The following is a 139,969-nucleotide window of genomic DNA, read 5'->3' on the forward strand; positions in this document are numbered from 1 at the left end:
TAAGGCTTTGAGCAAGCTGGGACAGTGGAAAATGCTCCTCTCCATGGCAGGGGGTGGGATGAGATGAGTTTTAAGGTCTCTTCTCATCCAAACCATTCTGGGATGCTGTGATTATATAAACACAGCCCTGGAGAGCATCCTGTGCTCACAGGACCAATTCACAGTCAGATGTGTTTGATGGATGTTTTGTGGCAAGAAAATCTGACGTGGGAGAGACTCTGGAGTACTGGAGATGCAGAGGAGCCTGTGCTGGGCCTACAGGGAAGAGCAGGGAGAGATATTGTGAGCTACAGCGCCTGTAAAGGAACAAAGTGATACCGTGGATAATTGTATTGGGTACCTTGTGCCAGTCACAGCAAGTTTTATGGAATCAGGGAACTGTTTAGGGAGGAAAAGCCCTCTGTGAAGGTGGAGTCTGCCAAGGCCACCGCTGCCCCGTGTCCCCATATGCCACATCCACACGGTGTTTAAATCTTTCCAAGGATGGGGACTCCACCACTGCCCTGGAACCCTGTGCCAGGCCTGATCCCCCTTTCCATGGGGAAATTCCTGCTGTGCCCACCCTGAGCTGCCCTGGCCCAGCCTGAGGCCGTTCCCTCTGCTCCTGTCCCTGTTCCCTGGAGCACAGCCCGACCCCCCGGCTGTCCCCTCCTGGCAGGAGCTGTGCAGAGCCACAAGGGCCCCTGAGCCTCCTGTGCTCCAGGCTCAGCCCCTTCCCAGCTCCCTCAGCCTCTCCTGGGGCTCCAGACCCTTCCCAGCTCTGTTCCCTTCCCTGGACACGCTCCAGCCCCTCCATGTCTCTTATCACGAGGAGCCTGGCGGTGCCCATCGGTGCCAGCTGAGGGGACAACCCCTGCCCCGCGCCCGGCACCGGCGCTGTCCCCACCCGGGCCGAGCGGGGCCGTGCCGGGCTCCTCCCGCGCGGGGCCGGCCCGGCCTGAGGGGGCGGCCCGGCCGCGTTTGGCGCCACGGCCGCCATGGAGCCCGAGCGGCTGCGGCGCCGCCTCGGCTCCGCGTTCCGGCTGCGGGGGCTCGTCCTGCGCCCGTGAGTAGCGCCGGGCCCGACCCTGCTCCGGTCCCGACCCTGCTCCGGTCCCGGATCCGCGGGGATCGGCCCCGGGCGGGCCTCGGGGCCGGGGAGCGCCGGTGCGGGATGGGGCCGGGGCCGCTCCGCGTCCCCCGCGGCGCCTCCTCGGGATGCGGGGCTGCCTTTCCCACCTCCTCCTCTTTCCCCCGCATCGAGGCCTCTGGAGGCTCCTCCGAAGCCATCTTTCGCCTGTCCGGCTGCTGCGGGCCCCTTCCTTCCGTCCATCCGTCCCTCTCATGACCTGGCTGCCGGCAGAAGCTGCCCGTGGTCTCCCCTCAGAGCCCTCCCTGATGCTGGTGCCGGGTGTTGGCTTGAGTTTTCTGTCTGCCTCTGACCCTGACAACTCTGGGGCCTGAGTTCCACTTGCCACTCTTGTGCTCAGCATTCTTTGCTAGAGGAAGGAATGGCATTCCCAAAGACAGGAATGGTATATTTTCAATATAATAGGATGTGTTATTTAGAGATGCCAAGGTCAATGAAAAGGGATTCCTGCTTGCAGTGGAAGGTGTCATGATTTAAAAGAGACTGGGTCTCCCATCACTCTTATTTTCCCTTTCTTTCTCGTGTGTGTTAATATCAATTAAATTCTGTTGTCGCTGGGATGTGATTATTTTAGAGAGTGCCCTGATACTTTCATTAGAGAGGAGCACAAGTCCAGAACTCCTGACCCCACAGTTCCATGAGCTGAGACACTTTGAAGGTCAGGCTGATCACCAAAATGCCAGTTGGGTTGGCCAGGTGGTGACATTAATAAGAAAATTTTTATCTTTAATGTGAGACCCTTGTGTCAGGTTGAGGGGAAAACCGGATTTCTAAATCTTACATTATTGAGAATTAAAATAACTTATATTTCAAATATATTGCTGAACTGGAGCAGGTCCTGTGGGGGCTGCAGAGGTGCTCCTGGGCTGGAGGCCGTGGGGGAAGCAGGAGGAGCTGGAAGCTCTCTCTGGTGACATCTCAGCTTCAGGGCTGCACCTGGATTTGGAGTCCAAAATGAGGAATATGAGCTGCTGGAATGAGTCCAGAGAGGCCATGGAGCTGCTCCCAGTGAGAATTCCCAGATGCTGAGCTGGAATTGCCAGAGCAGCTGTGGCTGCCCCTGGATCCCTGGCAGTGCCCAAGGCCAGGCTGGACAGGGCTTGGAGCAGCCTGGGGTGGTGGGAGGTGTCCCTGCCATGACAGGGAGATGGAATGGGATGGGATTTAAGGTCCCTTCCAACCCAAACCATTCTGGGATTCCATGAATTGAGGGTCAGAGAACCTGGCCTGGGGAGGATGTGAAGGATTTGGGTTGATTTAGCCTCAGGAAGGGAAGATTCACGATGAGCTAATCCCAGTCTTCCTAAAAGTGAGAAGTGTTCTCAAGGATGCACAGTGACAAGAGACATTTAATTCTTCATTGTAATTGTAATTAAACCTTGAAATTGATGGAGTAGAGAAGTGCTGGAATCTCCCTCAGTGGAAGTTCTCAGGGCTCCACGGGGCCCTGGACAGCATAACCCAAGCCCTGCTTCCAGGAGAAGGTTGGACCACAGGGTCTCCAGAATTCCCTTCAACCTTGGAATTTTTTGTGTGAAGCTGAGGTTCTCCACATCTTCTCCCTGATATTTTCAATCCCAATGATTTTTTTCTTTGACTTAAACCAACGTGCTATTATGCAGAACTAATCATTTCTGCCTTTTTAACCACTAGCTACGTGGTGGTGATGTGCACACCTGCCAAAATCAGCTCAGTTTGTGTCAACAATTGAACATTAATTGCTTTTTGTGCTTTCTCCTCTGGGATTAGGGATGCCCTGAAGTATCTCACTGAAGCTTTCCAGTCCACCAGTGAGGGGGAACTTGACGATATAATTGAAAATGTCATCGATGCCATTGAAAAACAGCCTTGTAAGTAAACAGTTTCTTTTTCTTGAGCCAGTTTTCCTGGAATTTCTGATGTCATCAAGACAAGGACAGTGGCTGGCAGCAGAGGCACTGAGGTGTCACTGTAGTGTGAAGGGTTGATTGAGATAAATGTATTTTTTGGCCCTTTATTTTGGTTAAACACTGAGGTTTGCAATGTCAGCAGAAGACATTTGTGCCATTTAAGAGTTGGCAGTGCAGAATATCCTGACTTTTCCAGGAGTAGTAGCATTATTCAGTGACAGTTACTAAAAGTTTGTCTGGACATCTTTGTACCTGAAACTGTCATTTTAAATACTAAAGTGGAGAGAGTCTATTTACAGGACACAGGGAATGGCTTCCCATGGCCAGAGGGCAGGGATGGATGGAATATTTTGAAAGAATATTTTGAAGGAATATTTTGATAGAATACCTTGAAGGAATTCTTACCTGTGAGGGTGGAGAGGCCTTCAAACTAATTCCAATTATCAGTTTAAATCCATGAAAACAACAATGTGCCATCTCCAGAACTGTGTTGGAATACTTAAGGCAGCAATCCTTGTGATAATGTTCTGGAATCAAATTAACCTCCAGAATGTGAGAGCTCAGCTCTTAACACATTTGTGATATATTTGGCAGCTTTGCATAAACTATAATTGTCTTGTTCTCCGTGTTTGGGGAATTCAGGGTGGGCACAGAGTATTTTTCCCTAGGAATGTGTCCTTTTGGTGGCAATATTAAGTGATCCATCTGAGTGTCATTGCAGAAAACGTGAGTTATTTGTGTGTATTCCCGTGAGGAGACTCAGCCATTTAATGTCACATATTGGAGACTCACTTCCTTCCTTGCTGCAGGTTTAATCCTTGGGATTTTTCTTTCCAGTGTCATCCAACATGATTGAGCAGCCCCTGGTGGAAGCAGCTGTCCAGGAATGCAGCCGGGCTCCGGATGAGGCCATGTAGGGTGACATTAAAAATGTTATGGGGACTTCTGGGAGCTGCTGGCATTTCCTTGTTCCTCCTGGGGAAATGAATGCCAGGCATTGTCTGCAGTCATTGCTCTGTGCTTTTGCCTTCCTGCTGCTGCCTTTGCTCCAGTGATGCCTCAGGTTTAACTTTTATATTTTCACATTCTGAGCTGCTTTATTGTGTGGGGCTGGGCTCCATATTATGGGATGGTGAGCTCTGTGCACAGAGCAGGGAGACAAAACAATTCCTGCTCCAGCTGGGCACCAAGGACAAATGATCCAAATCTCAGCCCAGGAGCACAAACCCCGTGGGCTGGAGAGAGAAAAACAAGCAGGATGGGAGTGCAGGGGCTGAGCTGGAATTGGACACTGAACTGCAATGTGCACATGGAGCAGAGCTGATCCCAGGGAGAGACCCCGGGAGCGCTCGTGCATTTTGGGACCATTTGGGTTCATCTTGGGGGCAGCCCTGGCTGGGCTCTTGTGCTGCCCAAGGTGGATCCATGGAGGAGATCCTTGGAATCAATCCCTGCTTTATTCTGGAACTCCATCCAGCCTCTGTTCTAGGTCAGCCTTCTCAAGGCATCACCAGGTTGCTCCTTGGAGCTTTTATTCTCATGGCTGGGCCTCCAGGGGGCCCTGAGTAGAATCTGGAATTCTGGAGTTCAGCTGCTGGGGTTGTGTGCTGGGTGTGCTGCAGGTGGAATATTAACCAGCACTTCTGGCCATGCTTTATTTGCTTTGCTCTAGATGAAAGTTATCTCAAGTTACTTTTGTTCCTTTCTTTTCTGAAAGCACTTTGGAAAAGTTTTCCTCTGGGGTGCCTGCTCCTGCTTTTTTGTTTAGTTTTTTGAAGCCCTGATTGATTTCCCTTCTGTAATGACAAAGTGTGGAGCAATTACTGGAGTTTCTGAGAACTTTGTGATCCTGATGGATGTGTTTCCTTTCGTGTTCCCATCGTGATGCAAAGCATGAAAAGAGATGGTTTGCTGGGCATGTCAATTAGATCCTGTCATCCCCCAGCCTCTGAGGATGGAGAAAATTTGGGTTTAACTTTCCTCCTTGCTGTTGGAATGTTTATGATGCAGATGGTGTGAGTGTGACTTTTTCTTTGTGGTGCTTTTTTGTACTTAATGTAGGGGTTTTTTGCTCCAGAAGTGAAGAGAAATCCATATGTACAGATTCTCAGTGCAGAGTCATGAAGGGAAAAGCTCTACAGATCACAGAGACAAGTCTTTTTCATCATTTAACTCAAAGGTGCAGGAGAAAATAGACTAGAAATAGGATATAAAATAAGAGAAGTGGTGATGATAGTGAACAAAACAAATGTCATTTTAGCCAACATATTCATCAGTTTGTTTCATCCACTTCATGGAATCACAGAATGGTTTTGGTTGGGAGGTAACATTCAGTTAATGCTGTCACTGTTCTTATTTCAGAGAAAATGTTTTCAACATTATTGGAGCCTTTGACATTCCACGTTATATTTATAATTCAGAAAGAAAGAAGTTTCTGCCGTAAGTCTCCCATATTTTAAGTTTCAAGCACTCCCTGTTTTAAGAACAAAGCCTCTATTTCTATGGCATAAGTCTGGTTTTAATCTTTCTCTCTTGGCTCTGTTCAACTGAAGCCTGAGTGAGCAAAGTAATAAATGTTGAAGACATAAACCAAGTTTATTCCACCTAATGAATAAAAAAGACAGTGAGGCTAAGGACATACATCACTAAAGGTAGTTTGGGGTTATTTTTTTTTCTCACATTGGGCTGTTTAAATTTATTTTTTTAATAAATTTGATCTGTCTGCTGCCTGTATTTATTTCTTAGTCTGTATCTTGCAGCTCCCTGAAGCCCTGGGGGGTTTCTAAGGAGAGCTCCAAACAGTAAAAAAGAAAAATTAGGAGCAGCTGGTAAGAAACTGGAGGAATAATGCTTTTGTTCACAACTGCTTAAAGGCTGCTTTTTTTAAAATGGATTTCTGCAGAGGTCTCTTTGGGTGGAGGGATAAATCTCAGGGCCTGTGAGTTAGAGGGGAATGAAATGGATGCAGAAATGCAGAGACACAGGATCCTGAGCAGGAATGTTCCTAAATCATGGTGCAGCTTTTGCAGCCTCTCTTTTAGATCAAGAAATCATCTTTATGTGGGAAAATACCCCTTTTTTGACATTCTGATTGTGTTAATTCCTTGCAGCCTGTCCATGACTGACCTGCCCAGGCCCAGTTTATTTGGGACTGCCAGGGACAAGGCGGAGCTGTTCCGGGAGCGCTACTCCATCCTCCAGCAGGTCAGGAGTCCTCAGGGATGGATCCCACTTCTTCCAAAAACACATCATGCTCTCTGCCTCATAAACCCTCTGCCTTCCAGCTTGTCACAAAAAACTTCTTTTAGCAGCCTTACTAAGATGCTTTCATGACACTTTTTTTAGGCTTAGTTTTATTACCCGGTGTTATTGATCATCTGTTTATTGGAAGTAAATTCTTGTCAAAAGGACTGAATTATTAAAAGTTGCTGGATGAAGTAGAGTAAGAACTTTCTGAAGTGTTTTGCATAGTGCTTGTAGCAGACTGACTTTTTGGCAGTGCTCGTTTATTTTTAAACTGAATCACTTCCATTTTGGTTTGTGCAGAGGACTCACAGACATGAGCTGTTCACTCCTTCACCAGTTGATGCTCATCCTGATGATAGCAAGAACAAATTCCAGGTAAAAAAATGGAGTTCTTTCCAGTTTTAATCCAAATAATCACAGCAGTTCTTTGTGCTAGCAGCCACTATTGGGAATTTTCTCCTAAGGCACATTGAGAAACAAGGCTCTGGTGTTGGTAATGAGCCTGTAGCCTCTGGCTCATCTGTGTCTTCATGTACAGCCATGTCCTGTGTGGGGCTTTGCCTTGCTTGGGAGAAAGCAAGCAACAGAGTTTGAGTTTGGAGAGTTTGGTTTGATTCTGATTGGATTCTTTGCCTTTGATCCCAGCTAAAGACAGTGGAAACTCTCTTGGGCAATCCAGCTAAAGTGGGAGAAGTGATTGTGCTTGGGATGATCACTCAGCTCAAGGAGGTGAGTTCTTTTTTGCTGTGGAGTCTCTGATCACTGCTCATTCAGTGCTGTAATGCATTAAAAAATGAGAAAACTTAAATATCTCACACTTACCCATTCTAAGAGACTTTTCCTCAAGCATTCAGTGCCAGTGTGTGTGGAAAATGTCTTTCTTTGTCTTCCCACTATAAAATTTTTATGTCAGCAACCAGAAGCAGTTAGGTTTTTTAGGCTTGTCCCTTCTTGAGAGGCTGGAGCTTCCAGTGGCTGAGTTTGGACTTGCCAGTGCCCTGGCCTGTGCTTTTAGGGGGAGAGCACCAGCAATCCCAACTGCAGCAGCTCCCAGGGAAGCTGCTGAGATACATTTACTACAAATGACTTTATTTTCAGTTCTTGCCAGATTAAAACATTAAACTCAGCCAAGTAATTTCTTAATTAATTTCTGACTGAGAGAAGCTTCTGACTGAAGCATTTGTGTGTTTGGTATATTTTGCTTTATTAATGAATCCTGTTTTTTAGGGGAAATTTTTCCTGGAAGACCCCACAGGAGTGGTCCAGCTAGACCTTAGTAAAGCAATATCCTTTTGCTGTGATGGAAGAGCTGGAGGAGTTTCCTGTAGACCTTCAGGATTTGAAATTGATCAGTAAATCAATGCTGACCATTCAGAATTACACACTGAGAGCTGCAGCTCTGTCTTTCTCCTTTGTTTGCAATTCCTTGGCTGCTGCAGCTCCTGCCTTTCCCTTGGACACGGTCACTTTCCCTCCCCGTGGAAGCAGAGCCTGTTCCATTTCCTGGGCTCTCTCTGGACTTACCTGCTCGTGTACCAGGGAATTTCCAGGCTCTTCAGGCAGCCTGTGAACTTTCAGTGCTGTCCAAATCTGTTACACCAGCTGGAAAGCAAATTTTGCTTCAAAAACCTGCTTTAAATCTAAAAAAATTACATTCCTTAACCTTCCTGCACCAGTTCCACAGTGGGTTATACACTGAATCCTCCTTTGTTCTGGCAGAAGGTAAAGCAGACCGGGTTTATTTTTTTAGCTTGTAATAAATTATTCTGTTCAAGCTGTGGCTGCCAGATGTGGCTGAGCAGAGAAGTCTCGTTTTGGTGACCATCAGTGAGTTTGGGACTGAGATTTTTGGCCTTCAGCTTTTGCTGTGACTCTGGAGGCAGAGAGGAGGAATTTGGGGGTGTTGGGGCATGTGAGGCTCTGGAGCAGCTTTGAGGATTGGCCCCAGCATGCTTGGAGAAGTTATGACTGGATTAGGAAGACAGCCTGGAATAAGCAGAGGAATGATTTAATGATCTGAAAATACTGCTCTGCGCTGGCAAAGCTTTGGTCCTTTAATGAGGCTTCTCATTAGGATGATGTAAGAGCTTGCAGTTTTGGAGCCTTGTTGTAGCAAAAAAAAAAAAAAGGCAAAAAAAGCTATTTCTGTATGTGGAATGTTCCTCTGTGCAAGATCCATGATCTCAGTCTGTTTTCTGGTGTGTCTTATGCTTGGAAGAAGAATTTTGGAGCAGAAGTGAGAGTGGGGATAAATAAATAAATCACCAAGATCCTTCTGTTCTCAGCAGGGGGATTTGAGACAAGGATGGGAACCCTTCCAGGACAGGGCCAGCAAAATCATGCAGTCCTCCTGGTGTGCTTGAGGAGCTTGTCCATGTGGCTGTGCAGCAGATCTGCAGTGGCTGGGCTTCAGAACAAAGTTGTTTTCCTTCTCAGCCCTTTTTCCACCCGGATCTTTGCCTGCTCTGGTTCTGTGGAGCTGCCACAAGAGAGGGATTGATGGAGGCTGGGACTGGCAGTGCAGCACGGCTGCCAACTCTGACTCATGTCTAGGACATGATGCTGTTAGAAAAGCTGAAGGGTTATTTTGCTGTTTTGCTCTTCCAAAACCTCCTAGGTTGGTATGAAGATGAAGTTTTTCACGTGAACGCTTTTGGATTTCCGCCCACTGAGCCTTCTGCCACCACGAGGTACAAAAGTGGCTTTTGGCAGCCTCACTCCCTGTTTTCCTAGGGGTTTCTAAGTAAGATCATTGTTATTTTGTAATTTCTCTGACATTCAGGTATGTTATTCTTCCTCCTCCCCAAATGCTTTAAAATAAATACCGTTTTAAGGAAGCAATTCTGGGACTTAGAGGCACTAAAGCCTGTAGTGTTGGCAGAAAAACCCTTCCAAAGGCCTTTGGGTTCTGCATATTAATGGAAATTGGGATGTAAACCCTTCTCAATGGCAAATGGGAATAATAAATTCCTTGTTGCTGAGAGAATGGATCCCTGGGACAGTGGAAGGTGTCCCTGCCCATGGCAGGGGCTGGAATAGGATGAGCTTTAAAGGCCCTTTGAACCCAAGCCATGCTGGGATCCTAACTGGAGCATTTTAATGATGCAGAGCCTTCTATGGGAATATCAACTTCTTTGGAGGGCCTTCCTCATCATCAGTAAAGGCTTCTGCAAAGCTGAAGCAGCTGGAGGAAGAGAATGAAGATGCCATGTTTGTGTTTGTGTCTGATGTGTGGCTGGACCAAGCAGAGGTGCTGGAAAAGCTTCACATGATGTTTTCAGGTAGGTGAGAATTGCTTACACTCTCAACCTTGTTTGCATGATTTGTTTCCATAAATTCTTGGTACAAATGGTGGTTTGACCTGTAGCCATTTTCTAGGCTGTGGTAGGAATGTTTCCCTTGCTCCTGGAAGCTCTTCCTGGGGTAAGCTTGAAGACTAATTCCTTAGTTCAGAGAGATGAATGCTGCCAGATGGGATATTGGGAATTGGGAATTCCTGGCTGGGATGGAATTGCCAGAGCAGCTGTGGCTGCCCCTGGATCCCTGGCAGTGCCCAAGGCCAGGCTGGAGGGTTTGTCCCAGGGTTTGGAGCAGCCTGGGACAATGGAAGTGTCCCTGCCATGGCAGGGGTGGAATGGGATGGTCTTTAAGGTCCAGCCCAACTCATTCCAGGATTCTGGGATCAGTAACGGGGACAGCACTGGGAAAAACCAGCATTTATGAATTGCTCCTTTGTATTGCAGCAGTTTGGGAACAGCTTGTCCCTCCTGCCTCGGGCAGAATGGAAGTGTGAGAGAGTGACTGCTTTAAAAACAACCCAGAATTCAGGGTGGGAAGCTGCTCCTCACCAAAAGGGAGCTGGACACAAATGAGCAGAGTCGTGCAGAAGTTAAAAAGCCAGTTCAGTGTCTGGGTCAGAGCTGGCAAATCCTGTGGGCAAGCTGGGCTTGATGCAGGGTTGCAGGTGCTGAGGGCAGAAGGGGACTTTGGTCAGTGAGGTTTGTGTGCTGAGCTCACCTGGCAGAGGTGCACACCTTGCATTTGCTATTTTGAGACTTCACCAGGCAAGTGATAACCTTCTTAATTATAAACTAAACGAGCAGCTGTGGGGGAGAGCAAGGAAAAATATTGATGAGCCCTTTCTCTGGGATCAGCAATTCTGTTCCATTTACCAGCCCCTTTGAAAACCAGTGAAGTAGATCCAAGTGTGATTCTGTGTGTCAGGAAAATGGAGAGTAACTGGGATGTGAGATGAATGCCTGAGTAGCTGTTTCTATTTTTATTTCAGGGATGGGAATCAGGTTTCTTTTTTCCCCTGCTTTGCTTTGAAGCAGTTAATGGGTGAGGTTGTGAGCACTCATCAGATCCTCAAACTGCTCAGGGAGTTCCAGTTACTGTTGCTTTATAATGCCAAAGGGGGAATTGGATGTTGGGAGAGCCCTGAAATTGAAATGATCAGGGAGGTTAATAGCAACCCAGTGCTGCCTGCTTGCTGTTTTCCTCTTGAAGGCAATAATACATTTAAAAATGGCATTATTTATAATAATTGCACTTGGTATAATTCTGTGACTGGGCCAGGAGTTGGATACACACAAACACTGCTGGGACTCAGCCTGTAAATGCCAGGGGGCTCCCTCAAAGTGACATTTGTACATTGCCATCCCCTTTTTGAGCTAAAAACAGCCTGGATCAAGAAAATCAGTCAGGTGTATTAATAGCAGCAGGGCTTGAAGTGCTGTTTCAGTTCCTGCTTTTCCTGGAATGGGCTGAGTGCTGGAAGGTGCTGGAGTGGATGGATACACTCACAGATCCTCTCTTTTCCCAGGTTATTCCTCTGCACCTCCCACCTGCTTTTTCTTCTGTGGAAATTTCTCATCTGCACCATATGGCAAAAATCAAATCCAGTCCCTGAAAGGTAGGGAGGTCTTTGTAAACAGCCAGACATGTGCACTAAACTAAAATAATAATGGCAAACAAATGAAGAGAGCAGAAAATAAACCCTTTAAAAAAAAAAAAGCAGAGGGGGGATTCACCCAAGGTGTGTTTAATTCTAACCAGGTGTTGTGTCCTGTTTTTCCCTGACTCCAGGTTCTTTGAAGGCTCTGGCAGATATTATATGTGAATATCCCAGCATCCATAAAAGGTACAGAGCAAGGGGAAATCTGTTTATTTTGTGAAGCCTTTAATGACCTGAAGAAGCTGAGAGTTACCCTGTTTTCTCTGTCCTGTGAGCCAGCTGTGATCAGATAAAAAGCTGGTTTTGTAACAGGCCTGCAGGTTTGTTTGGGAGCAGGGTGAGTTTGATTGTATCTCAAATAGCTTGGGCATGGAAACTGCTAATGAGGGAGCAAGGTCCCTCCCTGGGATACTTTCCTGGCTCCTGCTCTCTGAATTCAGAACATCAGACCCAGTTTTTAGGATCAGTTTATGCAAAAGAGATTTGTTAAAATTCATTTTTAATTTTTTTTTTATATATATTTTTTGCAGTAGTCGATTTGTGTTTGTCCCTGGTCCTGAAGATCCTGGGCCTGGTGCTATTTTACCAAGGTCAGTTTGCTTCACTCCCTCACATCTTGGAATTTTGAGTGAAATTTGAGTTAAAGATGGTTAAAGAGTCTTTGTTGATACCTCTGCTATTTATTTTAGACCCCCCTTGGCTGAAAATATCACTCAGGAATTCAGACAGCTGGTGCCATTTTCAGTTTTCACCACAAATCCCTGCAGGTAACCATGTAACTGCTAATTTTTTAAATAATTTTTTTAAAATAACTAAATTATTTGCAAATATAATGTTCAAAACCTAGCACATTTTGAGGAAAATTTGCCTTAAGTTTTTCAAATTAATAGAATTCTTCACTTTCATGAATTGTAATCAGTTTTAAATGCAGTAAGACATAAAAAAATAAGTGAAGGAAGGAAGTAGTGCTAAAAATATTGATACTGAATATAAAAATCCTGCTCAAAAGCATCATAAGGGAAAGTATTATTTTCATTCAATTGTCTGTATTAGAGGGAGATCAACTTTCTAATGCATCTTCCTCATCTTTAGGTTAACCTTAATTAATTTCACTGCTGTTTTCTGCCCAGGGTTCAATACTGCACCCAAGAAATCATTATTTTTCGGGAAGATTTGGTCAACAAAATGTGCAGGAACTGTGTCCGCTTCCCAAGCAGCACCATGGACATTCCCAACCATGTGAGTCAGTGGAGTTCAGCACTTTTTGCCAAGATTTTTGGTTTTATTGATCAGCAGGGCTGGATTTTGGGGGCTCTGATCCTTGTTCTTGTGCCACATTGCATGAGTAACCCAGAGGGGTTGTAAGAAGGATTTATACATTTAGTATTCTTATTTTTCTTTACATTTTGACAGCAAAATATCTCAAACCATGATAGTTTAAGGTGGGATTGAGTCATTCTGTCACACTGGAGCTGCCCTTGAACACAGAACTTCAGAGCAGAACCAACCATCAATGTCCTGCCAAGAAACACTTGATTCCTAAAGGCAAATTTTAATGCAAAATACCATTTTTTTAAGATTTGATCGGTTACCTGATGCCATTTGCAGTAAAGCAGCAGGTCACTTCCTCTAAAATTCATCTGCTTGTTTTATCTCCTCACTTGAAATGGAAATTGTGCTCCTCACACATCAGCAGCGTGCTCTGGTTTGGTTCCAGCTCATGAGTGCACAGCAGGAGCTGATGGGATTTACTGAAATAACTGCATGGGAACCATCCAGGTAGTCCTGGCTCACTGCAGTGGTGGATGGAGCCTGGTTTTATTTATTTTACAGGAGTTTTTGTGTTTGTTTGCCTCAGAAAGTTGTTTTTGCTCAGTGTCTCTGTGAACACCCCGTGGACACTGAGGTTCCTTGGTTTTGTGGGCACGTTTGCATTCCTGACACTTCCCTGTCCTCATGCTGGGCCTTCCAGGAAGGAAATGTAGAATTGCAGCACTTTCTGCAGCTTGTTTTATGCATACTCCACTTTGCCTTTTTTGCCTATTTTACTTCAGCCATCAGTGTTAAAAAAAAAAAAAAAAAGAGGGAAATTTTGTCACAAAAAAAGGAAAATCATCTGGGAATCAAATTATTTCTTCAGTTTAGGGAAAGGACTTTTTGAGTGTGGGTCTTGTGGTTAACTGGAAAGCAATAAGGAAAATAAAAACCAAAAAATGAGAGTTGTGGCAGTGCTGGTGCCTTCTGGGCTGGAGGAGCAGGTAGGTTCTCCTGGAGAGTCTGATTGATAATTGTGACATCTTCAAATCCTGGCCCTTAAAAAGGCCTTTGTATTAAAACCCCCACAAGTGAAGAAAGGAAAGAGCTGGAGGAGAGTCACTGCTTGCTTGACTCTAGAAATCATTAATAATCATCAGGAATGAGATACAAAAAAGCCCCAAACATTTCCAGGCTCAAAAAGCTTCTTTATTAACACACACTGACAGTGCAGGGATGAACTGAGCTTGCAGCAAATGTTCAAACCAAGTCTTTGTGGGGTTTTTATTTGCAGTTTGTAAAGACCATTTTATCTCTGGGGATAAATGCTTCAAATGTTTCAAACCAAGTGTTCGTGGTGATGCCTCAGGTTTGGCTTTTCTATTTTCACATTCTGTGCTGCTTCAGTGTGTGGGGCTGGCTTCACATCAGGGCACGGTGAGCTCTGTGCACAGAGCAGGGAGACAAAACAATTCCTGCTCCAGCTGGGCACCAAGGACAAATGATCCAAATCTCAGCCCAGGAGCACAAACCCCGTGGGCTGCAGAGAGAAAAACAAGCAGGATGGGAGTGCAGGGGCTGAGCTGGAATTGGACACTGAACTGCAATGTGCACATGGAGCAGAGCTGATCCCAGGGAGAGACCCCGGGAGCGCTCGTGCATTTTGGGACCATTTGGGTTCATCTTGGGGGCAGCCCTGGCTGGGCTCTTGTGCTGCCCAAGGTGGATCCATGGAGGAGATCCTTGGAATCAATCCCTGCTTTATTCTGGAACTCCATCCAGCCTCTGCTCTAGGGCAGCCTGCACAAGGCATCAGTGGGGGAGATTTTTTGCAGTTTGTGAAGACCATTTTATCCCAGGGGATAAATGCTTCAAATGCTTAAAACCAAGTGTTTGTGTGTTGTTTTTGTTGCAGTTTGTGAAGACCATTTTATCCCAGGGTATTGCTTAAAACCAAGAGTTCATGGTTTCTTTTTTTGTTGTTGTTTTTGTTTGTTTGTTTTTTGGATTTGTTTGTTTGTTTGTTTTAGTTTTGAAGACCATTTTATCCCAGGGGATAAATGCTTCAAATACTTAAAACCAAGTGTTTGTGGGGGTTTTTTTGTTGCAGTTTGTGAAGACCATTTCATCCCGGGGGTAATGTTTTAAACCAAGTGTTTGTGTGTTCTTTTTGTTGCAGTTTGTGAAGACCATTTTATCCCAGGGGTTCTGCTTAAAACCAAGTGTTTGTGTGTTGTTTTTGTTGCAGTTTGTGAAGACCATTTTATCCCAGGGTAATGCTTAAAACCAAGTATTTGAGGGTTTTTTGGGTTTTTTTTTGCAGTGTGTGAACCCCATTTTATCCCAGGGGTAATGCTTAAAACCAAGTGTTTGTGGGGTTTTGTGTTTTAGTTTGTGAAGACCGTTTTATCCCAGGGGATAAATGCTTCAAATACTTAAAACCAAGTGTTTGTGGGGGTTTTTTGTTGCTGTTTGTGAACCCCATTTTATCCCAGGGGTATTGCTTAAAACCAAGTGTTCATGGTTTCTTTTTTTGTTGTTGTTTTTGTTTGGTTTTTTTTGTTTGTTTGTTTTAGTTTGTGAAGACCATTTTACCCAGGGGATAAATGCTTCAAATACTTAAAACCAAGTGTTTGTGGGTTTTTTTTGTTGCAGTTTGTGAAGACCATTTTATCCCAGGGGTACTGCTTAAAACCAAGTGTTCATGGTTTATTTTTTTGTTGTTGTTTTTTGTTTGTTTTTTGGTTTGTTTATTTGTTTGTTTGTTTTAGTTTGTGAAGACCATTTTACCCAGGGGATAAATGCTTCAAATACTTAAAACCAAGTGTTTGTGGGGGTTTTTTGTTGCTGTTTGTGAACCCCATTTTATCCCAGGGGTATTGCTTAAAACCAAATGTTTGTGGGTTCTTTTTGTTGCAGTTTGTGAAGATCATTTAATCCCACGGGTAATACTTAAAACCAAGTGTTTGTGTGTTCTTTTTGTTGCAGTTTGTGAAGTTTTGAAGACCATTTTATCCCAGGGGATAAATGCTTCAAATACTTAAAACCAAGTGTTTGTGGGGGTTTTTTTGTTGCAGTTTGTGAAGACCATTTCATCCCGGGGGTAATGTTTTAAACCAAGTGTTTGTGTGTTCTTTTTGTTGCAGTTTGTGAAGACCATTTTGTCCCAGGGATAACGCTTTAAACCAAGTGTTTGTGTGTTGTTTTTGTTGCAGTTTGTGAAGACCATTTTGTCCCAGGGGCACCTGAGCCCGCTGCCGCTGTACGTCAGCCCCGTGTTCTGGGCCTATGACTCCTCGCTGCGGGTTTATCCCCTGCCAGACGTGCTGGTCACTGCTGACAAACACGACCCCTTCACCGTCACCAGCTCCGAGTGCCTCTGCATCAACCCCGTGAGCACTGCCCCGCACCCCCTCGCCCCCTGCACTGCCGTTTCCCTCACACCAACGTGGGTTCCCTCACACCAACGGGGGTTCCCTCACACCAACGGGGGTTCCCTCCCCTTTTTCCTTCGCAGGGTTCGTTCCCCAGAAGTGGATTTTGCTTCAAGGTGTTCTACCCTTCCAACAAGGCAGTTGAAGACAGGTGAATTGGTTTTTCTTGTGAGTTTCTGATTGTCAGGATGAAAAGCACAGGAAATTGGTGATATTTGAATGTTCCAGCAGCTTAAGTCACGTTTCATACTTAGGCAGTGTAACAAATCCAAATGCCCAGAACTAAAGCAATAAATGCAGAAATTACAAATATCAGTGATGGAAAGCACAATTCAGAAGTAAAAGGAGGGATGATTGCACTGCCTGATTTTCAGTGATAGAGACCTAACTGGGAAGCAGATTTGTTTCTGGGGATGATGGTTGTTACATAAATTAATTAAATTTAGGAAAAAAATTTTGCTTCATTTTGTGATAATCATCAAGCCCAGAAGCCACTTCCAGGTTTGATTTCACATGTTTTTAAACCTGCACTTGTGCATTCCACTGACAGGAGAAAAGACAGCTGCAACACCAAAAAAGTATTAAAATCCATCAAAGTGCTTAAAATGGATGAAAATTTACCTGTTTGAAATAATGATGGTATAACCCATTAGGAAAAGCATAAATTTATCTTCTTCTTGTTGGAGAAGCCTTCTCAGGGAATTAATAATGGGTCAGCCTGAATATAGAAAATATCACACCATGAGGTACTTTAGGTCTTTAAATAGTTGAAAACATTATCAAGTCTTTGCTAGATAAAGAAATAGAAGAGCATTATGAACTATTTTTAAAATAAGCCTTCTAAATACTGTTTTTCTTTGGTGTTTTCAGCAAGCTTCAAGGACTCTGAATTTCTGTGGCACTGAAAAAAGGCAGTGAACCCATGGGAAACCAACTGTAGCTCTTACTTTTTACATGCCTAAGTTCTGTGATGTATTGTGGACTTTTTGTAAAAAATGTCAAAGACTGATTTGTTTTTACACAAATAAACTTTTACAGGAAAAGACACTGGTGTCAGTTTAGATAAATTGTAAAGTCAGAGTGAAAAACAACTGGCAAAGCATAAAAAAAAGGTTAAGTGGAGGAACCAGCTGTATCAAACAGGAAAGGAACATCTTTTAAAAAAAAGAATGAAAGATAACTTGGATAGCTGGTTATCTGCAGGGAGCCTGGAAGGAGAGGGGCAGGATTTTGCTTTGGGAATGCCCAGGAAAGATCTGTGAGGTGTTCCATGACAGCAGCAGCTGCTTGAAGATGGTGCTGTGCAGTCAGGGCAAGGAGCAGTAACATCAAGGACACGATCCTTTGGAACTTCTGGAGAAGGCTGGGAGCAGGAAATCTCGATGGAGGGAAGGGGGAAGGAGTGAAACTGAGGCAAAACCTGCTCCAGGTGTTTGTGGGCATGGAGAGCACAGCGGGGTACCCCGAAGTGCCTGCACCAGTTTGGTTCACAAAAATGATTCTATATGTACAATGTGAAAGTAACTTTGCTATACAGTTTTTATTTCTGCTATTAACTACACTTACACATGGCAGTGAAACAGCTGATAGTTATTCCTGTGATAGCTGAACTGCCTGCTTAGTTGGGATAACACCCAATGAATGTGTGATGAAGATCCCTGCTACTGTCAACACCTACTGTCTGTAAAAATTACAGACCAAAATACAGACAGAGGTGATAAGAATTGACTGAAACCACAGCAAAAGAATGAAAGATAACTTGGATAGCTGGTTATCTGCAGGGAGCCTGGAAAGAGGGGCAGGATTTTGCTTTGGGAATGCCCAGGAAAGATCTGTGAGGTGTTCCATGACAGCAGCAGCTGCTTGAAGATGGTGCTGTGCAGTCAGGGCAAGGAGCAGTAACATCAAGGACACGATCCTTTGGAACTTCTGGAGAAGGCTGGGAGCAGGAAATCTCGATGGAGGGAAGGGGGAAGGAGTGAAACTGAGGCAAAACCTGCTCCAGGTGTTTGTGGGCATGGAGAGCAGAGCGGGGTACCCCGAAGTGCCCGCACCAGCTTTGGTTCACAAAAATGAGATTCTATATGTACAATGTGAAAGTAACTTTGCTATACAGTTTTTATTTCTGCTATTAACTACACTTACACATGGCAGTGAAACAGCTGATATAGTTATTCCTGTGATAGTTGAACTGCCTGCTTAGTTGGGATAACACCCAATGAATGTGTGATGAAGATCCCTGCTACTGTCAACACCTACTGTCTGTAAAAATTACAGACCAAAATACAGACAGAGGTGATAAGAATTGACTGAAACCACAGCAAGAAATGTGCATGCTCTGGAAACGTGGGCCTGATGCTAAACACTTCTTAGAACATGCAAACTAGTTTGGGGAAGTTTAAATATGATAATTGTTTATGAATATGCAGTAGGCTGATGCAATAGAAAAGGCGTGTAAAGGGTTTCTCTGAAATAGCAGGTGTGCTCCTGGCTGAATGCCAAGCACCCAGCTGTTACCTTTGCTTTATTTTTGTATCCTACTGTCCTTTATTTAACTTTTGAATTTACCCAGGAAACTGAACCTCGTTTTTCACAGCAGGAACGAGGAAGGACAGCAGGATACAGGCTCTTGAGGGGACAGCAGGGCCGGGAGGGAAGCTGGGTCTGGCGAGGATTTAAACGTGCTCTGTGAGGGGACGGCAGTGGAGCTCGGAGCTGTGGCATGGGGAGGGACCATAGACTTTGCAGAAGGATGAGGAGATGACGGAGGAAAACCAGCCCTGCTGATGCCGGGGGCGATGGCTGGAAGCCCCTGAGGGGAGGGAAAAGGCGAGGCCCGGACGGAGAGGCCTCAGCCCTGAGGGGCCGCCCGCCATATTGTTTGCCGTCTCCATAGCAACAGCCGCGCCGGCGCCGCCATCTTGTTTACCGTCACCACAGCAACGCCCGCCATCTTGTCCGGCGTCCCCCCAGCACCGCTCCCGGCCGGGCCAAGCCGTGCCGGGGCCATGGCGGGCGCGGGGCGGCTGCAAGACCTGGACCTCAGCGCCGAGGAGGCAGAGCGGCTCCAGCGCGCCTTCCGCGACGAGCGCTTCCGCGCGCTGTTCGCGGAGTACGCGGCCGAGCTCACCGACCCCGAGCAGCGCCGGCTGTACGAGGAAGAGGTGGCGGCTCTGGAGCGGGAGCGCGGCGTGGAGGTGCGCTTCGTGCACCCGACGCCGGGCTTCGTGCTGCGGACGAGCCAGGAGGGCTCCCGCCGCTGCTACATCAATGTCTGCAGCAACCCGCTGATGGGGGAGCCGCGGGCCCGCGCCGAGCGCGGCGGGCAGCGCTGGGAGCTGCCCTACAGCCTGGCCCCGGGCCGCGAGGAGCTGCGCCCCGCCGGCCGCCGCCGCCTCCTGTACGACGTGGTGTTCCACCCCGCCGCGCTGCGCCTGGCCGCCCGCAGCGCCCGCTTCCGCCGCCTGCTCCGCGACACGGCGCTGGAGGCCGTGGAGAGCCACTGCGGGGTGCGGCTGGACCGCAACAACGCCACCGTCCTGCGAGGGGTCTCCTACAAGGGCGTCCCGCAGGCGCCCGTCATCCGCTCCCCGCTGCCCGGCGGCGCCCCGAAGCCGCCCGACGACGGCGAGTCGCCGCTGCCGCCCTTCCCCTTCCCGCCCGCCGCCGCCGCCGCCGCCGCCGCCGGGGGCTCCTCGCCCGCCGCGCCCCCGCCGCCCTCCGGCCCCACCACGCCGCGCTGGAGCATCCGCCACCGCTCCTACGTGGACCTGCAGGACTACCGGCACAGCCGCGACTCAGCGCCCAGCCCGGTGCCGCGGGAGCTGGTGGTGACGGTGGAGCTGCCGCTGCTGCGCTCCGCCGAGCAGGCGGAGCTGGAGATCCGCGGGCGGGAGCTGCGGCTGGACTCGCGGTGTCCCGCCTACCGCCTGCGCCTCCGCCTCCCCTACGACGTGGACGAGAGCGCCGGGCGGGCCGCCTTCAACCGGGCCCAGCGGCAGCTGCAGGTCACGCTGCCCGTGGTGCAGCCGCCCGGCCCGCGGGAGCGGCTGGAGGGGGCCGAGCCCGCTGCCGAGGGGCCGGCAGAGGCAGGCCCGGCAGAGGCGGGCGGCGGAGCGGCTCCTCCCCCGGAACTCGGGCCTGGCGGCGCGGCCCGGGGCGCGCGTGGCGGCGGGGAGCGCGGTGATCCGCTGGCCGAACCCCCGGCTGACCCACTGTGTGAGCCCGCCGCTGAACTGCCCCTAGAGCCACTCTGTGACCCACCCGCTGAACCCTGGCGTGAACCTCCCGCTGATCCAACCTCTGACTTCCCTGCTGACCCTGCCATTGATCCAACCTCTGAACCTTCCACTGATCCAACCTCTGAACCTTCCACTGATCCAACCTCTGAACCTTCCACTGATCCAACCTCTGAACCTTCCACTGATCCAACCTCTGAACCTTCCACTGATCCAACCTCTGAACCTTCCACTGATCCAACCTCTGAACCTTCCACTGATCCAACCTCTGAACCTTCCACTGATCCAACCTCTGAACCTTCCACTGATCCAACCTCTGAACCTTCCACTGATCCAACCTCTGAACCTTCCACTGATCCAACCTCTGAACCTTCCACTGATCCAACCTCTGAACCTTCCACTGATCCAACCTCTGAACCTTCCACTGATCCAACCTCTGAACCTTCCACTGATCCAACCTCTGAACCTTCCACTGATCCAACCTCTGAACCTTCCACTGATCCAACCTCTGAACCTTCCACTGATCCAACATCTGGACCTTCCACTGATCCAACCTGTGAACCTTCCACTGATCCAAGCTCTGAACCTTCCCCTGATCCAAGCTCTGAACCTTCCCCTGATCCAAGCTCTGAACCTTCCACTGATCCAACCTCTGAACCTGCCACTGATACAACCTCTGAAGCCCCTGATACAAGCTCTGAACTCCCCGCTGGTCCAAGCTCTGAGCCCCCCGCTGGTCCAAGCTCTGAGCCCCCCGCTGGTCCAAGCTCTGAGCCCCCCGCTGGTCCAAGCTCTGACCCCCGCTCTGGGCCCTTCACCGCCCCCGCCGCTGTTCCACCCGCAGAGCTCCCCGCCGAGCCCCGGGAGCCGGCACTGCCCTGCTCCGGCGCCGCTTCCCCCACCGCCAGCCCCGAGCCGGCCATGCCCACCGGGGACACCCCTCCGCAGCCCCCCGAGGGCCACCCCAGCGAGACGGCCACCTGCCCTCCCTTCCGCGCCCGGCAGGACGAGGCGTCCCTCACGCTGATCCTGCCGGTGCCCGGCATCCAGCCGCAGAGCCTCCGCGGGGACGTGGGCGCCCGGCACTACAGCCTCCGCTTCCGCACCGACACGGCGGCCTTCGCCCTGTTCCTGCGGCTCCCTGCCGCGCTGCTGTCCCCCGAGAGCAGCGTCAGCGTCTCTGCCCACAACGCCGTGCTGCGGCTCGCCAAGGCCCCCGGCAGCACCGGCCTCTGGGACAAGTTCGGCTTCGGCCTGGAGCCCTCCGCTCTGCAGGTAACAGCGCTGGGCTGTCAGCTGGCCCCGGTGCCGCTGCCGGCTGCTGTGTGCTGAGAGCAGCTCTGGGAGCTCTGAGGGGCGCTGGGAAGTTCTGCTCCCTCCGAGAGCTGCTCCGGGATGTCAGCGCCGTGACCCGATTTGTGCGAGTCTTGTACCGTGGAGCTGACAGCTTCATGCTTGGAATGGGAACGGCTTCTGCCTCCCATACGAAGTTTTTTTCGAAGGGAAGTTCTGGTGATGAATGTCCTCTGTGTCCTTAGTGCTCACTTTTAAAGCCCTGTAAATTGCTCGTGCAGCCTGTTCACACAAAGAAAGCTCTTTATGATACACCAGGCTTACACACGTGTGCACACACCCTCATGAAGTGTAGGGGAGTGTCCCTGTGTCTGTGTTTTGGGACAGAATTCCCACTTACAGCCACAAGAACCCCCATTAGTTCAACCAGAGCAGAACAGCAAGCAGCAGCTATGAACTGTCCCGCTTTGCTCTGTCTGAATGTGATTCTCATTCAGTATTTTCTGATTTTATGGGTTGTTGGGTTGTTGTGATAAGGCACGAAATGATGACACAGATACTGCTGCTCTCGAGGGGAACAAAAAAGAAAAAGAGCCTTTATTTTCTGACTCTAACATTTATAGTTTTCCAAAGGTGACAGTGGATTGGAGGGGGACAGTGCCACCTCTCCAATGCCACTGGACAGACCAAGGGGCCATCAATTCTCTCCACCTCCATGAAAGAATGCAAAACATAGGTTATTCACAGAACTGTGTGTGAGAAAGTTTGTTGAAAGAATGTAAACATCAGAAAGCTTAACAAAGTCTTACAAAATCAAGGCGACATTGGGCAGTGATGCTCCCGTGGTGGGAGAAGGTGGGGTGGCTGCATCCAGTGTCCCCAAAGGGATGCCCTCCTTGTGACACTCTGTCAGAGCCACTCACACAAGTTTTGTGGAGAGCCACGTTTCCTCTGTGAGCTCAGACTTGCAGACAGTTTCTCATGAGCAGGGATTAAAGCTGCACAGTTCTCGTGCTACCTTCTAGCCATGGGATTTGGAGTTTGGCTGGAGTTGAGAGCAATAAAACCCTCTGCAGTTTGGATCACGTGCAGTGGGATTGCTTGTCCGGGAAGCTGGCAGGCTTCAAGCACATCCACTGGGATAGACTTGGCTTGGAGCAGCTTAATTGCTCCATCCCTCCAACTGGAAATGGCTTGTGCATGATTTTGAAAGATATTTATCCAATTAGTGTTTGTGCAGCTGAAACCATGGCGAGTTTCCCATTTAGCAGCCACGCACCTTTTACAGCAGCAATTCCTGTGAAGGAGGAGCCGATCATTTCGGGGAAGCATCAAAGATGATGAATTTATGGAGAACCACCCAGGCTGGGCTGTTTGCAGAGCATTTCCTTTGCTTTTACCGGAGCAGGAGCCTGCAAGTCTGTGCAAGTGGGGCCACAGAACACTCAGGGCTGCTGTTCACGGCTGTGATCTGGCACTGCCTGCTGCTGCCACGTCAAAAAAGCCACTGTGTAAACTCCTGCCTGTTTTCTGTGCAGGTACTGAGGCTGCCCAGGGCACTGCTGGAGTCCCCATCCCTGGGAATGCTCAGAAAAACCTGTGGATGTGGCACTTGAGAACGTGGCTTAGTGGGGAGCTTGGTGGTGGCTGCACTAATGGTTGGAAGTTTGGTATATGGATTTGTTATTGCGACCGGAGGAACATTTTTGGGATGGAAAGGTTTTAAAAGGCCACCCAGTCATGGGATTTTTGGCTTTGTGGGTTACAAAAACCCCTTGGATATGCTGATTTTATTATATATTGCAGAATGTTTTGGGTGGAGTAGGAGAAAGAGATTGGGCATTAGTCATCGTCTTCCTGGCCATTCATTCACAGCAGACTCCAAGAGATTCTCCTGGCCTCCAGTCCTTTTGGACACCGGGCCTGCAAACTGAAGCAGGAGAAATAAACTGAAGTCATTTGTCCTGTTTGCTTTTTTTAAAATCTGTGCTATTTCCCCAAAGCGCCTGAGAGCTGCACTGGCTCAGAGTGAGGGGAGAAAAATGAATATTTAATTAGAGCCACTATTACTTGCTGCCTTCTGGCCATTAACCATTTGTTCCTGGTCGCTTTTCTTCGACTTAGGTTGATTCCTTCCATTTGTCTGATGTCACCTTGGGGGTTTTCTGCCTCGAGTCTCATTCTGTAAATCAGAGCTTGGTGCTTGCTCTGAGACCTGTGAGGAGTCACATCCCTCACTGCAGAGTGCAGAGCAGTCACTGCCTAAAGGGAGCTCCAGGGGCTGAGGCCAGCGGGAGTCTTATCCTGGAGCAGGAATTTTACCCTGGAGCAGGAATCTTATCCTGGATCAGGAATTTTATCCTGGAGCAGGAATCTTATCCTGGAGCAGGAATCTTATCCTGGAGCAGGAATCTTATCCTGGAGCAGAATTTTATCCTGGAGCAGGAATCTTATCCTGGAGTGGAATTTTATCCTGGAGCAGGGATCTTATCCTGGAGCAGGAATCTTATCCTGGAGCAGGAATCTTATCCTGGAGAAGGAATCTTATCCTGGAGCAGGAATCTTATCCTGGAGAGGGAATCTTATCCTGGAGCAGGGATCTTTTCTTACAATCCTGGAGCAGGAATCTTATCCTGGAGCAGGAATTTTATCCTGGAGCAGGAATCTTATCCTGGAGCAGAATTTTATCCTGGAGCAGGGATCTTTTCTTACAATCCTGGAGCAGGAATCTTATCCTGGAGCAGGAATTTTATCCTGGAGTGGGAATCTTATCCTGGAGCAGTAATCTTATCCTGGAGTAGGGATCTTTTCTTACAATCCTGGAGCAGAAATTTTATCCTGGAGCAGCAATTTTATCCTGGAGCAGCATTCTTACCCTGGAGCAGGAATTTTATCCTGGAGCAGGAATTTTATCCTGGATCAGGAATCTTATCCTGGATCAGGAGTTTTATCCTGGAGCAGCAATCTTACCCTGGATCAGGAATCTTATCCTAGAGCAGGAATTTTGTCCTGGAACAGGGATCTTTTCTTACAGTCCTGGAGCAGGAATCTTATCCTGGAGCAGAATTTTATCCTGGAGCAGGAATCTTCCCCTGGAGCAGGAATTTTATCCTGGAGCAGCAATCTTACCCTGGAGCAGGAATCTTATCCTGGAGCAGAATTTTATCCTGGAGCAGGAATCTTCCCCTGGAGCAGGAATTTTATCCTGGAGCAGCAATCTTACCCTGGAGCAGGAATCTTATCCTGGAGCAGAATTTTATCCTGGAGCAGGAATCTTCCCCTGGAGCAGGAATTTTATCCTGGAGCAGCAATCTTACCCTGGAGCAGGAATCTTATCCTGGAGCAGAATTTTATCCTGGAGCAGGAATCTTCCCCTGGAGCAGGAATTTTATCCTGGATCAGGAATCTTATCCTGGAACAGGAATTTTACCCTGGATCAGGAATCTTATCCTGGAGCAGTAATCTTATCCTGGAGCAGGAATTTTATCCTGGAGCAGGAATCTTACCCTGGAGCAGGAATTTTATCCTGCACCTCCCAATGTGCTTGTTGGTCATCTCCTCTCTCACAGCAGCGTTGCCAGAGGATGGTGCCTGGCAGAAGTGAATCATGGAATGGTTTGGGTTGGGAGGGATCTAAAAGCTCAAGTTCCATGGACAGGGACACCTTTCCCTGTCCCAGGTTGCTCCAGGCCCTGTCCAATGTTTTTAACAGCTATGGAATTCCTGCTCTGCTCCATTGTGGGAAAGCCAAGGGGTGCTGTGGTGTTCCATGGAACATTCCAGCCCGGGTTAGCTCAGTCTGCCCCTCCTCGTTGCCCCATGCCATGGGGCTGCCTGCCCACATCACTCCCATTAGTGCCAATTCCTTCTTGGAAGCTGCTCTGATCCACGTGCTGGTGGAAGAACGAGTTGAGCTCATCCTTAGAACACCGTGCTTGAAACGGAACTTCGAGAGCTGCTTTTCCTTTTGTAGTGAGCAGTGGCTGAATCCCTGGGCTGGAAGAGGATCTATTTAGAGCTCAGTTTCCATAGATGCCAAGCAGTTGGAATTCCCACTCCAGCAAGTGCCTCTTTTCAGGAAATCTTTACAGTGCCCTGCTCCTCCCTGGGCTTTAGCCGTGAGGAGTTTCACTCCTTGGCCAAACCAGAATGTCCACACTGCAGCTGGACTGGATGGTCTTGGTTCTATGGCTGGTTATGGTGACCAGAAATCCTATAAAAAGAAAGATTCCATAACTTTGAACATTGTGGGCTTAGGGTCACATATTTCAGGGGTTCAAAAGCCACCTTTTGTCACTGCAGCAGAGACCACGGTGCTGATCCTTCTTCAGGCCTTGCTCCAGGCCCTGTTTTTCCAGGGAATAATCTCATGACCTGAAGAAGCTGCCTGATTTCCCCACTGCCGAGATCTCTGCTCTTTGCCTCGAAATTCCAGCCATGGGCTGTGCTCTCCCCCTTGCTCTTCACTGCAGTTCACCCTCTGTAACCTTCTACACCTTTTCCTCAAATCCTGGGAATTCAGGCCTGGGACACTCCCGCATCAGAGAGTTCCCCTTCATTTCCAGACAACACATCCTGGGGAGAAAATGATGAAGGAAGAATTGCTGGGAGTTAAATAACCATTAATACAATTTGTAAGCCTGCCAGGCAGGGCTTCTGAGAACATGTCCCAGTGTGTCCTGGTTTATGGTGGTGCTGGAGCTGGGCAATTATGAAAATTGTGCCTTTGGAAAGCACTTGGAATGTCTTGGAATGTTTGGCCTCCTGGGGTTAAATGCTCGATTCCTAACAGAAATAAAAAGCAGTTTTCTGGGGGTGTATTGAGCTGCTGAGACTTTGGGGGCTCGGTTCTTGGAGCATGTGAAACACAATTGGCAGGGAGTTAGTTCTTAATTCTGCGGTTTTGGGGTCGTGTCTGTTCGTTTCCATGGGATTAGAAAAAGACTGGCTCACGCAGGAATTCCCGTTTGGGCTGATCCCCACCCTTCCTGCCCTTCCAGGGGCCTGCAGTGGGTTTGTTCACAGGATGTGTGCTCATTCCTCTGGGCACTTCCCCCTGGGTACCCCTGGCTGGGCAGGGAGTCGCAGCCAGCCCATCCCTTTCCTAAAAGACCCCGTCAGATCTCATGGAGAATATTAGGATTTAACTCACATAAACTCCCATGGGGCTCCAGAGAACAGCAGGGAGCAGAGGAAAACAGAGGAAATATTTCCTCTGCTTTCCTGTGCATTGCTTTTTTTCTTTTTTTTTTTTTCTACATTTACAGGCTGAAAAAGATTATATTGAACATTCCTGAGGAGTTCATGGTTGGAGCTGGGTCTGAGTTAGGCTGTGTGTGAGGGATCCAAATGGGAATTGCTCAGAGATAGGGAAGTTTTGTTTAACTTTCCTGGGAGTGTTGAAGCCTCCATGCAGGATGTTCCACATGGGTGTGATCTTTCTGCTTGGCTCAGCCACCAGTGCCTTGTGAAGGAGACCCTTTGGAAGCTCCTGCTGCTTTTTCCTTCAGAAAGCAGCTGGTTAAAAAAAAATGAGGAGCTGTTGAAGCAAGTCCAGAGAAACCATGGAGCTTCTCCAAGGGCTGGAGCTGCTCTGGAGCCAGGCTGGGAGAGCTGGGAATGTTCCCCTGGAGAGGAGAAGGCTCCAGGGAGAGCTCAGAGCCCCTGGCAGGGCCTGAAGGGGCTCCAGGAGAGCTGGAGAGGGACTGGGGACAAGGATGGAGGGACAGGACACAGGGAATGGCTCCCACTGCCAGAGGGCAGGGATGGATGGGAGATTGGGAACTGGGAATTGCTGGCTGGGCTGGAATTGCCAGAGCAGCTGTGGCTGCCCCTGGATCCCTGGCAGTGCCCAAGGACACTGGGGCTGGAGCAGTCTGGGACAGTGGGAGGTGTCCCTGCCATGGCAGGGGTGGCACTGGGTGGGATTTGTGGTCCCTTCCAACCCAAACTATTCTGGGATTCTGGGATGATTAAGTGCCCCTAGAGGAAGCTGGGGCCTGGTAAGGTGATCTGGGCTGATCCAGCCTGGCCTTGGGCACTCCAGGGATCCAGGGGCAGCCACAGCTGCTCTGGGCACCCTGTGCCAGGGCTGCCCACCCTCCCAGCCAGGAATTCCCAATATCTCATCTCAATTTCCCTACATCACTCGTGTGGAGCTGCAGGTGGCAGAGTTCTGTTGCTGCTGGCACTGGGACCGTGTGGAAACCAAGGGCTGGAAGTGTCCCCGGGGGCTGGAGGTGTCCCCAAGGGCTGGAAGTGTCCCCGAGGGCTGGAAGTGCCCCCTTAGGCCATGCTGGGCTGTCCTTGTCCTCTCTGAGCTCAGAATTTGAGCTCTTGTGGATGAAAGTGTTCCTTGGTTGGAGAGTCAACCAAGCATGAAGCCTTGAGAGCCGTGTCGGGACGTGTCAAACATGGATGTTTTAAACCTTTGCCACCTTTCATGGAGAAATCCATCCTGGAGAGCTGTTTTGCTCTCATTTCCAAGCTATTTAAAGTTATAATTTTCAATTTCCAAGCTACTGTAAAGACTTATTGTAATAGTCAGGGGTTACTTCTAAGAAGATGCTGCTGGAAACTGGGGCTGTTGAATGTAATCCTCCAACAGTTTATTTTTGGTTCAGTTAATTCTGTGCTCAGCATTTCAAGACTCTTGGCAAGTTTTTTGGGAGGTCAGAGAAGGACAAAGAAGGAGAACACAACAAACTTATTATTTCACGTTTTTTCAAAGTAATCCCTTCCCCAAGCTATATTAAGGACCATAATTAGTTTGCTTCTGCTATAAAACAAACTAATTTCTGAATAGTCTTTAATTGGTAGCTGCATTTTGGGAATACCATGACTACACAAAACAGTTATGTCAGGAAACATTATTAACCTGCTGATGAAGCTCATCAAAGCTTCTCTGGAGCTGTTTCATCTTTGCAGTCATGAGCACCTCCGAAAAGTTTTCATTTCACTACAGGCACCAAAGGTTTGAGCTTCAAATTCTCAGCTCTCAGAGCTGGTTTGTGCTGGGATCCCACAAATGCAGAGGTCAGGAAATCCAGGTCCTTTCCCATATTGGCATCAATTGTTGGGTTTTGATGAGAGAGGTTGTGGCTGCCTTGTCCCTGATAGTGTCCAAAGCCAGTTTGGATGGGGTTTGGAGCAGCCTGGGACAGTGGAAGGTCCCTGCCCACGGCAGGGTTGGAGCTGGATGGGATTTAAATCCCCTCCCAAGCCATCCTGGGATTCCCTGATCCTCTCATTACAGGAGCCACCAAAAGAATTTAAGCTTGAAATCTGTCCTGCTTTTCAAACTTGCAGCCTGCGTGGGAGGTAACTCTGGATGGAAAGTGTCTTCAATTTGGAGAAATGAAAGCAGAATAAAGCCATTTGGGTGCTGAGGGAGCCGGGAGGGGAGCGGCGGGCGCTGTCGGTGCCGGGAGACACGAGGATGGGTTTGAATGATGAAGTGTTCCAGAAACCACAGTCATCCCTGCTAAGGTTGATGTTAATTTGGTCTCGGTTTAGTCACAGGGAAAAATGAATGTGTACCAAACAGCAGATGACAGTGTGTGCAGGGAAAAACAAATTAAATTCGAAGTTGCTAAGAGAGCATCATAAATACCAGAAAATAAACGGCTCAAATTGAAGAATTATTTTACAGGGTCATTGAAATCAGCTGCAGATGGTTGTCCTCTGTTTGCTCTGGCTTGGAAGGCAGAGCAGGCTTTAGAATAAATTCCTGAATCATTTTTTTCCAAGGTCTGTGCTCTGATAACATCTGCAGTAATATAAATGCCTCGGTGTGTGCTCCCCGTGAATACAAAGTCTGAGTTACAGTGCCTGGTGGAACAGGCTAATGATAATCACCTTCCTGATAACAAACACACCCCAGGCCCGTGATTTATGGCAGGCCATGGGGTGTAGGGATGGGATAAAATGGTAAATACTTCTGGGAATTCAGCGTTGGGCTGGGATGAAACTTGGAAAAATTGGTTTGGGCAGTGAGTCAGAATTAACGGAGCAACAGCACAAGGGGTTACTTTTTATCCTCATTTAAAGCACGGATTAATCACAGAATTGTGGAATATTCTGAGCTGGAAGGGACCCGCAGGGATCAGCCAGGGCAGCTCCTGGCCCTGCCCAGACCCCCAGCAATCCCACCCTGGGCATCCCTGGCAGCTCCTGGAGCTCTGGCAGCCTCGGGGCTGTGCCCATTCCTGGGGAGCCTGGGCAGTGCCAGCCCCCTCTGGGGGAAGAACCTTTCCTGATAATAGACCTCCCATTCAGTGTTTCTTTTCTAACAGTATTTTCTGTGAAGAAATCAAATTCTTTTGCTTTTAATCAGGAAGAAATTCTCCAGAAAGATTCAGGGCGTTTGCTGCCAGATTTCAAAGTCCTGGTGGCACTGAGGAGGAGAGGGTGTCCCTGACACAGCCACGGGTGCCAGAGGCACATTCAGAGGGAAAAGAGATTATTTTCCTCATTTTATGGAGGAAAAGTAGGATGAGACTTGGTGCAGCCTGGTCTAGTGGAAGGTAATGAAAGGTCCTGAAATAAATCCCCTGGCAGGGGTTGGAATGAGCTGAGCTGTGATGTCCTCTCCAACCAAACCATGCTGTGATTCCCACACTTGGATTTTTCAGCTGGGTGAGGAGGGTTGTGCTCTCCTTGGAAGTTCAGGCAGGGCACCAAAATCCCAAATCCCCTGCAGGGAGGCTGAGCTGTGTGTGCTCTGTGGGCCAAACAATCCAGGGCAGAGCTGGGAATTCTGAGCTGCCCAAGGATGGGGTTCAGGAGCTTGCGGGAGCTCTGGTGCTGCACAGATTTTGTGTCTGCAGCCCCTGCCTTGTTCTGAACTCTGCAGAGTGTTTCCACAGCCTGAAGCTCTGGCAGATCCCTCTCTGGCAGGCAGGAGAGGATGCAGCACGAGGGAATAAGAATGTTAGGCTTTGCATGCAGAAATGCAAGAAGTAGGGATGTTCTGAGAGGGTTTTCAGTCAGGGCAGCTCTGCTGCACTTTAATCTCTCCCCAAACCATCCCAGCATCCAGTGCTGGCTCCTTGCCTGGATTGTAATCTTTCTGGATAGAAAATGAATCCAATCCTCTGCCTTGGAAAACCAACAGTACGTGTGTTATGACTTTCCATATTGTGATTTCTAATTTAACTAGTGGAAAAAATAGGACTCTGGCTTATTTTTCCAATCCTGGTTTGTTTTTGGTTTTTTTTTTTTCAAGATGACAGTTAAATTTTGTACCTCAGACACAATGTGACATCTGGCTGTGCATAAGGCTCCATCCACAGGGGGCCAAAAATGTGCAGAATTGCCTTTTTGCTTCTTGGTCTGCAAGATGTCAGTGATAATTGAATTTAACTTTCATTGGATTGACAAGAAGGTTGAACTGGACTGAGAAATTTAAAAGTATGACTTAATGTGGAAGGTTTGCAAGTTGTCCCTGTTATTTCCAATTAACTAAGGAAGGTAATTCCCAGAACCTAAACCACTCCTCCCGGTCAGACCATTTTTATTTTGTCTGTCCTTCCCCTCAGCCTGCACAGATGATGTGTGAATAACACAAGGACAGGGAAAGCTCTGCAGTGCCTATGAAACAGCCCCTCCAGGATATATTTTAGGACTTTTAATTACCTGTAACTGATTTAAATCTCCAAACCCGTAGCAACACGTTTCAGGTTGTTTGTGAACGGCCTGGAAACACACCCCAGGCTGTGTCTCTGCCTGTGGATACCTCTCCTTTTTTGCTTTTGGGTTTTTTTTTTTTTTTTTTTTTCCAACTGCACGGGGATCAGAGCAGCCTCAGTGGCTGGGTGTGAAATGGATCCAGCCCTGAGTGTTCCAGATCTGATCCTGCAGTGAGGATCCTGCAGTGCCTCTCCAGGGAGGTGTTTGTGTTTCCCTGCAGGCAGCAGGACACAAACCCACAGCAGTCTAACACCTTGCTGGGGTTAAGACAGGTGAGGAGGGTGGAACGAGGTTGGGACACATAATTTTTCGGAGAGAGTCTACATCTGTGTATTAGTCACCCACCCAAAGAGAGAAATAATATTTCCTTTCTATTTGATACGATGCAGATTTGTACTTTCAAGCAAAATTAGCTAAGCACTGGTTTTCATTCATTTCACCTCGTTCTTTGAATGTCTGGCTTAGAATTTCTCTGTCAAGACTTGAGTGTGCTGTGAAACTTGGGAATTGCTGTCCTGGCTTTCTTTGCAGTGAGTTTTCAGCCCCGGCACCCCTGAAGCGTAGCACAAAAAGAACATAACCTGCTGTTTTCTCTCTTTTTCTTTAGGAGAGGTTGTTTGTCAGCGAGGAGAACGTTGATGGATTTCTAGGCACTGCTTTCTGCCCTTCCCCGTGCTCCCAATCAGAGCTGGAAAGCCAGCCATTAATTGAAGTGCTGGATGTTACTGAGGACAGAATTCAAATCAGGGTGGAGGTAAGGATCCAGCAGCAGCACAGATTGATGTTCTTCAGCAAGATCCTGTCAAATCCCACTGAAACAGCTCTGCTCCTCTTTTGTCCTGAGGAAGCAGGGAAAGCCCAGGACTGGGGTTATTTGCAAGTGTAAATGTCAGTTTTCAGAAGTTAAACTTGTGTTTGTGCCATTTCACGTGACCAGAGGATTGAAACCTCCTCTGTTTCATTTGGAAGGTGCAGAAGTGTGATCCAGTCATTTCAAAAGTGCTTTTTCCTTGCACCCACTCAGCCTTGTACAGGTAGAGAAATCCTAGAGGGTTTTGTCTGGGAAGAATCCTGCCTCATCTTTATTCAATCCATGTATTGGAATACTTGGTGGGTTCCTGTTGTGTAGATAATTAAACATGAGGCTATTAATCTTAAACACTGGTCTCAAATTCAATCCTTGTAGTCTGAGGCCTCACTCAGGCTCTCCTTCCTGTGTCCAGAACAAGCCAGGCTGTTTCTGGGATCTGCAGGGGATTAAACTGTCCTCCCTTGGCAAAACAGATGGACACATGAAGAAATCAAAATGTTCATTTTGTCAGGAGGGAAATGCAAGGCAAACCCCCACATTCACTGGGATTTCTGAGTAGGCACTGCTTCCAAAATTCAGGTAAAACTCTTCTTGAAGGGAACATAAAAAGCAGAAAGCAGCAGGTCCTGCTGTGCCGTGGCCTGGAGCCTGCAGCTGGGGTTAATGTGTAGCTGGGTCACTGGGAGGCAAGCTCAGAGGAAGCACATGACCTCTGGAGCTGGACTTTCCCAAAGATAGTGGAGCCAGCTCAGCTTTCACAGCTGCTGTGGGCTGGACATCAAAAATTGAAATTCTAAGTGTTGCAGAGCAGATGAGTCCCTTTTGGGACCCTAGGGCAGCTGAGATAGCCTAAATCATCCCATTCCTGCTCCTGAGGGGCCAGGAGTTGGAGTTTGTGGGAAACAGAGTAAAGGTAAGAGGATTTTTAGAAAGTTGTGAAAGTAGGTTTTAGAAATAGAAAGAGTAGAGAGTTTAGAGTTAGTTGTAAAGTTTGAAAGTAGAAAAGGTATAAAAGTGTAGTAAGTAAGGATATGAAATAGTAGTTTGGGTTTTAGATTTGGTTAAGGTAGATTTTAAGATTGTAGAAAAATATGTTCAGTATGCTGTTGGCTAGAAAGTTTTAAAAATGCTCTGTAACAGAAAAATCTTTGCCACTAACAAGATGTAAACTATTACCATCTTTCAATTATCTCAACCATATAATAAGACTATAATACCACAATGAAACTCAGAAACCATATCCCAGCAGTCCCACCCCATTTATAAAACCTCCAGCACAGAGCTGGTGGTTCCTGAGGGTCCCTTCCAACTCAGGGCATTCCATGACCGTGTCCTGTGGGAGAACTGTCCCGTTTGGAAAGGACTGCCTGGTGTTTCCTGAGTTTCCTGTGGTTTGGGGCTGTGAGAAAGAGACTCTGTCTCTGAATCCATGAACCCAGCTGCTCTTGGATAGATCCTGCCTGATCCTGGCTCTGCACTGACAGGGACCTATGAATTACCAGCTGGTTTTTGCCAAAACTCCCAGAAATGGTGAAATGGGGCAAGTGCTGTTTGGGCAGCACCTCTCCCAGCTCCTCCTCTCCCGAGGCAAACTGCAATTCCCAGATTTGCCCCATTCACAGGCCAGGAATTTCCCTAATTGCAAGGCTCCAGCCTTGCAACAAGAGTTGAGATGCCCTGGCTGATTCTGCGGCCGCTGGGATTTGGGGATTTGGGGATCAGGCTGGGTGTGGTGAGTGCCTGGGGCTGGAAGGGGAAGCAGGAAACCCTGGGGAAGCAGAAGGACCTCCCTGCCCCTCATTCCCAAACACCAGAGAAGAGCAGGAAAACCTCAGCAGCCGCTCACTTGGATTCTGGAAGGAGAATCCTGGAATCACAACCTGATTTGGAACCTTAAGGATCATCTGCTTCCCACCCCCTGCCACGGGCAGGGACACTTTCCACTATCCCAGTGGAGCTGAGCTGTTGGAGAAACAAATCTCTCCTGTCTTTGCGTGCACGGTTTGTTCCTGCTACAAAATAATTCATTTATTTCCTCGACAGCCACGGGAACGAGATGGACAAGGAGCGCTCGGCAGCTCGGGGGGAGCCCACAGCAAGCACCCCGAAACAAAGGCAGAAACAAAGCGTCCCGCAGCCGAGGGAGGTGCTGCAGGATCCAGCCCAGCTCCCACAGCCGCGACAATAGGAAAAGCAGGCTGTGCTTCACCCCATTGTTTGCAGCACGAACCTCCTGCCACCAGCCCGGCGAGTGCTGGCGGAGCCGGCAGAACGGAGCCCGATTTAGAAAGTGCTGCTGCGGCAGGAGACACGGCCCCGGAGCAGGGCTGGGGAGAAGCAGGAGAGCTGCAGGGGGATGGGGATGATGGGGATGGGGATGGGGATGGGGAGCAGGGGGATGGGGAGCAGGGGGATGGGGATGAGGGGGCAGCCCCGGGGCTGGGCAGCAGGGCAGGGTCCCCCGTCCTGCGGGAGGTGAACCCCAAGGACGGCAGCGTGCGGATCCTGCGCGACCACCGCGCGCGCTGCCCCGCGCTCTTCCACAGCCCCCTGCTCTACGAGCTCGATTAGTTCCATTGTTTTGGAATTTCCTCCCGTTGTTCCATGCTTGTTCTGACTTCCACGGGCCGGTGGAGGACGCAGAAGCCATGAGTTCCCACCGAGACCGGTGCAACAGCGAAACTTTCCGTTGTTAACAGTTTAACAGCTGTCGAATGGCATCTGTGGCAATAATTTTACAAAAAGTTGCTGTTGGAGGTGACTCTGAGCTCCTGGAAAAAAAATGTATCTTTATTGTTTGCATAAATTTTTTATTCTCTTGCCACGTTTCAGGGATTATTTGTATATATCCTCAGTCTAATGGCTCCCTCGGGAATGGAGCAGTAGTCATCATTTTCCAAACCTTTCATTTGGTGATAACTGCAGGATTAGACTCGCAGTGATTCTTAGCAATCAAATGAAATTTCTAATTACCCGGAGAAGTTCTAATTAGTCTCCTAGAAATAATCAACACTTATACCCTGTATTCCATCCTAGTGCTGTGCTTCAGATCTGCAGCACCCAGAAATCCCCCAGCTGAACAAATTCCATTGCACAAGAACATCCTCTGGGTGCATGTCTGCTCTGAAGTATTTACAATTGGTGAAATGGATTCTCTTTAGCCAGATTTAGATTTATTTTTCTCAGTTTCCCTCGAGTTTCAGCGTTTCTCACCTCCCTAAAGCAGAATAACCAAGAGAACACATCTAATAATAAATTTCCTGTTCCCCTTCCTCACTGCTGCTGAAGCAACTTCTGTTTTTGTTTGAGAGGTGCTTCAGAGGAGAGTCAGTTTTGCCTCGTTCCAGGGCTGCTCTGTCCCATTTCTGTGTGAAACACCAGTTTGTGCGTGTGGTTTCAGAGTTCAGCAGGAGCCACAGCTGCCCAAAACATCTGCCCTGCCCTCCCTGGGGGCACATCCTGCTGCAGCTTTGCTGGGCTCAGCTCAACCCCGTCAGCTTTTTGGGACAGGTCTCCGAGGGTGAGGCACCAGCACAGCTTCAGCAGCAGCCCCCACCCAGTGGAACAGCACACGGAGCAATTACCTTGCAAAATCGTGGTTAAATAACCCCGGAAAAAAGAAAAAAAAAAGCAGCATTTTGTTTCTCTGACATATTTCCGTGCTCTGCAAAAGCTGCTGAGGTGCTTCTGCCACAGCTGAGCTCGCAGAGGGCTGGCACTGAAGCTGCTGCAGCGTTCACAGATGGCTCCGTGGCCCCAGCTCAGCCCCTTCCCACCACCCAGCAGCAGTTTTCACACGGCTAATTTGAAACAACTTTTAAAAAAAAAAAAAATCCAAACAAAAGAGGTGTTGTGCCACCAATTTGCTACTGTTTTCAGCCTCAATTAATGAGTATCATTAAAAATGTAATGAAGTTAAGTGCACACTGCTAGGAGGAGTGATGGCACGTGTCCAACCCTCAGGATTAACGAGGAGCAACTCCCCCCTCCTTCCCATCCTGACTTTTTAGGAACACGAGGTGACATCATCTTTTTGCTGACAATCAAGAACTTCTCTAGGCTTACAAAACAACAGAATTTTTATTTCGGCAGAACTAAAAAAATCATATATTTATCTACATCGTAGTTAAAAAAATGAGATTTATTTTTTTTCATCCTTCATATATTCATCGACACAGCGCAACCGAACCGGGACTCGGGGACTGGGGTGAGCCGACCCCGGGTGGGACCCCAGGCACCACCAGAGCTTTGAAGCACCAAAAAAGATGCACTTAAAAGTGTTCTCCTCCTCCTCCTCCTCCCAGCAAACACAGCAGCAGGTCACTTTTCGCGCAGGGGCTGCAGCGCGTCACCCGCTTCCAAAACGTGGTTGCCAAACATGAGAGATGACTATTTTGGGACACCTTTAACGAGAATGTTTATTCATATTAAAGCAGAAACCAACTCATAAATGCTGTTTATACACGTGCGTGCCTGGAAAAGACACAATGGAACAACTCAAGGAGAAAAGGCGCGGCGAGGAGGATCCTCACTGGAGTCTGCGGTAGCTCTTGCAGAGTTCGTGGTCCCTGATGTCTCCCCAGCCTCCGTTCTTGACGTGAGGGGACAGGGGAGCCATGGAGTACCTTTTACTGACACTCATCTCCTCGGGAAACAGGTACTGTTGGTTGCTGTTCAAGAGAGAATCGATTTTGGCACTCTGGGTGGACGGCCTGCAGGATTTCTTGTGGTGCATGCCACAGTCCCCCGTGTGAAAAATCCTGGGGATTTCGGGAACCAGCACTTTCCAGAACTTTGGAAGACAAGAGACAGTCAAGTGCTGCAGAGTCCAGTCCCAGTTGTAGTCATCGTAGGTGCAGAAGGCGTCCGTGCACTCGATGAGCTTCTGGTAGGTGTCTCTGCCGAAGGCCATGCCCATGTTGTGCTCCGTGGACTTCCACGTCTTCACCTCCACCTTGTCGGCGCGGCCGGCGAAGCCGCCCCGCACGGGGCCGTAGGTGCCCAGCGACACGAGCTGGCACTCGGGGCACTCTCTGCGGCGCAGCGCCCAGAGCCGCTTGAGGACGTGGTAGAAGTCGGGCGCCAGGTAGTGATCCTCCTCCAGGAAGAGCACGGGCCCCGCGTGCTCCCGCAGCGCCCGCACGCGCTCCCACACGAAGTGCAGCTTCCACCACCAGTGGTGCTTGGCCTGCGCGAAGCGCGCCTCGCGGTAGTGCCCGAACGAGTCCGGGAACTCGGCGTTGATGCAGCCCAGCCGCAGCGCCGCCGCCTTGCCCGCGTCGCGGGGGCAGTCGCGGGGGTCGTGCCCCGGGAACTCGCGCGGGTACAGCTGGATGCTGAACGGGAAGAACACCTGCAGCACCGGGCAGAAGTCCACGCGGGCCGCCAGCCGGTTCAGCTCCTCGGCCCACAGGTCGTGGCTCAGCACCAGCAGCACGTTCTCCACGCCCGCCGCCCGCCGCAGCGACTCGAGCAGCAGCCGCAGGTGCTCGGCGCGGTCGTGCACCTGCACCACGAGCACCGCGTCGGGCCGCGCCGGGAAGCGCCCGGCGTTCCGCACCGGCTGGTCGAAGTTCAGGCGGTACACGAGCGAGCGGTAACTCAGCGTCGCGTTCTCGGACAGCGCCGCCTCCGCCGCCACGCCGGCCGACGCGTTGGCGGCGGGGCGGCGCGGTACCGGCGGCGGGAGATCGCTGACCCGCGGCGGTTCTCCGGTGCTACCGGGACCGCCCCGCTGCTGCTGCTGCTGCTGCTGCAGCTGCTGCCGCCGCCGCCCGCCGCCGCCGGTGCCCCAGAGCGCCAGGGCGCAGAGCGCTAGCGCCAGCGCCAGCAGCAGCACCTTGCGCTTGTAGACGCGCAGCCGCATCGTCCCGGCGGCGGCGGCCCTCCCAGCGCGCGCGCGCCGCCGCCGCCCCGCGCGCACACGTCGCCGCTCGCCATTGGCCGCCGCTGCGGCGACCCCGGCCTCGCTATTGGTCGGGGGAACCGTCAATCAGCTCTTCGGCGCTTCCGCCGCGCAGGGGGGGGCCGCGCAGCCGCCGGCGCCGCACCGCGCTCTGATTGGGCGGCGCTGGGAGGGGGCGGGGCCAAGGCGTGAAGGGGAGGGCGGGAAGGGGCGGCGGAATCCTTCGGGATTTTGGGAAAAAAGGGAAAATAACTCGGGAAAACACACGGAAACCAGGCGGGATCCGCGGGAGTAACGTGAAGGATGAGTGAGTACTAGGTTTGAAAAACAGCACGTTCAAAAGCATTCTGCAATGACGGGAAAATGGGGAGAAATCATTCTAGAAATGCAGGAATAAGGTAAAATTATTGTAGGATTGGAAGAATAAAACAAAATAATTTTAAGATGGAAAGAGAAAAAAAATCTAAGATTTACAGATTAAAATAAAACAATTCTAAGATGGAAAGAGAAAAAAAATCTAAGATTTACAGATTAAAATAAAACAATTCTAGATTTGAAAGATTAGTACTGTGAACCCATTCTTGAATGGTAAGAATTAAAAATTCAGATTAATTAATTCTAGAATCGCAAGTATGAAATGACTGCAAAGTTTTCAACATTAATATAAGAGGAAAATAATTCCAGAATTGCAAGAACAAGCTAAGGAAACATTCCTAGATCCCTGCAGGGATGGGGACTCTACGAAACCCCCTTCCCACAAAGAAATTTTCCCAATATCCAAATTATCAGTGTGCTGCCTCCAAGCCATCCCATGTTCCAGGGAACGGGATTCCTAAAAACTTCTCAAAATGAAATAATTCTAGAATTGAAAGATTAGGATTACGAACCCATTCTTGAATGGTAAGAATGAAAAAAAAGCAGATTAATTAATTCTAGAATGGCAGGTATTTGTTCTCTGCTGTTTCCATCTCCCAGTCCTGGAGCAGCTGACAGGACAGGAAATAAAAGAATCTGTGGATATGCTCAACATTTTGGTGTCATCCCCAAAAAATACCAGCAGTTAATTCCTGGGATGCACCGGCTGGAAAACCTCTCAGACAAAACACAATCCACACGGGCACGGGAGGGGTTCAAAATTTAATCAGTAAACACAGTGAAACAAATTCCAGAATCGTTAAAACAGGAGGATTAAGAAACAGTTTCAGGCACGTATTTAGAAAAAAAAAAAAAAAAGACATTTCTGGTATCACAAAGAGAGAAACCCCAAACCCAAACTGCTCTGGTAAAAACCCAGCAATGCTGGTCCCTGCTCCCAGGGGGAATGTTGTAACAGAACCTTGGGAAAAAGAAGCACCTGGGATTCCACAACCCCTCTGGATGTGATTTCTCCTCCCCTGGCAAGAGTGGAGTGCAGTCCTGGCCCTGGCAGAGCTCAGAGCTCCCGTGGGGAACTCTGGGATAAATTTAAATTCCCTTTGTCCTTCCAAGAGGGAACAGCTCACCCACAAAGCCACAGAGCCCCGAGCACAGCGCCGGCAGCAGGAAAAGGGAAATACATTCACAGGAAGGCTCCTCCAGACCAACACGGCTTCCTGCTGCAAGCAGAGAGGAGATTCCAGAGGGGGAGAGGGCAAGGCCGTGTCCCCTCCCTGCCAGGATGGGGGACAAGGGCCAGGCCAGGCCAGGATGTGTCCCCTCCCTCCTGGAATGGGAGAAGAGACGAGACAGGCCAGGCCAGGATGTGTCCCCTCCCTCCCAGAGGGGGACAAGAGCCAGGCCAGGCTGTGTCCCCTCTGTGCCAGAGGGGCAGAAGAGCCAGGGAAGGCCAAGCCAGGCTGTGTCCCCTCCCTCCTGGAATGGGAGAAGAGCCAGGCCAGGCCAGGCCATGTTTCCTCCCTCCCAGAGGGGGACAAGAGCCAGGCCAGGCCAGGCCATGTCCCCTCCTTCCTGGAATGGGAGAAGAGCCAGGCCAGGCCAGGCCGTGTCCCCTCCCTCCTGGCATGGGAGAAGAGCAAGGCCAGGCCCGGCCCGGGCGCGTCCCCTCGGTGCCGGCCAGGCCAGGATGTGTCCCCTCCCTCCTGGAATGGGACAAGAGCCAGGCCAGGCCGTGTCCCCTCCTCTCAGAGGGGTACAAGAGCCAGGCCAGGCCAGGATGTGTCCCCTCTGTGCCAGAGTGGGACAAGAGCCAGGCCAGGCTGTGTCCCCTCTGTGCCAGAGGGGCAGAAGAGCCAGGGAAGGCCAAGCCAGGCTGTGTCCCCTCCCTCCTGGAATGGGAGAAGAGCCAGGCCAGGCCAGGCCATGTTTCCTCCCTCCCGGAAGGGGAGAAGAGCCAGGCCAGGCCAGGCCATGTCCCCTCCTTCCTGGAATGGGAGAAGAGCCAGGCCAGGCCAGGCCGTGTCCCCTCCCTCCCAAAGGGGGACAAGAACCAGGCCAGGCCAGGCCATGTTTCCTCCCTCCCAAAGGGGGACAACAGCCAGGCCAGGCCAAGCCAGGCCACGTCCCCTCCCTCCCAGAGGTGTACAAGAGCCAGGCCAGGCCAGGCTGTGTCCCCTCCCTCCCAAAGGGGGACAAGAACCAGGCCAGGCCAAGCCAGGCCATGTCCCCTCCCTCCTGGAATGGGACAAGAGCCAGGCCAGGCCATGTCCCCTCCTTCCTGGAATGGGAGAAGAGCCAGGCCAGGCCGTGTCCCCTCCTCTCAGAGGAGTACAAGAGCCAGGCCAGGCCAGGCCAGGCTGTGTCCCTTCCCTCCTGGAATGGGAGAAGAGCCAGGCCAGGCCACGTCCCCTCCCTCCTGGAATGGGACAAGAGCCAGGCCAGGCCAGGCCGTGTCCCCTCCTCTCAGAGGGGTACAAGAGCCAGGCCAGGCCAGGCCAGGCTGTGTCCCCTCCCTCCTGGAATGGGACAAGAGCCAGGCCAGGCCAGGCCATGTTTCCTCCCTCCCAAAGGGGGACAACAGCCAGGCCAGGCCCGGCCCGGCCGCGTCCCCTCGGTGCCAGGACGTCTCCGGTGGCACGGCGGGTGCCGCTCCGTGCCCCGCCGCCGTCAGCCGTGGCTCTGCAGGTGCCTGTCCAGGAACTGGGAATAGCAGTGCAGGGAGCAGAAGTAGCAGAGCACGGGCGCGTCCGTGCCGCCCATGTTGTCCACCAGCACCACGGCGTGCGCCACGTGGTGCAGGTTCATGGTCACCGTGATCTGGATGAAGCTGCTCAGGCAGGCGCTCCCGCAGCGACACGTCTTGGCCACCTCCAGATCCTTGCACAGGTGGGAAGGGAGGAGCTGGCAGCCATAAGGGATTCTGTGGGGTGAGAGCAGAGAGGGTGAGCTCGGCACGGTGATCTGCCCAGGACACGAAAGAACACTCTGCTCTTTTCAAGGTAAAAGGGACTTTTTAATTTCTGACTCCAGCATTTATGGATTTCCAAAGGTGACAGTGGATTGCAGGGTGACAGAGCCACCTCTCCAGGGACACTGGACAAACCAACAGTCCATCCAATGTCTCCTCCTTCACAAAAGAATGTAAAACAATAAGTTATTTACGTAAAGTGTGTGAGAAAGTTCGTTACAAGAATGTAAACATCAAAAGGCGTAGAAAATCTTAAAAAATCAGGACAGGACACAGGCACCAGCCATTCCCAGGGCACATGATGCCTTCAGTTTTAGCTGTCATGTTTTCCAGACTCTGCACTGCTCTGGGGTATAACTCTGAACTCCACATGAAGTTTCAGCAGGTTTTCCTCACAGCTCAGGCACACACAACAATCCTTTTGCAGCCCCAGAACCAAGGACACCGCTGCAGCTCCAGCTCCAAAAAGTGTAAAAACAGCAAATTGAGGAGAGCAACCTGGGAGGGTGGGACTGCATCTCCTGGACAATGAGCCCCACATGGAAATGGACCAAAACTTATAAAAATGGGAAAACTTGTGACTCAGGGTCCATCTGGGGTGCAGCCCTGGCCGGGCTCTTGTGCTGCCCAAGGTGTGTCCTGTGAGGGCTTTTAATAAATCCCTGCTTTGTTCTTATTATAACTTTATTCTTATTATAACTCTGCCCAGCCTCTGTTCCAGGGAGCCTCTCCAGGCCTCACACAGACACGGAAAACCAGAGATTTGGGGCTGAAATGCCATTTCCTGAGATCTCAGGAATGAAATTTCCAATTTTAGGACCGAAATGCCACTTCCTGAGATTTCAGGAAGGAAATGCCACTTCCCAAGGCAGTTCCTGAGGACATGAACTCCAGGAGACACCCCAACAGGGAGCTCACAGCAGTCCTGGCAGCCTGGGCCACAGCCAGCTGGGGAATTAGAAAGACTGAGAGTAATGAGAGTTAGAGAATGAAAGGAAGATGAAGCATAATGAGACAGCTGGGCACGTTCTGTTCTTCCCTCACATCCTCTGTGTCTCACCCTGGCTGGACACAGCACCCACCAGCTGCTCCTCCCTCCTGCACCGAGGAGCAGCAGTGTTCAAAATGAACTCGGAGAAAGCAGGAGATAAACTGGAGCCCTGCAGGCACGACGTTAAAAGTTCTCCTGCTCCACAGCTCTCTCCATCCACCGTGTCAGCAATGACACCCAGAGTTGGGAAGGGGAATTGCTGCTTTTGGAATTGACAGAGGAGCAGTGTTGAGTTTGGGGTACAAAGTAAGTGATTCCCCTGAGGAATTCTGTCGGGTGGCTGAAGTGTGGGTCTGAGCAGGGCCCAGCTGGCACTCCAAACTCAGCACAGATCCCACTGACTCACATCCTGCCTCCACCTACACATTCCCAAACTTTCCACAAACCATCACTCACACAGCTAAGACTCCTCTAGGTGTTTTTTTTTTTTTTCCCACCTTAATTTCAGAACCCCCTTTTTTTTTCTGGGAAAAGCATAATCAAGAACTCTGGTACTTTCCCATAGTGAAGACTGATTTCCAAACATTATTTTTGCACCTTCTCCTTCTGTTTTGTCCCTTTCTCAAGGTTTTTACAGGAACTGGAATCTGACCAGCGCTGAGGGATTTCTAGAGGTAGAAAAAAGCCTTAATATTTACATCAAACCCACTGCAGTTTATATAAAGCTGGGAAAGGAGACATGTGGGGTTTAATTATAAAACCAGCAAGGTCAGCAGTGGGTGATTTGGCCCAGAACATGTGGTGGCTCAGCTCCCTTCAGGGTGTGCCCCTGGATGCCTTTGGTGCAAATTTCTGCACAATTACCCCGGGTTTATGGGGCACTGCCCACCCTCAAGGCAGGAACGGGCACAGGATGCAGATTAGGGACACTTCCAGCCTCTATCTCCCCCTTTTCTGTGCCAAATTTCTGTCTTTGTGCTCCCTTCCCACCCAGAGCAGGGTGGCAGCAGCAGCTGCTGGTACCTGGAGGCTCCTGGTACACGAAGGATCAGGGGTGGAAGTGGTGTGGGGGAAGAGAGAGCTGGTAACAAACAGCAGCCTGGGAGGGTGGGATTTACTTGATGAAATAATATTTTTTTTAATTACCTCAGAGCTGAGCTCTCTGAATAAGTCAGAACACCCTCACTCCAACACCAAGGGAAATGAAGAGCTTAAGAAAAACCTATAGCAAGGGAAAGCCTGCAGAAGAAGTGCCTCAGGGTTGTACAACTGATGCTCTTTTCCCAAAGTTGGCCAAAAATATTCTGTTCATCTCTCTTTGGTGGATGAAAACACTTCAATCTCCGCCTGTCCTTAAATGCTTCCAAAGGCACCAATCATCCTGACGACTTGACAGGGGGAATTCAAAGGAATTTTCACCTTAGGAAGTTAATAGTGAGAGAAGAGGCACTGAGGGGACAGGAGGGAGGTGCCAGGCGTGCCCTTACCTGTGGTTGACCGTGGCCCTGGCAGCACACTCCAACAGAGTCAGCGGGATCTTCAGCTGGATGTTGGGAACCAGCAGGTTGGGCTGCTCGAAAGGATTCCCGAAGAGATCCAGGTTCTCCAGGGAGAGCCTCCTGAAGTCAGAGGGCAGGAAGGGCAGCTTGTTGCGCGCGGCCGACAGGAAGCGCAGGCGGCTCAGCTGCCCGATGCGGCAGGGCAGGCGCAGCAGGGCGTTGTCGTCCAGCCGCAGCCGCACCAGGCCCCGCAGCTGGCAGAACTCCAGGGGCAGCGCCCGGATCTGGTTCTGGCTCAGGTCCAGCAGCTGCAGGGATTTCTGCAGGCCGGAGCTGCACAGGGCCCCGCTGAAGGCCTCCAGGTGGTTGTCGTGCAGGTCGAGCTCCTGCAGGCACACCAGGTCCCCCAGCGTGGCCGGCAGCTGCTTGATGTGGTTGTGGCTCAGGTCCAGCTTGCGCAGCTTCTTCAGGCACAGCACCCTGCTGTCGATCCTGGCCAGCTTGCAGTACGAGGTCTGCAGGTGCTCCAGGGAGAAAGGGAAGCTCTTGGCGAGGGGATAATCCCTCCTGGAAGTGATGATCATTTTGGTTTTGGGTTTCTCCACGTCGGAGTTCTTCGCTGGGACCAGAGGTGAGAGAGGGAGGACGCCGGTGTCGTTGCCTTGGTGAGCCAGTCTCACGGCTGAAAGGAAAGTCTTTAAATTGATCGCATTTGCCTGCAGGGGAACACAAGGCTGGAGTTAAAAGTTCATTATCCTGGTCGTTAACACTCCCTGAGCTGTCACTCAGCAGGGCAGAGGGGTGGGAGGGGGAAGAGCTCTGTCAAGAATAATCCCGGTCAAACTGTGCTGCAGCACCCAGGGAAGGAACAAAGCACCGAACCCACAGCTGGAAATGAAGTACAGGAAAAAACCCTGATGCTCTGGGAGCTCCCTAAAATCCACCAGGACAAAGGACTGTTGCAAACACACACGGGGAAAGCAGAGCTTTAAAACCTGAGGCAATAGTTCCTGGAAGTTTCTGGGAAAGGAAAGGATGGAAGCTGGGGTTGAACTCAGCAAAAGGAAGGTGAAGTCAGTGCTCGTGGCCACACACAGCTCTGGCTGTGCCAGCAGCAAAGAGGCAAATTCTGTGCAAAGACAAAATAAAAATGCTTGAGTTGGGATACAGTATTTTGGCAGTAGAATCCCAGGACAGTTTGGGTTGGAAGGGATCCTAAATCCCATCCCATCCCAGCCCTGCCATGGCAGGGACACCTCCCACTGTGCCAGGCTGCTCCAGCACCAGTGTCCAAGCTGGCCTTGGACATTCCAGGGATCCAGGGGCAGCCACAGCTGCTCTGGCAATTCCAGCCCAGCCCCTCTCCAGAGGTGTACAAGAGCCAGGGAGGAATTCTTAGGGAGAATTCCTCCCAATGTCCCATCCAGCCCTGCCCTCTGGCAGTGGGAAGCCAATAAAGGCTCCCACCAACTCTCAATATCAGAGTACCAAGAGATCTGTATTTTAAATAAAGATCCAGAAAACTCCAGAAAACAAAAAAAATGCATCTGTTGCACTGACTTGATTCACTTCTAGGAACATCTGTGACCAAATATTTCTCTTCTAGATTTTCCATCAAGTCTCTGCTCGAGCTGATGTGCAGCTGACAGGCACCGAGCTGAAAAGTGAACTCTAAAATAAAAAGCACATTGCAAGCATGGAAGGAAAAGAAAAGAACTGCCTTGGAGTTCTGAGAGCCCAGAGGGTGTCCTGGTGTTCCCAGCTGTCACTTGCCCAGGCCCAGGGACACATTTGGCACCTCAAAGACAACTCTGCTCCTAAATGTGTTTGTTTAGACCAAATCTGAGGGGGCTCAGAACTAGAGCACACAATGTGCTATAAGCACCCAGTAGGAGAAAACAAAGATATTGGAGATAATCCTGGATGGAATTGTGGGAGAAATAAAGACATTAAAGGTCAAACTGAATTGACTGCATGTGAAAACAAAAATGATCATTTTCCTTAAGCATTCCAAGCACAACTCCTGCTGTGCCACCTTCCAGAGCTGGGGAAGATGCACATCAAGCACCTTTGGATCCAAGGTTATCCAGAGAAGCTGGGGCTGCCCCTGGATCCCTGGAAATGTCCCAGGCCAGGCTGGATGGGGCTTGGAGCAGCCTGGGACAGTGGGAGGGGTGGATGGGATGGGATTTAAGGTCCCTTCTATCCCAAACCAGCCTGGGATTTTGAGACCAGCAGCCCTCATTATCTCAGCCAGTCTAACACACACATTCAGCTACAGAATTTCCCCTCATTCCAGGCAGATTTGTGGCATTTCCAAGATAACTGAAATGGGAATTAAGTCCAAAAAGTCCTCCAGATCTGTAAGGACCAAGTGAAATCAATGCTGCACACCAGAATGAAGTTACAGGCAGGATTTCTTTGCTCTCAAGCACAAAGCACAATCCCCTCCACCAGACCTCCCTAGGGCCATGTCAGACCTCCAGACCTCTTGTTGAGAAACCCTGAAACAAAAAAGAATAAATAAAAGAAAGCCAAAAATTACTTGGAAGAGCTCAGGATGCAATTTCCTGCCCCAAGCCTGAAGCCTCAGCCCCAGAGACAATGCTGGGAAAGGAGTTTAAACTGTGCTGATGCCCCTCAAGAGTCAGAGCTCCGAGGAAACGGGAGCTGAGGCGGATCCAGGGAAGCAGGCTCAGACCTGCTGAAGGGAAACAAACCCCAGAAAACACCCAGGATTTGTTATTTCTGCTCCAGGGGTGAATGCTCTGCACTGATGTTTCCCAACTCCACTCCTGAGCTGGCTGAGTGCAGCAAATCCAGCTCCTGGCACAGCACAAGCAGGGGGATTTCACATAAGCAATATTCCAGGCTTTGGAAATCTCCTTTCCACCAAGTTTTTGTTCATCTTTGAGAGTTAAGAAGCTTTTCTGTAGCGAAGTAATAAAAATATGGCAAAAAAACTATGGGAAAGGGATGAAACATCTTAAATTTGGGCTCTGGAGTTGGAGAGCTTAAGAGGAACCTGTAATATTTAGAGATAAACTTTTCCATTTCTCACTCTTCAGCAGAAAAATTCTAAGTAAAGGAAGCAGAAGTTATTCTGAATCTAATACAAAAGCCTCAATTTTTTGCAAAATACAGAGCACATTGGCTTTTAACAGGAAAAAACCCCAAACTGGGTTTGGTGTTCTCCCTTCTTATTTAACCATTTAACAGGTTCATAAAATTAAGGCTGCTTTCTTTAGATTCAGGTAACAGAAAGGGAAAAGGATTTTCTAAACCAACATTATTTGCTTCTATTTACACAGCCTGACCCTAAAGTTTCAGGTAAGAACTCAGAGGTTTTAGAAAGCCTGTCTTACTTTTCTCTGCTGTAGGGCTACAAAAGATTCCTGCAACATGCACAGAAAAAAAGGACACCAGAATTTAGTGATAATGCGATTTTTCTGGTAAAAACACTTTACAAATCCTCTGGGAACAGTGAATAAACACAGAGGTATTTGAAATAAGGGGAGATGGTGCCTGTGCCCTGCTCTGTGCTTTGAAAGCCACGGTGAGCACAGTGATGGTTTTGTCCAAGAAAACAAGAGAATTCTCCATTTTTTTTTTCCATGAGAACAACAATTTCATGGAATTTAAGGTCGAAAACCAACATTGCATCAGGGAGCTGAAAAAAAGCTTTTTCTAAAGAAGCTGTGAAGCAAAGCATGAAAACGGACTTGAAGCAGAAGAGTTAGAAAAGAGGGAATGGCTCCCAGTGCCAGAGGGCAGGGCTGGATGGGAGACTGGGAATTCCTGGCTGGGCTGGAATTCCCAGAGCAGCTGTGGCTGCCCCTGGATCCCTGGCAGTGCCCACGGCCAGGCTGGATGGGTTTGGAGCAGCCTGGGACAGCGGAGGCGTCCCTGCCATGGCCGGGGTGGCTCTGGGTGGCTTTAATGTCCCTTCCCCGCTCGGCGGAGCGCGGTGAGCCGCGGCTGCTCGCGGTGCCGGTGCCGGTGCCGGTCCCACCTTGCTGAGGCACAGATCCACCGCGGGCTCCCGCAGCCGCACCGTGGCCTTGCCCTCCTCCACGAAGCGCGTGAAGAGCCGCTCCACGTTCTGCTGCACCTGCGGGCACAGCGGGCTGCTCAGCGGCCGTCCCGGGGCGCCCCCGCCGCGGCCCGGGCCCCCGCCGCCGTCCCCACCTTGTAGCGAGCCCCGCCGCGGTCCCGCGCCGTGCACACCATGAGGTAAATCCCGGCACCGGCAGCGCCGGGCGGGCGCCCGAGCGACACCAGCGCCCGCGCGGCGCGGCCGCGGCCCCGCAGCCCGCAGGTGGGCAGGAGCCGGCTGAGCACCTCCACCTCGCACTGCAGCCGCATCCCGGTCCCGGTCCCGGTTCCGATGCCGGCCCCGATCCCGGCACCGGCCCCGGCCCGCGCACGGCGGGCGGCGCCGCCGGGGGCCTCCCGCGCTGTGCGCGCACAGGCGCCCGCTGCGCTGCCTGCCCGCCGCGGTGCCAGCCCGCCGCGTTGCCCGGTCCCGTCCGCCGCCCGCTGAGGGCGCACCGGCAGCAGCGGGCAGCCCGAGCGCGGGCCCTCAGCGCAGCGCCGTCCGCGCGGGGCGGGTTGAGCGCACCTCCTGCTGGAGGCGGCTGGTGCGGCTGGGCGGGACAGACGGGCGTGAGGGGACCGGAGCGTGAGGGGACACGGGGTGTGAGGGGACAGGAGCGTGAGGGGACACGGGGTGTGAGGGGACACGGAGTGTGAGGAGACACGAGTCATCAGGGGACACGGGGTGTGAGGGGACACGGAGTGTGAGGGGACGGGAGCGTGAGGGGACAGGAGTATGAGGGGACACGGGGCACGAGCGGACACGGGGTGAGGGGACACGGAGCGAGCGTGAAGGGACGTAGTGTGAGGGGACATGGAGTCTGAGGGGACACGGAGGAGCTGAGAGGACATAGATATGAGCAGACATAGGTGTATGAGAGGACATGGAGTGTGAGGGGACACCGAGGATGTGAGGGGGCATGGAGGTGTGAAGAACGGACAGGGAGGAGCTGAGGGGACAGCGGGATTTGAGGGGACATGGAGGGTGTGAAGGGACATGGGAAGCTGAGGGAGGACAGAGAGGAGCTGAGGCTGTTTCCAAATCTTAGGGACTCTAAACACGAATGAGTCAGGTTGAGAAAGGAGATATTGTTTATTCTGTGCAGGGTGGAAATTGTCCACTAATCAATCAGTCATCAAAAAGATTTATACACTAAAGTTTACATAAATCTGCCCATCGAATCCCCAGTTCCCGCCTACCTAATGAACACTCATGGCTAAGCACGACATAAAATATAAAGTTTTCCATAAACATCAAGTAAAGCATGAGACACGTGGTGACGTGTTGTCATTGGAAAAGGGGTTAGAGGGGAGAATGGTGTGAGGAGCAAGAGGGAGCGGAGGAAGGGCCAGAGAATTCTGAGTAAGGACATGGAGGGGACAGCAGGTGTGAGGGAGGGGACACTGGGGAGATGAAGGGATGGTGGGTGGGAGGGGACACGGGAGCTGAGGGGACACAGAGGAGGTGAGGGGACACGGGAGCTGAGGGGACACAGGAGGTGAGGGGACACAGAGGAGGTGAGGGGACACGGGAGCTGAGGGGACACAGGAGGTGAGGGGACACGGGAGCTGAGGGGACACAGGAGGTGAGGGGACACGGGAGCTGAGGGGACACAGGAGGTGAGGGGACACAGAGGAGGTGAGGGGACACGGGAGCTGAGGGGACACAGGAGGTGAGGGGACACGGGAGCTGAGGGGACACAGGAGGTGAGGGGACACGGGAGCTGAGGGGACACAGGAGGTGAGGGGACACAGAGGAGGTGAGGGGACACGGGAGCTGAGGGGACACAGGAGGTGAGGGGACACGGGAGCTGAGGGGACACAGGAGGTGAGGGGACACGGGAGCTGAGGGGACACAGGAGGTGAGGGGACACAGAGGAGGTGAGGGGACACGGGAGCTGAGGGGACACAGGAGGTGAGGGGACACGGGAGCTGAGGGGACACGGGAGCTGAGGGGACACAGGAGCTGAAGGGGCATGCACGGGATGTGAGGGGATGCAGAGGAGGTGAGGGGACATGAGAGGTGAGGACACAGAGGAGCTGAGGGGACAAGGGAAGCTGAGGGGACAGGAGCTGAGGGCAGGCGGGTGTGATGGCAGCAGCTGAGGCTCGGTAAGGGACAGAAGGCCTAGGTCAGGCTCGGTGTCACTGTGGGCGCCCTGGGGCGGCTTTGAGCACATGAAGCAGCATTGGGAGAAAAAAGAAACAAACTCTGGGAGGCGTTTGCTGAGTGATTGTGCAGGTGTGTTATTTGTAGGGCAGGAGTTGCGTTTGAGGTTTGGTCGGTGCAGTGAATTGTGTAGTTTGAGCCGTGCGGGGTTGTTGCGGTGTTCGGTCAGTCGGAGGTGATGTTTGTGTGTGCGGTTTTGGGGCGAAAAGGGGTGTTTGGGGGTTTTGGCGGCTAGGGTAAAAAAGGTGAACCCGCGTGTCACTATATTGCCCAGGCTACCCTGGGGTGGCTATTCACAGATGCGGTCCCCCCAACAACCGCCACTCTGCTCCGACCTGGGCCTCGCCTCTTTCCTCAGGCGACTTCAGCCCCCAGCTCACCCCAGTACGACCACATAGATACCGGCTCTCGCTTGCGCGCTCATTCCGCACCGCGCACACAGCGGGCCCAGAACCTCCGAGCTCAAGGATCCGTCGGGCTCAGCCTCCCCCACGGCTAGGATTACAGGCGCGCGCCACTACGCCCGGCGCTCGCCGCTCCCTCCGCCGGCAATACCAGCTTCAGCAGCGATGACGTCACGGCGGCGGGCGGAGCTGCGTGACGTCACGGAGGGGGAGCGGGCCCGGCCGTGGCAGGGCGGGAAGCGGGAGTCGCGCGGTGCACGCCGGGAGGCGCCGTGAGGGCTATAAGGGCAGGCGGCCGCCGCCATCTTTCTCTCGGCACCGCGCAGCCATGGGCCACCAGCAGCTCTACTGGAGCCACCCCAGGAAGTTCGGGCAGGGTTCCCGCTCTTGGTCAGTGCTGCCCCTTGCGCTCCCCGGGTCGTGGCTGCCGTCTCACCGCCCTGGCTCGCTCTGCTTTCCTCTCACATTAACCCCCCCCTTCCCCGCCGCCATTCCCCGCCCTCACGCGCCTCTCTCTGTTCCCCTCACAGCCGCGTGTGCTCCAACCGCCACGGCCTCATCCGCAAGTACGGGCTCAACATGTGCCGGCAGTGCTTCCGCCAGTACGCCAAGGACATCGGGTTCATCAAGGTGAGCCCCGGGCTGTGGGAAGGGGCTCGGGGGTGCCGGTTCCCGCTGACTGCCCTCGTGTCTCGCTCTCTTGCAGCTGGACTGAGCGCCGGGAGGATGAGGCGACAGCCAGGAGCTCCCGGGGCGTCCCAAGGCCTCCCTGACACATCTGCAGCGTCTCGGCTCAGCCTCACCTAATAAATGGTCTCCTAACCCAGCTGCTCCCTGCGTGTTTCCCTTCTGGGCAGGTTTTGGTGGCTCGGGGGTTCTTTGTACAGGGCTGTTCTTGGAGTGTGGGGGCTGCCCTGCTCTGCTCGGCTTCCCAACCTTCCTGTACCCCGGGCTGCTCCAAGCCCTGGCCAGCCTGGCCCGGGATCCAGGGGCAGCCACAGCTGCTCTGGAGGGAGTGAGGTAAAGACACACTAAGTGCCAGAGGTCTGGGATTTCAAGTCTTTTGGAATTTCGAGTGTCTGAGTGCTCTTCTGCTGTTCAGTGTCCTTGCTGTGAGGGGACTGAGCAGGTAAATGCTCTGCTCGCACCTGGGGTCCCAAATGCTGCTCCCTCCCAGCTGAGTGCTCTGCAGATCCTCTGGGAATGCCCAGGAGCCTTTGTCTTGTCCCCCTGGCTGTGACATCAGTGAGATGAGGTGGTCAGGAGGGAGTGGGAGCAAAAGGTGAAGGGCTGTGGGGTTATCACAGAATTTGGGATGGTTTGGGCTGGCTAAAAGGGACCTTAAAGCCCATCCCACTCCAGTCCCCTGCCCTGGGCAGGGACACAGGGCACTGGGTGGTGAGGAAGCAGCTCCTTCCACCTCCTAATTCCCTCCATGTGTGGCACAGGGATGGGGATTTGGGGAGAGGTTGGCTTTCCTCACCAGGAGGTGGTTGGGCCTCTCATTTTGAGTGAAAAAATGGTTAAATCCCGATGTCCCCTGCCCTAGGCAGGGACACAGGGCACTGGGTGGTGAGGAAGCAGCTCCTTCCACCTCCTAAATCCCTCCATGTGTGGCACAGGGATGGGGATTTGGGGAGAGGTTGGCTTTCCTCACCAGGAGGTGGTTGGGCCTCTCATTTTGAGTGAAAAAATGGTTAAATCCCGATTTTTTTTTACCAGAAAATGCTTCAGTGTGAAAGTTCCACACTAAAAATTTAAGATTTCAGTTGCTCTGGTGGTGGTTTTGGGCTTTCCCCCTCCCCAGTTTTGGTTGATGTACAAAGGGAGGGGAATCCTGTGGGATTTGTTTGGCTTCAGTGTGGTTCTGATAAAACCACAAACCCCTCATTGCCTTTTTAACCAAAATACTGAATTTCTAAGGGGGGGTTTTAACCGAGGTGTAAAATTTCAGAGGAACACGAGATCAGTGGGGATGCAGAATGTGATGGGAGGGTCAGTGCAGTTCCCACTGCTGTGTCCAGCTTTCCTCCTGCTGCCTCTCAGGGGTGCCTGAGGCACTTCCCAGTGGGAAATCTGTGTTTTCCACGGATGGAAATGTTGGATGTCATGTTGGACACAGGAGGATGCTCCCGTGCTGGGTGCCACGGAAAGCAGGATTGGAATTTTTTGGATTCTCAGAGCTGCAAGAGCTGTTCAAGCCAGGCAGGGAATTGTGGATATTTGTCCTTTTTTCCTGATCAAAGCTCCTTCCTGATGGTCAGAGGAATTTGGGATCATTTTCCCTGTGCTGCCCTGAGGATCTGAGCCCCAAATCTCTGCCAGAACATTTATTTTTTTCTCATTATGGAAAACAAAAATAAATAGTTTGGGATGGTAATTGCAAAGAAAATCCCTATTGAAACCAAAGCTAAAATATGTTTTTCAGTTACCTTGTGAACACCCAGATACCTCTGTTGGCACCTAATTTTGTCAAATTACAAAATTGCCTTTTCCCTGTTTTGTTTTTCCCATCTTTTAAGCCTGGGGAGAAAGTGGTGTAGGACGAGCTGTAATTCCCTTTTACCTCATTGCTGCCTCAACCGGGTGTTTATTGCCCAATATACAACGAAGATGAGGTGCCAAAACCTTGAATTTCCCGAGCTCACCTTGGAAATTGCGTTTTGTTCCTGCTGGCTCCGGTCTCTGGAGGTTCATGGACGTGAAGATGGAATTATTTGGATGCAAAGTGATTTATAAAAGAGCTGCTGATTCCCCTGAAGAGCAGGTGAAATCAAAATCCACTTCAAGGGCTTTGCATTAATGATAAACAACTAATAAATGGTTTCCTGTAGGGAAATAAAATGTCCTGCCAAGGAAAAGGCAGTGATGCTTTGGGAGAGAGGAGTTTCCAGCTGCTGGAATTGGGTTTATTGGGATTTGCACTGCTGAAACCCCACTAAATTACTTTGGATTATGCACCAGATGAAATCTGTGCTTGTCACAGGCTCTGGGAGGAATTTCAGAGGTTTTGGGGAAAACTTTGGCTTCGGAGCTCATCCCGAGGCTGGAAGAGCTGAGGGTGCTCTGGAGGAAAGCAGTGCCACTCCTGCTGGGAATCCTCCTGCCTTTATGGGACCCGCCTGGGGGCGATCCTGGGGCTCCTTTCCTTCTCCCAGGTGGATCCCAATCTCCTGGATCAGGAATTCCCCAGCTGTGAGACCGGGATGAGCTTTCAGCCTGATCCTCCCAGCCTGACATTCCTGATTCCTGCAGGGATCCAGCTCCACCTGGGGTGGTTTGGGGGCTGCAGGTGATGCTTGGAGTGATTTTTTTTTTTTAGGGCTTGGAGTGATGCTGATTTTAGGGCTGTCCAGCATTCCAGAGCCACGCTGAAGGAAAGGGACAAACCCAACCATGGAAAGGAAGGAAACCTCCAGAGGGTGGGAGCAGGGCCAGGCAGCCTGAGAGGATACAGAGAATTTATCCAAACACACAGGAATTGGGAAGGATAAAACCCTGAGGGAATTAAATGTGGCCTGGGCCATCAGGGGTGACAAAAATGCTTCTAAAGTACCTTGGAGATAAAGGGAGAGCAGGGAAAATTCACAGAATCCCTGGGTTGGGAGAGACCTTCAGGATCATGGAGTCCAGCCCAGCCCCAAGAGCTCACCCCAGCCCTGGCCCCCAGTGCCACATCCAGGCTTTGTTAAACACACCAGGGATGGTGACTGCACCACCTCCCCGGGCAGCCATTCCAGAACTTTATCACCTTTCTGGGAAAAACCTTTTCCTAAAATCCAACCTGAATTTCCCCTGGCACAGCTGCAGGCTGTGTGCTCTGGTTGTGTCAGTGCTGGAGACAGAGCCCAGCCCAGCTGAGCACAGGCACCTTTCAGAGCTGTGCAGAGTGATGAGGGCACCCCTGAGCCTCCTTTGCTCCAGGGGAGCACCCCCAGCTCCCTCAGGGCTTCCTCTCAGGGTTGGTGTTCCCATCCCTCTCGATGCACTCCAGCATCCCAAGGTCCTTCCCAAACCGAGGAGCCAGAGCTGGGCACAGCGCTCGGGATGTGCCCTCAGCAGTGAGCCCTGTCCCGAAGGAAACAGGAGAGCGAGGGCTGGAGCCAGGCTGGGAGAGCTGGGAATGTTCCCCTGGAGAGGAGAAGGCTCCAGGGAGAGCTCAGAGCCCCTGGCAGGGCCTGGAGGGGCTCCAGGAGAGCTGGAGAGGGGCTGGGGACAAGGCATGGAGGGACAGGACACAGGGAATGGCTCTTGGTGCCAGGGCAGCGCAGCATTCCCGCTCCAGGAGCCGCAGCTAGATGGCACCGTCAGCCTGCAATTCCCTCTCCTTGCTGTGTCCATGAATCCCAGCTGCCCTCCAGCAGCTGGAGCCTGCAGGAATTTGTCCTGCGGATTCCCTGTCCTTGCTTTCGTTTGAAAAATCCCAATATTTTGTATCCTTGCTGCTGGACAGCAGGACTGGAGCACAGCTGAGCTCTGCTTGAGTCTGTGTGACACTGGAAGCAAAATTCCCTTCCCTTCCCTTCCCTCCTGCATGTTCTGTCATTTTGGGGAAAAAGTTTAAAATCCCACCCAACCCAGGCAGGTGCTCTTTATCCCTGCTCAGATTATCCCTGATTTTCTGTTCTTCACCAGCCCCTGCTGAGCTCTCCTCATCCTCGCTGGGACCACAAATATTCCTGACCCCAGGGCTTTTTATCCATAAATTCATTTTAGGAGACTCAAACTCACTCGGGGACATTTGGGTGTCACTTGGTGGGGCCAAAAGCTGTGCTGAGCTCGAGGGAAGCGTCTCCTGCATCCAGCACCAGAGACTTGGGGAAATCCCATGGATTTGGGTAACTCCCATGGATTTCTCCCTGCTGATTCCCAGCACCAGGCTGGAACTGCAGTGATGCTGACATATCCCAAATTCCCGCATTATAATTTGATTTATTCCTTTAGTACAGTCCTCTGCTAAACTTTCCCAGTGCTGGGGTGAGCCCCTGAGCACAGGGTGTGGCACCCTCTGAGCAGGAGACTTTTCCAGGAAAAATTTCCCCATGGAAAAGGTGCTCAAGCCTTGGAATTGGCTGCCCAGGAAGGTTTGGAATCCCCATCCCTGGAGGGGCCCAAGGAATTCCTGCATGTGGCACTCAGAGCTCTGGGCTGGGGACAGGGTGGGGATCAGGCACAGCTGGGACTCGATGATCCCAAAGATTTTTTTTTCCAACTCGATGATTCCATGATTCTGCTCCAAGTTTTTAACAATCTTGTGGGATAAACACCCAGGAAAATCCAGGCAGATGGGATCAGGCTGAAGTGCTTCTAAATAAAACATTCCCAAGGGCTGGCATGAGGCACCAGTGGCTCTAATTCACGCCTCTTGTTGGGAGTGTGTTCCTTGCAGACAATGTTTATTTATGGCATGGAAAAATCTATTTCCATCCCATCATTTCCATAACTGAATATTTATGCCAACAGCCACTGAATGCTCCTTGACTAAAGTGAAAAAGTATTTATTCAGTTATAAATGTTTACTTGTTTAGTGGTAAAACTGCTTTAAACAAACTTAAAAATCAAATTGGTGTCTTCCCCTTTCGCAGGATTTTCCGTGGTTTTCCAGGCATCAGCAATTGATAATGTTGGAATTATCATTCCAGCTCGAGGAGCCTCTGTGTATTTATGCCTTTAATCTCAAAGAGAGTTGGTTTAGGTGGGATATTGGGAATTCCTGGCTGGGATGGAATTGCCAGAGCAGCTGTGGCTGTCCCTGGATCCCTGGCAGTGCCCAAGGCCAGGCTGGAGCAGCCTGGGACAGTGGGAGGTGTCTCTGCCCATGGAGGGGTGGAATTAAATGGGATTTAGGATCCCTTCCAACCCAACCCATTCTGGGATGACCAGGCAGAGCTGGAGTCCCCATTCCTGGAGGGATTTCAGTCCCTGTGGATGTGGCACTTGGGGACACGGTGCAGGGTGGCCTTGGCACTGCTGGGGATGGTTGGACAAACCTTCCCATGGATAAATGTTCCCAAAATCCACCCTGAGTCTCCCCTGAGGCCATTCCCTCTGCTCCTGTCCCCGTTTCCTGGCAGCAGAGCCCGAGTTCTCCTGGCTGTCCCCTCCTGTTGGGATCTGGCATCTCTGGAGAGGCCGAAGCTGCCCCTCCTCTCCCTCGGAGCAGCTCCAGCTTCATCCCAGCCCTGCTGAGCTGCTCCCTCTGGATTTTTCCAGCGCTGGGATCAGGAAAGTTTAGCAAAGGACTGTGCTAAAGGAATAAATCAAATTATAAAGTGGGAATTTGGGATATGTGTCATTTTCTTCCGGCATGAGATCAGAAGAGGATTCTCAGCCTCTTCAAATTAAAGTTTTTGGGAATGAGGGGCCCTTGTTGCTCTCCTGGCAGCTCCTGCTTGTGCTGGTGAATCAATCCAGACCCACTGCTGGGATGCTGCCCTCAGCACATGGGGTTTGTAGGTGAGCTCTGCGAGGGGAAATCCATGCCAAAACCTGGGATTGCTTGGCTTCCATCCCATAAAAGCTGGAATCCTGCCTCTGCTTAAAGCTTCCCGCTCTGCAGAGGGGATTTTACTTACCCAGCAGCACCTCCCTGCTCCTCTCCATCCTCCTCCTCCTGTGGTGGCTCTGCAGAGCTGGGATTCCACTGGGAAATGGGAGGATTTCAGCTGGGATCTCACCTGTGCTGCAGGAATGCCCCCTAAACAAGCACCTGGGATCCTCCCACACCTGCAGAGCCTTCTGGATTCATTACTCTTTGCCTCTCCTTAACTTGGATGAAAAAATGGGAAAAGCAGGCGAAACCCTGGAGCCAGCCCTGCCTGGGGCTTAGCTTTGCTCAGGACTATTTATTTAAAATAATTTGGTGGTGTTTTATTTATTTATTTATTTATTTATTTATTTATTTATTTATTTTTAAGGATTTTTTTAAAAAATGATTTTTATTTTTTTTATTTTTTTAGCTCGGAGAACACGGAGAATATTTCAGTGAGTGTGTGCAAAACCCTGGAGCCAGCCCTGCCTGGGGCTTAGCTTTGCTCAGGACTATTTATTTTAAAAAAAATTGGTGGTATTTTTTTTTTTAAATTTTATTTATTTATTTATTTATTTTTAAGGATTTTTTTAAAAAATGATTTTTATTTTTTTTATTTTTTTAGCTCGGAGAACACGGAGAATATTTCAGTGAGTGTGTGCAGGCATCATTCATCACAGTTTTGAGGGTGGTAAACACCATCCAAACCCCCAGAAAAGAAATTCTCTGTGGCTTGGGAGAGCAGAAATCCCTCTGGAATTCTGTCCTGAGTTTATGGCTCTGTGGCTGGAGCACCAGAGTGCTCCCAGGAGCTGTAAAACTGCTGAGATTCCTGGGTTTGGCACAAAATCCGTGCCCAGCTCTGTCATCCCCTGCTGGGATTGGGCTCGAGGTGGATTTTGGGTGGATGTGGGAGATTCCTGGATTTTTGGGGTTGTTTGGGTTGGATTTGAAATTGGTGGTATTTTTTTTTTTAAATTTTATTTATTTATTTATTTATTTTAATGATTTTTTTTTTAGCTCCAAGAACACGGAGAATATTTCAGTGAGTGTGTGCAGGCATCATTCATCACAGCTTTGAGGGTGGTAAACACTGTCCAAACCCCCAGAAAAGAAATTCTCTGTGGCTTGGGAGAGCAGAAATCCCTCTGGAATTCTGTCCTGAGTTTATGGCTCTGTGGCTGGAGCACCAGAGTGCTCCCAGGAGCTGTAAAACTGCTGAGATTCCTGGGTTTGGCACAAAATCCGTGCCCAGCTCTGTCATCCCCTGCTGGAATTGGGCTCGAGATGGATTTTGGGTGGATGTGGGAGATTCCTGGATTTTTGGGGTTGTTTGGGTTGGATTTGAGTGGTTGGAATGGGGAGGGGCTGGCACAGAGTTCCCCATCCCTAAAAAAAGTGTCCAAGGCCAGCTTGGAGCAGCCTGGGATAGGGGAAGTGTCCCTGCCATGGCAGGGCTGGGATGAAATGAGATTTAAAGGGATTTAAAATCCCTTCCAGCCCCAGCCAGCCTGGAATTCCCTGATTCCATTCTGCCCCAGAGCTTGGCCACGCTCCCTGCTGGCCCCACACCAGCCCTGATGTGCCTTTGGAATTGAACATTTATCAATTTCCAATTTATCTCTTTGCAGCTGAGGGAAAATACCCCATTTTTAAGGGATCAGTTTTGTTTGCAGAGGGGTTGTCCCAAAAAGATTGGGACAAAAAATAGTGGGAAGGGTGGTGAAAAGGATGGAGTGATGCCTCCCTTCCACAGGGGCCTGCTCAGAGTGTGAATATCGACCTAAAACACACAAAAAATTCCCTTTTTTGGCTGAGAACTGATCAAAGTTTGGCTGAAAACTCAGATTTTGGGGTCAGGAGTGAAGAACTGCCAACCAACCTCTGAATCTCTGATTGCACAGCGGCAGGTTTAGCTCATCCCTGCCAGTGCCAGGCTTCCAAACTCACTTCAGAGAGATGCTGGGACCCAATCCCAATCCCAGCTTGGGGATTTCTGCCCTAAAAGGGTAAAAAGGGTGTCCCCCTCTCCTTTTGGGGGACTGCAGCTCCCAAAGCCCCACAGAGCACCTGCCAAACTGGGGTTCCCCCTTCCCCCAAACCCCACCCTGGGGGTCCCAACCCCAGATCTGTTCCTTGAGTATCAGAAAAAGGAATAAAAGACAAAAAAATTTAAAAGAACCATAATTTCCTGCGTGTTTTTCTCCCCCAGGGCTGAGTGGATGGGCTGGGATTGGGATGGGAAGGGATCTGAGCATCAAGGAGGGATAAAAGGGGCCCTGAAATGGGATTTTGAGTGAACTGGCTGGTGATTAAAGCTGAGGGAACTTTTATCAGATAAATAGGTGAGCCCATGTCCAGGTGTGTGTTTTTCCTCCCAGGCACATTCCAAGGGTGGGCAAAATCTCAGGAAATGAATCCTGAGGTGGCTTTGTCTGCTCCCAGCCTGGATAGAGCTGTCCAAAGTGTCCTGCCCTCACCAGGTAACTTAAATGCCTTTAAAATAAATCCAAATTCCAGGCTTTTTTTGGCTTTGATGAGTGGATTTTCCTCTCTGCAGAGGCAGAGCAAACCCAGTAAATAAAAGTCCGTGGCAGCAGGAGCTGGATGGCTGCAACTGGAAAGGTCTTGGAGCGTCTGGAGGGAAGGGAATGGATTGATTTATGATTTTAACAAGCCTGGCTGGGCAGGGAGTCGTGCCTAGATGGTTTTAAAGGCAGGAGGAGATATTAATCAAAATTAAAGCTGCTCTAAGCCGCTCTCCGAGCCACTGGGCTGGGTCCTGCCTAATTAATTCCAGGCCTAGAGCAGGGAAAGGACAGCCTGGAGTGAGGGGCTGGGGTTTAGCAGAGGCTGGAACAAGGGGAGGGATGAGGAATCACTGGGGTCTCTTGGAGGGGCTGTGGGCCTGGGATCACTGGGAATGATGGATGGGAACGTGGCACGAGGAGCAGCAGCGACATTTCCGGAGCTGCGGCCGCAATCCTGCCCTGCCAAAGGTCAGCTGGGCTTGGACTGGGAGCTGCAGCTCTGGAAAATTCACAGAATTCACAGGATCACTGGGTTGGGAGAGACCTTCAGGATCATGGAGTCCAGCCCAGCCCCAACAGCTCAACCCAACCCTGGCCCCCAGTGCCACATCCAGGCTTTGTTAAACACACCAGGGATGGTGACTGCACCACCTCCCGGGGCAGCCATTCCAGAACTTTATCACCTTTCTGGGAAAAACCATGAAAAAATGATGGTTTGGGGCACAAGTCTGGCTTTTCAGCTTGGATTGAGCTGTAAAAGCCCTGCTGCCTTTCCTCTTTCCTCTTTCCTCTTTCCTCATTCAGGAATTGTCATTCTGAGCTTAAACTCCCTAAAAAGGCTGAGCAGGGGGTGCTGATGGGGCTTCCCCCAGCTGGCTGAGCTTACAGAACAGTTTTTGTTGGAAAAGGCTCCAAGGCCATCGAGTCCAAGCTGTGAGTGACGCCCCCCTTGGTTTTCGGGACACGAGGGACCTCTGGCTGTTCCTGGGAGGGGCACGCACAGAGCAGCGACGCAAAACCCGCCTCCCACGGCCTGGCCTCGGGATGGTGCAGGAATTCTGACGGGGTTCTGAGGCTGGGATGACCCCAATGTGGTAAAAAGTTTCTTTTTCTCCCAGCCCCGTGACCGAAGAACCTTTGACTCCGTGCTGAGGTCACTGATCTCCCTGCCAGGGTCTCGAGTCACCCAGGGCAGCCAGAGGAACGTCCTGGGTTCTGACAGAATTCCAGGAGGTTTTTATGCAAATCTCCACATCTTTCCTTATGGAATCCATATTTTCCATAGGGAAAATGTGAGGAGGGGCTGAGGGAGCTGGGAAGGGGCTGAGCCTGGAGCACAGGAGGCTCAAGGACATTCCTGTGCAGCCAAGGATGGAGGGTGAGTGTGAGCAATTCTGAAGTAACTCAAGACAAAACTCCTCAATTGTTTTTGATAATACAGTTTGTTTTTCTTATCTTTTACACAAACAAAACAAAAAAAAAAGGTTAATTCAGCCCCCACATCATCTCAGCATAGTTTAAAAAGTCACAAGACTTCTAGTTACAAGGCCTTTTAAAGATTTATTAACTAATAAAACACTAGTAATAAAAATATTTATATTTTTAACCCAATCTTTAAATATTTTGCCTTATAGACTCATGCTACAGTGTAAGTTTTCTTAATTAATTATGTTATAACACACAAACCTACACTACTACGTTCTAAACTTCTGATTTAACTTTATGACTACTTTTATTTTTTCTGTATCTTAAACTCTAAAACTCTAAAATACCTTAACGTGTCTCTGCTTTGAACTATAAATCCACATTCTCACCTCTAACACCTCAGTTTAGAAGCCTTTTCTAAAGTCTCAAATGAAATCTTGTGTTTAATTCTAAGCTTTGGCTTACAACCCCAAAGTTCTCAGAATTCCCCACATTTCAAATTCCAGCAGGTGAACAAAGCCCTTCTCAAAGGGCAGCAAAACTTCCCAGAACCCCCAAGGCCACCAGGAAAGGAGAAAATCCCAGATTTTTTTTTAGGTTTTGCAGCTCCAAGCTGGGAGAGGGCTGAGCTCAGCCATGGCACTGGCAGCAGGAAATGGGGAATGCTCCTTCCCAAGGATTCTTTGGTGTTATTGTCCCTGTTAGTGATAAAAGGATGGGGTTATTTTTGAGTTAAGAACAATTTATTATTTAGATACACATTATTCTCAGAGGTCATGAGATTTTAGAGGAGTATTCGGTTATAGTTTAAGAACAGTTCCAAGTTTCTTTGTGACAAGGTAATATATAACTTCCTAAACTAACAGATAGTTGTTACAGAATTTATTTTGTTTTCCTGACCACTTTTATTTACTTCTGCTGTATTTTGTCTAATGTTTTTTGTCTCCATTGCACACATTTGCTTTTGTTATAACTTCTAAACCCTTGGCTACTCAGTACAACCACACCCTTACGTTATAAACTCTTCACTGTCTTATTTAGTTTCTCACTTATTTCAAGCATATCCTTACTTATAACTATAGAAACTATAAACTATATCACAATTTCATGATTTTTCTGCTTAATGTTTGTGTATTCTATTTTTACATCAACCCAAGCTTCTTCCAAGGTTCAGGATGAAATTCTTTGGTGTTTATGGAGGTTTCTGTTTTTCTGATTCCCACATTTTGGGAATGGGCACCTCCAGCAGGGACCTGGAGCTCTCCCACCTCCGCGCTGGGACTGGGTGCTTGTCCTCAGGATTTTTTGGGATAAATGGCCAGGATCTCCTCCAATCAGGGATTTTCCATCCCTGCAGGTCGTGCTCTCCACAGAGCCTGGGATGCTCCATTCCCTCAGAACCATGGAATGGTTTGGCTTGGAAGGGACCTCAAATCCCAGCTCACCCCTGCCCTGGACAGGGACACCTCCCAGGTGGCTCCAAGCCCCATTTCCTGCCCTCCTGTGTGGAAAATCCCAGCTTTTCCTGCTTGTGAGGTTCATCCATCCCTCTCCAGCTGCTCCAGAGAACAGCAGGAACATCTGGACGAGCCCAGCCCACAATTCTGCCACGGGAAGGGTTTAAATCCTGATTTCCCTTCTGGTGGGACCAGCTGCTTTTCTCTCCTTAATTCTGCATTTCCTTGGAGTGCAGCCATTTCATCCAAACTCCCTCTTGCTGCTGCTGGAGCAGGAATATCCAACAATTTGCTGGGAACCAGCTCTGCCTTGAAAAGCTCCAGCTCAGCAGACAGGTGGGGAATTTTTGGGGTTGTTCAGGGCTGGTTTTGGTGCTTTGGCAGCGTTTGGAGGGATTTAATTCACCCACCACAGCAGAAAAATAGTTTCTTTCTTTATTTCTCTCTTTTAAAATCCAATATTTAAATGCCCTTCTCCCCCTAGACATGAATTTACTCACAAAATGCTTGTTCTGCTTCCAGAATTGAAAACGTTTTATTGGAATGATCCACAGAGTGAGGGGAGGCTGCATCCAAGGATGGGATGGATGGGAATAAATCAGGATGTCTTGGATAGGGCTTAATATAAACGATGTGGAGTGATGGGTGGAGAAGGTGTGGCTTGGGCTGGGAGAAAGTCAATTTTCTCCCCAAAGCTGGTGTGGGGATTTCAGTTTGTGGGAAAGGGGGGATGACAGGTGTCCTCACGCGTGGGCACTGCTGTGTTGAGTTTTATCTTCTTTTTGCCAGGGTTGGGATTAAATGGTGAGATGATATTTCTTGTTTGGACTTAGATGATTATTAGGCTTTATCTCTGTCACAAACCCTGAGTTCTGCAGCACTTCACTCTGACAAACTAAAAATGGAGCCCCATCTCTCTCTCTGCAAGGCCTTTTAGGGATAAACTGTCCAATTAAGAAATGACACCTCAATTATTTTCACTTTTAACCCAATAACCAACCACCCCTGCCTGCAATGGGGACTTTTTATCCAATTACACAAAAACACCCAAAGCCATGGAGAAGAAGGAGCAGCCTCCAGCCCTAAAATCTCCATCTGGCTTCACATTTATTACTGTATTCTAAACCATTCAACTCTTAAGTTTTCCACCCTGTGATATCACACACTTCCATCCAAACTGCACACCCACAATCCCAGTTCTGTCATTCCATTTTGGAAGCTTCTCCAGGCCTCCGGTCACTGCAGTGTTCTCCTGGGGGTCAGAGCCTGCCAGCACAGAAAGTCTGGAATTCTCAGCAATTCCCAGGGTTCCAGCATCATTTGGCTTTTCCTTTCCCTATTAAAGCACCTTCACCTCCTGCTTTTCCCCATTCCCGATTTTCTCCCCCATCCCACGGGATTGCGAGGGGCCTGGGATGAGAAACTCTGGAAGCTGAACCCCCCTGCTGGGGTTTGGGAGGCAGGGATCAGCAGATGGAGCTCTTCGTTCACACTTCCCGCGATTTCCAGCCCAGCGGGATGCGATTCCCGTCCTTTGGAAAGATCCCCTGTCCTGGGAGCGTTTCATTCCCTAAGGATTCCCGCTTAGAATGGCATTTAAGGAATAATCCAGACTGGAGGGGGTTTTCTCCCAGCTGGATGAAGTTCCAGAACGGATCCCAAGAAAGGCTGCAGAGGATTTTTCCGAGTTGAAGAAACTTTCTGGGAGATGCTGAGCCCTCCCTGCTGCTGGATCCGTGCGGTTTGGAGCTGCACCTGGATTTTCCAGGGATGAGGGAGGGACCGGAGCATCCCATGGAAAGGTTTCCTGTTCCCAGGGTTCCAGCATCATTTGGTTTTTCCTTTCCCTTCACCTCCTGCTTTTCCCCATTCCCGATTTTCTCCCCCATCCCACGGGATTGCGAGGGGCCTGGGATGAGAACCTCTGGAAGCTGAACCCCCCTGCTGGGGTTTGGGAGGCAGGGATCAGCAGATGGAGCTCTTCGTTCACACTTCCCGCGATTTCCAGCCCAGCGGGATGCGATTCCCGTCCTTTGGAAAGATCCCCTGTCCTGGGAGCGTTTCATTCCCTAAGGATTCCCGCTTAGAATGGCATTTAAGGAATAATCCAGACTGGAGGGGGTTTTCTCCCAGCTGGATGAAGTTCCAGAACGGATCCCAAGAAAGGCTGCAGAGGATTTTTCCGAGTTGAAGAAACTTTCTGGGAGATGCTGAGCCCTCCCTGCTGCTGGATCCGTGCGGTTTGGAGCTGCACCTGGATTTTCCAGGGATGAGGGAGGGACCGGAGCATCCCATGGAAAGGTTTCCTGTGGAAATTCAAGGTTTTTCCTTGGCTTTTCCTGCTTCCAGCACAGGGAGGACGTGGAGCTGCTGGAGCAGCGGGATCCGAGGGATGGAGCAGCTCTGCTGGGAGGAAAGGCTGGGAAAATTGGGAATGTTCACCTGGAGAGAAGCTTTGGAACGGCCTGAAGGAGCTCCGGGAAAGATGGGGAGAGAAGATTTACAGGGATGGAGGGACAGGACAAGGAGGGATGGATTAAAACTGACAGAGAACGGGTTAAGATGGGATATTGGGAAAGAATTCCTCCCTGTGAGGGTGGGGAGGGGCTGGGCTGGAATTCCCAGAGCAGCTGGATCCCTGGAAGTGCCCAAGGCCAGGCTGGACACTGGGGCTGGAGCAGCCTGGGACAGTGGGAGGTGGAACTGGCTGAGCTTTAACGTCCCTTCCATCCCAACCCAGTCTGGAATTCCGTGATTTTCCAAGCTGATTTTTTACTCCACGCTGGCAATTCTGGAAAACACCAAAAATCCATTTCCCACCTCTGTTCCACCAACTTTTCTTCCTCTTCCTCAGCTCACTCCCAAACCACGCCACCCCACTGAAGCTGTTTGGGGTTTTGCTCTGGGGCACAGAGCCACAGATCTTTGCCTATTTTTAAAATATATATATATATATATAAAAATATAAAATATATATATATAAATAAATACATATTTGATATATAATTTATAATATATTATATATAAAAATATTATATATATAATATATATAATAGATATAATATATAATATCGATAATATATTCTAGATATAATATATACAATAGATAATATGTATATAATATATATATATAATTTAAAAATATATATTTTATCCATATTTTAGCAGCCCTTGGAAAAAGCTGGATGCTGCTAATTCCACATTATGGGATTATGATGAACTCCTGTGAGTTAATGGTGCTCAGAACTACGGTCCCACTGAAATCCTCGCCACTGAGTGTTAACCTGGGAGCTGAGCCATAAAATCCAATCCACATTAAAAATCAGTGATCTGTGCTCTCAAAAAGCCACATTTTGTGTGATAAACAGGGGGGGAAACGCTTCCAAAAATCCTGCAGGAGCACTTTTATGGCGTGGGAAATGCTTTTATAGGACAAGGCTTTGGGGTTGGGTGGATTTTAAAGGTGCTGCTCTTTAGTTCCAGGCTTTGCACGTTTAAGAGAAGTTGGAATATTTTGACTGATTTTCAAAGTTCTTCCCCAGGTTTGGCAGATTCTGCACCCTTTTGTTTATTTATTTTAGGTTTGGAATTTTTTCTCTGGATAATCTGGGGATGGTCACTGATCCTTGGGATCAAGCTCCAGCCTGGTTTTCTGTGATCCCAATTCAATGTCTTGAATGTTTTTAAAGGTTTTTATAGGTTAAGTTTGTCCCCACATCAGTGATGACCAGGAGAAATGGAAAATCCCTCATCCCAGTGGGAACTGTCCCTATCCCTGGCCGTGGGGTTGGATAAATCCCTTGGAAGTCCCTCCCAATCCAAACTTTTCCATTCCAACATCCTGAAAAACCCAGAGCTGTTTTTAGCAGAGCTGAACTCCCTGTTCTGCCCGTTGGGAAGATCCCAGTGAGCTCAGGGATGTTGGCAGCGTTTGAGGCCGGTGCTGTGGGGGATTTCTGGCTGTCCCTGTGGATTTACCTGTGGATATACTGTGGATGTCCCTTTTTTGCATTGCTCAAAACGCCTTCCCAAGAGATTGTTTCCTCCTGCTTTCCCTCTTTCCCCTCTTTTGCTACAAGATCCCATAAACTCCAACCCATTCCCTGTTTTTACAATGTCCTGAACCTCCTTGAATTCTAGGATTGGGTTTTTTCCCTCTTGTTTAAAAAATTCCATTCATTCCCTGCTTTTTTTCTCCTCAAATCACTTTCCTGGGGTGGTTTTCCTTGAGCCAGGGATCTGGTGGTGCTTTGCCCACTCCTGGCTAAATTACTGAGTGACATCTACTGCATTTGCATCCTTAATTATTACCCTTTATGCTAATTAGGCTTCTTCTTGCTGTCACTCGTCAGAGCTCCAGCCAGAGCTGGAGCAAAATGTCTGTTACAAAGATAGATGGGATGCAACCAAAATATTCCAATGAATATTCATCCTTTCCCATTCTGGAGCCGTTCCTGGCTGGTTCCATTTGCACTTTTGGGTTTGGACAGCTCCGTTTGTGGGCAGAGCTGTCAGGCAAAACAGAACATCTGGATTTTTTTTTTTTTTTGGGGGGGGGAGGGGTTGTTCTCACAGCCAGGAGAAAAAAAATTCATGGAATTTGCTTCAAGAGGCACCACTGGAGATGGGGATGGGATGTTCTCCTGGAAATGTGCATGGATGGAAATGTTCTTGGAGGAATAATAGGGGTTTTACTGCAGCTCTGGGGCTGAGCCTTTTGTTTTCTTAATCCACATGTTGCCTGAAGGTTGTTCCCATATCCCAAATGTGGTTTTGGGATAATTGCCTCATGCCTGGGCACCTGGGATAATGGAAGGTGTCCCTGCCCATTGGAATGAGATGAGTTTTAAGGTCCTTTCCAACCCAAACCACTGGTGTGGGATTTATTTTGCTTCATTGCTGGACACAGAGATCCCTTCAGGGCCTGGGGTTAATTCCTCTAAATATTGCAGGAGTGGCTCCCAAACTTGTCCCTGATTTTTCTGGGAGGAAATGGTCTCAGGAACACATTCTGGGATGAATTAATGATTGATTAATTGATCTGTGTTCATGCAGGTATTCCAAGCCTGGCTTTGTTCTGGGTCTGGGATGTGCTGCAGGGTCTCCTCCTCAACAGTCAACTAAAACCAGAATTGGGCGTTATATAAAAACCAGTTTAATTATTAAATATTTCCTTCTTTTAATGAGAATTAAAGTTGCTGTTAAATCCTGGTGATGCCTTGAGAAGGCTGCCCTAGAGCAGAGGCTGGATGGAGTTCCAGAATAAAGCAGGGATTGATTCCAAGGATCTCCTCCATGGATCCACCTTGGGCAGCACAAGAGCCCAGCCAGGGCTGCAGCCAAGATGAACCCAAATGGTTCATCAGATTCTGAGCTGCTTCAGTGTGTGGGGCTGGGCTCCACATCAGGGCATGGGAGCTCTGGGCACAGAGCAGGGAGACAAAACAATTCCTGCTCCAGCTGGGCACCAAGGACAAATGATCCAAATCTCAGGCCAGGAGCATAACCCCCGTGGGCTGCAGAGAGAAAAACAAGCAGGATGGGAGTGCAGGGGCTGAGCTGGAATTGGACACTGAACTGCAATGTGCACATGGAGCAGAGCTGATCCCAGGGAGAGACCCCGGGAGCGCTCGTGCATTTTGGGACCATTTGGGTTCATCTTGGCTGCAGCCCTGGCTGGGCTCTGGTGCTGCCCAAGGTGGATCCATGGAGGAGATCCTTGGAATCAATCCCTGCTTTATTCTGGAACTCCATCCAGCCTCTGCTCTGGGGCAGCCTGCACAAGGCATCAGTTGATCCTGGCTGGAAGTGTGGGATGGGTGGATGCAGCTCTGTGCTCACACCTGGATTTTCGGTCACTCCACATCTTCCATTTCTCATTTCCCTTCTTTTATTTTCCCCACTCCCCATCTCTTCAAAGCCGGTATTTATTTTGCCCGAGGCGAGCTCCTCATTAAACAAATCCAAGCCACGGATGCTATAATTAGCATTAGGATATACTAATTTTTCTTCGGGCATAATTGGAAGGTTTCTTCCGTTTCAGGATAATCCTAAAACTATCCTATTTTATGGATCATTTGCCAGAAGATGCCTGGGAAGCTCTCGCAGCTTTATCACCCCTTATCAATGGGTAAAGAGCGTCAGAGCGGGGGTGGGAAATCCCGATTTTCCCAATTTCTGCTAATTGAGCAGCCTTCCCTGAGTGTTTGGTGATAACGAGCTGCTGAAAGGGCTCTGAAATCCGCCCCAAAACCTCCCTGCAGGGGCTCAGGGTTTCCAGCTCTTCTCGCTGGGCTGATTTTGGGCTGTTTGGGGCAGTTTTGGGTGGGTGCTGTGGATATTCGGCTGATCCACAGCAATTCCCGGCTCCAGGAGGGGGTTTAGCCCTTCCCGCAGCTGCTCTAATCCCATTAAATCCCATTAAATGCCCGCGGTACCTCATCCTGATGAGCTGCTAAATGGCCGGGCTCGTTTTCCCTGCCTAATGAGCCCAGATTAATCACGCTGGATGGGTTCGTGTTGAGGGGCGCCTTCATCGCGCTTCTTCCTCCTCACCGACCTCCAAGGCAGGACAGGAGGGGCGGTCGGTGGCCAAAATCCAGAAATGCTGGGTCGGTAAGGTTTGGGAAGGAGCAGGAATTCACAGAATCCCTGTGTTAGGAGAGAACTTCAGGATCATGGAGCCCAACCCAGCCCCAACAGCTCAACTCAGCCTTTTAAACTCTGTGTGGGTGTGGCACTTGGGGACACAGGGCAGCGTGGCCTTGGGGATTGGTTGGATTGAGTCCTAGAGGGTTTTTCCAACCTCAAGGACTCTGATTCCCTTTGCTGGGATGAAGCAGCTGCCTGGGGCTCAATCCCGTGGGATTGGGTCAGGTTCCTGTGGGGCAGAAGCTGCTCCTGGGTCTTGGTTTGCTCATGGAGTTCTTTCCTGGGGGTTTTGGCAGAGCTTTGAGCCTCTGACTTCATCTAAAATGTTTTGCAGCCCTTTTAATGTTGCTGCACGACCATGGGTGAGTCCTGGTGTGGCATCCTGGCAATCCATCCCTGGATTTGGACCAAGGAATTTGCTCCTGGACCATCTCAAGATCCCCTGGGGGTTCTGCTGTGCCCCAGCAGGGCCAGGAGGCTTCTGCAGGGGCTGTTTGCTGAAAACACTTCTGGCCTTGGAAATTTTTCTGGGAAACAGACCTGAGTTGTATAAACTTTAATCCTTTTTTTTTTTTTTTTTTTTTAGTTGATGTTTTCCTGACTTCAGCGAGATTTAGGAAGTGCTGTGGCCTTGGCAAAGATCAATAGATACCCTGCTAAAGAAAGACTCTAAATTTAGTGTTTGGATGATTTCAGGGGGAAAAATAGGGTTTGAAATATTTAATTTATTATTGAGCTGAGCTTCATCATAAGAAGGGAGAAACCCTCTTCTCAAATGAGAGAGGAACCTTTTGTTTTTCTCCTGCAGCCTTTAATTAAAACCCTGAATAATTAGATTTGCCCTGCTTAGAGGAATACTGGAGCAGAGGCTGGGAAGCTCCAGTTCTCTGCTATTCCAAAAACCCCAGCAGACACCTCTGTCTCCTGTTGTTCCTTTCAAAGCTCCTCTAGACTTTTTCCTCATTTTCTAGCGTGGCTGTGTTTGGGATCAGCATATCCTGATATTTCTCCCTTGCTAACATTGTTTTTGAGCCCAAAGAGTTGTTTTTCATCCCTCTCTTAGCTGCCTTTGCCAAGCACAGGGAGAGGATCTGCTGGAGCAATCCTGTTTTACTTCTCTGGAAATAACGAAGCCAGAAACATTTTCTCCTTCTCACTGGTTTAAATTTACAGAAGTGAACAATCATTTTTGCAGCCTCTGAGAGTGAAATGTGGGGGAGACAAACTGATCTTATCGACTTTTCCAGCTGGAGCAGCACAGGGAACATTACTTAGAGCTCCACCACGCTCAGCTCTAATCCCATGAGATGTCTTTGTTGATGCATAAGCTGTGACCTAAAATATTGACTTTATAAAGTAATTGAATCCCCGAATCATGTTTCAGATGAAAAGCACTTGACAAACGGCTCCAGGAAGGAGCTGAGCCCAAAGGCCTGAGTGTGGCTGGAATGGGATTTACTCCACTTGACTCCCGTCGGCCTGGCTGGAGCCGGCAGCCCTGCCCCAGGTTTGGGGGGATTGCAGGCCAAGAAGAGGTTCTCTCTTTATTTTTATTTCCCATTTTTTACCTCACAGGAAGAAGGATAATAAATCCTTCAGGTCCTGCAGAAGAGGTGGGAACGGAGCAGTTTTTGAGGGGGAACATTTTGAGACAGGGTGACGTGGTGGGGCTTTGTGGGCACTGAACTTGCTCTCCTGGTTTGCTTTTTGTCCAAGGGGAGAAAATCTCCAGTTCCTGCACCAAATTTGAGTTTCAGAGTCTCCAAATCCCTTCCTGGCCTTTCTGTATGACCCAGCTCATCCCACAGCATCCCAGAGCTCCAAGCAGAGCTGCTGCTGGAAGGAAAAGCGGGGATGGAAATGGGGAAATGATGCAAAGCCAAAGGACCTCGGTGAGACTCTGGTACGGAGCAGATCTCATCCCTGAGCCATTTCCCTGGATCCTGGGGATGGCTGGGGCTGAGGGGATGAAGATGAGGTGCTGGAGGAGGACTCTTGGTAAGAAATGGATTCACCCCAACCCTGCGGCCCAGTGGCTGCTCCCTCCTTCCTCTGCTCCTCATAACGAATTTCCCCATTAATTTGGGAGGGCATTATTACCTCATTACTCCAAATGGCTCCATTTAACCAAAGCTTATTCCTGACTCCTAAATTGTTACCTGGCTCATCCCACAACAACTGTTTTCCTTCCGAGCACGTTAACTCCGCCGCTTTCTTTCCTCGGCTCTTTTGCATAATGTTGTAACAAGCATTTAAATAACTGTAAAGGTTCCATCAGCTCTTGCTTTCATATCTTGCTGTCTCCATGGCAACCAGCTGCACTTCCCTGTCTACTTTCCCCCTTTTTTTTGGGGGTTTGAGTCCCTCAGTCCAGTGGCTGGAAGATGGAGTTGGGTTCTCCACTCGTTTTGGATTCTCCCCTTGTTTGCCCTCGACGTTGAAGTGCTGTCCAAATGTTGGTTTTTCTGCCTTGCTGTGATCATTATTTTCCCTCTTGGCCATTAGTGAGGGCACTTGGAGCTGGGAGATGGAAATTTATTTTTCCATTTGTACAATGTGCTGGGGGATGGGGAAATAGGCAGCGGTAATTACAGGGATTTGGAATTCCGGGCTGAAATTGGGATGGGTGAAGTTGAGTTCAACTAAACTTTTCTTTGCAGTGTTCTCACCCCATGCCCCTCATTTGGGGCATGAAATCTCTTGCAGAAATTGTGATGACCTTTTTGTCAAAGCACTTGTTTAAATTGAACCTTAATATCCCATATCCCCGTTAAAACCATAAATAACAATCCAGCATCCTGCTGTGGGCTGGTTTGTATGGATCTGACAGACCCAGAGCACTGGGGAAACAAACTGCAAATCTTCCTGCAAATTGCTGGAATGAACCTGGGAAGGCCTAATCCAATGGGACTGTCTGCCACTGGCATGAATTCCAGCCTGTCTGGGGACGGAATCCGTCCTGGCAAAGCGGGAGGGAACAGAAGGTAGCGGTGGCAGCTCGCAGCTCCTGCCAGTCTGCGTTTCCATCTGCAGGGAGGTGCTCTCGATGAGACTAAAGTGGCAAAGGGAAGAATTCCAGACAGGCTGCTCATTTCCCTTCCCCCAAACACGGCGTGCTGGCCCCGCAGTCGGTGACGCAGATGGAGCTCAAACCCCTGAACAAACAGGACAAGGAGAGCTGCTGGCGTTTCATTGCTGTTCATTGCTGAGGAATGAGCCATTGGAGGCTGCTGGTCACTCACGGGATCGGGGAATCATGGAGTGGTTTGGGTTGGAAAGAACCTTGAGGACCTTCCACTATCCCAGGTAGCTCCAAGCCCCATCCAGCTTGGCCTTGGACACTTCCAGGCTGCACTACGGGTATCCCACGCTGTAGGAAGTAGCAAACTTTGGGATTTCCTTATTTATTAGACCTCAGTCTCAGGAATATTGGCATTATTGGATCGAGGAAGAGAAACAATCCCACTGGAGGAAGAAATCGATAGAAGAAAAGAAGGAGGAAATCATTAAAGCTGCAAAAGCTGAGCGAGTCCATCTGGGCCTCTGACCCTTTTCCACTGACTGCAGGAAACTCCTGATGGTGTTCTTCTCCTCTCATTGCAGTCCCTGACTGATGGCCCTGGGGCATCCTCCTTGCTCACGGTGTCAGGGGCCGTTTTGGACACAGCTGTGCTATTTGGGAAATGTATTTTTGTGTTGAAGGGACATTTCAAAGAACCCTCCTGGTCCCAAGTTCTGGGTCACCCCTGGCTGGGGCTGTCACCACCTCATGGAGAAAGAAGCTGAAGCAAACAAAATTGTGAAGAAAAATCCTTCTCCTCAAGGAACACCGAGGAGGAAAATGCCAGGATCAGCCTGCCTTCATCACTCTGCTTCTCTGCTGGAATCTGATTCATCGATTTGGCTGAATGTGGAACCTGACAAATGCTTTTCAAAGCAAATTTAGGAGGATCTTTGCAGCTGCTTTCCTCCTCGGGAGGAATGGGAATGCTCTGAGTGTGCAGCTCGCAGCTGACCCTGGAGCACTTCTCTGCAGGGTGTGGGGCAGCTCTGTCAGGGGAAAGGCTGATCTGGGGCTGAGAGCAGCAGCCCAAAAACTTGTCAGAGGTTTAACCCAGTTTGACTGTTGGATGAGCAGAGGAGCTGGAGAGGGATTTTGGACAAGGGATGGAGAGACAGAACACAGGGAATGGCTTCCCACTGCCAGAGGGCAGGGATGGGTGGGAGAGGGGGAATTCGGAATTCCTGGCTGGGAGGGTGAGGAATTGCCAAAGCAGCTGTGGCTGTCCATGGATGCCTGGAAGTGCCCAAGGCCAGGCTGGATGGGTTTGGAGCAGCCTGGGACTGTGGAAGGTGTCCCTGTCATGGCAGGGGTGGGACTGGATGGGATTTGAGGTCCCTTCCAACCCAAACCACTCCGGGGTTCCCTCCCTAAGAGCACCAACATAACAAAAGAACGATATAAAGGTACAGTGAAAGCTTTCCCCTGTCTCTTCTCGCCCTGCAGGAAGCTGGGGCGTTAATTCACAGCGCTTTGTGCTCTGTGTCCATTTCACACCTCCCTGCAGAGCTGCAGACACTTCAAAACCTGCTCCTGCAGCTGCTCTCCCTTCACTCCTGCCTGCCCAGGTGCCACCTCTGGCGTGTCACAGCTCCGGAGCAGCCAGGGAAGCGCCGGCAGAGCGCTGCCGGGAGCTTTTTCACGCTCACCATCCGTGTTCCAGCGCCATTCCTCACGTGAGGCTCGCACAATCTGCTCCGTGCCTCCTCTCACAGGGCTCCCAGTTGCTGGCAGGAAGGTGGGGATCAAAGCCCAGGCTGGATTGATGGGGATGGACACTCCAGCTCTCTCCATCTGTCATTCCCCCTGGGAATGCTGGCAGTGCCTGGCTCGCTCAGCCAGCCTGACAGAGCAGTTCCCTGAGCACGCTGCTGCTGCTCTCTGCACGGGGCAGTCGTGTTTAATGTGGATAATTGGAATTGCATCATTTATTTCATCAAACGCCTTCCCGCCTTTCCCAGCGGTGACAGCGCTGAGCTCGGCTCAAAACGGGAGCAAAGGATGTGCTGGTGGTTTGGGCCGGGCCTAAAGGCTGCGGGGGCTCTGCATGTGCTGATCCTTTTCCTGTTCCTAAAATCCAGCCTAACCCACCCTTTCCCTGTAATGCCTTAGGGTTTTCGGTTTTATATTTTTCACACATTTGTGATCCTGCAGCTCTTTAGTGTGTAACTCTAAACTCCACACGCAGTTTGAGCTGCTGCTTTCCCATTTTGGGCAGACACAATTCCTCTCCAGGCCTGGCAATCAAGGACACCTCACTGCCTCAGGCCCTGAGAGATGGAAACAAAAGTGAGTTGTGGGTAGCAAACTTGGGGTCAATGACTTCATTAGCTGAAGCTGTAATTGGAACATCGACCCCCAGTATGCAAATGGACCAAACTTATAGAAGTGTGAAAACCCTGACCCACGGTCCATTTTTGGGTGTAGCCCCTGGGGCAAAGACCACTTCAAGTGCATTTTACTGGGATTTATCCCTCTGGTTTGCCTGAATTTCAGCCAAATAGAGGAATTGGGAATCAAACCCTGGGACTCAAACCTTGGCCCTGTAACATCTTCCATGAGGCACTTCCCAAACCCTCAGTGCTGGATAAGCTCATCCCTGCCCTTCTTCCCTCCCTGGTGACCACGGATCAGGATTGGTATTTCTGGGAATGCCCAAAATGCAACTTTCTCTCGGTGTGTGAATGTAACCTGGGCTCTGCAGCTTCTTCTGGAATGATTAGGGGAAAAAAAAAAAAAAACAGCAGGAGATGTTTGGGAAAAAGAAAGAGATCCTGGAATTCAGAGCAAGGCTGAGGCAGGAGGAGGCTGAGGGGGAAGGGACAGGGGTCTCCAGGTGGGAGCAGGCTGTGAGTGATGGTTTGGAGGTGACAGCCAGAGCCCCTGGGGGGTACAGACCAGGCACTGCAATTCCCACCTGGATCGAGGCAGGGATTTGTCCTTCCCTGTGGAGATCAGCCAGCAGCAGCAGCAGGAGGAGGATGAGGGGGAAACTGGGGGGCTCAGCTGGAGGGAGAATTGTTGGGACGAAGGTGGAGAAGGTGGAAGATGCAGGATCCTCTGGGATCCCTGTGGCCTGGAGAGCTCCTGGTGGGATTCTTGTTCTGGGATGGGTGGAGCAGCCTCTGTTTGACCTGAAACACTGAATTTTCTGATATTGAACCCACATGGAGGAGCTTTGGGACCTTCATGTTGAGCACACAAAGGGAAATGTGCTCCCTTGGCTGTTTTTATTCACATTGTCTGAAAAGCAAAGTTTTCCAAGGAAAGCTTTGGATGTGGGAAACATCTTCTGCTTGATAAAAACTTCTGGCCTTTTTTTGGGAGGGGGGAAGAAATCTGGAGGAAGGAGTGACAGAAATCACAGCAGAAAAAAAAAATAAACACAGTTTAAAGAAAACATCTTCCCACTTGTTAGCATTCTCTTCAGTGTCTGCATTTTAATTTTTTTTTGATTTCTTTTTCTTTTTGTTTTCCTGACAGCTGCTGCAAGTGGCACCACTTTTCTCCTCACGGAATCTGCCTGTTTGGGAAGTTGGAGCTTTCCCTTGTGGAGCTTTTTATCCTGTTTATCCTATTTCCCTTTTCCTGTGATTCTGTCAGAGCTCTGCAGGGCTCTGGGTCTCCCCACATCCCTCACTCAATGGAAGTGATAAACACATGAGGGGAAAAGTTGAGATTTCCACCTGAAGTTGTGTATTTGGGTATTCCAAATATCCAAATTTAGAGGTCTGATGGAGGAGAACAAGCTTGGGAAGAGGTTTGAGCGAGGAATTGGGAATATGAAGCTGTGAATGAGCTGGGAGAAGCATCTTTGGAAGGAGGAGCTGCATTCTCCTTGGCAGATGGTGAAGCTCAGCTGGGTCTGTGTTTTCCAGCTTCTGCCTGGGTGCAGGTGCTCCAGGGATTAATTCTTCCCTGAAATTTGAAATCTTCATCCCACAGCTCCCTGCTGGCAGCATTTTCTGCTCCTGAATTCCCTCTCCCGTTGCTTCTGCCGGGGAGTGAGGTGTTGGCTAAAAACACTGATGGGAAAATCCTTAATTTTTATTTTTTCTCGAAATGAATTAAAGCTGTGGAGTAATTTAAATAACTCCCAAATCTGCTGATCAGCAAATCAAGCTCGTTAGTGCTCCTGCCCGTGCGTACAGGCTGCACACACACAAGGTTCGTTTGCTGCTCCGCAGATCCACGGTGCACCGCAGAAATTAAGGGGACGGGATCATTAAAATCAACTTGTCATTCTTCTGCTGGTGCTTTCATTAATAAAATAAACCCTGGGATGGGGAAACGGTGAGCTGGCTTCTCTCTGTAGGCTTGCAAAGCGGGGAAGATGCAAATAATTAGTCCAAGCAGAGCCTGGCTCCGGGCGAGTCTTTGCCGGGCAGAATTTTACATCTTGGATCATTGAAGGGGAAAGAAATCCACTTTTACCTGGGATTTTGGGATGTTTCATTTGTGACCTCTGCCTTGTGGTCACGTACCTTCGGAGAGGAGGCTGAGCTGGTTCATTAATCACCGGCAGCATCGTTTGGGGGAGGCGAGCTCCGCGCTGGGGCTGGAGCATCCCAGCCTCTCCCAACCCCCTTTGATATTCAAAGCATCTCCCGCTGTCCTTGGAGCTCAGGAAACGGCAGAAAGTCCCACTGCAGGAGGTGTTCTGGGCGGAATTTCTGGGATAAATTGCAAATCCAGGTCTGCAGCTCCCTGCAGAGCAGCCTGGTGAGGATCTCTGGGAATTTCTGGGGTTTCAGAACTCCCCATCCGAAGTCCCAGCACGTTCAGCTCCTTGACCTCATCTTTCCAGCAGGACAGGATGGAGATCCCATGTGTCCAGGACTCCATTTTTTGGGAGAAAAGTGGCTTTTAATGAGTGATCCTCAGGGAATTTCCTTCCAGTCCACTTTGGCTCAAAAGTTGGACTCAGGTAGAGGAAGGATTTTCCCTCTGGCTTTCCTGAGTCCAGTGAAAATGCCCCTTTGGCAGTGGCAATCCCCTCTCATTAATATCTTAATTTCTACTGGCATTAGTTTAAACCTCCATGAAATTCAGTCTAGAAATTAACTTTGCAGGTGAAATCCAGGACAAGGATTCTCTGGGAGAAGCTGGGAAGTTGCTGCAGTTCCTAAAAACTGCTTGACTTCTGGAGTTGTTATCCAGGGGACCAAGATGTGCCTTGGGAGGGGCTGGGGAGCCACTCCTGGAAATTAGTGCTGAATCCAGCAATTTGATTAACTTGTTCTTTCCTTAAATCAATTCTATTTGATCCATTCCTAAACCTTTTATTTTGCACGAGGAAGAAACCTCTCAGTTTGGGTGAAGTTGAACATTATTTTCTGTGCTTTGGAGTCAGAAAGTTTCTGGGCAGGTTTCACTTTGTATTTTTTTAAGGATTCTGAAGTAATTTGCTCAAGCTGGCCTCAGGAAATGGTTAATTCAGGATCTTCAGGCAATGCCATCACCCAGCTCCCAGGACTCTGGGTGGTTTTTCCCTGGAGGGTGATGCTAAGCTAAGGGATAATTGTCCTTTTTTTTGGTGTAAAAACCATATCAACCCTTTGCAATGATGTTGAGCTTGGCAGGGAATATTCCAGCAGGGAATTTTGGGGTCCTGCACCTGGGATTGAAATGGTTAATTAGAAGGATTCTCCTGTTCCTCACCTCTCCTCAATGATTTTTTTAAAGCTTGCAGGAATTATCCTGAGCCCGGTCACTGCCAAGGCTTCATGAGGTGCCTGGAACATTTTTCCCAGGATGAAATGACTCCTCCACGTTATCCCTTGGATCCACAGTGATTCCTGGGAATTCAGCCCTTCTTGGGGTATTGATGGAGGTGTGAAGCCACAGGGTTTTTGTGGGATCCCTGGCAGTGCCATTCCCACCTCACTTCTCCGTGGTGGGAGATTCCTGCATGTTCCTGCCCCATCCCGTGTTCCATGTGGGACCTCGTGGAAAATGAGGGAAGAGGACTTTTGGGAGTGGTTTTTTTTTTTAGGGAAGGCTGTCCCATCCCCACCTCGCTGCATTCCCACGAGTTGCCACTTTTCAAGGTCTGGCCTCCGATCCCGCTGGCACCAAAATGAACATTTAATTATCTGCAGGCAGATCCCTCTCTTTGCTCCCATTCCTGCAGCTGCATTTCCCTCAGACCTTCAGGGATTTAATTGCATCCATCTCTGATTTTTTTCTGCTGAGTAGAACATGGCATTTCTTCAGTGCCTCCCTCTGCTAAAAAGGTCTCCTAAAAAGGAGCAATTTGTCACTCTTTGGCCCAGGTACACTTTTTTTTTGCCCATCCGAGCATATTTTCCCTCAGCATTTGCTTTTCCTCCTAATTTCCAACGGAACATTGCTGGGTTTTTCTCTTGTCTTGCCACCATAAATCCTCCTGAGCATGGGCAGACGAGTGCTGAGGATTATTAAGCACATTGGAAGGAGCACCAGAGCGGGGCCTGACTTGCATTTTCAGCCACGCTCCGAACAGGGAATGTCTTCTGGGATAAAAGTTATGTTTACAGTCAGCTGCTAATTAGTGCTAGCAGAGTAATTATGTAACTGATGAAACAGGACTGCAATATTGGGTTTGAAGGCTTTTTGCATCGTAAGCAGGGAGCTCAGAAAAACCCAAAACCAATGGGGAGTGTTGTTTAATTCCACTTAAATTAATGGAATCCCAGAATCCCAGACTGGTTTGGGCTGGAAGGGACCTTAAAGCTGATATCATCCCACCTCTGCCATGGGCAGGGACACCTCCCACCATCCCAGGGTGCTCCAAGCCCCATCCAGGCTGGTTCTGGTTGTTTTGATGGGGTATTTTTTATGTCTAAGGGGGATTTGGGATGCTGGTGGGATGAGGAGAGGTTGCTGTGGGTCTCAACAGTTGTAGGGAGAGTGGGAAGCACTGGGAGCAGTGGGGCATCTCCACCTGGCTCTGCAGCAGCCTGGCTCTGCTCCCTTCTCCCGAAGATGGATGTCCCCAGGGAATTATCTCTGTTCTGAGCTTCCACCTCCCTCCTGAGCTCTCCCTTCCTGCAGAGCTGTAGGAGTTCTTCTGCTGAATCCAAATGAGCTCCACCGGGTCTGGGGACAGGGCTGTGCTCAGAGGGTTTGGCAATGGACACCCTCCAGCCAGGATCCTGCACCTGGAGCTGAGGAGATCAGGATGGAGAAGGAGGTGCTGGGGCCCGAGGGAGGGAGAAGTTCAGCTTCCTCCTTCAAATCCTGCATCCAGCACATCTTCCTCCAGCAGCTCCTTTCTCCTGGTGCCTGCAGGGAGCTGGGAAGCCACATCAGCTCCCAGCCCTCATTCCTTTGTGTTTTAATCCACTTTGTGTTTATTCCAGGGCTCTGTGGAGCTCAGGGTGTCACCGAGATGTGGCACAGCTTGGATAACTGGGAACACAGGATGAGGGTGCCCTGTGTGCCTGTGGAATTCCCAACAAATGGAAATCCAGTCTGGCACACGTGCTGCTGTTCCTGGTGTGGTTTGTGCTCCATAAATCCATCTCCCATGATGTGTCCCCTGGTGCAGCTCAGCCAAGAGTCCTTGTCTTGGTTTGGAAACCCAGGTGTCTGAACCCATTCCCAACCTATGACAGTCCTCCAGTTGGGACAACCTTTTCTCCTTCAGCAGCTTTTTGGCTTTTCCATTTGGAATGGGCACCATTAAATAATTTTCCATTCAGATTCAGAGATTGGTACCTGAGAAACCAGGGTTATTTCCTACCCTAAATACAGGGAATATCTCTGGGTACATCTGCTGGTTCTGTTGGTAAATATTTACCAATATTTACCTCATAAACTTTTTAATGGGGAGGTTAAGACATGTGAGAGCATCATGTCCTGAATGCCTAAATTGTGGAATTGCTGCCGTGGCCTCTGGAGCGATGCAGGGAGGAGCTGGACGAGACAACAGCTCAGGCTGTGCACACCTGAGGAAACAATATGTAAATACTCAAATAATCAGAAAAATCAGCAATGGAAACTGGGGGTTGATCCCTTTGCAAGTGGCCGTGTAAGCCTGACTCTCTTGGGGTGAAAATCAGAAGGGGGAGTGATGCTCCAGAGCTCCACTGCTTGGGACAGGGATTGGGATTTCCTCCAGCCTCGGGAGTCTGTAAGTGTCGGATTCTGGGGGTGAAACTGGTGGATCCTGGTGCAGGAATTGTGGGATGGGATCCCACACTGCAAGAAAGAAGCAGCCTTTGACAGTGGTAGTGCCAAAGGCACAGGGTGGCTGCTCCTGGATCCCTGGAAGCGTCCAAGGCCAGGCTGGACAGGGCTTGGAGCAGCCTGGGATAAGGGAAAATTAAAAATTATCCCTGGCCATGGCAGGGGTGGGGTGGGATTGGCTTGAAGGTGTTTCCCACCCCAAACCATTGTGGGATTCTGTGATGGTGGAGCTGGGAAAGGCTGAATGAATCTTTCTTTTGTAGAAATCCTGAGGAGAGCACAAAGTCTGCTTCTGGAGGGCATTTTGGGCTCATTTGGCTGAATTGTGAGTGCTGGGCCCTGAGGGCTTCAGAAAGGAATTCAGGGATTGTGTCTGGAATATTCTGTTATTTTTTTCCTGAATGTCTCTTTGTAGCAGAAAGGTGAAAATCCCCGAAATCTCTGCAGCCACATGGCCAGGAGAAGTTTGGGGCAAGGCCTCTCTGTCTCTTGTGTAGAAATCTTGAGGAGAGCACAAACTCTGCTTCAGGAGGGCATTTTGGGCTCATTTGGCCGAATTTTGAGTGCTGGGCCCTGAGGGCTTCTGGGAGGAATTCAGGGATGGTGTTTGGAATATTCTGTTTTTTGTGAATGTCATTTATGGTGGAAACATGAAAACCCCCCCAAATCTCTATATCCTTGCGTCCAGGAGAAGTTTGTGGGCAAGACCTCTCTGTCTTGTGTAGAATTCTGCTTCAGGAAGGCATTTTGGGCTCATTTGGCTGAATTGTGAGTGCTGGGCCCTGAGGGCTTCTGGAAGGAATTCAGGGATGGTGTCTGGAATATTCTGGTTTTTTTTTTTTCTGAATGTCCTTTGTGGTAGAAACATGAAAACCCCTCAAATCTGAGCTGTCCAGGAGAAGTTTGTGGGCGAGGCCCCTCTCCAGTGATGTAACAGCTGCAGTCTGCTCCCAGCATTAAATGTTATAAATGGGGCTGATGTAATTCCATTTCCCAACGCCTCGGAGGCTGGCAATAATAAACAGAGCCTTTTAGGACCGGGTTATTGATGCAAAACAGTTTAGCTAAACTGGGTCGCTGAAGTGCAAATGTTTTATTCATGAGCTCCTTTCTCCCCACAAATCACCGCTCTCCATGGCACAAATGTTCCCCATTCCCGGTGGCTCCACTCCTTGGGAAGTGCTTTGGCAGGAGCCAAAAGTGGGATTGCAGACTCATCCATCAGGGCAGGCAGTTGGTGATGTTGTTGTCTTCCAAATGGAGTTCATAATGGGCAAAGAGATTTAATTAATGCTGCAGAGTAATGGCTCTGTTTATAAAGAAATAATGTCCTATAAAATTAGGCAGTGCCTGGTGAAATGTGCCTCCTAATGGCCGGGCTGGCATTCAAAGTGAGCAGTAAATCACTTAAATATTAAGACCTTCTTGAGCAAGGATAATAAAGCAAGAGATTTGGAAATGGGAGATACCAGTGCTTACAATTATCCCTTAAATAAAACATTTTTATAGTGATCATAGAGTTAATCACCTCCCGGACCAGGCAGGTGAGAGGGGCAGTGGAAGATGTGTGGTGATACCGCCCGCAGATAAAGGAATTTCAATGGAGTTCTTGGAGTCCAGAGTCACCAGGGAGAAAATATCAACTTTTCCTGAGCTCTTTTTTGATTCTTTTGATGAATAAATGCAAGCAGCTGTTGTTACACAGAAAAGCTCCTGATCAAAAATCCGATAGATCAGGACTATTCCCCAGGCAGTGCTCATGGAGCTGCATGGCAGAACACAGGCATGATCTATGAATATTGTTTTCAAACCCCTGCTCCGAATATTTGAAAATATTCTCAATTGCCTCCATATTTTTAGCTGCAGCTCAGGAAAAAAAAAAAAAAAAGCTGAATTACTGCTTTACAACTTGAATAGGATCAGGTTTTGCAGCCTTGCTGCAGTTCTCTTCATGGGTGGGAAGGAGGCAGGAGGATCCAGGTGTCCTCTGCGAGAAGTTTGGGCAGTTTAGAAGGAAAAAAATGAGATTTTAATGAACTGAATTAAATCCAAATGGTGGGGATGCTTTTCAAGTTAAAAATACAGAAATTAATGGTCTGCGGGGGACACAAAGCGTTTGCAGAAATCACAGAGATTTTTGTCCCAGGATGGGGAATTTTCACCAGGATTTTTAAAGGACTGGGGGAAGGAACATTCCAGATGGTTTGGGGCTCTTTGGAGGTGAAATCCAAACGAAAATGTTTTAGTTTTCACATCCCTCGCAGAGATGTGGGATGTGACTTTGAGTGTCTCTGTTATCATGGGTGAATCTCCCCTCTACCAGCACAAGTCCATAAAAAGCCCACAACAATCAGCAGCTCATGAAAGAGATTTTTCCTCAGCAATGTTGGGATGTTCTTATTTAAAAGAAAAGCATCCACAAACACTTAAAAGATTTTTTTTTTAATAGTTCACCAACAGAAAATAAGGAATTATACCGTTGTCAGAGATTTTGCATCACCTGCTGTATTTGATGAATGAAGAATTGCTCTTGGTTAAGGATTCAGGGAGGAGAAATGGCTCTGAAGGCAAAAAATAGATCCCCCAATGCTTTTATTGCTATTTTCATCATTTCATCAAAAAGATGAGCAAAATGTCAAAGCAGCTTGGCAGAAAGGAGGTGGAGAGGTGATGGGGTGGATCCCATCCCTGGGAGTCATCTGGATTTCCAGATTTCCCTAAAATTTGGCTGTCAGAGATTCAAAAAAACCCAACCAAAAAAAAAAAACAAAACAACCAAAAAACCCAAACAAACCAAAAAAACCAAACCAAACCAAAACAAACAAAAAAACCCCACAAAACCCAAACCAAAACCAAAACAAAAAACCCCCAACAACAACAAACCCCCCCCCAAAAAAAACCAAAAAAAACACCCCAAAAACCAAAAAAAACCCCCAAACAACAACAAAAAACCAACCAACCAACCAACCAATGAACCAACCCCCCCCCAAAAAAAAACCACTCCAAAAAACACCCTCAAACAAAAATGAAAACCCCCAAAACCCGACTCCCCATCTCTCCCCCAAAAAACCCAAACCAAACCCCCCAAAAATTGAAGGAATAAAGGAAAAATGAGAGCAAAAACGAGGTGATGAATTCCAACCAGTCGCTTCTCTTCTGGAATATCTTCCTTATTTTGTATGGATATATTTCCTGTTGGGAATGGCACAGGGTGGGATGGTTGGGATGTCCTGTGTAGGGCCAGGGGTTGGATTTGATGGTCCCTGTGGGTCTCTTCCAGCTCAGGAGATTCCCTGATCCTATAAATCCATACAGGGACATTTTAGGAGCAGCTGTGTTTGAGTGCAGAGTCTTAATCTGAGATACATGTATGGACCAAAAATTAATTTCAAAGTAAATTCCTCCATCAGTTCCCACTTGGAAATGCTTCTAACATGAAGGAAAATGAGGCTTCACAGGGCTGTTGTAAGGAGTATTCGTGAAACTTGACAATTTCACAAGAAACATCTTTTTTTTTTTTCCTATAAAAAGAGGTTCAAGAAAACCATTTTGGACTTCTTGGGATCGAGCCTTGTGCCTGTTGCACAGAACCCCTGAGTTTTGGGATGGGAACTGGCCCGTATCTCCCCTCAATTCTGCTTCTGGAATTAAAATCCAAGTTAAAACAGGAACTGACCCTCAGCAAAGCAGAAAAAAGCCCCTTGAGATGAGAGGGAAGAATTTATTCTGATGCAGCCAAACTATTCCCATCTCCTGCCCCACAAGATCAAAGATTTTGACCGTAACTCCTTCAGGATTTCCCCAAAATCACCAGGAATGAGCTTTTTGTAGGAGCAGGGACTCGAGGAAGGTTTATTTTGTGGTCTCCTGGGTAATTTGCAGCTTTCCCTTTTGGCCTCTCTGCCCCCCATTATTTACAGCAAGGAAATTCCCCTGGGATCGTTTTATCCCGGAAAAGCTGCCAGGTGATGTTGGAAACACCTTGGGATATGTATTCTCTGCAAACAAATTCGATTTGGGATGAATATTCCACAACTTTGACCTTTTCTCCCCAGCAATCAGAGGGCAGGGGAGCCGTGCCCTGCAATTCCAGGGAAAATCCCAGTGGGATTGGCATTTTCCCACCGTGGTGGTGTCTCCTGGCACTTTGCATGAGGAATATTTTTAAAAACAATTTTTTTCTTCCTTCAGGTCGGGAACACCGGGATGGAGAAGCTGCCAAAACTGGGAAAAATCCCCCAAAATCCCAGCAGCATTTGGAGGGCTAAAAAAGGGAGAATCCTGAGAGGTCTTAACAAGGGAAAGCAATATTTTAACCTTTTAATCAAAGTTGGGATTTTGTTCTGCCCTGAAAACAGGAATTTGTCCCTCTCTGCCCTCTCCTGCAGCCAGGAAAGGAATCCTGAGTGAGAATTCCTCACGGGACAGAGCTCAGGTGTGTTGATGGGATGGGATCAGCTGGAATTTAATTCACACTTGGATGGCGAGCAGAGAACTCAGTTCCAAGAAGTTTTGCTCCCAACATTTCCTTTCTGAAACAAAAAAAGCAATTAAAACTTCATTTCCTAGTAATTCTAAATCCCAGAAAACCTCTTTGCTTTAGGAGGACCAGAAAACTTTATGTAAAATTCAAATTTTTCCCTTAGGAAATGTATTTAATTCTTAAAAAATTGTAGGACAAAGCAAATAATTTCAGAAATGGAACGGGGCACATCAAAGTTATTGAAGAGCTTTTGCCTAAATAAAATATTCCTGATATTAAATGGGGTTTGGAAAATGTTCAGACTTGGGTGGAAACACTCGTTGTCCTACCCCAGCTCTTTGGAAATTTTCCAGGCAGAGAAAATTTGAGTGGAAACCCCCAAAATCCCACAAAACATTCCAACAGCAAATGTTTTTCTTGGAAAATGGTTGGAAATAAGGAAATTTTTGGTGGGAATATTTAGGGTGGCTCAGCTGCACGAGCTGTGGCCACCACCATCCATCAAATATTGGATTTTGGGGAAAATGGGTGGTGGAGGCTCCTTCAAAACTGCCAGGAGAAAATTATTTATGGGACAATTATTTATGGGATGCTGCTCTCCGGGGGTTTGGAACAAGGGATAGGCCAGGGCCACTTTGGGATAGAAAAATTGGTCTGAATCTCATCTTGAGCAGATGTTTTTGCAGCTGAGATGGGAGAAAATGTGTCCAAAAGGAGATTTATTTCAATACCTTTTTACACTCATTTCATAATAGCAGCATTTTATCTTTTTTACATTGATTTATGGGCACTGAGGCAGAACAGAGGAGTCAGAAAAAAGGCAATTAATGAATCAAGAAAAAACCCCCCTGTGCGAATGCTTCGAGATAAAATAAAAATGGAAAAAAACAGAGAGAAAAAGCTGAAGGAATGGGGGGGATAATTGATGGTTCCATTTTAACATAATGTTATTTCTGGATTTTTTTTTTCTCTCGTTTTTTTTTTATTTTTTTATTCTCTAATGTGTTATTTACTGCCTGCTTTGGAGCTGACAGCAAATAAACAGCATTTGCAATGTAACATCGTTAGCACCCCGATGCACTTGCTCATCCCACTCGGCTGTCAAATTCCAACTGCATCCAGCATCCGTCTCCGTCGGCGCGGATGGAGCCGGGCTTTAATCAGAGCCCGGCTTTAATTACCTGATGGCAAAGTTAAACCCAAGTGACAACTCCTGGGGAAACGGCAAAGCCACCAGAGAGTTTGGGCACCAACTTCTGGGATCTGGGTTTGGTTCTGAAGGATTTGGGGACCAGCGCTGCTGGATTTGGGGTTTTGGGGCTCGCTTTGGGATTGGAATGTTCGGCAGGGTGGAGGGAAGAGGGGAAGGAAGATCCGGAGGAAAGAGGGAAAGCTGGAAGTGCTTGGTGGCTGCTGGAGGGGAAGGTGGGAGAGTATTTTAGAGGGCTTAAGCTGTGCCAAAGGGAATTTAGGTTGGATGTTAGGAAAAGGTTTTCCCGGATAGGGTGGTAAAGTTCTGGAATGGCTGCCCGGGGAGGTGGTGCAGTCACCATCCCTGGTGTGTTTAACAAAGCCTGGATGTGGCACTGGGGGTCAGGGTTGGGGTGAGCTCTTGGGGCTGGGCTGGACTCCATGGTCCTGGAGGTCTCTTCCAACCCAGGGATTCTGGCCCATTATGGGAAGTGAAATTATTGATCAGATCTGCTGCTGAATGTGCTGCTCTGTCAGGAATTCCTCCCTCTGGTTTGAATCCAAAGGGGGGGAAATTGTTTTGGGTTGGGCTGAGTATGGAACACCGAGGCTGGAAGAAACTTTTGGGATCAGCAAGTCCCACTGTGCCTGCTCCCCACTTTGTCCCCAGCCCGGAGCACCAAGTGCCACATTCCTTGGACGCTTCTCTGGGAAGCCCCTTCCAAGGCCTGAGCACCCTTCCCATGGAGAAATTCCTGCTGATGTCCACCCTGAGTCTCCCCTGGCACAGCCTGAGGCCGTTCCCTCTTCTCCTGTCCCTTGTTCCCTGTGGAAAAAACTCTGCTTCCAGTGAAATTCAGCTTCTGCAAGTGCTGAAAAAGTTGGGAAGGGTTTCCAGCTGCTTTTCCAGCATGAAACTGGAACCACTTGGTGAAATAACGCAGCCTGCAAGGGGAAAAAATTACAATTTCTAGAGAACTTCTATAAGAAATTGCCTATTAATTGTAACCACTATAAACTGCACTGCTTAAATCATCTTCCAGCTGCTCTTTTTTCCCTCTTCAGGAACTGTTCATGCTCTGGAACTAAAAGGCCTCGATGAGCTGGGTCTTGGGATGGTAATTAAAGCTGGATTTAACCTTTGCCACTGGGGTGTCTGTGGTTCCCTGTCATTCTGTCTCTCCCACAGTCATTTATCGACAGCACAAGAGGGAACGGCTGTGAACTGAAAGAGGCTGGGTTTAGATTAAATATTGGGATGGAATTCCTGGCTGGGAGGGTGAGGAGGGGCTGGGATGGGATTCCCAGAGCAGCTGTGGCTGCCCCTGGATCCCTGGCAGTGCCCAAGGCCAGGCTGGATGGGATTGGAGCACCCTGGGATGCTGGGAGGGGATGAACTTTCAGCTCTTTTCCAACCCAAACCATTCCATGCCAGCTGAAGGGGAGCTGGTGTTGGCATCTGCAGGCTGACATTACTTGGATACACTCTCAGTTCAGCTAATATCAGGAATAACCAATTTCACCCCTCTATTTTTAATGTATTTAAACAAACCCAGGAGTTTTCATTCCACTGTTGTCTGGGCACTGCTGGAAGCAGGTGGAGCACCCACATCTCCTGCTTTGGGATCTGTGCCTTGCTCCCTCTTCAGCTTTCCCATGCCTGACATTCCCAAACATCGCTTTTGTGGGAAGGCAGCTGCAGGAGAGGGCTCCAGGGCTGGTGTTCCCAGCTCCCTTCACACCCCACCACTTTGCAGCAGCTCCTCCAGCTGCTCTGGGAATTTTGTGGGGTGGAAAAGGGGGAGTGAGAAGGAGCAGAGCCTCTTCTGTCCCTCCTGGAGCAGGCTCTAGGTGTTTTCTGATGGCTTGGTGCTCCCTGTGGGTTTTGGGGTGGTGGAATTCCACTTCCCAGGATTTGGGGTGGATATGAGCTGATGGTTCAGCCTCTTTTCCACAGCAGCTCCTCAGTGATGGGATCCTTCTCACTTTTAAAGGCATCTGGTGGGGGAAAATTGGACTGGAGAGGGAAAAAAAAAGAGGATTTTGGTCATCTTGGGCCTGGTGCAGAGATGTTTTTCACTGGGCCTTTTCCCGATTGGTTTAATGGGTAATTTCTCTGCCTGAACAAACCTATTGACTCAGCTCTTCAGATAATTACTGGATTTCACGTTGAAAAGCCTTCACACAAATATTTAAAAAAAAAACCCAAAAAACAAAAAACCTCCAAAAGAACAAAGACAAAGCAGCCCCGTGTTATTAATCAATGAGAGGAGAAGGGCGGATTGTTATGAAAATACAGCACCCACTCCTCCAGCTTCCCCAGAGCAGCAGATGGTGCAACATTTGTGGAGACAGATCTTCCCCAAACAGCCTGGATTAACCATTTAGCATTCCCAGCTCCTGCTTTTCTGAGCAGGCAGGAGAAGGCTGGGCAGCAAATGGCTCTTGGACAGGGAGCAGGAACAGCTGAAGGTGTCCTTGGCTTAATGCAAGTGACTTTGTGTGCTGCTCAGATTTATGGTCCCGGCTCTGGGCGTGCCAAGATTCTTCCAGGAGATGGAGAGGGATGTCCTGGAGCTGTTGGACTGAGCCCAGCATCAATCACACTCCACTTTCTGGGGGTGTGCTTGCAATGCAGAACTGGGGGGCTGCTGCTCCAGAGGGAAGGGGAAGGGAGGGAAAGGAGAAAGGGAAGCCAAATGGGATTTTTTGGTCGCTGTGATTGCCCTGGCCCAAGGCTGACCCACACTCCTGGGGGATTTACAGGGGCAGGGAGTGACAGGACAAGGGGGAATGGCCTCAAAGTGACAGGGAGTCGGTTTCAATGGGATTTTGGGAAGGAATCCTTCCTTGTGAGGGTGAGGAGGCCCCGGAATGGAATTCCCAGAGCAGCTGTGGCTGCCCCTGGATCCCTGGCAGTGCCCAAGGCCAGGTTGGACACTGGGGCTGGAGCAGCCTGGTACAGTGGGAGGTGTCCCTGCTGTGGCAGGGGGGGGATGGGATGGGATTTACGTCCCTTCCAACCCAAACCATTCCAGGATTTTGTTCCAAATGCACAGCTCTCCAGTCAAGCAGCTGCATAAAGACCTGTGTGACTCCCAGAGGTGCCTTTTTTCTCCCATATCCAGGGGGATTTTTTGTTGCAGTGTGGAAGGCTGCACAGCTCCTGCAAAATCAACCCCCTGGCTCCCTCTGCAGTCCCTTGATTTGGTGGTTTCATGGAAAAAGACTCTGGAATGTTCCAGACCTAGTCCAGTTCTAGAGTTCTGCATAGTGGAAGGAGCACAAGAACTTTTGCCTGCCAGGTCCAGTGGTGCTCAGGGACTGCCAGACTTTCAGCGCTGACCATCATCCCAAAAAAAGGCCATAATTTGAAAAGAGAAAGACCAAAAGAAAGGAAGAATCCCTCAGACTTGCTGAGCCTACTCCTGTTGGGTACAACAGCAACTTTTCTTGAATATTTTAATATAAACCAAAAATTCCCTAATTTTCATTTACTGCTTTCACTCTCTGTCCCAAAAGCCAGAAATGGGGAGTTAAAACCACAGCAAAGTCCCCAAAACAAAGCTGGCAGGCAGACAAAGAGGCCACAATCCATTTTTCCTCTCCAGCTCTTGAGAGAGTGAAAGAAAAAGTGTATTTATTCTTCCATTTCTCTGGGGGACTTCCTGAAGTTATTAGAATCTGCCTTATTAAATAATTGAGCAGGCTTGTCATAAAGTGACTTCTCCTCCCCATCCATCACGGAGATGAGCAGAAAATGGCCCGACAAGGAACATTTGCTGGGAAAGCTTCAGGGACCATTAACTCTTGTCACCACCAAAGTGATGAAGGGACCAGAACCTGATACTTTTTCCTACCTGGTTTGTAAATATTCAGGTGACAGATCTTCCTTCCCTCCTCCTCCAGGGCGAGGGCTGAAGGGGGAGTGGTGGGGTGTGGAGAGGATTAAGATGATTTTCTGTCACGTTGGAGCTCATCCCAGGAATTCCCCATGGATAGGTCACCGTGGGAATCTGACTCAAGGCACCTCCTGCCTGATTGCCCACATGTTTTGATCCCACATTTAGGGAAGAGCCCCAACCTCACCATCTCATCAGGAATGTCCTGTGCCAGGGGAGGGTTTGGTTGGATCTCAGGGAAAGTTCTTTCCCCAGAGGGTGGAATAAGCACTGGAACAACTCCGCAGGGAATGGGCACAGCCCTGAGGCTGCCAGAGCTCCAGGAGTGCTGGGTCAGGAGTTGGACTGGATGATCCTGATGGTTCCCTTCCCACTCAGAATATTCCATGATTCTCTGATCCCTTGGTTTATGTGCATATTTAGAACCCAATTTTAACCCACCCTGCCCTTACTGGAGCGTGAATTCCTCTCTCTCTCTTCCACAAAAAATCCTCTGGCTCTGATATCCTGCCATCCACCCTGCCAGCTCCCGATCCATGAGGAATTTCCTGTGCAGAGCCAGAACAAGATCTGCACCTTTTCCACCCTGATGTTCCGCAGGCAGCGCGCCTGGGACAGGAGGATGTTGGGACTGAAGCTGCCACTGCCCAACCAGTTTTAAATCCATTTAAAATCAATTCTGGGAATTCTCCAACAGCAGCCAGACATAAAGATCCAGTGGTGGGATATTTGAGTCCCAGCCCTTAGGAGGCTGCTTAAGAACCTTTTTCTTCCTTCCTACCAGGAAAACCCTGCAGGGAAGTGTCCTTGAGCCAGCCAGGATCATGTTTTTGTTCCAGCTTCCAAAGTCCAGTGCAGATGGAGCCCAACCATGGGTACTCAGGTGTTTCCTCCAGTGAAATCCATGGAACTGAGACATTCCTTGTGTCCCAAACCAGCTCAGCCATGGTAGAATTCCATCTGGAAGAATGGAATGGAATGGAATGGAATGGAATGGAATGGAATGGAATGGAAGAAGCCCTGGGTGGGATTTGTGACTTCCTCACGCTGAGGTTCTCCCCTGGTGCCACTGGACTGAAATCACAGCTTGATGTGCTTTGCTTTGCCTCAGCCACATCCCAGACTGGTTTGTTCCAGGTTATTCCACAGCTGGGAATAAACCAAAGGAAAAATCTGGTTGATACAATAAGTTGGCACAAAACCATGAAGTAATTACAACCTCAATGCCTTCATAGGAATCCTGTCTCCAGAATTACCCCAGAAAAGTCTGATTTCTCTTTTGGGCTCCCACCAGCTCCAGGTCGATGGCACAGCCACAGATTGGAGGAAATCTCAGTGAATTTAACAATAATAATGATAATGATAATAATAATAATAATGATAATAATAATAATAATAATAATATTTTTCAGGTACATCATTGAGGTGGGAATATTTGACATATCTTTATTCAACAGGCTCATCCAAGGGGGAAGCACGTCTGGAGCAGCCTGGTGTTTAATCTTCTGTCATCCTGGGTGAATATTCCAGGTCAAGGTGAACCCTGAGCTCCTAAATGGGTATTTGGGAATGCAGGCTCGGTGCTCTTCAATCTTCCCACCCGAGTTTCCTCCCAGTGAATTATGAGGCCGGAGATAAGATCTTGGGTGCTTTATATCCAAACAAATGGACAAATCTCGGCCTTTTTGTTTTTTAAAAGCCTCAACCCAGAAACAATTTTAGCCTCTGAAGGGGAAGGTCACTGCCTATCTCTTCCACTTATAAAATATTGCAATTGGCTGGGGAGTGGAACTGAATCCCAGGATTTCAGCCCCGCTGGCACAGCTCCAGCTCTCTCCCCAAATAGGCCTCGCTCTCCATAAATCACAGCTCTGTCAGCTCTGCTTTCACCTCTCCAAGTGAGATGCTGACACTTTGTTCCCTCTTTCCAGCCGCTTTTTCCACCCCTGCTCAGGGGAAAGTGTCCTTTGGAGGCAATTTCTGTGATGGATTCAGTAGCTCTCCCCGGGAGTGAATTATCCAGCGGGATACTCGGATATTTTGACACCGGCACTTGCTCGTTCGCTGTGATGAGGAACGTGGTGGAGGCACCAATGTCAGGCAATTCTGAGCCAGCACTTTGAGCTTTAAGTGATGATCCCACAGAGCTGTTGGTGGTGATGAAATGCCCAAAAATTCACAGGTAGGATGGAACTCCCATCAGAAGGTCTGAAGGAATGTCTGTGCCTCGGGAATCTTTCCCTAAACATGAGTTTGCACGGTTTTTAGGGATGTGATTGATGGGAATGTTTTGCCACCAGGCTGCCCAACTTTTTCCAGCTTTACAGGACAGGTGAGTAGGGTGAAAATCCTATTCCATCTTTGTCCTGTGGAAAAAGCATTTTTGTGGTTGTCCAGAGGAATGTGAGTCCAATTCCCCTCTCAGCTCCCCATGATTGGTACAATCCTTGTTATCCAATTATTTTTAATGGAAAAACAATCTCCATTTTCATTTCTGGAAGCGGGATGAGCTGAGAACAGCTAAATACAGCCTCGTTACAGTGCAGGCCTTGCCTCTCAGCACTAATTGGCTGGGAAGGGATTTCCCACTCAGCTAATTAGCCTTAATTGTGTCACTTTCCTTATTTTGCTGTTTTGCTTCTTGCTACAAATAATCCTGGATGCAGCTGAGCAGAAGAGGCTGAATTGGGCTCCATCCATGGGTGCAGCCAGGATGCTCCTTTGTCCTTCAGGACCACAAAAAAAGGACTCACCTGGGCTCTTGGTGACCTCAGGTCAGGTTATCCCATCCAAACCCAGGTAAAATGGGAATTGTGATGACCAAGATGTTTTTTTCGGGGTTTTTTTTTCAGCATAAATATTTTTTTTTTTTTTTTTTTTCCTTTGGGCCTTTTTCATCTCCTTCATTCCTGCTTGATTTTCAGTATAATCATTAGGGAAGCATAGAAGACAAATTCTAGGTCATTGCAGAGAGTTCCTGGTGGAAGATCAGCTGTTGGAAGAGCAGACATTGGGCTGGGAAGCAGCTGCAATGGTGCCTTATCTCAGAATCCAGCAGGGAAGTGGAATAAGACAAACTTGAGGTCCCTTCCAACACAAACCATTCCAGGATTCTGTGGTAAGAAGTGGGGTTCCAACCCCAAGCTATCCTCTCTGTGAGTTCCTCTAGGAATGATCTGGGCCTGGTCTTCAGGAATGGATTTTTGGATCCCTGCTCATGGACTCTGATTTGTAGGTGTTTCCTTGTCCAAGTATCTCCATTTTTTTTTGCCATCACTCACTGTCCCTTTCTGGCCTTTCCTGTTGTGTGGGAACTGAGGGTCTTCCCTTACTTCCAAGTAGGGATCTTCTCCCTCTTGGGTGGGTTTGATGGGAATTGTGGCTTCTCTGGGCCCCAGCTGAAGCTGCTGGGAGAGTTGTGGCTGGCACAGGAGCTGCTGTGACCTCAGTCCTCCAGGTGCCCTCCCAACCTGATCCAGCCTCCCTGGGGCTGTTTTTCCAGAACCAGAGCCTGGAATTTTTTTGGCTCTGGCTGGACCAGGGTTTGTTTGTTCATATCCCAGAAGTGAGGGCTTCCCTCTTGCCCACCCAGGATAAAACGAGGAAGAGCAGGAATGGCTTGTGCAGTTCCTTTTCCGTGTGTGAGGGTGTTCCTTTTCTAACGTTTCATTGCTGTGTAAGAGAGGAGCGAGAGAGATTTAACATGCCAAAGATCTGGAGAGTTTTATTTATTCCTCTGTCTCCTGGAGTGCATCAGGATCACAAATTCTTGTAACACGATGAGGTTTTAAAGCTCTGAGCAAGCGTCTCTCCCGCGGAAAACCCTCCTGCGAAACACGAAACAGTATTTTTGTCATCGCGGCGCCTCGGGAACAGCTGACAGCTGCTGCTTTGTCCTGATCTGTTCTGCACTTTTCTCTTTATTGAGTGGAACGAGAGAGCTCTGGGGTGGGGAGAGGGCCCTGTTCTGATTTTATGGGAGTGTTTTCCCAGAGAAGGATGTGGGACCCTCAGGCAGCTCCTGTCCTCAGCCCTGCGTGGTACCTTGGAGAGCTCCTGGAGCGAGTGTGGATTCTCCGAGGGATGGGCAGGATCCTTACACTGTGCTGGTACAATTTTTATTGAAATACTTAAAAATCCATGGGAGGCTGTGCTCCAGAGGGGGATTGGACTGCCCCTGTCCTCCAATAAAAAGGGAGGATGCTTTCAAATCTGTGCCAGCATTTATCCGTCACACTTGGCAAAGCGTGGAGTGGCAGGAAAAGGGGGAATGGCTTCAGAAAGGGAGCAGGGTTAGATGGGATATTGGGAAGGAATTCCTGGCTGGGAGGGTGGTGGGGGACTGGAACAGGTTTCCCAGAGAAGCTGTGGATACTCCATCCCTGGAAGTGTCCAAGGTCAGGCTGGATGGGCTTGGAGCAACCCAGGATGGTGGAAGTTGTCCCTGACCAGGGGGTGGAGTGAGATGATTTTTCCTTCCAGCTTAAATAATTCCTTGATTATCACAGTTCCTGGTTGTTACAGATGAACATTCATGAACTCCCACAGGTGGAAATTTCTGCTTTTGGACTGCAAAATAGATCAAGGAATCAGAGACACTCCAGTTTCATGTGTGACACACACAACTCTTCCACGTGGATGAAACTAATTTAAGACTCCACTAAATTACCAATATGCTCAAACAACCCTTAATTACAAAAGTTCCCATCTTACACTTTCTAGCCAGGCAAATTTTTGGCTTGAAAAAGTTAAATTCCTAAGCCAGGCTTTGCTTCCTGTAAAGGCATCAAGCCTGGTCTAAAGGGCTCTGTCTGGGCCTTTCATCCCAGTTTCCATCCTTTAAATGGACTCAGCTGAAAAAGAGCTTTTCATTTCCAAAGTGTGTGGTTTCACTTAGCCAAGAAGATAATTAGGTTTGTCTTGTAGTTGTTCAGGAGCTCAGGTGTCAACTAAAGTAGGATTTCATCAGGAAATTCCTGCCTGGTGTTGTATTGATTAATGAGAATTTGCTGCAATTATAGAGAGATAGAGAACAATTATCTACCTGCCCTGGAGGAGAAACAGGAGAGCACTAAAAATAAGGAACTCAATAAAAGAGAAGCACAGATGTAGTGGAAATGAATAAATAACATTTTCTGTTGTGGCACTAAATTAGTTCTCGGTGCTGTGGGACTGTGGCAGAGGGAAAAGGGAGAGGAGGGGGAAATCAGCGTGGGAAGAGTGGAGGGAAAAGTGAGAGAAGGACAAATCCTCACCTTCCCTGGGCTCCTCTTGCTTTTCTTCCTGCTCTCCTGGCTGTGGTGAGGGATGTTGGGATTGGGCCAGCACATCCAACACCCTGCTTTTTAGCAAAGAAGTGTCCTCTGTGCTCAGCAGGACAGGGAATTCTTCATTTCAGCTGCAGAAGCATCTGAGCATCTTTTCCTGGATTTCTCAGCTCTGCTTATCCAGGACACCTGCACAGAACTGCAGCACTTGAGGGATGGAATTCCCAAATCCAAGCCTTCAGTTCCGCACTTTTCCTCCTTGTGTGGGCTCAGCTTCAAGGGCTCTCAGGTGTGACCTCCCCATTCCCTGCCAAGGAGGGTTGGTGGCTTCTCCCAAAGACAGACAAACAGTTGGTAAATTACAAATGCAGGGTATTTTCCATCTGTGGGATTCAGGAAGGAGGATAATGTAATCAGAGTGGAAATTGTGGGTTTGAGGTTTTGGCTGCAGCACACGGAGAGAGAATGAACATTTTAGGTCCAAAGCCATTTAAAATGAGAACGGGCCCTATTTAAGCTGCAAGAAAATGAGACTGGGGAGGGCAGCAGGGCAGATTTTCCTTCTTTATCTTATTCTGGAGATGTCAGGTGTGGGGGTGTGATATCAGACTGAAGCGTGAGGATACTTGGAATTTCCATCAGGTCTTAATTGCTGTTTTTCACAGAGGTGGAGTAAGAAATGGGGGTGGAACTGGTTATGGGGTGGTGGAGTAACTCTGGAGTTACTTGGTAGTTTCAGTGAGGTTCAGCACCAGGAGAGATTGATCTGGGCAATCTCCACAGTTTTTAAAGGGAAGGCTGCACAAATGTTTCCCAGACTTCTGAGGAAAACAACATCAAATAGCAAATTGCTCATCCTCATCTCCTCTCCTCTGTCCCAGCTGGAGGATGCAGGGTTGGAAAAAGGCAAAAGCAGGAGCTGGATGTTTGCAGTGGCTGCTTGTGGGTTCTGCTCTCATTCCTCAGGAATATTCCTGGAAATGAATCCCAGTGCTACATTTATAGATGATTTTTGACATCTTAACAGCTCAATCCCAAAACAGTGGGAAAAAGACTGCAGAGGGGAGCTGGTGGAATTTGGCAGGACACTGTTTTGTCTCTGGATATGAGAGAGGATTTAGGGATGAATCAAATAATCTCCTCCTCTCTCCGAGCCTGATGTTTGCCCTCGGACTCAGCTTTTCCCTCAGGCTTCTCCTTGTGGAATTGCTGGGATATATTTTGGAAATCAGTCTATGCCTTGGGGTGGGTGTGACCTGTGGGATTTGGGCCCCTTCCAGCTACGAGTTTTGGGGTTTAACTAACTCTGATAATTTATCTTCTCCCTTGGGATTATGCAGCCTTGCACTAACCAAAGTTTTGCAGTTATATAATAATAATAATAATCATAATAATAGTAATAATAACAATAACAGCAACAACAACAACAACTCCTTGGCTTAAACAGCTAAACTCAAGGATTTGGAGGGAAAACACAGCCACAGGAGCTAAATTCCTGTAATTCTAGAGAAAGGGATCTCCTGAGCTGGATTGAATACAGGGTGTGGTGCAGAACACAGGGAAAACACACAGAAGGAAAAGATCTTTCCTGATTCATTTTCCTGTGCCAGAAAAGATCATGGACTGATCTTTGTTGATATCCTGCTTCCAGAAAATGTTTCATGATGGAGATCCCACAATCCTTCTGCAGTCCCTCAATGCTATTCGTGTCTAAGGAAAAACGTTTAATATTTTGGGTTTCTTGGTTTGGATCAGCACCATGAACCTCTGCTGCTCCTCCCAAAAGCGCTCCAGGAATTGCTGGGAATTGCAGCTTGCTGCAGTGATGACTCAGTGCAACGAGATGCCAAATTCTAATAAATTAAATATATATAAAATTCCTCATTAAAGTCATTAATGATGAACAAATCCCAATTGCGTTGTGGGAATGAGCGGATAAACCTGGCTACACAATTCCCTGCTGACTGCAAAGGGATTTCACAGACATTTCCCATTATTCCACTTGGATTTTGTGGATTTTGGTGGATTGTGGTGGTGTGAGCAGGGCAGAGGAGGTGGAAAAGGAAACATCTCCTCAGCCCTGGCGTGACTGAGCCACGGCTCTGTGCGCTGCTGGCTGGAAAACATCCCTGTAAATCTCATTCCTTGGTTGGCTTTCCCAGCGGAACGGGGCCATTATGGACGTGTCAGCTTGGAGAAGGGAAGTCCAGGAGGCTGAGGTGACAGATGGGGCCATCAACACCTTCAGGACAGGGAATGGTTGTCCATCAGTCTTGGGTAATGTTCTGTGTCCGAGCACTTCCAGGACTGAGAGCTCATTCCCTGCTCCACATGAACGATCCCAGGCATTTTCTGGGATGGTTCCACCCCTCTCCTGCCTGATGGGCAGGGACAGAAGATCAGAAACAGGAATGGAAGAGTCTTTAGCACTTAATTCCCCTATGAGATTGCCCCCAGGGTATTTTTATATTTTAATACTTTCATATCAGTTTTTTTCTCTGTTAGCAGGCAAATCCCAGCATTATTGATTTGCCCCAGGCACTGGATCCATGGATTCTTTATGGAGAGAGTCAGGCAGCTGTGGTTTTAAATTAATGGAATAATTTTGCCTTTACAATCCTTTCATGAGCTCTTGGAGCCGTGTTTGGGATGTGACAAACCTCCTGTTACCTATATTGTTTCAGCTAATGGCTCCTCTGTTATAGGATAATTCCGAGGTCCTGGTCTGTAATGCAGCTGGAATGGGATCATTTTTCTGCACTTGGCAGAAGGGATGGCAGCTGCCTTTTCCCTGGAAATGCATTGCTTTGGGCACAGAGGGAAAAACTCAGAAGCTTCTCATCAGTGTGGGGAGGTCAGAGAGAGGTGAGGAGTGCCCATCCCTGGAGGTGCCCAAGGAATTCCTGGATGTGGCACTCAGAGCTCCGGGCTGGGGACAGTGGGGGATCTGGCACAGAGGGAACTCCATGATCCCAAAGATTTTTTCCAACCTCAACAATTCTGTGAGGCAGATGTGGCACTCCACCATTATCCTTCATCAAATGCCAGCACCCAAAGCCCCTTGATCCAAAGTTCTGGACACGAGTCCTCACCAAAATTTGGGATCCTTGTTCCCCTCAAGCTCCAGCCCTTGGTGCAAACATGGTGCTGTCTCACAGCAGAGGCGACCTGGAAGGGCCTGGAAGCAGCTGCCTCGAGGGAAGGTGTCCCTGTGGAAAAGGATCCATTGACCTGGAGCAGAAGAGCTCTTGGTCCCTAAATTCCTTCAAGGCCACATCCTCTGGTGCACCAATTAAATTTGGCGACCTGGCTCGGTGACCGAGCCATGTTTCCACATCTGGCATCCACACTGGCCTCTGTTAATTCCAGGCTGGATTTTTGCTCCTGATTTTTGTCCTTCAAGATGCTCTTACTCAAGGAATCTCTGCCTTGTGTCCTGGAATTTGTGTGTGCAGTGGGCACTGCCTGTTAAACCTTCAGATTCACCTGTCAGCTGAAAGGAGAACTCAAGCGCTGTGTTTTGGAATGCTTGGGATCACACTTGGGATCAGAGGCAGAAATTTTCCTGCTGTTCAGCCTCTCCAGTCACCTCATCTTCCTGTCTCTAATTTACCTCATTGTCCCCTAAAAGCGTGACAGCAAATAAACACCATGACAGCAGCTCTGTTAATGACCAGACTATGAGGTAATTCACATTATTTTTCTTTTTGAACTTATTTAACCTTCTTATTTTTGTCTTTTAATAGTCTCAAACAGTCCAAAAATCCATTTCTGTTTCCCCAGGAGCAGCATGTTGGATCTGTATTGGACCTGTGACTTGTGGTCACCCAGTTACCCTTTCCCGGAGATGAAACCTTCTAAGAGGGGATGTTCCTTATCCGTTCTGGGGGAAGCTCAGGGGTGGGTTTCCCAGGGAAAAGATTCCTCACTCTCCCATGGGTGATGGATGAAATGCCAAAAGCACAAGCGCTTTCCGTAGTTTATTCCTTAACAAAGCTTTTCCTAGGTGCTTGGGAGAAAAGCTGAATTCAGCTCCAGAGAATCCATTTCCCTTCTCTCTTAAAAATTTGTATGATTTTCCTGTTTATTCTTCAAAGATTTCTGCCCCAAAAAGGGTTTCTAGAAAGAGAATTTGGAGTTCTGAGCCTGGTCCAGTGGAAGGGCTCCCTGCCCACAGCAGGGATTTGGGATTGAGAGCTGTAACGTCCCTTCCACCCCCAAAAAATCTAGGACTCAACAGAAACAAAGTGCAAATGCATCACTCATGAGCTATGTCATTCTGATCACCTGGGATGTGAAATTACAGGATCAAATCAGGTCGAAATGGGATAATACTTATTGTAGATTTCCTTTGGAGCCAGCTGGGCCTGGAGAAGGTGGTGTTGTGTGGTTCTGGGATCCATGGCTGTGGGATAAATCCTGCTGCTGGAGCCGAGGGCTGATGGGCCATGCTGGGAAAATGCGCCAAGCAGCAGCGACAGAATTTGTGGAGTAGCAGCAACAAAATCTGTGGAGTAGCAGCAACAAAACTCGTGGAGCAGCACCAGCCACACACTCCGAGCAGCTCAAATTTGCCCAAGTAATTAAAGTGTCACTTCAGGCTCTTGGAGAAGCGTGACTTTCCTGCAGCTGCTGGCTTTGGGACGCCGCTGAGGGTAATTCCCCCTCGCCAACGCTCCAGCCCCGAGTTCTGCGCGCTTGGTGACCTTGATTAAACAAATCGAGCGGTTCAAGTACATAATTTAAAAGTTCTGTTCAAACACCAGATTTCGATGCTATCGCCGCTTCCCTGGAAAATGATGGATTTAATGCTCCCATCCTGGGTAAATGGACTCGGCGGCGCTCGGGCTGAAAGGACGGCACGGTGGATTAGGGAGCTGTTGTAGGAAGTGTCATCGGGAGCCTGTAATTTTCCTGTCTCTCCCTCTTCCTTCAATGTTCCATTTCCATGGTGAATTTCAGGAGACAAATGCATTAGTTCAGCTGGGCAGGGAGGGTTTTGCTCCTGGCGTCTGCAGGATTTGGGGCTCAGCATGGGAATTTAAGGTGGAAATGTGGAAACGGGAAAATCAGTGCCCAACATGATGGGTGCCTTTAAATATTGGGAATTTACAGCTGGTTCAGCTGAAACAATGTTTTTTATGATGATGATTGCATATTAACCTGAAGGCTTGTGGATTTTGAAGTTTTACTGAGGGGTTTTTTGGGGTTTAACTGACTCCAATCATTCATCTTGGACAGCTCTGGCAGATCCTACTCTGTCCATAAAAAAATATCCAACAATCCATTAACCGCTCAACCAGAAAGCAGCCTGTGAGAATATTATTGAGTCCTTGCTTTATTACTAAATTTAATGGGATGAACACTCACCTTACAAAATATGATTGACTTCCTTTTCCCCCTGCTGAACCAGACCATAAGCTGAGGGCTGCCTTGGGTTGGGCACTCACCTGGCATGTTCATGATGAGATTTATCAATTTCCAGCCACTTAAACTCAGATTAAAGCCAGGCTGACTCATGGTGCAGTAATTAAGGTTCCACACAGTGTCCCTTTATAGCCTTAATTATATAATTATGGCTGGGCTCTGATTTGGGATTTCTATTTTTAGTTGTTGGTGGGGAGACCATGCCTCATCCCCTCCGTGTCCTGTGCAGAACTCTGGCCTCCGAATGATGTTTTTTTTTGGCTTTGTGGTCCTTTTTCCCTGAGAGAAGGTTTAAAAAAGGTTGGGAGGGTTTTGAATTAGTAAAGGTTGGGATTTCATAGAATCAAAGAATCCCAGGACAGTTTGGGTTGGTTGGCACTTTAAATCCCATCCCATTCCACCCTCATGCCATGGGCAGGGACATCTTCCACTGTCCCAGGGTGCTCCAAACCCCATCCAACCCTGGACACTTCCAGGGATGGGGAACCCTGATTTATAGGAGCCCCTCCAACAGCAGCACTTGTGGCCTGGCTGCTGAGAGATGGTGAGAAAAGCTTTGGAATAAAAAGCTCTTCCTTTTTGGAGAGAAGCTTTTAGTGAGAGCTGGGGGGATTTCTGACAGATCCCTTTGAAAAGAAAACTGAGAGGATTTGGGATGAAAAGAGGACAGAACTTTCACTTAACCCCAAAAGCTGAGAAAAACATTCATGCTGCAAATGAAAACCTGAGAAATCAGAGCGATTCCCACCCCTCCCAATTTGTTGCTTTTCTGTTCTCCCTGAATTCTGTCTGCTCCGAAATTTATGAGCAAAGGGAACATTTTCCCCAGAGAGCTGGTGCTGCTGGGGGTGGGTGCTGTTCCTACAAGCGGAGCACATTCCCCACTGCACTCTGATGGATTCCCATTAATGAACTGAAAATATTTCTGCCAGGAGGATGAAGAAGCTGACACTGATAAATGGCGCTGGCAGCGAAAACCACTCGCGACTGCCGAGTAGCCGCCGCCGTTCCGCGCGTCCTCTGCAGATCCTGCTGCTCCGAGGAGGAGCTGGAAACTTTGGGAAGCTGCTAATGCAGCCTGGAGACCATTTCCTTCTGGTTACATTTAATTTTATATGGATTTTCCAAGGATAAGATCAACCAGTGAGTGTCCAGTATCCAGCAAGCCCAAGGTGGCTCCTGCCATTGCCTACATCCCTTGGGAAATGGGTTTTTAGGGAATTCTCTGGAGAATTTCAGGATTATAACATCAGAGAATTACAGAGTGCTTTGGGTTGGAAGGGACTTTACGGATCCTCTCATTCCATCCCTTGCCATGGACAAAACCATCTTCCACTGTCCCAAGTTATTCCAAACCCCATCCACCCTGGCCTTGAGCACTTCCATGGACAAGAAGTTTATCCACAATCCTGAGGCCTTGCTCGGGATGGCTGCAGGAGGATTCTTTTCTTGAATTCCTCTTGAAATTCAGGCACCAGAGTGACTTTGCATCCAGGTTAGTGAAAAATCCATATGTTAGAATAATGCAGGGGGTAATGAATGACTCCTTAATAGCTGGGAAATAAAGCTGCAGCCAGCTCAATAAAGCTCTGGATCCTCACCTTCTCCTCCATGGCCTTTTAAAATAAACCATAAATTCCTGGAGTTTTACTACAGAGAGACTTAACTATTCAAGTAGGCAAAGTGAAATTTATATTGGATTGGGAGAAAATGAATGCCTGAGCCTTCTTTATAGTCAGAGCAAGGCTGACTGTGGCAGGCAGCCCTTTTGTAAAAGGGGAAAAATATTAATTTACAATTTAGCTGGGGATAAAACACCCCATGAACAGCTGCTGGTGGTCACCGCTGGAATTTCTGCTCCACAAAGAGTGTCAGGGGGGCTTGAGGAAGGGCTGACCCCCTTCCCCATCTTTTATTCCAGGCTTGTAAAATAACTTCATCCCCATGTGTCCCATACTTTTCCAGTAGCTGGATTTCCAATCCCCATTTCCATTTTTTTTTTTGTGGGCTCTGTTAGAGAGAGTTTGGTTTTGAAGTGAGATAATCACATGAGACAAAGAATTCTCCTGTGCCATGAATTCTGACTGCTCCCAAAACACCGGGAAGGCTCCACGAGCTGCATTTATAGGGAATTTGTGAGGATTTTTGTGAGGTTGTTGGGGTGAGCAAGGATCAGTCCCATCACTCTGCCCTAAAGAGTAACGAGGCAAGGTTTAGGGTCAGGACATTTAATCCTTTCCCATCCCCTTTTGGTGAAACTCTTCAGTTTTCTGGATGTTGTCTTTCTATCTAAAATGGGGTTTTTAATCCCTGGGTTCAGGGTGAGCTCACAGAGGGAGGGAAATGCAAAGGGAATTTAGATTTGGGCCTGGTTATGATTGCAGGGCTTTCCCCCCTTTTTTTCCTGGGATTTACCAGAGAGAAAAATGCTTGATAACGATGAGAGCTGAACTTGCTCAGTTTTGGGAGGGTTTGTTCCACTGGGCACACCGTGCATGAGCCAGTTTTAATCTCTGGATTTGATTCAGGCTCGCTGCAACTAGGGAATGGACAGGACATTTATTTTCTGGAAGGTAAAGTGGTTAATAAATACGTTAATCTCCTTAGAATGCTCCCATTTTATGTTTATATTAATTTTTTTAAGCTGATGCATTGAAGGACTCACAATTAACTGGGCTCCAGCATTTCTAAGGCGGTTGCTTGATGGCCTTTTTTTATTGAATGTGATTTTATTAATGTTTTCCGTGGAAATTTGGATGGATCCTTCTATTTTTCTTAGCCTGAACTATAAATTTTTCCAGTTTGGAAAAGAAATGCACTTCACTCAAAGGCTTCATCAGTGAGGTTGTTCCCTTGATGGCATTTTAATGTCACTTGGTGTCTAACGATGTCACTCCTTCATTTAGACAGGAGGGACATGGCACATTCCAGGAGGTGGGAGCTGAGCTTGGATAAATTGAACCTGGCAGTGGTTAAAAAGTGGGAACGATTAATCACAGGGATCACTGTAGAAAGGAAAATGGTAAATGGATCCTTAAGGGAGCTTTAAAATCACGAGGGGATGTATGCTGGCTCATGAATGATTTGGGAATATTTGTGTTCCCAGGGAAGAAATTCCCACCCCTGAGGCAATGTCTGTTGTGTGCAGGGTTCCTGGTGGGTTTCTTGCTATGTCTCTGTCCTGGGAGCCCAGAAAGTTCCCCAAATCTGATATTGTTGAACTCCTCTGTTGCAAACAGAGTGATTCCAAAATTCAAGTGGAAAAATCCCGAATGGTGCTTCCCAGTTCTCCCTTTTTCCCTTCCTACACCCAAACATCCTGGGAAATTCCCAAGTCCGAGCTGTGCCGAAGTGGGTCACACAGAAACTTCAGGAATCTGGAAATGGTTCTAATCTGTGCATGTATTTGCTTGCCCCTATTTTTCCTTATCCACATCCGCTTTAATTACCTGGATTTTGTGTCCCTGAGCCGCACAACTGCTGTTGGTGTTTAATTACCTCCAATAAACCCAAATTCCGTGCTTGTTGCTAACGAGGGATTTGCTCGGTGGCACTGGCAGCTCCTGGCTGCCCACATTTGCTTCTGATGGACATTTTTGGGTTGGATGAACATTTTTGGGTTGTCCCTCTCCAAGTGCTGTCCCCAGGGGCGTGGAGAGCAGCCTGGATCGATGTGCACGGAGCAGAGCTCTCAGCTGAGCTCTTGCAGGGCGTTAAGAGCTGGATAAACAGTTTTACACCAAGGTAAATATTAATCCTTTCCTGTGGACTGCGGATGGAAAAATCCAGGGCAAACAGGAATATTAATAAACCCCGGTGGTTTGGAGCTCTGTGGTCACAGGCAGGGCTCTGTCTGGACTCCTTCCAGTCCCCTTGGTGCTGGGTGCTCCCTTGGGTGCTGCCATGGGATTTTGGGTGGGCTTGGCTCTGGGTTGGGATCACCTGGATGGGTTTCCCAGGCTCCAGTGGGAATTGGGAATTTCCTTCAAATAATAAATAATGGAAAGAGGCTGGGAGAGCTGAGGGTGCTCACCTGGTGAGGCGAAGGCTCGAGGGAGAGCTCAGAGCCCCTGGCAGGGCCTGAAGGGGCTCCAGAAGAGCTGGAGAGGGACTGGGGACAAGGCATGGAGGGACAGGACACAGGGAATGGCTCCCACTGCCAGAGGGCAGGGATGGATGGGAGATTGGGAATTGCTGGCTGGGCTGGAATTGCCAGAGCAGCTGTGGCTGCCCCTGGATCCCTGGCAGTGCCCAAGGCCAGGCTGGACACTGGGGCTGGAGCAGCCTGGGGCAGTGGGAGGTGTCCCTGCCATGGCTGGGGTGGCACTGGATGGGATTTAAATTCCCTTCCCATCCAAACCATTCTGGAATTCTGTGATGATGAAATATCCCCTAGAAGAGGCTAAGATAAGGTGATCTGGGCCGATCTAAGGACTGCTTCCAACATGAACATTTCCTAACTAATTTCCCCTTCTCCAAAACCCCAAGCAGATATGAAAACCTCGTTGGAAAGCCCCATTAGAAACCAACCCCCTCTTTAACCTCATCCAGCAACCTCAGGTGCTGCAGGTGACACTGGGCTCCTGGGGCAGCTTCGGTTGGGCCTTGGACAGCACTGCCAGGACCTTGGACAGCACTGCCAGGACCTTGGACAGCACCGCTGGGATGGAAACTGGCGTTTGACTCCTCTTGGAAGGGCAGAAACGTGGATTGGTCATTGATTTGCTGCTCCTTGAGCAGGGATATGTCCCTGACAAAGCTGCTGTGGCTGGTGCCAGTCTCTAGGGGACAGTTCAGGGCTTGTGCCACCACAGAGGGGACACAGGGATGCCTGAGGTTTGCTGGATGAACTGAACTGCCTGGGAAAACCTGGATAAATGGCTCCGTAGTCCTTCACTTTCAGTGAGAGCTGGGTCAAATTACAGCTTCATTTAAACCCCAGATCAAACAAAGTCTGGGCCTGGTTGTGAAATATGGCATGTTTGGCTCCGTGGCTGGGAAATCCTTTCCATCATTGGTGTAAAAACATCCCTGAGCTCTTTGGGAAGAGCCCTGCCACTCCTCCCATGTTTAATTTTGCTTCCTGCCCCATTGGGAATTAATTTCTGGGTCAGCCCTTCCCAACCTTTCAGCGCATTAATCGCCGTGTTGTAGCTTTGATTAAACTGCAAAGTGTTCCTTTCCTAATTTAGCTTCACTAATTAATGAGGGGGATGACTGATTGGGCCCAGGTTGGCTGTGATTTGCTGCTGTCACTTTTGGGGGAGTGGGTAAAGCCAGAGTAGCTTCCTGTTCCAAGAGGAGGCAGAAAAGGACAGGAAATCTGAGAAATCCTGGAGTATTTGGGCTTGGAAACTTGGTGTAGCGCCTTCATTTTAGAGGGATATTAAAATTTAATTGAATTACATTAAGTTGTCCTTTACTTGACCAGTTGGGGTAAATTCTCTTTTCCTTAGGTGTGTATGGAGAGCATGACCCTGCACCTCTCTGCTCTGCTGTGCAAAGTGATTAATGTTAGAAATTTTTTCCTCAATCTGTAGATATTTTAACCCTAAATTTAAAGCAATCCCCAGTCTGTGATCCAGGCTTGAAACACAGGAGGAAAATCTTTAACAAAGAGGCCAAAATATTATTCCTTGCAATGTGACACTGATGTGCATTGAAATAAAAATTAATAATGGCCAAACAGTGTTGATTTTACCAGGATTTTGATGTTGATTTTACAGGAATTTTAGTGTCCATTTTGTAAGGATTTGTTGTGAATTTTATTGGGATTTTGATGTGGGTCTTCCAGGGATTTTGATGCTGGTTTTCCAGGGGTTTGATGTTGATTTTACTGGAATTTTATGTTGATTTTACTGTGATTTTGATGCTGATTTTCCAGGGATTTGACATTGATTTTACTGGGGTTTTGATGCTGACTTTACTGGGGTTTTTATGGTGATTTTCCAGAGATTTGATGTTGATTTCACTGTGATTTTGGTGTTGGTTTTACCTGGATTTTGATGTTGATTTTAATGGGATTTTTATGCTGATTTTATTGGGGGTTTTGTGATGATTTTTCAGGGATTTGATGTTGATTTTACAGGGATTTTGATGTTGATTTTACTGGAATTTTGATGCTGATTTTACTGGGGTTTTTATGATGATTTTTCAGGGCTTTGATGTTGATTTCACTGGGACTTTGATGTTGGTTTTACCTGGATTTTGACGTTGATTTTACTGGGATTTTGATGCTGATTTTTCAGGGCTTTGATGTTGATTTTACAGGGATTTTGACATTGATTTCACTGGGATTTTGATGTTGGTTTTACCTGGATTTTGGTGTTGATTTTACAGGGATTTTGATGCTGATTTTACAGGGATTTTGGGACTGGGAGCCCTGGAGGAGGGAGCCCAGGGCTTGGCACAAACTTCCTGTTGGGATCAGCAGATTTCATCACCCACCAGCCGGGCAGGATGCTCCAAAGGGTACCCTAGGAGTGCACGCCTGGAAATATTTGAATAAAGCCCTGCAGCCCAGGTGGCTGAGAGAATTTAAACATATTTAAATAATTCCCTGAGCCTCGTGGGCGCTGGGCAGAACCGAGGTGTGCAGAACATGAAAAATCCCCGTGTTTTTTAGGATTGAAATGGTTTCAGTTGCTTGAATTAAAAAAAACCAAACCTTTTTTTTTTTTTGGGTGTTAACAACAGTGGCTGAAGGTGAGCCAGAGCTGCTTCCTGGTGGCTGCAACTCGATAACTCGGGGGTATCAATCAGCCTTCCCGAATTAGCATTTCCCTGATAGGGATGCACAAAGCCTTTTAATGAGCACTTTCAAGTCCCCCCATCTCCGGTTTTTTTTTTTTTCTTTTGCCTGCTCGTTCCTTAGCAACAGGCAGGATTGGCAGGGAGCAGGAGTTTGATGTGTTCGAGCATAAAGGGTTTACAGGGCTGGAAATTACATGCGAAAAATGGGGATAATTGTGGTTTATTGTTTTGGCACGAGGTTCAAAGATAAACAAACAACCTTTGGGCCCTCCAAAGCTTCCTGGCGTGTTCTTCCTTTCTCAGCTCTCCTGGAGAACTTCTCCACCAAGCCTGGAGTTGAAATTAAATAGACTTTTGTCTGGTTTCTGGAAATTAACACATCAGAGCAGAAAAAGCGGGAGCTGCTTGATCTGCATTAGAAAGGGGAATTAAGGAATGTTGGGTTGGAATGTGTGGAAAGGGAATAAACATCCTACAAATGTCAGAGCTGCAGCCTGGGGGTGGTGGCACCTTCAGCCTGGAGAAGAGAAGGTTCTGAAGTGACCTCAGAGCCCCTGGCAGGGCCTGAAGGGGCTCCAGGAGAGCTGGAGAGGGACTGGGGACAAGGCATGGAGGGACAGGACACAGGGAATGGCTCCCAGTGCCAGAGGGCAGGGATGGATGGGAGATTGGGAACTGGGAATTGCTGGCTGGGCTGGAATTGCCAGAGCAGCTGGGGCTGCCCCTGGATCCCTGGCAGTGCCGAAGGCCAGGTTGGACACTGGAGCTGGAGCAGCCTGGGACAGTGGGAGGTGTCCCTGCCATGGCAGGGGCTGGAATGGAATGGGATTTATGATTCTTTCCACCCCAAACTCTTCCAGGATTCTGGGATTCCATAATTTCATGTAAAGGAATGCCCTGGGAATGGGACCCTGCTGCGTGCTGGGGTGATTTGGGTCAGAAGGGCCCTTTAAAGCTCATCCAGTCCCATGCCCTGCACGGGCAGGGACACTTCCCACTATCCCAGGTCATTGGAAATATTTTCCACACCTGTCAGAAGCTGGGAGAGGATCAGGGTTGAGCAGACACCCTTCAGTGGGCAGCACCCACCCTCTTTCCATGGGATCCCACCCTTGAGCTCCTGGAAAACAGCAAAGCCTTGTGCACAGCAGATGATGATGCCAATTAAGCTTTTCTTTAATGAACTTTGGGCTTTGCTGCCTTCCTGCTCAGGGCAGATCCCTCCACATCCCCTCGGTCTCTGCTGAAGCTGGGATGGGTGCAGGCTGTGCCAGGGCTGCTGGGACACCCTCACAGATGTCCTGGGATGGGGACACCACCCAGAGCTGCTGCACTGAATCCCAAACCTGGAGTCTCTCGCCCTAGATTTAAACCCAGCAAATTCCCAGGGATTTTCATATTCTACCTGATAAATACCAGAAATTTGGACGTTTTCACTCTGGACACCCTCCTGGGCACTCCTTCTCTCCCAGGTCACCTCCAAGGGACAGGTGGCTCCCAGCTTCATCCAACCTGGCCTTGGACACTTCCAGGGATCCTGGGGCAGCCACAGCTTCTCTGGAAAAGCTGTTCCAACACCCCACCACCCTCCCAGCCAGGAATTCCTTCCCAATATCCCATCTGACCCTGCCCTCCGGCAGTTTGAAGCCATTCCCTGTGTCCTGGCACTCCAGGTGCTTGGAAATACTTTCTCTCTTTGTTTCTTTCAGCTCCTTCAGCTGCTGGAAGGTCACAATGAGGTCACCCCAAAGCTTCCCTTGTCCAGGCTGAACGATCCCAATTCTCCCAGCCTTTCCTCACAGCATCCCTCGAATCATTGGCCCTCTCTGGAAGAATAAATTCAACAGAAGGAGCACGAAATTCCTCACTGGGAGCCACCCACCCTCCCTAGGGAATTCCACCCCTGCCATGCGTGCTTTCCATGAGGTGCCCTGGATTTGATGTGGGGCTGAGTCAAATTTAAGGTGTGGGGCAGGTGCCTTGTGCTGTTTGCTGTGCTGTTGGATCCATGCAGGGTCAGAGCTGCAGCTCCTTCTGCTCTCATCCTACCTTCCCTTCTGCCCAAATCAGCCCAAATTCTTTAATTTAAAAACACAAAGAGAGAACCATGAGAAAACCTCTGCAAACAAAACTTATTCCTGGTGATTTTATGGGCTCAAACCTGATTTTTATTCAGTTCCAAGAGGAGGATCCTGATCCTTTTGTAGCAGCAGCAGACACCTGGTACGCCTCAGGTGAATCCCTTCATCCCATCCCATCCTATCCCATCCCATCCCATCCCATCCCATCCCATCCCATCCCATCCCATCCCATCCCAGGGTTGAGTTTCTCCCACAGAGCCCCTCCAGCTCTCACTGAAAGCAGATCTGCCCAGCTTAACCCTGCCCAATTCATCTGCAAAGCTAATTAAGAATGATGACTTATTTAGGCCTTCCAGGCTGTTTCCTGGGGGAATTTTGGCATGCTCAGGCACCGGGGAACAGATCCCTGCTGTTCATAATTCCCAATTCCCCAGGCTGAGGTCAGAAGGGGTTTCTGCAGCCAAGATTTGGCTCAGCCTGTGCTGCCTGTGGCATCTCTGGCAGGCAGCACCTGAATTCCCGGGGGATGCACTCCTGGGGCTCTCTGCAGCCTCCTGTTTGCAGCATTCCAGAGAAATCCCATGGATAAGGAAGGGATACACCTGTTACCTGCTGCTGCCAGTGGGTTGTGCCACTCCACTGCATTATGTGCCCGGCTGGAGCTGCAAACACCACCCAGCTCTGCCTCACACCAACCCATCTCCGTCCTTCCCAGCCTGTTATCCAAGGAATCTTCATCTCCAACCCCCTCCTTGTCCAAGTGGAGGTTTCCAGGTGTGAATTGCAGCGGTGCCGTTCCTGGTGGTGAAGCTGGGTCACTCAGGAGTGGCTTTAACACTTAAAGAAACCTCAAAGGTGTCAGCAAAACCAGATTTAATTTAAATTTAGCAAAGCTCAATTTCAAGGTTCACTCTGTTGCTACATAAACATACAAAGGAAAATCAGATCAAAATCAATTTAATCTGATTTGCACAGGGTACAAAAGGAGAAGAGTGCAAAGGGCAAGGGAGACCTTCCTCCTGAGCTTCTCCTTACCAAGCTCAGCCTAAGATTTGATCGATGGCTTTATGCCTGAAGGATTTAGCAGCACTTAATCACCGAGTAATTTAACACTTGTAGTAAATTGTACTGAAGCTCTTTGTGAGCACAGCAGTGACTGAACTGCAGACCTGGCACTGCTCCTGCTGCACTTGCCAAAGGTGTTGAGAACAATTCCCACACGGACACAAAGCAGGTCATGGAAAGGTGAAAATTCCTTCCTTGGGAGCTTTTGAATCTCTCAATTGGAGGTGTCAGCCCAGGTCCCACCTCAGCTTTTGTGCATGGTGCTCTGAAATCTCCCAAATCACAAATTTCTGGGTTGGTGAGCTCCAAGGGGTGTCCCATTCTGAGGGATGTCCCATTCCCAGGTTGTCCCATTCCCAGGGATATCCCACTCCCAGGGATGCCCCATTCCCAGGGATATCCCAGTCCCAGGGATTTCCCATTCCCAGGGATGTCCCATTCCCAGGGCGTCCCACTGCCAGGGATGTCCCATTCCCAGGGCGTCCCACTGCCAGGGATGTCCCATTCCCAGGGATATCACAGTCCCAGGGATTTCCCATTCCCAGGGATGTCCCATTCCCAGGGATGCCCCATTCCCAGGGATATCCCGGTCCCAGGGATTTCCCATTCCCAGGGATTTCTCATTCCCAGGGATGTCCCACTCCCATAGATGTCCCATTTCCACGGATGTCCCATTCCCAGGGATATCCCACTGCCAGGGATGTCCCATTCCCAGGGCGTCCCACTGCCAGGGATGTCCCATTCCCAGGGATATCACAGTCCCAGGGATTTCCCATTCCCAGGGATGTCCCATTCCCAGGGCGTCCCACTGCCAGGGATGTCCCATTCCCAGGGATATCCCACTCCAGAGATGTCCCACTCCCAGGGATATCCCACTCTCAGGGATGTCCCATTCCCAGGTTTTCTCACTCCCAGAGACGTCCCATTCCCAGGGATTTCCCACTCCCAGGGAGATGCCGAGGTCCAGGAGGCTCCAAGTGCCTCACACAGAACTTCTCTCCAAAGGCTCGTGAGCTGCTTGGCTTTGGCCACCTCTCAGTCTCCCGGATTTTTCAGGAAAGTTGTTTTGCAGGGATGTAGGGAATGCTGGAGTTTCTCATCCCCACCTTGGTGAGGCACCAGGAGCTCAGACAGCGCCATCCTCAGAGTGGTTGTGCAGGTTCCTGATAAGGTTTGGGGAAGTCTTATCACCCAAATAGTTCCAACGCTGAGGGTTAATGAGAATTCCTGGAATTCTGGAGCAGCCTGAGGAGTGGGGAGAAGGGAAAAATCCACCTGGCCCTGCTCAGAGCTACCCCAGAGTGGAGGCACTGAGTGCCTGTGGGAATGGGATAGAGTGATAGCAGGAAAATGCCCCCATTTTCACTCCTCAGCTTTAAAATCCTGATGGAAAAGCAGCACTGGTGGCGTGGCCTTTGTCTCCTCTTCCCTGGAGCTGAGCTGAACTGGTTCTGCTGGAATGGTTGGAAATAGTTTGGGAACACTGAGGAAGATGTGACCTCCTGATGTGGAACTGGAGATGAGGGATGCAGGAAATGCATTCCCATGTTTTTCCCACCAAAGTGGGAATTCTCAGTGTGTGGTCTATTCCCACAGGATTGTCCCCTCATGGTGTGACCATGTCACCATCCGCATCTGCTCCAAGGAATTCTTTCCAGGGAGCAGCAAACACCCACTTTTTTTGGATCTTTCTTGTGGGGAAGTCTTTGCCTTTGTTTTATCCTTGTTGAATATGGATATTTCCTTTTCCATGTGTGGTGGGCTGGAAGGTGACTCCTGCTCTCGTGGAAGGAATTCCTTGGGCAGAAGAGTTGGAATGAGATGACTTTGAGGTCCCTTCAACCCAAACCATTCCAGGATTCCATAAATAGCACCACTACTAAGATCTGTTCCCTAGGATGTTCCCGACATTAGAAGAGGCAGGAGAAAGGCACTGAAAGGAAATATTTTCCTGAGAAAATAGAAAGGGAATATTTTCCTGGGATGGAGGTGCCGGTGGCACACTGAACCTGGTTTGTGTTTTCCCAGGACGCCCAAGAGTCACCCTGAGCCCAGGTCACCTCCACACCAGGCTTGTTCCCAGGAACTGCATCTGCAAGGAATGCTCAAAGTCACTTTGTTGGCAAAACCTTTGGATCATCCCTCGGGGCTATTGGCAGGAAATCAGCGATGACGGAATTCCGTAAAAACCTCTTCCAGCACTGGGGAAATTGGATTATTGGTGTGAGAGTCCTGGGCAGGTCCAGCAGCCTCCATCCTACAAATGCCTCTCCCATGTTGTGGACAGCCCAGCCTTCCCGTGCTGCTCTGCATTTTTAACCTTTATTGCCTTTTTTTGGGTGTAATTCCTGCTGCCACCCAGCATCCTATTCCAGGATTTTTACACCCACCCTTTTAGTTCCTGCTAATCTGTGCTCGGGCTCAGGCAGGCAGGAGTCCCCACGCCAAGGTGGCTGCCACAGAAATTGTCTGGGCCTCATTCCAGCTTGGGACTGTATTTCTGGAAGCACTTCCAGAATCCCAAAATGCCCGGAGGAGTTTCACGGTGACCTCACAGCCACTTTGTGCCCGGGGTTTTTTGAGGGTGATGCTGCCTCAGGAGCTGGGGTTGGGTTGTGCTGATTCCAGGGAGAAGCTCTGTGGATTTGGGATTGGGACAGGGTGGGTGGCTCCCAGTGAGGAATTTCGTGCTCCTTCTGTTGAATTTATTCTTCCAGAGGGGGCCAATGATTCGAGGGATGCTGTGAGGAAAGGCTGGGAGAATTGGGATTGTTCAGCCTGGACAAGGGAAGCTTTGGGGTGACCTCATTGTGACCTTCCAGCAGCTGAAGGAGCTGAAAGAAACAAAGAGAGAAAGTATTTCCAAGCACCTGGAGTGCCAGGACACAGGGAATGGCTTCAAACTGCCGGAGGGCAGGGTCAGATGGGATATTGGGAAGGAATTCCTGGCTGGGAGGGTGGTGGGGTGTTGGAACAGCTTTTCCAGAGAAGCTGTGGCTGCCCCAGGATCCCTGGAAGTGTCCAAGGCCAGGTTGGATGAAGCTGGGAGCCACCTGTCCCTTGGAGGTGACCTGGGAGAGAAGGAGTGCCCAGGAGGGTGTCCAGAGTGAAAACGTCCAAATTTCTGGTATTCATCAGGTAGAATATGAAAATTCTTCCATGCTGTCAGCCAGGATCCATCTGGAGCCTTCTATTTAGAGCCTTGTTTTGTTCTGGTCTTTGCTTTTCATCAATGACAGATGAAAAACATCCTTTCTTTTTTTTTTGGATGTTCTTGAGATCCAGGCATGTCCCCAAACTGCCCACTGCTTGTTTGACTTTCATCTGACAGGAAACTGCACAGCAAGTCCTTGATCCATTATTCCAGGGCCGTTTTTATTCCAGTTTTTATTCTGCTGGTTGGTTTAATGCCATTTCCAGACCTTTCAGAGCACAATAAGTCACCAAAAGCCCGAACGCTCAGCAGGTTCCTGTGGCTCTTATCACGGCAGATAAAACTGATGTGTTCCAGAAGGTTGGGCTGGCTCTGTTTTTTTTTCTTTCCCTTTACAAAAGCAGTGTTGTTCACTAAATGTTTATTTAATCCTGCTGCTCCATCCTTCATTGTCTTCACATCCATGGGAATAAATGACACAAGCCCAGAGAGAGAACAGCCCATCATGGGTGGAAAAAACTTGTAGGCAAATCTGTTTATTCTACAGTGAATTATGGAATACCCTGAGCTGAAAGGGATCCAGGGGCTGATCCCATGAGGAGTAAATGCATATAAACCCAGTCCTCTTCCCTTCAGTGCAATATTTGTGTTGTGTCCAGGTCAGCAGCTCAGTGGTTTTACAGCAGGAAGGAGAAGGAGCTCCAGTGGCAAAGAATTCCATGGAAAAATCCTTTTGGAGCTGTTTATTGGTGCAGGCAGTGAGGCTGTGCCAGGGACACTCCTTGGGACAAAGGGCTCCTCGCAGTGGGCGCTGGGCAGGTCTGGGAGGAAGCTGAGCCTTGAGGAGTTTCCGGATCCCAAAAAAGCTGCTGGGAACTCCTCCCCAGGCACATTAAAGGTGGAGTTAACCAAACTGTGGAATTCCAAAGTTGAGAGTGCATCCATCCCCTCACCCAGATCATCAGGAACGGTGTTCAACAGGACTAGTGTCACTCTAAGACACGAGATAGAAAGACGTGGACACTGGATTCTCTAAGGTGAAAAAAAGGGCAGTTTTAATTCCGACTCCAGCATTTATGGATTTCTATAAGTGACAGTGGATTGCAGGGTGACAGTGCCACCTCCCCAATGACACTGGACAAACCAACAGTCCATCGAATTTCTCCTCTTCCAGAAAATAATGCAAAACAATAAGATGTTTACATAAAGTGTGTGAGAAAGTTCCTTACAGCAAAGTAAACATCAGAAGGCTTAGAAGAACTCAAAAGAACAGGGCGGCAGACTGGCCCCAGGACTGAGCCTTGGGAGTGACCAAGCTGCATTTAACTCCATCCCCAGCACTTCCCAGTATTTTCTCCACACATCCAAGGCAGGAGCAGGCAGTTTCTCCAGGAGGATTCTGTGGGAAACAGTGGTGCAGTGCTTTTGGTTTGCTAACTTGAGATTTTCTGGTTAATGTACTAATGAGTTTGGTGGGTTTAGTGCTGGCTAATCACCAGTGCACTCACTAGAATGTACTTACTTATTTCCTGTTGTGAGATAGGATTAGGAAAAAGGCAAAGTAGGCTCAAAATGTTAAAAGGGTATAAAGAAAAATTTATTAACAGTAAAGGAAGAGAGTAATAAGAATCAGAACAAAACCTTTAGGACACTTCTCCTCCCTCTACAACCTTTTCTTTCCTATTGACAATGTAAAGAAACAAGACCTAAAATTTCAGTCAGTTTCCCACCTCTAGAATAATCTTTCTTCAGTTTACTTCGGGAGAGAAGTCCGTCTTGTTAGTTTATGGAAACTTCTCTACAAGAAAACAGTTCTCTCGTGGCTCTTTCTATGAATAACAGCTGCTCGGGGAAATATCTACAATTTGAACATTTTAATCTCCCCATACCTTCATGTGTTATGGGGAAAAAGAGTCCCACCACAAGTAGGAAATCCTTGATGAAGTCCAGGTAGTCACAGGCAGAGCTTTTCCCTCATCCACCGAGCACCTGCTGCTGCCAGGGAAGGAGATCAGGATGGTCAGCAGACCCTGCCTTGGCCAGCCCAGACTGGCTGGGACCGATCCCTGGTTTTTCTGGCATCCAGGATGATCTGCTCCATGGCACCGAACTCAGGCTGGCAGGCCTGGAGTTCCCCGAATCCTCCTTCTTGTCCCATTTGGGATCCTGCAGTCACCTGGGACCTCCCCAGCAGGAGAAGGATGGAGTGTGGCTCCGTGAGCACTTCCCTCAGAACCTTTTGGGGATCCCATCCTTCCCATAAATTTATGTGCATCCAAGTGTTGCAGCAGCTGCCAGAACACTTCCCTTTGGATTAGGGGCTCCATCCTGCTCCCCATCCCTGATTTCCAGCTCAAATAGCTGGAAAATGAGTGGCTTTGCTGGTAAAGACTGAGGCAAAGAAGGACCTCGGCCTTTTCCTCATCCTTTATCCCCGTGCTTCCCACTTTATCCAGTGGAGGTTTTCCATGGCTTTCCTCGGCTTTCCTTTCACTGCTGTTGTGCATTTTTCTTGCCAGCCAGATTAAGTTCCAGCTTGGCCCAAGAAGGATGGTACCAGCCTATCAACTTTCTCCAAGGTGCTTTGAGTAAAATAACTGAGCAGGGAAACCTCTGGGGCCTGGATTTCTCTAAATATTGAAATCGTAATGGAAATTATCCAATGCCTGGAGCAAAAAACTTATGAAATGTCAGGGCTGCTGTGGGTTTAACCACACAAGCAATCAAAGCTTTGTCAACTCCAACAGGAATTTTAGTCAGCCAAAGAAATTGTTGCTTCACACAGCCCCTCACACAGAGATATACACACGGGGCTTTTTTTTAAGGGGAAAAAAACAATGAACTTGCTCCTCCAAGCCCTGCAATTCCTGACTTTCAGCAACATCCACAAAGAGAGCCTGATAAAATCTTCAGAGCAAACCCACCTGGGTGTGGGGAGCTTATTTACAGGCAGGATTTGAGTGTATCAAATGATTTCTGCTGCTGCATCCGGTTGTATTTTTGTCTTGGTGTAACTAATGGAGCCAGCAGCCGAGCGTGAGGGGGGAGCATTAAAGAAGCACAGACTGGCTTGATCCAAATAATAGAATTGGAAAAAAAAAATCCAGCTGGGAGCAAAGCTTTGAATACAAAGCTTGTTTTGGGGTGGGTTGGGATTCAAAGAGACAAATAAACCTTGCCCGCTTTTCCTGAGGATGTGCTGGGGCCACGCTCCAAAGATAAACCACACCAGGACGTTCCTGGGAAGCTGGGTGGGATTTTAGGGACCTTCCAGGAGCAGTCACCCTGAGAAGGGATAATTTGGTGCTGCTACAGTCAGTGATTAATTCCTGAATCCCAAGAGAACACAGGAGAAAGGGGATGAGCCACCTCTGGCTCAGCACCATCCTCAGCACATCTGGAGAAGGTTTCTGGGGTGCTTTCCTCCTCAGACTGTGTCTGGAAAAGCAGCAGCTCTCAGAGGAGATCTTTGATGGATGTAATTAATTTAATGGAGATTTTCAGTCTCTCCAAATACTTTTTCCCTGTTGGAATTTTCCCTTCAGCCTGGAGAAGTGGTGGCTCTGGAAGGCCCCTCTTTGTGGCCTCTCAGGGTTTAAAGGGGGCTTGTAATAGAGAGGGAGGGCAACTTTTCCTGGTGAGAGAAGGAGAATGGCTTTAAACCAAAAGAGGAGAGACTTAGTTGGGATATTGGGAAGGAATTCCTAGCTAGGATGGAATTCGCAGAGCAGCCCCTGGATCTCGGGAAGTGTCCAAGGCCAGGCTGGACATTGGGGATTGGAGCACCCTGGGATAGTGGAAGGTGTTCCACGACAGAGGAGTGGAATGGGATGGGATTTAAGGTCCATTCCAACCCAAACCATTCTGGGATTCTGTAATTCCCAGGATCTGATTCAGCACCTTCCTGGTAAAGCCATGGTGGTGATGCACTTCCTGTCAAACAGAAAATCCCTGGATTATTTTTCTTTGCTCATCTTTTCATTGAACTGGGTTTTTGCTTCCAACCTGCAACACCATCCCCATCTCTGAAAGGTCTTTGCTGTGTGGGGATCCAAACAAACCTGATTCCGATTTTCCCATCTGCTTAACTCCTCTAAGGACTTTCTGCATCCCGAGCTCCTTTTGTTTGGAATTGTTTGGGGCCTGTTTGTTTCCAGCCTCCCATCCCCAGCATTCAAGGGGTTGACTTAATCTCCTTTCCTTTGTGTCCTTGATTAAAAGGGAGCAGAAGAGAGACAAAGTGAGGCTGCAGCACAGAGGAGTCAGCAGCACAAAATTCTGCTAATTCAGTCTCATTCCGAGTCAACTGCAGTGATATTTTTGGGATTCTCCATCAGGAATTGTCTTTTCTGGTGTGTCTCTCATGCTGTGGCTCGTGCAGGAAGCTGAGACCACTGGTTTAGTTTAAAATCTGCCTTGGAGAGTTTAATCAAAATCATCAAATCAGTCCAATCCTTAAAGTACAAACACTTCAGCCTCTCACCGTCCCAGCAGCGCTCCAAAATCCAGAGGAGCCATCTTTTGGGATAGAAGGGACTTTAAATCCCATCCCATTCCATTCCCTCCCATGGGACCACTGGGGAAGGCCCTGGAATGGAATTCCCAGAGCAGCTGTGGCTGCCCCTGGATCCCTGGAAGTGCCCAAGGCCAGGTTGGAGCAGCCTGGGGCAGTGGCAGGGGTCCCTGCCATGACAGGGGTGGAGTGGGATGGGATTTAAGTTCCCTTCTGTCCCAAACCATTCCATGGATAATGAGGGGATGTGGAAGAAAATTTATAGGAACCTCCACAAAATGAGTTTTTCTGCAGGGAAAAGGGATTTGTTTGGAAAAGAGCTGGCAAAGCTTCCGTGTGCCAGGGCAGGGCTTGGGCAGTACCACCCCAAACCAGCGTGGGGATGGGCTGGGTGCAGCCTCTGGGATTTTCCTGAATTCCAGTCCTTTTCCAGGAGTGTTCTGCACAGCTGGGGTGCAGGTGCCCATCTGGGTGGGTGCACCTGGGAAATGGGGGAATGGTGGGCTCTTGGCTCTCCAGATTTGTTGGGATGGGATGGGGTTGTCCTGCGGATCTTTAGGCTGGGACAACTTCCAAGATTCCCTACAGAGCCCAGGAATTCCTAGGAAAGTCTGGTTTGAGAATGGAACTCAAATTCTGCCTTCATTTACAGCAGCAACAGAAGGTGCCCAGGAAGTGGGGGAAAGGCGGGAAAGGAAAAATGGCGGGAAAGAAAAAAAAGGCGGGAAAGGAAAAAAAGGTGGGAAAGGAAAAAAGGCAGGAAGGGGGGAAAAAGGCGGGAAAGGGGAAAAGGCAGGAAGAGGAAAAAAAAAAGCTGGGAAGGGGGAGATAAAGGTGGGAAAGGGAAAAAAGGTGGGAAGAGGGAAAAAAGGTGGGAAGGGGGAGAAAAAGGTGGGAAAGGGAAAAAAGGCAGGAAGGACGAAAAAATGGTGGGAAGCGAGAAAAAGGGAGAGGAAAACAGGGGAAAAGGCAGGGGAAAAAAAAGGAAAATAGGCAGCAAAAAGAGGGGAAAGGCAGGGGAAGGGGGGGAAGGGGGAGAAAAAGGTGGGAAAGGGAAAAGAGGTGGGAAGGAGGAAAAAATGGTGGGAAGCGAGAAAAAGGGAGAGGAAAACAGGGGAAAAGGCAGGGCCTGTGCTGAGAGCCAGGGTTCTGCCTTCATTTACAGCAGCAACAGAAGGTGCCCAGGAAGTGGGGGAAAGGCGGGAAAGGAAAAATGGCGGGAAAGAAAAAAAAGGCGGGAAAGAAAAAAAAGGCGGGGAAGGAAAAAAAGGGGGGAAAGGAAAAAAGGCAGGAAGGGGGGAAAAAGGCGGGAAAGGGGAAAAGGCAGGAAGAGGAAAAAAAAAGCTGGGAAGGGGGAGATAAAGGTGGGAAAGGGAAAAAAGGTGGGAAGAGGGAAAAAAGGTGGGAAGGGGGAGAAAAAGGTGGGAAAGGGAAAAAAGGCAGGAAGGAGGAAAAAATGGTGGGAAGTGAGAAAAAGGGAGAGGAAAACAGGGGAAAAGGCAGGGGAAAAAAAAGGAGAATAGGCAGCAAAAAGAGGGGAAAGGCAGGGGAAGGGGGGGAAGGGTGAGAAAATGGAGGAAAGGAAATGGTAAGAAAATGGGGAAGAAAGGGTGGAAAAATGGTGGGGAGGGGTGGGAAGGTGGGGAAAACTGAAAAAAACTCAAATCCAAAATTATGTCTCCTACTATCCCAGGGTGCTCCAATCCCCAATGTCCAGCCTGGTCTTGGACATTCCAGGGATCCAGGGGCAGCTACAGCTGCTCTGGGAATTCTATTACAGGGCCTCACCACACTCACAGGGAAGAATTTTTTCCCAAAAAAACCAACTAAACTGGGTTTTGGGGAGCCATTGGCCTGTTGAAGGAGGTGAGTGCATTTTTACCCATCTCCCAGATTTTTGTCTCTTTGGGTTCAAATTACCCCTCTCAAACTTTTCAACATCACCCACATTCCATGGGATCCCTGAAGCGGGATGGAAAAACTTGGCAACATTTTTCCAACCCCCTGCTCAAGCAGAGGAAAGCAAAGCAAGTTACCAGAAAAAAGGCTTGAAATCACTTAAAAAATTTTTTTTGGGGTGTTTATGTGTCATTTATCTCATTTTTCCCCGCTCAAATGTTTCCAGAGTCACAGACGGATTCTCACCCAGGGGGACGGAATGGATGAGGAATAAGAGACATCATCACTCCCAAACAAGGCTATTTACAGCCCAAACAGCAGCTGGGGGCACGGAGTCACCAGAAAAGCTGAAATATAGATCTAACTCAGGGCTCGTGGTGTTCCACTGGCAGAGCATTCCATCAAAATCAAAAAGCCCGCATTTCACACCGGTTTTCCTGGAGCAGCAAGGAAAAAATCACTCTGCTGTCAACCCTCAGGTAGCAAAAAGTTAAAGGGAATGAGCTCCAAAAACTTTCCTGAAACGGAAAATGGAAAATCAGCCAGGCTTGCAAGGGGGAAATAAATAAAAATAAAAGAGCTGGATCCAGCACAAATCTTCCCCTGGCTCTTCCCAAAGAATTTCCCGTGTGTGCTGTGGGAGTCTCCACTGGCCAGATGTGACACTGTGCTGGTCACACCCTCAGAAATGCCCTTTTCCAGCTGTTCCAGTGGCCACTGGATCATAGTTATCCCAAGGAGTGTCCCACACCAGGAGCAGGAGCTGAAACTCGGGAAGGGGAAAGGTTTGGCTGGGAAGAGAAGAATCTTCCCAAAGCAATCCTGGTGGAGCTCTGATTTTATGGATTTTGTCAATGCTGTGATCCCTGGGCCAGGTGATGTTTGGGATGGACATGACTCTTTCTAGGAGAAGACACACAAATCCTCACATCCAACCCTCCAGATCTCAGGGAAAAATTGCATTTTAAATTAATTAATGAATAAATAAAGTAATTAATAAATAGTAATTTTCTTATGGGACTACCTTGAAACAATTTTCTCGTTAGACAAACCACACCTTTCATCCAAGATATCCCAGCATGGCAAAACACATCAGGGTGAAGGTGCTGATGCTTAAATATTCCATGGAATGTGCAGAAGCAGGGCATGACCTTCCCTAAAAGCTTTCCCAGCTGGAAGAGTGCTCAGGCAGGATGAGCAGGAGCTCGTGGCTGGCTCTGACCCCATTGTCCCACGGGGGATCAGCATCCCATTTTCCCAGTCTGGAATGGATTTCTGTGGATCCATGGGGCTGTTCTGTGCTGGGAAATGGGCACTGAGGTTCTCCAAGGAAAAGGAGAATGGGCATGGTCGGAGCTTCTGGATGGTTAAAGATCCAGGGATTCCTGTCCTCCCTTCCCACTGGAACGACAGAGAGCCATCCTCATGGAATTCCAGACTGGTTTGGGTGGGAATGGACCTTAAATCCCCTCTCATTCCACCCCTGCCATGGGCAAAGACATTTTCCACTATCCCAGGCTGCTGCAAGCCCCATCCAGCCTGGCCTTGGGCAATTCCAGGGATGAGGTGTCACTTTTAACACGGAATTCAAAGTTTTCCAGAACTGAACACCTCCTATCCCATCCACCTAAAGGATGACAAGTTCACAGATTTTCCACTGTTTTTTTTTTTCCAGGCCAGGAGAAAATCAACAACCTTTATTATCATTATCCCATATCTTATTCCCAGCTCAAGGAATCCCAAACCCCATTTAAGCCCCTGCCCTTCAGTTCAGCCAGGAAAACTCCTCAAAATCCCTTTTTTTATGAACAGCTTTGCTCTCACATCTGTCTTCATTTCACCACCAGACACTCAGGAGCCAAAATCCATCTGCTGTCTGCAGCTCCCACCAGGAATTCCAAGTTCTGGGCTCCATTCCTGCCCACCAGGAATGTTAATCCATCACCAGAAGCGGGGCCTTTTGCTCAGAGCTCCCCCAAATCCAGCAGGAAAGTTCTGGGGATCCGCGGGCGGCGTTCCTGCTGCTGCATCCACGTCATGCATCATCGGGATGGAATTTGGGAAGGATGCTGATGAATCCCAGGCTATTTAATTGTATTATTCCTCATTTTTTTTCTCTGACTAATCCCTCTCAGTGTCTGTGGCAACAGCCCTGGGCTGATTTCCTTGGAAACACCAGCACTGGGAAGGAGGAGGGAGCACCATCCCACAGCTTCTCCCACTGGGCTGGCCACGGGAAATGTGGGATAGCAGTGGGATCCTGGATGTTAAAACAGATTTTAGGCACTCAGATCTAAGGGCAAGCAGCAGGAACATGAATATTCCAGATTTCTGAGCACCCCAGAAATCCCACAGCCTTGTGGGGTATCCAGCAGGCCCTACGGGAGCATCAGGAAGAGCCATCCTGAGGAAAAGATGGAGCAGGACTGAGGGATTTTTGTCATCACTGCTGTTATTCCAACCAGCCCCACCAAATTTCCACGGCCAAGCTGGAAATGTCCTGGCCAAGATGAAAGTCAGGAAGCACTTCCCAGACTCAGGAAGCTGATTCCAGACTCCCAAGGCCTCAAGGACACCTCAAATCCCAGGATTTGCACAGAAATGGGGCCTGGGAGCCCCTCTGAGGTCCTGACACAGCTGATGGGCACAATCAGCCCCAAACGCCACCAAAATCCGGGGAAAAGCAGGGAAAAGGCAAAAATACAGGATGTGCTGTAAATAATTTATGTCAAAAAGTGATCTTAATTAAGGTTTAAAAGGACAGGTATCAAAACTGCACCGCAGAGAACCCGGAGCATCCTCCCAGCCCCAATCCCAAAATCTTCTTCCATCTGTCCCAGCAGCAAAACTGTTGCCATTTCCAACCTCCAGAGGAATCAAACCAAACTAAACTAAACTAAGCTAAACTAAACTAAAAAAAAAAAAAAACAATAGAATAAAATATCCCTGACTAAACCTCTGAAGATCAGTTCTCTGCTTGGAGCTGCCCACCAGAAATCAAGGGAGCTGCAGGAATTTTCCTCACTTCCAGTTGGATTCCAGTGTCCCATCCTGCCTGGGGATGCAACTGGAGCTGTGGAATTCTCCCAGCACTCCAGCTTTACACACAACACTTCATTTGACTCCTATTGAAGCAAAATTAGAGGAAACAATGAATTTTAAAGACTCAGATTGCTCAAATAATATTTCTGTTTAAGCCCATGCCAAGCTCAGCCCCGTTAATTACTTCTTTGGTCATTATTATTAGAGCTGCTAATCATAATCACAGATTAATGAGCGTGGATCCCATTGAGAGCCTGCCAAGCCCGAGCCTGGGTTTGGAATTTTGAGCCATCCTTGCACGTGGAGCTGGAGTCAGGTTCAAGTTTTGATTTTCATGATAGGCTGGGTTTTATTTGCTCAGTGACTTCACACACAGGGAGAGGAGAGGGAATTCTGCCTGTCCCACAAACCAGATTTCCTAATGAATTTCCTCATGAATCCCTCATTATCACATGGGATCTGCTGTCACTTCCAAGCCCAACATCCATGGCTTTGCAATTAACCTCCTTCTCCGATGAAAAAAAGGAAAATATCCTTTAATAAATATCCTTTATTTATTTCCTGTAGTAAATCCTTTCTTTATGTCCTTTATTAAATATTTCTACAGCTCACTGTGGCAATAATTAGAGCTCATCCCTATAAAAATGAGGGAGGAATCCTCTCAGATTCCTATGGCACAAAGAGGAATGTTCTGCCTCAATTACGGTGGCTCTGGATCCTTTAGGAATTAAGAATCCATGAGGAACCAGGGAAAGACAAGGAAGGGAAGGAGGCAGCAGAGCAGCTCTGGAGGGGGAGCCTAAGGAGCCAATTAACTGAGCACGGCAATTTATTCCTCCAGCTCCAGTCGATATATCCTGATTTTTGTTAATGGGAAGCCCTTGAGCTGGAAATGCAGGATCTCAGCAGTCCTGTTCTCAGAGCAGACCCAAATTAGCAGTTTAATAGTGCACAGCAGGCAGTGGGAGCACAGAGCCACAATTTATTGCCCACTCTGCTTCTCCCACAGCTCAGCCCTGCCTGGCCAGCACAGGCTCAGGCCAGGATTGACAAATCCAAAATTACCGACCAGTGCCATCGAGAGACCCACACTTGATTAATTTCCACCACATCAGCTGCGTTTTGTTACCCTTTGAGGCTTGAAGCCTAAGTTCTCACAGAATTCCAGGCTGATTCCCACATTAAATCCAATCTCTTCCCACGGGCAGGAGCTCCTTCCACCATCCCAGGCTGCTCAGAGCTCCATCCAAGCTGGTTACAGAGAAAATTCCCAAATTACCACCTTAAAAATGAGGAATCAGAAGATGGGCCCCTGATTCTTTTGAAGTGACAGATTTCAAACACACACTCAGCCACCAGACATGTGACAAATGGATCAGTGACAGGGGACAGAGCATAAATTCAATATTTTTCACTGATAAATTGTTGCTCTTCCATTTCTGTCAAGTCTTAGTTTTCCATTTTAATTCCCTGTGACAAAGCAGCCGGATTTCAACATTCCCTTCCTCCTCCAAAACCCTGCCCACAAAGCTGAACCTCTGCTCTCTGCACAGCTCCAATAAAATTCAGAAATTATTATTAATCCTCAGGAAGCAGCTGCATAAAACTGATGGAAAACTTTATGACCACAACCAGGCCTTGGTTTGGAATGAAACCTCCACACCAAAGATGGGAAAATCCAGATTTTACTTTAGCGAGAATCCAGATGGGTTAAATCAGGATACAAAGGTGACACAGGGTGAGAAAGCAGCACAATTACCCACCTTTAAACCCAAAATCCCAAATAATCCCACCCTCTTCCCAAAACACCCTCAAAGCCACAGCGCTGGGGATGTTTTGCTGAGCCTGAGAGCCCCTCAGCTCATCAAATATTCAATTTACACTAAAGAAACACGGCCCCCACCCAGCAAACAGCAGCCAGAGGCAGCCCAGAACGCCCTCAAACACATCTCTGCTAAGAGAAAGGATGAGTGCCAGGACTGAAGAGTGCTCGTGGAGAGCCTGCTGGGAGCAGAGGAGGATGTCAGGGATAATAGAGCAGCCCTGCTGCTGGGGAGCTGCTCAATTACCACGGCTTTGATGTGGGAGGAAAACAAAGAAATGGGGGGGGGAAGAGCAAAAAAATGAAAAAAAGAAAACCACTCCATGTCTCTGTTGAACTGGCCAAGCCTTCACAAAGCAAGCAGTGCTTTGAGAGGATTAAACACTGGAAGGTTTTATAAAGGCTCACACAAAAATCCAGCGCGGAGGGGCAGCAGAGGAGGGGGAGCAGCTCCAGAGAGGAATTAGGGAGCTGTGACTCCAGCCTGGAGAGATCTCCTGTTGGAACCTTGGGAATTGCTGAGAGTTCCAGACTTTCTGTGCTGCCAGGCTCTGACCCCCAAGAGAACACTGCATTGGCCTGGGGCCTGGAGAAGCTTCCAAAATGGAATGACAGAACTGGGATTGTGGGTGTGCAGTTTGGATAGAAGTGTGTGATATCACATGATGGGAAACTCAGAGTTTAAAGTTTTAGAATATAGTAATAGATATAAAGCAAGATAGAAGATTTAAGGCAGATGCTGGTCCTTCTTCACCTTCTTCTCCATGGGTTTGGGTGGTTTTGTGTAATTAAATAAAAAAGTTGACGTTGCGACACTCGACTAACGGGTAGTTAGTTATTAAGTTAAAAATAAAAATAATTTTAATTTCATCTCTTAATTAGACAGTTTATCCTTAAAACTTATAGAAAAAGAAATACAACTCCATTTTTAGTTTGTTAAACTACTGTAGAACTCACAGTTTGTGAGACTGTAATACAGATATGAACAAATAAACATCTGAATCCAAACAAAAAATACCCTCTCACACATTTAATCCCAACCTTAGCAAAAAAACCCCAAAAAACACACAAACAAACAAACAAACAAAACACCCCAAAAGACTGCACAATCTCCAAAGTCAAGGGATTTTCTAATCTCATTCTTTGGGACTCAGATCTTCCCTAGCCCAGCAAGGAGGGAAACCAGGAGTGCAGGGAGGGCATTTCTGCCTCCAGACTTATCCCACAGGATGGTGGCTCTAAATCCCACCTCAGAGAAGGTGGGGAAGCAGGGAAATCCCAGGTTGCTCCAAGCCCTTTCATCCCATTTTCCTGGTAAAGAGAACATGAAAATGTGAATATTCCTTGAAGGATCAGCTGTTATTTTACAGGGACAAGCAGCTTTTTAACTGGGGGAAAATAATCCTTAAAATATTTGACAGGCAGATCCCAAAATATTTGGATTAATGGAGGAAAAAGAAATGGCTTTTTTTTTTCCCAGGCTGTGTTTATTTGTGCTATTGGAATAAATGTGGGTTAAAGCAGGAGCTGTCACATCCAGCCTGCCAAAACCATGCAGCTGATGGATGAGGAAATGGTGTTTGAGCTGGGAATGGTTTACTGGGATTAAACATTCCAAGAAGGAACCGTGAGGGCCGGAATTTTCCCGTGTTGTTGGCAGTGACTTCCAATGGAGGAAGGAGAGCTCCAGAGCCACCTCAGGGATTGTCCTGCTGCTTTTCCATGGCAAATCCCCTAAGATTTCACAGAATTCACCGAATTCCTGGGGTGGGAGAGACCTCCATGACCATGGAGTCCAGCTCAGCCCCAACAGCTCACCCCAGCCCTGGCCCCCAGTGCCACATCCAGGCTTTGTTAAACACACCAGGGATGGTGACTGCACCACCTCCCCGGGCAGCCATTCCAGAACTTTATCACCTTTCTGGGAAAAACTTTTCCTGCTATCCAGCCTGCATTCCCTCGGTGCAGCTGGAGGCTGTGTGCTCTGGTTGTGTCAGCCCACTGGAATTTGGGAATTTGGGAATACAGTGGAATTTGGATTTGGGAAATCAGCTGGAAATTCCTAAGGAGTCAGTTGAAGGATTTCTGTGTGTGGATCCTTCAAAGTCACCTGGTAAGGGGATTTTTCTCAGGTTTTCCCTGCTGGAATCACCATTTTAAGCATTCAGCTACCAGCTCCAAAATATTTATGGGATCTCAAATTGAGGGAGCTGCGTTTGGGATAATGGGATGGAGGACATTTTATTTCTTCCTGGAAGAGATTTGAAAGGAATAATAAATAACAATTGGATATCAAATGCCAGAATCAGCTGGAAAAGGTTTTAACTTCTGCAGTGCAAGGGACAATTTTATTGGGACATTTCCAGGTCAGGCTTGGATAAAGATTGACAACTAATGGTAATAATAATTGAAAAGGCAACTTCAAAAGTAAATTTGAAGAGGTTTGAGCCCACAAACCTGAGTGGGAGCATTTAATGCTCATTCCAGCAGGATGGAGTGATAAAAACTGGTGATACCAAATTTATCTTCCTTAATGGACCCCAAAATTCCTTGGGTTAAATTTTCCATCCCACTCTTTACTCCTGACTGGGGTTAATGAGGATAAACCCCACAAACATAAGCGGTTTTTTTGCTGTCACCCTTCCAGGCATAAATATGTGGATTTCAGCAGCTGGAATTGTTATTCTGGAGAAGAATTTTTTTTTTCTCTGAAATTGTAGGAAAAAAATCCTACAACTGATGAATGAGTGAATTTCAGGGTGACAGAGGGAAAACCAGCAGAGATTTGTGGGTGCAGCTTCAATTTTCACAGAGAGAGTCTGGCCCAGTGATTATGAAAATTCAGCATGAGAATTGGGGGGGTTCAGGAGAAAACAGCTGGAAAACTTTTTTGGGAATGTGACAGGCAGAAGCACAGGATGTATTTGAGTCTTTCACTAATTATTGATTAAAGTGGTTCTGTGATTTTTGTTAGAATTTAACATTTTGATCACTTTCTGGCTTGGCAAAATGAAAACAATTCCAAAGGAAAGTATCTTAAACCAGGGATATTTATCTGTAGTTACAAACAGCCCGAGGTGGAGGAGTCAGAGGCTGGTTTTGTGTATTTGAGTCTTTCACTAGTTGATTAAAGTGGTTCTGTGATTTTTGTTAGAATTTAACATTTTGATCACTTTCTGGCTTGGCAAAATGAAAACAATTCCAAAGGAAAGTATCTTAAACCAGGGATATTTATCTGTAGTTACAAACAGCCCGAGGTGGAGGAGTCAGAGGCTGGTTTTAATCAGTTCCTCCACATTTCCCCATCCTGATTTATATGTGGGACTGTCCCATATTTAATTCCACCCCCAAATCATGGGTTAATTTGGTTATAAACACATTTTGGAGGGAGGGAATGATGAGACAGAGCTTTCCCAAGGGTCTCAAAATTTGTGGGACACAAATTTCTGCCCTTGTAAGAGCTGCCTGAAATTCCTTCAGTTTCTCTGGAGCATCTTCCCAGGTATTCCCACCTACTTTTCCACCTTCTCTCCTGTATTGTTCCCTCTGGATTTGCTGAGACAGAGCTTTCCCAAGGATCTCAGCCTGTCAAATTAGTGGGATACAAATTTCTGGCCTTGTAAGAACTGCCTGAAATTCCTCCAGTTTCTCTGGATCATCTTCCCAGGTATTCCCACCTAATTTTCCACCTTCTCTCCTGTATTGTTCCCTCTGGATTTGCCAGATTTTGCTGGATTTATGCTTCATCTCAGAGCAGGATTTTTGGAACATCCTGGATTTTAAAGGTTGTTTCAGTAATATTTTCACTACTCTCAGCATGTTTCTTTGCCAGATCAGGATCTGCAGCACAGAATTCATCAGGAAGGAGGGAAGGGGTGGAATTAAGTGGTTGGAAAAAAGGTTTGGGATAAAGAGCAGTGCCTTGTAACACGTTCCAGTGAGCACAGGGATCAGAGCTGGCTGGTTTAATTTAATGCAAAAAAAAAAAGATGGAATATGTTGAGATCAGATTTAGGACCAAGTTAATGTAAATTCTTGAAATGAGCTGGAAAAAATAGCATTGATTTCACACAATCCTTCTCTGCAGCAGAGACAGGGCTTTGTTTTAGGCAGATTAATACATTTTAATATTAAAACTTGGAAGTGGTCAAAGAACAAATCTTACCCCTGGTGTTTGAGCAGGAAAAGATGTTCAGGTGAGGTGGGAGTGGCAGCAGCTCCACCCTGAGAGCCTCAGGAGGAGGAAAATTCCTTGGACTGGAGAAAATAGGGGAGAAATAGCCACTACTCTCAGCATGTTTCTTTGCCAGATCAGGATCTGCAGCACAGAATTCATCAGGAAGGAGGGAAGGGGTGGAATTAAGTGGTTGGAAAAAAGGTTTGGGATAAAGAGCAGTGCCTTGTAACACGTTCCAGTGAGCACAGGGATCAGAGCTGGCTGGTTTAATTTAATGCAAAAAAAAATGATGGAATATATTGAGATCAGTTTTAGGACCAAGTTAATGTAAATTCTTGAAATGAGCTGGAAAAAATAGCATTGATTTCACACAATCCTTCTCTGCAGCAGAGACAGGGCTTTGTTTTAGGCAGATTAATACATTTTAATATTAAAACTTGGAAGTGGTCAAAGAACAAATCTTACCCCTGGTGTTTGAGCAGGAAAAGATGTTCAGGTGAGGTGGGAGTGGCAGCAGCTCCACCCTGAGAGCCTCAGGAGGAGGAAAATTCCTTGGACTGGAGAAAATAGGGGAGAAATAGCCCCAAACTGGATGGAATTATCTGTATTTTCTTGATCTGAAGGATGCAGTTTAAGGACTAAATTATCCCTGGATGTGTCCAAGGCAACCATGGGATAGTGGAAGACGCCCATGGCAGGGGTGAAATGGGATGAGCTTTGATCCCTTCCAAACCAAACCATTCTGGGATTCTAAAACTGGAATTTAGGGTGACTTTTGTCACCTCTGTGACATTGAGAGGAGTTAAATCCTCCCCCTTTCTCTGCTTCCTTTGTCTGAAAGTGTTGAGGAAAGTTTTACTGAAGTGCTTTAGCAAATTCATGCTCTATTCTTTAAGAGCTTCCAACTGCATCTTCTGTCAGATTTTCTGTTCTCCAGAAATGATTTTCATACTTGGAGTCAGCAAATGAGCAATAATTTAATTTTGTAGAAGCAGCCAGCAGAGAGAAATTATGATCTGATTAATTGAAGGTATTCAGTGCTGTGAGAAGCCTTTTTCCCAAACTGAATGCAAATCCTTGGTGAGGCAGAGTTAAAATGCTTGAAATTGGAAAATAGGAGTGAGTGCAACAAAACAATGACATTGTTACAGACTGAGACTCCTCCCTGGATAAATCACTGGATTTAAAACAAAAGAGGGCAGGAATTACAGGTCTGGCTTCTCACCAGGTCTCTTCTCTTGTGAAAAATGTTGATCTGTGCCACCTGAGAAGGTGGGGAAAGAGAGAAACTGGGGGATTTAGGGGAAAGCTTGGAAGGGAAAGTGGGGGAAATTCTCCACCTTCATTTTGGGGTCATGTTTGTGTTGTTTTGGAGGTCTGGGGTTTAAAGAGAAGGTGCCAATTTGGGAGTCCTTTTCTTTAAAGGATTCTTTTATTTCTGTATTCTTTGGAGGAAAAATTATTTATGGAAGAGATCAAAACAGCTAAAAATGTCATTTCAATCCCTCTGTTTGCCAGGACATGTGGGATCAGGGCCTGGAATGGTGGGGCCTGCAAAGACATGAAACCAGGAAGGAAAAAAAAAGTGGACAGGGATTGGGACAAGGGATGGAGGGACAGGACACAGGGAATGGCTCCCACTGCCAGAGGGCAGGGATGGATGGGAGATTGGGAACTGGGAATTGCTGGCTGGGCTGGAATTGCCAGAGCAGCTGAGGCTGCCCCTGGATCCCTGGCAGTGCCCAAGGCCAGGCTGGACATTGGGACACCCTGGGACAGTGGGAGGTGTCCCTGTGTGGGACTGGCTGACTTCAAGGTCCTTCCAACCCAAACCATTCCATGATTCCATGAGCTGTATAAAGAAATAAATTATCCTTAAGCAAATGGGACAGGATTTCCCCACCGGTTTTGTTACTCCAGGACAAATGAAAGATCCTGATGAGCCTGATTTTGTTTTTGGTGCCCTCTCCTTCAAGGATCTCAGGGGAGCATTTCCTGGGATTTGCATCCCAAACCCTGCTGACAATGAAATTGTGGGGGATGTTTTTTCCAGCCCTTTGAGTCCCGCAGTTTGTGCTTTTCCTCCCTTGGTGAGAAATCAGGATATTGCAGAAGCACAATTAATTTGAGTAGGTGCCCGCTGGGCCCTTCTGTGGTTTCAGGGAATGTTCAAATAACTTTCTTAGCTCTTCCTAAAGACATTTGGAAGTGAAAATTTCCAGGTAAGAAAGAAACTTTAGAAAAGAGGATTCCCTTTTGTAGACTATTAACAAAACCATATTTTTCCCTTCAGTTACTTGTGGATCTAAAGTTATGCTGTCTGCTCCAGGATTCTTGCACTTCCCATGAAAATTTGGCCTCACAAATCCCTCAGGAAGACTGGACATGTCCCTGAAGCTTTTGGGTACTGTTTTTCCCTTCTGATTCCCTTGGCTTTGGAGAGTTATGATTTAAAGAACTTTTTTAGACCAGGAATCCGTGGATATGGAGAGGAAAAAGGAGGTGATGGGGATTTATAACCCCCTGGAGGCAGTGGGAATGCAGAGAGGGATATCAGAGGCTGGGTTTGGTTAAATATTTATATATATAAACAAACACATATAAAAATTAAATATAATATATATAATATAATATAATATAAAATAATTTATAAAATATATATTTAGATACATAAGCTGGGTTTGGTTACATATCTATATATATAAACAAACATATATAAAAATGAAATATAAAATATATAATATAAAATAATTTATAAAATATATATTTAGATACATATTATAATCATATAAATATGTATAATAATATATTTATATAATTAACTATAAAATTAAATATGCATATTATATATACATGTATTTTGTCCCATTTGTTTTGATGCAGAATTGCTCAGCACTTTAAATATACATTTTTTCCCATGTTAGTGGAGGTTTGAAGTTATTTGGTAATGAAAAACAACAGAAAGTTTTGTGGTGGTTTAGAGTTAAAATGAGGTGAAGGTGAAGCTTGGCAGAATTCATGTGAGGCACAGAATCAGGTGTTCAATTAAAATGGAATTATTTTGAGGTGAGACTCACTTGAGTTGTTGTGATGCCCTTTAATGGTCTCTCCTTCCCACACACTGAGTGGAAGCAGAGGTGATGTCCTGCTCCTTAAGGATATTGCCAAAACCTTTCAGAGCTTTCTGAAGTTCAAGAAGCTCTCCAAAGGAGCACCTTGTGCTTGACCTGAGCTGCCTGCAGGGATGCTGCTGCTCACTCTGGAGCCCCGCTCTCACACCTCAGGGTTTGGCTTTGTATTTTTCACATTCTGTGTTGTTTTGGTGTGTACTTCTGAGCTTCACATTAGGGATGGTGAGCTCTCTGCACAGAGCAGGGAGACAAAACTATTCCTGGTCCAGCTGGGCACCAAGGACAACCTGTGGGGATTTTTGAAGGAGTCTTGAATAAGTTAGGGATGGGACCTCTGAGTTTTTTAGATGATGCTGTTTATTTTCTTATCTTCTGCATAAACAGGAAGGGTGACTTCACCTCACATCTTCACTGCATGGTTCAGAAGGTCACAAAATCCAAAGGCTGCTCACTTTCGAAAGCCTCAGTTCCAAATAATCCAGCAGCAAGTGCAGAGGGAAGAGTTTTGAAAGCCACAGCACGGCCCTGCCCGTGAGTCCCACAGTGCTCACTGTGCAGACAATTTAGCAAATCCGGGGCTGCCATTGTTTGACATCTTTTACACCTCCTTATTTAATCCAAAAACTGTCCTCTACCTTTTCTTTGCAAAGCTGCCCTGAGTGTGTAAATTGAGTGATATCAATTGACAGAACAAACCACGGGGGGCAGCTTCCAAACCAGCTCCTCTGGCCTCAGCCCTGCAGGCCCGGGGCGAGCAGGGGAAAACACGCTCAGGTGTGCGGAGGAACAAAGCAAATCCCCATTTCCTGAGGAAGTGAACCCATTTTCGTGACACCTCTGGGCTAATCAAGAGCAGTAATTAACCCAAGAAACAGAGAGAGGAGATGCTGCAGTTTCCTCCCCAGCTCTGGGATGTGCTGGACTGCTCTCTCCTGCCAAAGCCAAGATAGGCCGGACATTCCCACCTTTCCAACTTTAGGAACCAAGAGGAGTTCATGGCTGAAAACTCCCATCCATATAAAATCTTTGCACCTTTCTGGTTCTTTCATGGCTCTTCCATGAGCCAGTTTTGTATTTCTGAGGCCAACAGAACAATGGTTGTGGGGGGTGGAAGCTGTGCTCTAGGGTGGCTCCATGAAATCCTTCCTTCTGCTTCCTTCAGGAAGGACTTGGAATGTGCAATCCTGGAATCCCAGGTTTGGGTTGGAAGGAACCTAAAAAAATATCTTGTTCCACCCCCTGCCATTCCAACCCAAACCAAACAGAAAAAGAAAAAAAAAAAAACAAAAAAACAAAAACAAAAACCCAACCCAAAGTCTTTAATGTCTCAGAGCCAGAGTAAGGTGGGAAAAAGATGCTGCAGGAATTCTCCCAAGGGATCTCAGGGGGGACAAATCCAGAGGGTGTCCATGGGTTTTGCATATTCCAAGAGAATATGGAGCAATGGCAGTGCTGCTTGTTTGGATCTATCCTAAAAATTAACACTTCTCCCTTCAAAACCATGCAACTCCAAGCATTGGCTTTCCCACACTTTTGTGTTCTCCAGGACTATCCTTCGATTCGGGATAAAATTCAGTATTTAGGTGATAAAATTCAGTATTTAGTTGTAAAATGGTTTTGGCAAGGCAGAAAACCATGATCCCACACTGTAATTCTCTTGGAATTACATCCTGGTGGTAGAGCTGGTACCTCGACCATGGATAAGGAATTATCCAAAGCAAGGTGTGGGATGGTTTCCCTCCAGGAATATCTGTATCAAAACTCAGGAAAATAGGTTTTCTTCTCCATGCACAGATTGTCCTCCAAACTTTTTGGGTTTGGAGTAACTTTTGGGTAACTCAGCCCTTTTGATGGCCAGTGAATTCCAGAGGAGGCCAAATCCATCTCCTGGAGGAAACCTTTTGTGGGAAAAGGCTTTTTCCCATCATCCCATCATCCCTTTGGATAATGGCTCATCAAGCTCTGTTTTAGCAGTTGATCCAAGGCCACGTTTGTGCCAACAGCCCCAGTCCCAGGTTTGATTTGTTTAACATAAAATTTAGGGCTGCAGGGGCCTCCATAATGAATTTCATTAAAGAGAAAAATTCTATAGTGTAGCATTTTATGATTAATTAACCGGGCATAAAAATGGTAATTATAATTATGCTCCTAATTCCACTCTTGTGTCATTATCATCATAATTGATCAAAATGTTTTACCCCACAAGCATTTTAAAAGGAGAAAAAAACCCTTTTAAAAGGCCAAATCAAATCCCCAGATCTAAGGACTTTTAATGGAGAAGCCTTTGGGGTTGTAAGGACCTCAAAGCTCCTCCCCTTCCACACCTTTCCCAAGTCGTCCTTTTTTGGGAATCTGATAGGATCAGGTAGGAGGTTCAGAATCACTTTAGGGTTTCCTCTTGGCATCAGGAAATTCCATTTTCTCGCCTCAGAATTTTTGGGCAGAAGAGATAGATTTAAATTATGAACAGATTTTGAGCTGGAAATGTGAGTGGTGTCCTTGGAAAGTTTGGGAATGTCAAGACTTATGAGGGTGACCACAAAGCATTCTTGTGGAGAAAGTGAGAATGGATGAAGGAAGAGCTCTGGATGTCAAACAGGGCTTGAAGAAGATCAGTTTGAATGGAAGAGAGCTGGGAATATCTGTGGAGCTGTGAAGGATGAGCAGCTCCTCAGCTTTGCTGCTGGTCCCTGTCAGAGAGGGAAAAATTCCTATGGGTACAAATCCAGGGATGCTCAGCTGCCTTGGAGCCACTACCCACAATTATTGCTTCTGAAAAAAAAAAAAAAATCAAAGTTCTGAGTTAAAATCTGGTAGCAAATCCTTATTTATTTATTTATTTATGGAATTCCATTGGATGTGAGGCTCTGATTTGTTGTTGGAAAAGCCAAAGGAAACGCTGAATTTGGGCTGTGGAGGCCAGTGCTGAAATCCCAATGTTTTCCAACCTATCTCAAGAATCTGGCAGTGGAGGAGGATTCTGGCACCTCCTGGTCTGCAGCCAGGGTGGGGTCAGCCTAGAAATTCCTTATTCTGGGAGTGGAGAGACACTGGAAGAGGTTGCCCTGGGAGGTTGTGGAATCCCATCCCTGGAAGTGTCCAAGGCCAGGTCGGACAGGGCTTGGAGCACCTGGGACAGTGGAAGGTGTTCCTGCCCACGGCAGGGGGGTTGAGATGATCTTGCAGGTCTCTCCCAACCCAAACCCTTCTGGAATTCCATGGATCCATCTGTGTGATAAGAATGAGCACAGGCAGCACCAACAGGACCATTCCCATAAAACCCCATGGATGCTGAGGACAGAGGTGGGACCTGGGGCTGGCTTGGCAAGGTCCTGACAGAACCCAGTTTATTAAATACCAGTTTTACTGGACAGGAGGACATTCAGGTGGCAGTGGACACACTCTTCTCTTGCTGGGATGCTCTGGGAAATGTCTTGGATGCAGCCCTGGATGGGGATGTGTGGGAAATCCAGTCCTGCCCGTGTGTGCTGGAATATTTGCTTGGATTGTTGCAGTGGAATTCTTGGCTTTTAATGGGGAATATTTCCCAAAACCAGGAGTATATTGAGTTATAAGGCATCCTGCTCTCCAGGGTCAGGGTGTCCATGTCTTATTCAGGGAGTAGGTGCCACCAGAGGAAATCTTGGAATCTTTGAGTGGGAAGGGACCCCCAAGGATCATCCAGTGAAATTCCTGGCTCTACACAGACACCCCAATAATCATGCCCTGGGCATCCCTGGGAGCATTGTCCAAACTCTCTTGGAGCTCTGGCAGCCTTGGGAATATCTCCTGGAGCACCCAATCCATGAGGAATGGTCACCTGTGGATGGAATCACAGCTCAACCCATCCTCAGTGCTTTCCTGGGAAGCAAGAGAAGGATTTGTGAAGAAGATTCTCCTTCATAAATATTTGTAACAACCCAACAGCTCCTTTTTCACAAACCACTTCAGGTTTCACTTTTAGCAGCTCTGCTGTGAAAGCTCTCTCCCCTCCCTCCCTGCTCCGTGTTTTCCCTGTCACTTCTGGCAGGAAGTCAATAAACTTCCAATAAGAGAAATCTCGGAAGAGTTTCCCTGGACTGTATTAGGTTGACAACACGAAAAAATGTGTTGCAGGTTATATTTAAACCTGCTGTATCCATGTAGGAAACAAACTCATGGATATTCCCAGGGGAGGGATTAAACTGGAGATTGGGAGTGTTCAAAGGTGCTCTGGGCCATCTTCCTCATCCAAGCCAGGCTTGGATCACTCCCAAGAAAAGCTTCCTTAAGGAAATCTTGGAAAAGCAGAATTTGGAGACTCCCCTCAGTGCTGGCCTGGAACAGAGTGGGATAAAAGGGAAACTAAACCTTCTGATGAGCCCAGTCCTACCTGGATACCTGTGGGAGAAACACAAACACTAAAATTGCAACTAATTCTTCAAGGAATCCCATAAAACCTGTGGAAACTTCAAGGCCACGTTGGACGGGGCTTGGAGCAGCCTGGGACAGTGGGAGGTGTCCCTGCCCATGGAAAAGGTCTGGAATGAGATGGGCTTTAAGGTCTCTTCCACCCCAAACCCTTCTGTGGTTCTAATGGCAGCCAGAGAAATGAAAATTTATTAAAATTCCTAAATTCAGGTGGGATGGGATGAATTATTAGGGATAGGTTTGGTTTTGGGGTGGTGTGAAGCAGAACCTCAGCACCTCCTGGTCCTTTCTGATTTCCAGCATTGATGGGTGCCTGGTGCTTCAAGATGGTCTCTGTTAGAGGCAAAAAGTTGAGTTTTTTCTCTATTTCTGGAGTTCTGTGCCAGTATTTCAGCAGTTAATGGGCACCAGCGTGGTGCTGCAGGAGGGGAGTGTTTGAATCCAGAGGCAGAACCCAGAGATTTTTTGGAAAATAAAGGCACGATTCCTGCAGCCTTTACAGAATACTGTCACAGTCTTGGTGCTGGGAAATCATCAAATCCTAAGGGACCCTAAATCCCATCCAGTGCCACCCCTGCCATGCGCAGGGACACTTCCCACTGTCCCAGGGTGCTCCAACCTGGCCTTGGACACTTTCAGGGATTGGGATTCCACAGCTTCTCTGGGCACCCTGGGCCAGGTTTTGGGTCCTCCTGGTGCTGATTCCATCCTTCATCTGGGCAGCTCATGTGGGTTAGAGCATCCCAGGAACCCCACAGGTGTGCTCAGGAAAGGGTTGACACATTTTAAATTTGTCTAAATTTGACACCTTTTAAAGATATTTAAATGCACTAAAAGAAAATAATATTTTTTTAAACCTTAATTCCCCTCCAAGCAGCAAAATACTTTAAATATCCTTATTCTCACCAAAACTCTCAGTAGGTTTTTAACCTTTCCCAGATTTATTTTGGCACGGGAAAAAAAAAAAAATTAACTTCAGTGTAGAAATCTTTGCTTTCACAAGGAAATTAATCTCCTGAGCGGGGAAGCCTGACTGAGAATCCTTTTATGTGAAGCCCAGGACTTTCTGATACTCCTGGTGTTGGTGACTTGGCAACTCTTAAATCATGAAAGATTTACACGAGGGCTGCAGAGCCGCCGATGTTTTCTGACATGTTCATTCACACTAAATCAGACTCTGCCTTTTTAGAGGTTCCTTTCCAGACAGTTATGCAAATGCAGAAAGACAGGGATGGATTTAAAATGATTTTCAGTGCTGGAGGATTAGCAGGAAGTGACAGACTGCTGCGGAAAACTGCTCCGGTGGAATTCCAGCCTGGGGAGGGGTGGGATGGGCAGCAGTGAGTTGAGGAGGGAACATATTAAAGGGTTTAGTTTTATCTTCACTGCTGAAATGTTGATGTGCTTGGGGTGCTCTGTCTGATTTGCAAGGTGGCTGTGACAAAATTAGAATTTAAAGGGATTTTATAGGAATTTACTGCAGGGTTTGGCTGTTCTCAGTGTGTAACTCCTCATCCCAAGGCAGGAAACTTTTCCCTTGGTTTTGTGCAGAGACTGGACCCTGCAACCTCTCTAATGTGATAATTATCTTAATTATCTTTTGTTTGTGTGGTCAGGTTTGTCCATCTGGATATGGAGGGATGAATCAGCTTCAAGGCTGAACGGGGCTTGGAGCACCCTGGGAGAGTGGAAGGTGTGGGGTGGGAATGGGATGGGATTTTGGCTGAACTGTCCAACATCTCATGGTCCAGAAGAGGAGAAAAGGTCAGTCTGGTGGGATGGGAGATTTTGGATCCCTTTTCTGCAGCCCCTGCTGATGATTGTGGTGCCAGCTCTTTCTCCTGGGCCAAATTTCCCACTCCTATCTTAGGCTGTAAATGTGGGTGTGTATTTTATTGCCATCTGTCAGAGCTGGGCAGCTCTCTCTGTCCATAGGGCAGTTTTTCCTTTATCTCTCCCACAGCCAATCCTCCCTCCAGGAAATCTCTGCTGTCCATGGCCAGGGAGTGTCCCTGCATGGCTGATCAAATTCCATCATCCCATGGGAGATGCTCCGCCCAGGGGAGGAGCCAAGCATTCCTACCTGGATACAATCTGAGCCTGGGACAGCACAGCAGCCTTTGCCCCCTGCATTCCCAGAGGAGCAGCTTTCTCCTGCCCTGCATTCCCTTGGGAGCAGCTTTCTCCTGCCCTGAATTCCCAGAGGAAGAGCAGGCCCATCTCCAGCAGCCCTGGAGCTCCAGAGGAAAACTGCAGCCTTGTGCAGGATCCCTGCTCCAGCAGAAGCACAGCTGGCACTGCAGGAGGGCTGAGCCCCCATGGAATGGGGCTGTGCCACCACCCTGACACAGAGGGGGTCAGGTCAGGTTCTGACTCTGGTAATGGTTTGTTTTGTATTACTGCATTTTTATTTTATTTTTATTTTTTCCCTAATGAAGAACTAATATTCCTGCTCCCATATCTTTGCCTGAGAGCCCCTTAATTTCAAAATTATAATAATTTGGAGGGAGGGGGTTTGCATTTTCCATTTCAAGGGAGGCTCCTTCCCTCCTTAGCAGACACCTGGCTTTTCAAACCAACACAACCCCAAATCCTGGCTTTGGAGCTCTGGAGAGCTGTGATTGCTTGAGCTGATCCTACAGCACTTGGGAATCCTTTCCACATCAGTGGTGATTAACCAACCCTTCCCAGGAGCTGCTGAGGTGGAAAATGCTGCGATTACTGAGCTGATATCCTGGGATTGCTCCTGAAAATCAAATGGGGCCATTTTCCTTGGGCTGATTAGACCAGATGTGCAGGACATGTTTAATAAACTGCACAACAATTGGGATGATTCTACAGGAAACCTGTGGAGAACGGATTGAAAGAAGAATTGAAAATGGCAGGAAATGGAGTCTTTGAAAGGGGTGTATTCTGGCAGGGGGATTGATTCCTGCTGTCCCTGTGCTGCAGACAAAACCTGGCAGATCCTAGTGACCTCCACAAGAATAAACCCAAATCCAGTGTTTGGACACTGCAAATTCCCTGGATTTGTGCAAGGATGGAAAAGGTATGGGAGGAGGGCATGGGGGTGCAGGGAGCACTGGGGTGGTCAGGGCACCACGGGAAGTGCTCAGTGTGGTCAGGTGCATGGAAAAACCTTCTTAATTAATGCACCTGTGCTAATTAAAGCCATCATTGCATCTACTGCAAATTAAATCAGTTGGGTTGGATGTAGGAGTGGGTGGGGAAAGGTTCTGCTGTGGGGCAGGAGGGCTTTGCTCCCTTCCTTCAAACTGGCCCTGCTCCTGTTTATCCCTTCCAGACTGGTTCCAAACATTCCCATCGATGCTGGATGCGCCTTTGTCCGTTATTAAACTTTGATTTTCCGAAGGGAAGCAGCCCAAGCAGAGCAGGAATTCCAAGAAACGCTGCCACAAAGCCAACAGCAGGATTGGCCAAGCCAGCCACATTGAGGAGGGGGATTAAAGAAATTAAA

At 48.5% G+C, this 139,969-nt stretch overlaps 5 protein-coding genes across 7 annotated transcripts; 3 read left to right on the plus strand and 2 right to left on the minus strand.

Moving 5' to 3' along the window:
* Positions 1-953: 953 nt before the first annotated feature.
* Positions 954-16,952, plus strand: POLE2 (DNA polymerase epsilon 2, accessory subunit). Of its 2 annotated transcripts, XM_041409843.1 has the most exons (19): positions 954-1,045; positions 2,879-2,979; positions 3,856-3,931; positions 5,380-5,457; positions 6,129-6,222; positions 6,565-6,639; positions 6,910-6,993; positions 7,492-7,548; positions 7,938-7,986; positions 8,882-8,954; positions 9,373-9,545; positions 11,090-11,179; positions 11,353-11,407; positions 11,752-11,811; positions 11,911-11,988; positions 12,352-12,460; positions 15,691-15,867; positions 15,993-16,060; positions 16,780-16,952. In XM_041409843.1, exons 1-19 carry the CDS (start codon positions 978-980, stop codon positions 16,796-16,798), a joined length of 1,584 nt encoding a protein of 527 aa, XP_041265777.1. In that variant the 5' UTR covers positions 954-977; the 3' UTR covers positions 16,799-16,952. The 2 variants fall into 2 exon arrangements, with proteins under 2 accessions (XP_041265777.1, XP_041265768.1); XM_041409834.1 differs by having other exon boundaries at positions 15,691-16,060.
* Positions 16,953-17,689: 737 nt separating this feature from the next.
* Positions 17,690-35,169, plus strand: DNAAF2 (dynein axonemal assembly factor 2). The gene is made up of 3 exons (XM_041410513.1): positions 17,690-21,422; positions 31,738-31,884; positions 33,985-35,169. The coding sequence occupies exons 1-3, from the start codon at positions 18,918-18,920 to the stop codon at positions 34,510-34,512; spliced, it is 3,180 nt and encodes a 1,059-aa protein (XP_041266447.1). The 5' UTR covers positions 17,690-18,917; the 3' UTR covers positions 34,513-35,169.
* Positions 35,170-35,968: 799 nt separating this feature from the next.
* MGAT2 (alpha-1,6-mannosyl-glycoprotein 2-beta-N-acetylglucosaminyltransferase) lies at positions 35,969-37,845 on the minus strand. Its single transcript, XM_041409912.1, has one exon. The coding sequence runs from the start codon at positions 37,805-37,807 to the stop codon at positions 36,470-36,472; it is 1,338 nt and encodes a 445-aa protein (XP_041265846.1). The 5' UTR covers positions 37,808-37,845; the 3' UTR covers positions 35,969-36,469.
* A 2,588-nt stretch (positions 37,846-40,433) lies between these two features.
* LRR1 (leucine rich repeat protein 1) lies at positions 40,434-48,129 on the minus strand. 2 transcript variants are annotated; one of them, XM_041410452.1, is made up of 4 exons: positions 45,240-47,678; positions 44,675-44,808; positions 43,668-44,395; positions 40,434-41,141 (listed from the first exon to the last, which is right to left on the minus strand). In XM_041410452.1, the coding sequence occupies exons 1-4, from the start codon at positions 45,292-45,294 to the stop codon at positions 40,889-40,891; spliced, it is 1,170 nt and encodes a 389-aa protein (XP_041266386.1). In that variant the 5' UTR covers positions 45,295-47,678; the 3' UTR covers positions 40,434-40,888. The 2 variants fall into 2 exon arrangements, with proteins under 2 accessions (XP_041266386.1, XP_041266373.1); XM_041410439.1 differs by lacking the exons at positions 44,675-44,808; positions 45,240-47,678 and adding exons at positions 47,692-47,790; positions 47,868-48,129 and having other exon boundaries at positions 40,444-41,141.
* Positions 48,130-50,577: 2,448 nt separating this feature from the next.
* RPS29 (ribosomal protein S29) lies at positions 50,578-51,174 on the plus strand. Its single transcript, XM_041410063.1, has 3 exons — positions 50,578-50,738; positions 50,879-50,978; positions 51,055-51,174. Exons 1-3 carry the CDS (start codon positions 50,677-50,679, stop codon positions 51,061-51,063), a joined length of 171 nt encoding a protein of 56 aa, XP_041265997.1. The 5' UTR covers positions 50,578-50,676; the 3' UTR covers positions 51,064-51,174.
* Positions 51,175-139,969: the final 88,795 nt, after the last annotated feature.

The sequence above is a fragment of the Onychostruthus taczanowskii genome, unplaced genomic scaffold (genome assembly GCF_017590055.1).
Source record: "Onychostruthus taczanowskii isolate IOZ18803 unplaced genomic scaffold, ASM1759005v1 scaffold100, whole genome shotgun sequence".
In the NCBI taxonomy this organism is placed as follows: domain Eukaryota; kingdom Metazoa; phylum Chordata; class Aves; order Passeriformes; family Passeridae; genus Onychostruthus; species Onychostruthus taczanowskii.

Excerpts from the sequence above, each read along its gene's own strand:
- RPS29 (XM_041410063.1), top strand. The coding sequence starts at position 50,677 with ATGGGCCACCAGCAGCTCTACTGGAGCCACCCCAGGAAGTTCGGGCAG. Across the intron at positions 50,739-50,878 it reads GGGCAGGGTTCCCGCTCTTG|CCGCGTGTGCTCCAACCGCC; the intron begins GTCAGTGCTGCC and ends TTCCCCTCACAG.
- DNAAF2 (XM_041410513.1), top strand. The coding sequence starts at position 18,918 with ATGGCGGGCGCGGGGCGGCTGCAAGACCTGGACCTCAGCGCCGAGGAG. Across the intron at positions 21,423-31,737 it reads TGGAGCCCTCCGCTCTGCAG|GAGAGGTTGTTTGTCAGCGA; the intron begins GTAACAGCGCTG and ends CTTTTTCTTTAG. Across the intron at positions 31,885-33,984 it reads GAATTCAAATCAGGGTGGAG|CCACGGGAACGAGATGGACA; the intron begins GTAAGGATCCAG and ends TTTCCTCGACAG.
- MGAT2 (XM_041409912.1), bottom strand. The coding sequence starts at position 37,807 with ATGCGGCTGCGCGTCTACAAGCGCAAGGTGCTGCTGCTGGCGCTGGCG.
- POLE2 (XM_041409834.1), top strand. The coding sequence starts at position 978 with ATGGAGCCCGAGCGGCTGCGGCGCCGCCTCGGCTCCGCGTTCCGGCTG. Across the intron at positions 6,640-6,909 it reads ATAGCAAGAACAAATTCCAG|CTAAAGACAGTGGAAACTCT; the intron begins GTAAAAAAATGG and ends CTTTGATCCCAG. Across the intron at positions 11,989-12,351 it reads TTCACCACAAATCCCTGCAG|GGTTCAATACTGCACCCAAG; the intron begins GTAACCATGTAA and ends TTTTCTGCCCAG.
- LRR1 (XM_041410439.1), bottom strand. The coding sequence starts at position 48,044 with ATGCGGCTGCAGTGCGAGGTGGAGGTGCTCAGCCGGCTCCTGCCCACC. Across the intron at positions 47,791-47,867 it reads GCGGCGGGGCTCGCTACAAG|GTGCAGCAGAACGTGGAGCG; the intron begins GTGGGGACGGCG and ends CTGTGCCCGCAG. Across the intron at positions 41,142-43,667 it reads AGGGCCACGGTCAACCACAG|AATCCCTTATGGCTGCCAGC; the intron begins GTAAGGGCACGC and ends CTCACCCCACAG.